The 111,577-nt window shown below is 39.3% G+C and overlaps 1 protein-coding gene across 4 annotated transcripts; it reads right to left on the bottom strand.

Annotated features, from left to right (window-relative positions):
- Positions 1-20,910: 20,910 nt before the first annotated feature.
- On the bottom strand, positions 20,911-78,259 carry robo1 (roundabout, axon guidance receptor, homolog 1 (Drosophila)). 4 transcript variants are annotated; one of them, XM_056244150.1, is made up of 26 exons: positions 78,085-78,259; positions 72,240-72,360; positions 69,859-69,997; positions 69,562-69,689; positions 64,240-64,364; positions 63,664-63,835; positions 57,353-57,558; positions 54,112-54,193; positions 52,856-53,024; positions 52,383-52,549; positions 52,107-52,228; positions 50,571-50,805; positions 48,388-48,509; positions 44,734-44,905; positions 42,098-42,301; positions 38,886-38,912; positions 37,894-37,936; positions 36,475-36,629; positions 34,084-34,458; positions 33,008-33,118; positions 31,463-31,598; positions 28,891-29,130; positions 28,337-28,809; positions 27,811-27,975; positions 23,500-24,087; positions 20,911-22,147 (listed from the first exon to the last, which is right to left on the bottom strand). In XM_056244150.1, the coding sequence occupies exons 1-25, from the start codon at positions 78,202-78,204 to the stop codon at positions 23,687-23,689; spliced, it is 4,410 nt and encodes a 1,469-aa protein (XP_056100125.1). In that variant the 5' UTR covers positions 78,205-78,259; the 3' UTR covers positions 20,911-22,147; positions 23,500-23,686. The 4 variants fall into 4 exon arrangements, with proteins under 4 accessions (XP_056100125.1, XP_056100127.1, XP_056100126.1 ...); XM_056244152.1 differs by having other exon boundaries at positions 23,500-24,057; XM_056244151.1 differs by having other exon boundaries at positions 27,811-27,972.
- Positions 78,260-111,577: the final 33,318 nt, after the last annotated feature.

Below are 111,577 nucleotides of genomic sequence, written 5' to 3'. Positions count from 1 at the left end.
ATCATTTGTTAATACTTCTCATGAATTAATTGTTGTCATTATAATAATTATTATAATTAATTATTTTCTTTTGCACTGCAATTTTGGTGATAAGCACAAAACCATGGCTCCTGCTGACATGAAGAATTGGAGGAAAAGAAATGTGAAGGGGAGTTTCTGTACTGTAACTAGAGATAAGAAAATATATAACCGTGTACAGAGATATATTAAGAGATGCCTGAGTCTATGCTGGTGGAAAGACTTACAGTAGTGACGAACTTTCCTGCGAGAGGAACCAGACCCTTTCCATGCTGGAAATAGACCGAGATGGGTTCGGAAACTGTTTGCAGGGAAATTTATTCTAAGTGGTTCTCTTTTCAACACATCCAGCTACCCCTACTAGTTAATACTACTCAATCTAGTCCAATTGGTATATATTTAGGCCAGATCTTTGAACTACACTGGACTACAGGTACCAACTTTGCCTCTTCCCTGGCTCACCGTTTGCCGCTTGCTTTTGTTTTGCATTTAGTATTGTGGCTATTTAATATGGTCCATCTGAGCATAGCGAAATTAATAGACACCAACATGGCTAATGTTTGCAGGTGAATTGTTTTTTAACTTGCGAGATAATTGGGCTTTTTTATTTGTATTTGTTTTTTCGATCTCCACTCAAAATTTGATTACAAGCACTTGAAACGCGAGTAATTTAAAAGCCATATGAACAATACAACGCCCCTGCCTTCCCGTAAGGCTCCTGCCTTACTCTAGAGAGGTTTTGTAGACGTTATGATCCCGTGCTTGTCTTGAGATTCTGCGTACGTCTCAGATCACGAGTGGAGAATGAAGTCAGGTAACTTAATTTCGATTGTTTTGTTTTTTTGTTGAGCACTTAATGTACCTTGTTTTTTATATTTCTGACGATGTCCCAAAGCCTTGTTTTCAGGTTCTACTTTACCTATGCAGGGCACTGAATCACTAGGATCCATAAACAACTCCACATTCATTGGTAGCCTATATTGATTCAGATATTTGTCCTGTAATCACATGCGGAAGTCTCAAAATGAGCTAAAAGCCAATAACATTTTGCCTTTGACTTTGCAAAAATACGGCAATATCTCTCACACGATCGCTAATGCGTGATGGTCGTGCGATTTTTTTTTTCCTCCACGTCCTCGGTGTGGTGTAAAATGTCAATCAGACCTCCAGAAAACGTTTCCACTGTCTCCGGCCACTTCATACAGTACGTTTACCGAACAGCCCAGTTGGTTCTATTCGCTTGATGAAATTTTACATATATAAATATATTATAAAAACAAAATGTACAAAAAGGCTGCTCAAAAAAGGATATTTTTTACTGTGGAATCTTCAGGAGTTACTGGTGAAATGACTGTTTTCTTTCGTTATTTCCGTCTTCGTTTTTGTACAACGTTACTGAGGAGAGCTCTCCCAGACCGGGCCGACGTCCCATCCACGTCTTTCTCTCAGAATTCACATCATTTCAATGCTAGTGTCCAGCAGTCTGGAATAATGAGGTGCGAACGAGTATCTCAGGTGATTTTACATCTATATCGGTGGTGTTGATGTGGGTGTGTATAAATGTATATATTCATATGCATCCTCACGTAAGAGAATTCATTCCATGTTCGCTATTGAAACGTTTCTCCACCCCTTGTACCTGATGGATTGCTATGCTCTCTCTTCCTTTTTGGCCCTGTCGACAGTGGTTTTCCATTCCTTTCTCTTCCATCTGAAAAACGTGCCGGTACACTAAATGTCCATAAGACAAAGATGTCACTTACAGAACATACCAAAATTAATATTGATATTTCTAATGTCTAATGCATTTTAGTGTCTTTTTTAATACTTGTTTCTTTAAACATCACAGTGTTGTTGTTTTTTTTGTATTTATTAAGATAATAAAGGTATATTGTGAAAAATGGATAAAGGTTTGTGGCGTGTTTTCTCCTCGATTTCCTGCATGTTTCACACCAAGGCTTTGTTTTCACGGGCTGAATCGGCTGAATTTGAGATGCTCAGATAATTTTTTATCATTTGTATGCGCAACCTCCCGCTGCTTTCTCAACAGAAAGGCAACAAAAGGATGATAAATACAGAAACGCCGACAAAAGTCATCAATCCTTTCCAGAAATGGCACACATACTGTTTTTTTAATGCCATGTGCTCTTTGTCTGTCCCCCTTTCCCTCTGTACTTTAATAGCCTGATACATGTTTTTCCAGAAATATAGAAACTGGAAACTTTTGAAGGAAATCTCTTGAATTTCCTTTTATATATATATTCTATATAGGACCAATAGATAGATCTATGTATGTATGTGTATGTATGTATGCGTGAATATGTATGCATGTAAGTATGTGTGTGTATGTATGTATGTATGTATGTGTGTATGCTGTCATTTGACCGTTCCAGATAGTTTTTTCTTTATTTCTTGAGTTGTTGTATTATGACTTATTTTTCTATTAAATGTTTATTTGTTAAATTGAGTTCCATGCGTGGCCTCCCCGTTATTATGTTGCTTCCCCTTGAGCCAGGTCAGGTGGACGTAACATATGGATGTCAAATGATCACAATATTACAGGAAGTTGGTAAAAAAAACTATTCTATTTATTGGTAATATTAACCGTTAAATGCATGATTGTTTTCGCCAATCATTATTACATTTTCGGGTCTTTAGCGACCCGGATCTATATCTAATAAAGATAGATATCTACCTATCTACCGATAATATAAAACTCTCCTGATATTAGATTAACAATTACAGAAGAATAAAATCAAGCATATTTTGTTACATTGTGGAGCTTGGCAGGGGTCAGTTTGAGCAGATGTTTTATACCATCATCACTGTCCTCATCAGATGTCATTTCCCAGTACATTCAGCATCTGGCTCATATTCGCCATCTCAGGCATGATCTCAAAACTATCATTTTCAACATCTTCGAAATCAATATTTTGATCACTGACAGCTTATTCGCCAGATCCATCATCAAGTGACAGTGACACTAATATTTGATCGCGTTCAGTACTTGCTCTGCAGTAAATCACTGAGCCATTTCAAGTTTTGCTGATGATTCTTCCTATTCTTTTGTTTTCTGCCTGCGGTAACTATGAGTGAAACGTAACTTCATCATTGTGTTTCAGACATTGCTAGCTTGTGGAATAAAGGTGAATCGCATTTATACAGTCATCAAAGATTCAATTACTGTTGTGCAGAAAAAAATATATACTTGCTTTGCTAAACACCTCTTTTTTGTTCTTGTAATATTGTATATAATGAATTGATTGATGAATACTAAGAAGGTTGATGTCTAACTTTTAAAAAAATGTATGAGGAGGGGGGTAGTGAATGACGTCCCGGGTCACTAAAGACCCGAGGTATGCGTTTAAGGGTTAAAGTAAATGTTAAAGATGATCTAAAACAAACAGGTCATCATTTACTTACCCGCATGCCTTTCCAAACCCGTATGACCTTTTTTCTTTTGTATAACATAAAATAGGTGTTTTTGTTAATTGCATTGTTGAGGTGCAAACCAATGCTGTTTGATGCCATATCATAGTAAATGATGACACTTTTTGGGGTAAACTACTTGAAGACAAAGATGAGCGTGATGTTTTGTCACTTTCAGCCATTTCAAACTGATTTTTTTTATTCTTTAAACGGTACTGTTTAGATTCAGACCATGAATGAAAAAGGGACTGAATAGAGAGAAAAAGAAACTAGCCTTTGTTTTCACTGAAAAATGTTTTTGCATTTATGCCATATCCCAGCTTGTGTTTTCATTTATTCTGACCCTTTGAGTAAACTACACTGTTGTAAAAGCCTGCAAGGCTGAAAAATAATGACTAGCCCTTTTGTTTTGCCAGCAAAGCAACTTTTCCCCTCTCTCCCAATTTCATGGCTTTTTCCTTCTCATTTTTCACCTGCTTCGCCTAAATGTATTTTCCCCTTTTTGCCCATTTGTTTGGGAAATGATTGCCTTCCACAGTTGCAATATTAACACCCCGTCTACTCCGGTTTATCGCTGGTCCTCCTGGCGATAAGATATGAACTCACGCTTAACTATTGGCTTTTAATTGTGTGTACGGAGCATGACGTTTGGTGTTTGATTTCATTGTGTTGCTGCTGCATTTGAACCCATGACTGCTGCAGATAAATGCATGAGTGTTGCCATTTGTGGTTGTTGGAGAAGTGCTGGTATGTGGGTTAATTAAAGGAAACATCCCTGGCTGCTGTTGCTGTTTTTTTCCTCTCTCTCTTTTTGTATTCTCTCTCACACACAGTAATGAGGAATGGAAGCAGAGAGGCCGGTGGTACCAGTACAGCACAATTCATCATTCATGTCATCCATACCAAAGCCAGCTGCTCGGAACAGACACAGAAAATTAGCATTTCACCCCCATCTCTTCTCTTTCTCTCTCGCTTTGAGTCGCTCTTCTTCATCAACCCCCATTTTGTCACTTCCTCACTGTTAATGGTCCTCTCTTCTTATCATTTAACTGGGAAACTAATTCCTGTCTTTGATTACTGTCAACCGCAGCACAATGACCCATATCCGTCTCCTCTGGTTCTGCTGAAACTGCCGTTTCCCTGGATTGGATGTCAAGGCAAAGTAATTATTCTCTTTTTAAACTTCTGGTTTGGTTTCTGTCTTGGCTTGTCTTGCAATACATTTACATGTACAGTTATATAAAGTGCAAAGTAATCAAAATAAATAGCTATTAGGCCTGTTTCTGCAAACTGCAATTGTTGATTTCACACTAGACTTCGTGCTGCATGCACTTCCGTTTATTTATTGTCATTATTAAAAGATGCGAACAGAAATGCGAACTGTGCAAATGCTGTCTTTCGTGACGCACAAAGTCGGACCTGCAAATTCACATTGCAGATATTTGACCATTTGAGGAGGTAAATGTGACAGATTCAATGAACACAATGATGGTTTTCAGTGTTGCGGAGTCCGAAGTATTGCATTTCTGATGCATATCAGAGCTGCAGTTCTACACAGATAACATATAATATATACACAGATGATCCAAAACATTATGACCACCTGCCTAATGCTGTTGGTCCTCCACGTGCTGCCAAAACAGGAGTACAAGATACAAAACAAGAGCCCTGAAGATGTCCTGTATTATCTGGCACCAAGATGTTAGCAGCAGATCCTTCAAGTCCTATAGACTGTTAGGTGGAACCAAACTCTCCAGCACATCCCACAGATGCTCAATTCAATTGAGATTTGGGGAATTAGGAGGCCAGGCCAACACCTTGAACTCTTCATCATGTTCCTCAAACCATTCCTGAACAGTGTGTGCAGTGTGTCAGGGTGCATGATCCTGCTGAAAGAGCCACTTCCACCAGGGACCACTATGGTCATGAAGGGATGTACCTGGTCTGCAACAATGTTTAGGTACAGTAAGTGGCACGTGTCAAATTTACATCCACATGAATAGCCGGAATTAGGGTTTCCCAGCAGAACGTTTCCCTAAACACTCCCTCCACCGGCTTGTCGTCGTCCCACAGTGCGTCCTGGTTCATTACTTCCCCAGGTAAACGGCGCACACATACATGACCGTCCACGTGCTGTAAAAGAAAAGATAACTCATCGGACTAGGCCACCTACTTGTACCAGTTTCGACACTTGTGTACCCATTGTAGGCGCTTTCAACGGTGGACAGGGGTCATCATAGGCACTCTGACTGGTCTGCGCTTCACAGCCCCACACACAGCAGGGCGATGAACATTCCTCCCGTAACCATCATTCAAATTTTGTGTGACTTGTGCCACAGTAGCCTGAACCTGATTTCACCAAGTACATCATTCCTGGATCAACATCTTTGTTGTTCCTGGAACAACATTCCAGTCTAAAAAAATGTAGTCCTAACCATATCCCATCGTTAAACCTAACCCAACCCATAAGTTATCCCTAAAATCAGAGGGAAATGATATGGGAATGACACTGATGTTTAAGACCCTAATCCTGGTTGTAAGCCTAAACTTGACACAAACTGTAAACTTGTCCCTCAAATCTGATTGGTTAATTTGAATGTTGCTCCAAGATCAACACAGATGTTGATCCAGGAACATGTTGTACTTGGTGAAATCAGGTTCTGCCCTTCTATACAGGATAGCCTTCATTGCCCGTGTGTATTGATGAGCCTTGGGCGCCCAACAGCCTATCGCCGGCTCATCCCTCCTCGGACACTGTTGGTAAATTCTCACCACTGTTGACCGGGAGCAATCCACAAGCCTTGCCGTTTCAGAGATACTCTGACCCAGTCGCCTTGCCATAACAATCTGGCCCTTGTCAAAGTCACTCAGATCTTTATTCCTGCCCATTTCTCTGGCATCGAACTAATCTAATATACCCAGATCTTACTATGTGGCCTTGTTTGGAGATAATAAACTATATTTGCTTCACCTGTGACTGGTCATAATATTTTGGCTCATCAGTGTATTTTTTTATTTATATTAAATAGTTTATTATCTTCAATGCATGCATGTTGCTTTGGATAACATCATCTGCCAAATACATGCGTCCGTGCAAATGTAGTGTAAATACAATCAACTGCATTCCAGATTTACTGAATAGAAAGTGTTTGTTTGCGACAACGATGTTGATCCAGGAACATGTGGTACTTGGTGAAATCACGTTCACCCAATATTTATTTAGGCCGTTTTTACGGAATAAATAAGTTGGTTACACTTTATTTTAAAGTGGCATTGTTACAGTATAATTATATATTTAAGTACTGAGTAATATTTATTAACTACATGTACTTAGGGTTAGGGTGGATTAGGATTTGGTGTAGGGTTAGTTGCGTGTAATTATGCATCATTGACTCTTATTTTTAATTACTATGGTAAGAACATGTAACAAGGACACTGTAAAATAAATGTTTATAGTGCATTTTTGTATTTGCCGATTTTCTTAGCAGCATTACATTGCTTATGTGTGTGGTTAGAAACATCATGTACTGCAGTAAGATCCAATCACAGTAAATTAATTTAACATTTATGCTTCCCAAACTTGTCAGTTCTTCCTTTTGTTGGAAAGCAGATAAATTCAAATGAGGTCGTTTCTTTTCATTTCACTTTTAACTCCAAGGTCTTGTTTTTTCCTCTTATCTCGCAGCTCTACCATCTTTTCATAGAGTCGGCTCCTCTAGGCTCTCATTGCCGTCTTTATAAGCTATCCTTCCTACGGTTAGCTGAGGGACTGCTGTAATTACCCAAGAAACCTTGCTGCAGCTTTTCCTTTTGTCAGCCTTAAGAAACCAGAAGGCCAATCTCGGAGCGGCTGTGACATTATCTTCAGATTGAATAAAAGTTGAAGGAACTCTTTGAAAGAGAACATCTATTCAACCACGAATCAAAAAGAAAATATATTTTTTTCCAAACCTCACACTCCGTGTCCACCTGCAAGTTCACCTGTTGGAGGTTTCGGAGATTTGGTCCGAGCCGTGGCTTGTCTTCAGGTGGGATTTCCTTGATGAACATCTCTTAATCAAGCTGTAATTGTTTGAGCATGACCTTTCTTGACCCGGTTAATGGGAATTGCCCTGATTAACGATGTGTGCTCAGTCACACAGTGGGAGGCGCCGCCCACACCCACGAGTCATTGGTTCATTCAATTAATTAATTAATTAATTAAAGGGTAACAATGAGGCAGAAAACAAAGGACCAGCCAAAGGACAACGAGGAAGCGATAGTCTTCCTGTAGTTTTCTGTTAAAAATGATTTATGTTTATACGCATGCTGATTGATAATTATAAAGCATCAAGCTATAATCGCTCTGTTTGAAATTAAGCAAAGGATGATTTAGAACTGCTACATGTAATTTAATCATATTCCCTGAAGACTCTAATATGAGAGGAAAGGTGCAAATTAAACACCTATTATATATTCGATGGACAACGTTATAATAAGTTTAAAACCTAACTAATATCTCTAATCCTTGAAAACCATTATTTTGCCAAGTATTCCTATAAACATTTTGATGATCCTAGAACAAACAGTCTTAACAAATATATAATACATGTAGTAGATAACTATCTGTTAGCGTTTTCATCTCATCTCAATGATAGTAAATGTTTGGACTTGGATATAGTGCACAAATTTGTATTAATTTTATGGTTCTGTAATGTTTTTTTTATTTGTTCCATGGATCAAGGTTTGGAAATGAGATTGAGTAAATGATGATAGGTTATTTCCTAAATATATATTTCAATGAAATGTATTGGTTTTATTTATTTATTTTAAAATAAAAAATAGCTAGCCTACCTAACCTGTGCTATACAGAACATTTGACACCCCAGCCAAATACTAAACATGCATACACACGTTGATGTAAACAAGGCAGGGGCAATATAACACATAAACATATACACGCATATTAATTGTGACTGTTTGCTAAGCCTTAATGACATACGCATATGCAAACAAACATGTTTGGTGAAGCAAATGTCATATTGAGTCACCGTTGTGTTCCAAATACCTTCTGTATTTGTGCACACTAATAATCGACAGATGTTTATTGACATTAAAATGTCAACATTGAATGAAAAAGTAGAAGATCCACTTCGCAAACTTTGGTGATATGACAGATCATATTCACCTCGCTTCCAGCAATCTGCGAACGTGAGGAAAATGTCACTCTTTTTATATTTGCCTTTACTTCGGAACTGGCGTCAAAAGGAAAGGTTGGGGTCTTAAAATGTTAGTTAACCCCAAAATTAAAATTATACCATAATTTACTGACCCTCAAGCCATCCTATGTGTATATGACTTTCTTCTTTCAGCCAAACACAATCAGAGTTATATAAAAAAATATATAATGGGAGTGAGTGGTACCATTTTTTTTTAGCACAAAAAAGCGCATCCATCCATCATAAAAGTAATCCATACGGCTCCAATAAAGGCCTTCTGAAGCAAAGCGATGAGTTTTTGTAAGTAAAATATCCATGTTTGTGACTTTATAAACTATAATCACTGGCACCATTGCATTGAGAAAAGACATGTACTCTAGAAAAATGAACACCAGCACATAATGAATTACTGAGTAATGGAGAAATTAGCATGTTAAAATGTTTATAGGGGCATTGTTGCACATGTGTCACCTTGCTTAGTCCGGTTCTCCTTTGCCCAGGGAAACTGAAGAGAATAAAGGTGAGCTTGTAATGTATTTGCACTGAGAACGTGAGAAGGCCTTGGCTGCAGCCTGCAGAAGGGGGCGGGGCTACACGTGCAATAAAATACTACTCCAGTAAAAGAGAGGTTTCTATTATGACAAGAGCTCAGTCTGACATTATGAATTATTAGGAGCACACTTGATCTGAGAATGTCATACTCCTGCTGGATCTTACAGAAAGTTTCATTAAAAACTAAATTAAGGCGGCACACATTAGCCTATTCTTGCAATGTAATTTAGTTATCACACAACTGCACCTGACACGGCTTGGCCTATAAAAACCAATAACACCTGTTACTATAAGTGTGTCTTGCCATGTTATTTAAATCAAAACAATACTGATATATATTTTTCATTTCCTTTTTCATACTAAGTTGATAAACTTATCACATTTCATGAATCATTCATAAGTCAGACCTGACCCTCCTGCTGTGGATAATCAGGCAATACATTTTTGTTTAAATGTGGGGTTGTTCCTGTATTAGCCTAAATACCAGCTTAAAGGGACAGTTCACCCAAATATGAAAATTAGCCCAGGACATTTAAAAAAAAAAATATATAGCTATATAACTCCGATTGTATTCGTCTGAAAAAAAAAAAAGTTAGGCTATAGCCTACACCTAGGAGGATGGCTTCAGGGTGAGTAAATCATGGGCTAAATTTCATGTTTGGGTGAGCTTATCCCTTTAATTTAGCAAAACAATAATTTCAGCCAGGGACATCACAAGATAGGCCTACGGGCTAATGTTTTTTTCTTCTTCCGTGCATTATAATGAAGGCTTTTTGAAACTGCACAGAATATCCAGATCATATAGATCTGAACGACATAGGCAAGTTCGGTCCTAGAGAGCCGCTGTCCTGCAGAGTTTAGCTCCAAAAACCTCATTGATTAGCTTTTTCAGGTGCGTTTGATTAGGGTTGGAACTAAATTTTGCAGGACAGCGGCTCTCTAGGACGGTAGGACCAAACTTGGCTACCCCCATCCTAGACCGACTACGACGAACACATTTCATGTAGTATGCCCAGTAGCCTATTAAAGACGATCGAGCCATTTAGAGTAGGCGTGGGGAGGAGCGACGCGTGCAGCCCCGCCCCGTTCTGTCTGCAGCCAGGTCAGACTCAGGTGTACCTGATTGATCTTGCAAAAGGTTGCAAGGTGAAGAGGTATGTGAAGTCATTCTTTCTTTTTTAAAACTAATTTCACTCGTGTCTTGGAGACAGGAAAATGTCAATGTGAGTTACACAACCTGGAAGTCGAAACGCAGGAGAGCACGACATCTCTCTCATCAGTTTTACCCGCAAAGACAGGTAGCGAAAGCTTCACAGTCCCGTCTAGCGTGTCTGGTAAATCCTCTGATTTAGGGACGCATGATAGTGGAGGTTATTTTTAATAATTTGAGTGGCACCTGAGCGTGTGACTCTGATGTGTTTTTTTGCGTGAAGGCGGCTGAAGTTATTAGACATGGCGCTTTCGATGTAGCGTCTCACTGAAGCAGCAAATTAACACAAAGACACGGCGACACATTAAGAAAGAGGGAAAGGGGGATAGAGAAAAGAAGAAATATTCGTTTCCTGCTGTATCCCTCCACTCTCACCTCTCAATTTCCTTCACCGTTTAATCTCACAATCTGTTCAAGTGTTGACACATCCACCTGTGTAATGCGGAACCCATTAGATGTTTAGCATGTAACAGAACGGCGTACCTCAGGGGCACACACACACACACACACACACACACACGTCTGTATACAAAACACTTCTGAGAGGAGATGGAATGCAATCAGCTTGAAATTGCGTTCATAAATCCATAACCGCGCGATATTTTGTTGGCGCACTTTTAGTCTCTACGCAATTATTCCATCTGTAGATGTATATTTAAAACAATGAGTCATAACTCTGTCTTCATTTAGTATTTCAATTAAACAAACATCATCTGAGGCACATGTTCTCCTGAGGGCCAAACAGTGACACTGCCGTTGAATCAAGAGGGTTTGCAGCTGGTTGGTTGAACAATGTGAGTGTCATTAAAATGAAAATTAATAATGAAACAACATGTTGTTTTTTAACAGAGTTTTGTTATTTTTGTGGAACAAAATACTATGTTTTTAATCCTCTGGTGCTCCTCATCCATCATTTTTCTGAACACCTTAAATGCAACTTTTTCCCACCAGGAAAATCAGTGTAATATAATTATTTTATAAATTATTTTTTTAATTAATCCATGCATAGTTGGGATTTGTATCCTTCCCATTAATTTTTGTGGCAGTTATTATTATTATTTATTTATTTATTTATTTTTTACAATATTTTCTTATGTGTGTGGCAACATAGCAAGTGTCACAAGTCACCAAGTGTCAAGTAAAAAAACAAATTAAACTTACATTTTTCAGTCAAAGTGACTGAAGAGCACCAGAGGGTTAAGAAATAAATTAAACCAACGTGGACACACGCATTTCTAAGAACTTTGATCAACTTGTACTTTCATCTCAGATGTCATTGACCCTCATAATGTTAGTGTATTTTTTAGTGAAGTGTACAAGTACATTTCAGTTCCACTGTATATACAATTCAACATTTCTGTCTTTAGATGTTAATATAATCTTTCAAAGTAATAAAGGTAAAATAAAGGTTGTGTCTTGGTGTCCTCAATGCAGGGGCTAGAGACTGGACAAGACTCTACGATTCTCAGACCGAAGATATTATAGAAATTAAGATGGAGTTGGAGGATGAATGCCACAATTGCCAAAGGACTCAAGGAGTGAGGTACGCAGTTGATTATAAATCTTTTGTGGATATGGTTTGAATTCGTTCACCCCCCCCCCCCCCCCCCCCCCCTTCTTTAATAATTTTGAGTTTTATGCAAGTAAATTGCCATTTTATCAGTGTGCATCTTTAGCAAACATAATGCAGTCCCTCATAAAATGCTTTGAAAAAGCTTGTAAATGAGGGCAACATATTTTACATTTTGATATTTGTCTGTATTTCCCAACGCATTATTTTGGCGCTTTTTTACGCCCTGAAGCCACTTAATCTTGATTTCATTCAGACTGGTGACAGAACATACATTTGTCATACTGCACTGTAAAACAATCATAAATACCTCCCCTTACACAAAGCCATTGTGTTTAATATTATCGTGGGTTTATAACCCCTTCACGTGGGATTTTATCACTAAGCCTGCTAAGCATTTTGATCATAAATGTACGTGTGTGAGTAATAAAACGTTTGGAAATGTGCAGAGAACAGCATTGTTCTAATGGATGTGCAAATTCTGCCTCAGAGGGATAGAAACCACATCATGTTACCATCCAATTTGTGTTCCACTCACCAATTACTTTCATGCTCGGCTTCCCCCCATCTCAGACCAAAAAGAGATTATCTGTATTGCGTCTGAACGCTGCGGTTCCTAATTAAAAAACACAAACGAGAGGCATGTATGCTGATAACACAACTGCGAAAATATGGCGAACCTATAGACAATATTTACACGTCATGCAATTGATTTTCAAAAATGTGACCCTCTGTGGTTATGATGTTTGCTGATAATGCTAACGGTGGGATATTTCTGTCAACTGTTCTGTTTTGCTAGGTAAGGAATGTAACATGAAATATGACAAAGTAATTGGTTGATGTTTATAGCATGTGGAAATGTGTTCAATTTATATTCATAAATATCCAATTGATGCTTGTGAAGATTGAAGGAAAGAGTAGCTGTTAAAACCTAGCTTTGTTTAAATACAGTTTTTAGCTGCTGTTAGCATTGTAGCATTTGCTTGGTGGTGAATTTTGTGTTTTTGAGTTATCACAGATTTTACCTAAAGACCAGGAGAATTACTCATTTCAGTGTGATGTAAGTTTCCAAAAGTGTGCATATACTTTTTAGGGACGATGTATACAGTTTTACAATTTGTAATGGCCATAGAATCTTTTATGTTGGTAAAGGTAAACTGTTTTGTATGTTTTTCCTCAATGCAGGATCACAGGAGTGAGACTTGACTCGACTCTACACTGCCCAGACCTAATTAATTAAAGAAGTAAAGGTGGAGTTGGAGGATGGATGCCAGAGGAATTGTCTAAGGAGTAAGGTATGCAGCCAGTCTATGGATTTATGAATTCATTTATAGGTTTTGCATGCACGGTTTGTTCGGATGCTCTTTTTGCGCGTATTTTTCCAGTTCACAAACCAGCTCAGCGCAAATTCCACCCCGCAGCCATTTCTAAAGCTTTCATTGGTCATGTTAATCACAGTGCTGATTGCCCACACAATGCTAAAACAAATACTAACCCTATAACCTACACCCTAAAACAAATGCTAACCCTAACCTACACCCTAACTTTAACAAAAATGGTTTTAATTTAACATTATTAAACACATTTTATTTGTCTTTTTTCAAAAGTATCTTTAAAGGCCCACTGAAGTGCCTTGGAACGTGCAGCTTTGAATGACTTCCACTGAAACAGGAAGCTAAGGTGGGACATATTGATTGGCTCCTCCCCCTTTTCAAATAGCCAATAGCATTTAGTTTTCCTCATAGTCGTACTTGACGGCACCATGGAAGCGAATCCGAGCGCTGATGATACGATGGATTCAATAGTAGAGGTGTGAATAAATTCTAGCCATTTCATTCTTAACCAACGTACAGTTGGAAAACGGAATAAAACTCGAGCGTTTGAGCAACCGAACTCACATCTCTAACCCATAATGCTCTGTGACGTGTCAACGGTCGCTTTGGCCAGGTGGTACTTGCTATTGAATGCTGTTTGAAATCAACGTGACAATATGTTGTGATCATCACAAGATTATCTACTGACAACCTGCTGTTGTCTTTTTTTTGAGAGCGTAGGAAATAGTTGTTGCGGTGGAGCTACTGATGTAACATGTTTATCTGATCTTGATCTTGGATTAGCATCCCTACTGCAAATACAAACTAAGATCCATACATCTGTGAAATGCTATAAAAATACATACTCTGCCCATCTGGCATTATTTCTCAGTTTTTCTCCGCACTGAATGTGAATTTTCCCAGTGTAGAAATAGCAATTTGTGCGTTTTAATATTATGCATACCCTATTGGATTTCTATTTTAAAGGATTAGTTATGCAGCACGTTTATAAGAGCTTGTTGCACGAACGCATGAATGCACACACCAGGTATAGCATCCCTCTACTTCTTCCCATCGGCCTAATGAAGATGGATTTATCCAATCTATTTCCTGACACCAGAACCAGAACAAGCCAACCCGTCCCCTGTGTGGTGTCATCCTCTTCTTCTTCTTCTCCTCCTCCTTTGCTCTTCCGTTCCTCCGCCATGCGTTTCGCTCCTTACAACGGATCAGGCCGATCCCAATACGCCACCAGACCAAAAAGCGAAAAGGGCAGGAAATTTGTCACTTTCCCCAACAAGACCCTCACCAGACATAAGAACAACGCCATTAATCATCTGACATTTCAATATTGTATTACCCTTTCTGGGGGAAATCAAGGGGGTCATTAAACGGGTAAAAGGAGACGGGGTTGCTGATCAATAGAACAAGCCTCGAACAGAACCTTGAGCTTTACTGCCGTCTGCAGATTCACAGCTGCTGTCAGTAGGTATGATAGGAGACGGCCTTAACTAATTGCCTCTACGTGAAGGGCATGAAGTGGCGTTCAATGCATTGATGGCGGCAGTGAAGAGAACACTTAATCAGCAGGCAATGAATATAAACAGGCAGAGACCACCAGAGGGGAGCTCCTTGTTTGTAGTGGGGTTCGTGATGAGTGTCACTGGAAGTGTGAGGTTTTGTCTCTTTAATGCAGTATAAACAGCATTTAGTGGAGAATTGTGAATGTTGAGTTGGAGATGTCATCACATGAACGTGTCGGTTGAGGGGTTCGTGCCCTCCGAATGTTTTTAAGTTCTGTTTTAGAGCAGAGACGGGGAAAGTTTTTCTTCAAGGATGAATTAAACGAAGCGACAGACTAATAGCGAGAGAGATACCCGAGTCGTTTCTCTCGGCTTTCGCAAGTCTCTTCCTGGCCGCTCACCCGTGTCTTCACCTCTCATCATTCATCATGCCGCGATCGCGCTGTGTCTGTTCAGCACGTCGCTTAACTATGAAAACATGCCAATTTTAGCCGTTTGTGTGTCCACGGTCCTCTTCAAACGCTGTTTGGACGTGGTCAATCATCGTCGTGTTTTAGCTTGGTCAGAGTTCAGGTCTGTGACTGACAAAACAGTGATTAAAGGCTGAAAAGTGTCTAATCTTTTCTTGTTAAAATGCTCTCCCCTATCTTTATGCACATTCATTCATTCGTTGGTCACATTCATTCTTTCATTGGTTACATTTGATCACAAAAAATAAGTCTTTTGTTGGTTGATTTTCCCTGAGAAACGTAAACACTTTGGCCATACGTTTGTTTGAACCCGTTTGTGCATATGTTTAGTGCTGGTTAGCAATAATGCAGTAGGGCTGGGTGATATGGCCAAAAAAATAACAACATTTGTCATATCAGTCAAAATCGATGATTATCACGATAAATGTCAAATCTTTATTTCCTTCAAGTTTAAATACAATGTTTTGCTTCCAAGTGAAAGTTGTAGAAACCAGACCTATAATTGTACATAGCTTTAATCTACTCTTTATTCATGACAAACACTTTTCACGTTTTTTTAATTTTCTTAATTTTTCCTTAACAAAATAAATATCTTTAATTTCTTAGTTTCTGCATGTGCTGAAATTGTTTCAAGTCATAACACAAACAGGTTTGTGTTGCCTGACTTTGACGCGTATCTTTGGGACAGTTTTCAATGCAGGCTGCAATATTAATAATATCACATGTTATGTCTCTTAGAAATGCACATTTGACAGTAACTTGAGTTTACAGTAGTAGTAGCTTGAGTTAGGAAGGATGCATATGTAAATTTGTTAATTAATGAAAACGGTTACATCTGTAAAAATTGCAACAACCTAATTTTCATGAGTTTTATTAATATTAACCATTGGCCTTCCATAGCAGCATACATTTAGATCATGATAACCACAGTTAAAACCACACATAGCACCACATGGCAAAATGTAACTGTTGGTTTCTATAGTATTTGTATGAAAAACAGTAGCCTAAATGCATTTAGTATAGTTGCACAAACGCTATAGGCTAGCTTAATCACAAAAAAAAACTTTAAATATATTCCATTACTCCTTTAATACCTACCAAAATTTGATGCCACATTTCTGCCACTATACCATGGTTGCAGTTTGTGTTACTACAGTAAATCCATGTTTAAATGAAGTCTCCTGACTGTATCGTTGCGCACAGTGTTTCTCCTGTTTGTGAATTCAAGCGTTTCGGTCTTGTTACTGAGATCTGCCATTTGAACTTTGAGCCGAGAGGATAAATGGTCAATGTGGCGCGGTTCAACTGAGTAGCGGTGTTTCGTTCCCCTTTTGGCGCATAAACATTGTATTAAACTCTTAAATTCGTTTTTTCGAGGAAAATTATATCGCAACAATTATCGTTATATCACCCAGCACAATGCTGGAGAGATGTATGAATCTAAGAACGAACAATTCCTTTTCAGATATGAAATGATTCTATGAATTGCTTTTTCTTTTCTTTTTTCAACATGTACCTGTCTTTGTAGATTAATGTACAATTTGAAAGGTTCACTGAAAGTCTTTTGGCTTTAACAGGTTCTTCTAACATTTACCATGTGGCATTGCAGGTCTGTAAGGAATTGTGCCATTTATCAGCTTGGCATGTCATTCCTTTTAATCATTGGTTTATAGAGACATCTTGGTGCATAATTCATCCATTCATTTCCTTTAAGATGGAATGTCTTTGTCAGCAACTGTTGATTGCTTTACACATTTACGTTCTTCCTGTCATCCGCCGTCGATTTGGCTCGTTCAAGCGTTCTGCTTTTGGCAGGGAGATAGTTGCATAAATTTTTTCCTGACTGAGTCTTATAATGTAATTGATGAAAACTAATAATAAAGTAGATGAAAAACTGCCCGTGACTCATTGGCTGGTGGGACGCACGGGGTTACGTCAGCCTGCGAGATGTGCGGGACCGACTTCGGTGAGGAGAGGTGAAGTTCTTCCAGGTTAATTGTGAGGTCTGAACACGGATGGAGTGAGTTCTGCAGAGCTGAGCACTGGGGATGACTTATTAAAAAGGAGTTATTAAAAAAAGAAACCTGCAGTTTGGTAGCTGAGATACTCAGGGGAAGACCAGCTCCACACAGCTGAGAGGCAGATGATTGGAGAAAAATCCAAGGTTTAATTGAATTCGACAAATTTGTTCACAAAGTTCAGAGGAATTTTCCAGGGTGATGAGCTGCTGTTATTTTAAGTTCTACCAGAAAGACTCGGGAGAGAAGATACTGTACAATTATGCATTTTATTAACAGCCCAGCAAGCAATATATGCAATAAAGTTCTTTGGCGTAGGCCCCGTCCATAACTCGCGATCCGAGGGTCCGGATTCTGCATTTCCTGCCTGAAGATGAAGGCAGGGGCGCAGCCGACCCCCCTTAGGGTATTGGAAGGGACCATCCTGGTGGTGGTGGGAAGGATGGAGGGAAGACCGTCTTGGTGGAGGTGGGGAGGATGGTGGTAAGTGGAAGCGTCAGCATCTGCGAACTCAGTGTAAGTGTAAGTAACAGAGTGTAAGTATGGATCTTTTATACTTCACGTATTAGAACGCGATTGGATAGATGAGAAGGTAATAAATGACGTAACAATTAAGTCTTCCTGGCAGAACTTCCGCTACGCTTTCATTTCTCATCTTATCAGGAGATGCTGTAGTTGGAAGGAAAAGGAGGTGGAGGAAGGGATGGAAAAGAAAGGAAGGGAGATATGTATAAAGAGAGTGGGATGAAGTAAGGATGGAAGGGAAAACAAAGAAAGAAAGAAAGAAAATGAATCGATTCCAATCCAAATCCCGTCATCTCTTCTCCACAGAGAAGACATTGTAAATGAAACTGAGAGATGCGGCTTCTCCCGCCGCGGCGATCCGGGGGAGCGAGGCCGGGTGGTGGGCGAGCGAGCAGGTGGGATCGAGTCGACACTGGTCTCTGTGGGCACCGGGAGACAGGAGGACGTCTTTCCTGACAGCATGCAGCTGTTACTCTTAATTACCTCCCATTTTGCGTGTGGGGTTAATTAAACCAGTTTGGGTGAAAAATAAGACATGAATTTCCTAACAAAGGATATTAGGTTAAACCCTACACATCGACAGAAAACCCCTGAATGTTTGCCTGTATTAGCTCCGGATTTAGCGACTCATTTAGCTAGCGAACGCTCATTAGCGCCACAACATCGCTAGCAGAAAGCAGATTGGATGTTCGGTTCATTTCCTTTTTCATTGCATCCGTGCATGTTTTAAAAACCAAAAGCTTGCATTTTCTAGTCAGGCACATGCTGTTTTCAAATAAATTAGTCCAGTTTCTTCCCCGAGTTCGGTGAAGCTAACGGCTGTGTGTTTGATAGCAACGAGGGACTCGGAATTGACCCAGAGTCGCCAGTTACTGTATGTCGCCTTATAATAATGACGGAGATGTACTCATCTCTAGGCTACATGTATTCATAATATTTGCAGCAGAGTCGGTGCCTGCGTGTGTACTACCTTTAATCACCTGTGCCTCATTGTGCGCGGCATACACACCGTAGCTCATTAAAATGATGGATCGAGCCAGAGGGGAAGCTCTCGGTCGCTCCAGATTTGTTCTCGTTTAAAAGGTGTTTAATAGGGGAACACCTGTAGGGAACTGCTCTCGTTTTCTGACAGCAATCAAGACGCCTGGCAGATGCACAGGAGAAGGCATGCGTTTGACATTTTAGTTTCTGTATGTCCCAATATTTGTCTGTGGATTTGGAAGTGAAGCGTGCGTATAGTTGTCATAGTGCAGTGGCTCTCAATGGGGATGTGCTTAACACTCTACCATTTCAAGTAGATCTACTTGTTAGTGGGTTGCCTACATGACTAATAGGCCTTAAAGAATCCAGATATAATGAGGCTGGTGTTGGGTTCTACTCAAAGACATTTATTAGGGGCCTTCGTATATTGTCTTTAAGAATAAAAAACTAGAATGAATGTAACAAAATCGAACAGAACACAGGGACTTGCTGTGCAGTGAAAAATGTGTAGCATCGCATGGTTAGAATGGCTAAATAAATAGGCGTATCAAGGTTTTAAAGGGCTTAGAAATGCTTCCCATATCGTTTGTTGTGAATTTCAAAAGGCAATATATTTTGGCACAAAATTGTGTTATATGGCTAATACTTTGTTTTAGGTTTTAGTCTGGAAAATGCTTGTTTTTGACACTTTAAATTTTAATTTATGCATTGTCAGTTTCCCTATTCAACCAATGGTATGCAAATACTTTTACGTATTGTTGATCCCATGCAATTTATTGCAATATTAGACATTTTGATTTAGTACATATGTATTAGCTACTTTTCTGTTGATGTCCAATGTAAAAAAATTAGTTTTTTTTGCAATCGCTAGGACAGTTTCTTAATACTTTGGTAACTTTTTCAAAACTCTTCACACAGTTCTCATAACCAACTTTCACCTCGTCACAGCAGTTAATTTCACATTCAAAATGCACTTAAATTACCCAAGCATTTAATTCATGTCTCAAACCAACTCATTCTTCAGGAACACTAGCAACGATTTCACCCAACAAACACTGTCACTCATTAAACAATGACCTAAAATCACTAACAGCAGGTAGCATTATACAAGATTTTCTTTAGTAAAGTTTCTTTACAAAACAAGAATGACACTGCAGTTTATAATTTACTGCAGTGTTACATAATTCATGTTTACATTACAGTACAAAACGATTCCCTAAATTATATACATTTTCCCCTTTTTTGTAGTTGATGACATGTAACTGAACACCTACACAGGTGTTAATCTTTCAATTGAATTGTTTTGATATTGATAGTTTAATTTTTTTTAGATTCAGAATTTATTTCAATATGGCATTATTGTAAAAATGTAGCAAATTTCTGACTTACAATTCAATTTTGTATTGTTAAGTTTTGAACTGAAGTTTAACAGTTTTGAGGAGAATGTAAACGTGCAAATTGGTGTTTGTCTAAGTGAAAGATGTAGTCATTGAATGAATTTTGCAATGATAAATGATCCACAGTTTAGCTCACATAGACTGATGTTGTGATCACTGTGTGAAGAATTTTAATACAGTGACCTAAATATTGAGAAATGTTTCCTTGTGATTGTAAAATAATATATATATACTGTAAATTGAAAGGTTAATACTTGTGTGGAAATTGGGCTAAATCTAATTCTGTTGATAGCATTTAATTTTTTAGATTCAGAATATATTTCAATATATACTGTTACTGTAGAAATTTTGTTAGGTTTGGAACTGAAGTTGAACAGTTTTGAAAAGTGTATGTAAAGGTGTATAGATTTTTGGTGGTGGTTGTAGAGCTGTGCAATTTTGGAAAAATTGAGAATCAAAAATTTTGTTTTAAATAGAGATCATGATTCTCCCACAATTCTGAACAGACAACTAAAAAAAAAAAAACGTAATTTACTAGAGGTTCTGACAAAATGTTGTAGAATGAATTATATATATATAAAAAAATGGTTTCAGTGACCGATTCACTAATAAAGAATTTTGCGTGTTTGAATCGAGATCATGGATCAATCGTGCAGCTCTAGTAGTAATGTAGTAATGCATAAATAAGCCAAAAAAAACAAGCAGGTCAGTTTCAGTATTTTGATTTATTTTTTTCTTCATTTTTTTTAATGCTTTTTTTGTTTTAAGAAACAAATGCTTGCAGATGTCAAATGAATTAACACTCACATCCTCACCCCTTTTAGAGCGTGACTGACACAACCAACCCACGAGAGCCGGGTCCTCGGCCAGCCAATCACGACCACCCCAGATTCTCAAACCGACACCCACTTCCTGTTAAGTGCATATGTAAATCGAAAAAAATGATTTCTCTTTTGAATAACGAAAGTGCACAGGTGGAGCAATACTTTCGTAAACATAACATCCCTGCATTATTCCTGTATATTTCTTTCATTTTTGCAGGATATCTTGAGCTGGAATGAGAATCTGGAAAAGACACCGAAGGTCAGGATGCAGGGATTCGTTTCCATTCATTCACTCGTTTGTAAACAGCTTATCCTTTTTTTTTTTTTTTTTTTCATAACCCTACATCGACAGGTTTAACAAGGCCTTTTGTCGTACCGTCCGCGCACCCCTCGCGTAAGACAAAAAGGTTAATCAATAACATGGTTCAAAATAAAGTTTAGTGATTGTGCTTTTAAAACCAAAGTCAAACATAGAACAACAAACATCAACAATGACAAAAGAATAACAGTGCATTACAAAAAACAAAAACGAACAAACAATAACCCTCAAAATGTGGCACTTTTCCTGGGGCAGTTTAAACACTATGACAATTTACAACCAGGATGGCGGCTATAAAAAAAAAATTATATTAACTGGCGTAATTTTTAAAATTATTCAAATAAGTCAAGGAAGACAAATTTAATGTACCACAATGGATTATAAAAGACAGTTAGATATGTATACACGTGTATGTACATGTCAGCCAGTCCCTTTGTGCCTGGAGTTTCATTACAGTAACAGCTGACTGACAACCTTCTCGCCAAGGTGAACAAAGCCATAATCAGTTTCAGGAGCTTACGGACGCACCATATTGCATTGGAATCAAAACAAAACTGCTTTAGCCCCCTCTCAAATGTACCCTTCGTTTTTGTTTTGTTTGTTTTTTTTCTTCCGTCTTTTTTTTCTTCTTTAAATGCACATTGAAATTAAGGTAAATAAATGAAGAATGGTTGGTCAGTTTTCCAAACGTGACTCTGGGTCGGTAGTTTTCCGATACCACCGAGATGGTCAAACTGCACTGAAGATGGTTGCTGAGGACGTTTAAACAGCCATTTTTTTTATCTTCAGCTCTCCACCATCTGAAAAAAAAAAAAAAAAAAAATTGAAGCATTCTAGTAAACAATATACAAGGAAAAAAAATGCACATGTACCATCCAAAGAGAGATCATGCACATTAACAGTGTTATTTATTATTTTGATTGAACTTTAATTAGTTTTTTTTTTTAATATTTCTATTTAGCTTTCAGTTAGTTGCCAAGGCAACATTTTTATTTCAGCATTATTTAAATAATTTAATTTATGTGCGAGACTTCTCATGCATTAGCCGGAATAGGTAAATAACTACAAGAACAACAACAAAGTGCGCTAATTATTAGGGGTGTGACGAGATCTTGTGCCATGACAGTGTATATTCTATGCTAACTTCACCCTCACACACTGTCGTTTTGCTTTTTATAGAAATAAAAACCACTTAATTCAGTTGGATAACGGTCGCTTCAATTCCATCCAGCTCATCCAACACAAGCTCGGTCATGTGACGAGATGACTGACAAGACCATGGCGGACAATTCGTTGCACAACAGAGCCTAAAAAGCGTCTGACAAATGTCTTTATCTTGTAGAATTTCAACACCCCACGTTTTAAAAGCGGCTCCCTAAAGCATGCGAATATCTCCCAATATGAAAGCTATCTTAGGCTGGGCTGTGCAGTTGTAACCATCTCTTAGCTCTGCATCATGCTTGAAGAAAAACAATTGAAATTGAAGCGACCGTTATCCAACTGAATTAAGTGGTTTTTTGTCTTTGCCATCAGTTCTCTATTTGCACTTTGAATATTGAGAGAGTACTTTGATTATGGTTGCACTTATTGTTTGCACAAAAATCGTGTCTCGTCTTGTGAGCTAACTGTCTCGTCGCACCCCTACTAATTATAGAACTATTTGCGCTACAAACCAGTGTGTTTATTAATGAAGATAATCTGATAAGATATACCAGTTTGCATTATAAAGCAGCAAAAAGGCTGTTTGTGTACAGGTGAAATAACTGGAAGCGGATGACACAGGAAGCCTCGCACATTCAAGTTACAAATGGCCATGCCTGATTCTTAAGAATCTTAGAAATGCAGAAACAATTGGGATGAAAAATTCTGCTCCTGGAGGGCCAATGTTCTGCAGAGTTTAACTCCAACACATTTGCCTAGAAGTGTCTAGTAATCCTGAACACCTTGGCCCTGTTTACACCTGGTATTAATATGCGCTTTGGTCGATCGGATCACGGCAAAATACAGGTGTAAACGGGGTCTAAACATTTTTTGAGCTTGTCCACTTCTGACCACTTCCAGAGGTAGTCAAAAACCCATTGGACTGGATTAATGTGGTCAAATGCGTTCGAACTGCCTTTAATTTCCAGGTATGGTAGAAGTGAGGACATACCTCAAGCTCCTCCCCATCTATCTGGAAGGCTCCTGTGGTGTTTAGCCCAACATCTACAGGGTTTCTGCGGGCCCCTGGAGCCCCCTCGCCTCTCCGCCGTCCACCGGACCCCCGAGAGGACAGTGAACTGGAGGAGCTGGGGTCCCTCTCTCCACGAGGACTGTGGATGGCTGGGAAAGATGGGCGACTATAAGGTAGGATGTCCTCTGAGCCAGAAAGAGACAAGATAATGAAAAAGGTAGGTAACTTGACCATTATTTATTGTAGGATTTAATGTGAGACAACAGGAATGTAGTGCAGTACCTGGGTGGTGGCGGCTCTTCTGGGCTGCACTGGCATCTTGTTTGCTGCTTTTCCCCGTTCTTTGACCCCTCTGCATATCTTGGCCCTCCCGCCGTTCTGAAGAGCTGGTCCGGGTGTCCGAGCCATCCCGGGGCCTGGGTCCGCCCGGACCCGTTCGCTTGTCTTTGCCATCAGCAGAATTGGATCTGGGTGACATAGCCCCCCGTGGTCCGTCCGGGATAGTTTTGGCCGGGTGTGTTGGAGATTTCAGCATGGCTGGGGGAGGAATCGGAGGAGGTGGAAGATCTGTGAGGAAACAACAAAAATGCCTAGTTCTGTCTTGAACCTCTAGATGGTGCAGGCTGATAGGTCCTTAACGAAAGCTGAGGATAATTACAGCGTTAACTACTTGGCACAAGCTGATTGGTTTATGTCGCATCAGCAGCCAATGAGCTTGATGCTCAACATTTAAATGGCTGGTTACCATTTACTATAGCAGTTTGCAGCACACTTTCAGATTTCCTCAGAAACCCTCCACCTTCCCCAGCTCCACCTGTATAAATCTGCTATGATATATGCTATTTGTGAAGCAGCGGATGTATCGGCAGTAGCAAGTTCCTGTACTTTCTCTGCAGCAGCTGCATTAATCTACAACAACGGCAGCGCAGCAGATCTATTCCGTCAAGACTAATTACATCAACATTGTCAATTACATTACCATGCTAAAAATCTTCTGAGAGTTCTCATTATAGAACAGGCCTTCACGTTTTGTGAATGTTTGACAATATCTTGTGTCAGTGTACCAATGCTAGCATTTGCCATACAAGTTTACATTTTAGCTCACGCTATATTCACACATGCTTGTGTCCTTCAGAACCAGACGTTTAGCTAATTGACACCAGAACTCATTTGTCTGGCACCCGGAAGGTGCCATGGAAACACAGCTGTGCCGTTGCATTGCAACCCTCCAAACAGCTGCACGCTGGAGCTCTTTCCCACCGAGGTGCCGCTAGTCAGTCGAGAAACTGTGAATGACGGTTCATCACTGTCACTGGATGTCTCGACGCTTCCCGTGCCAGTTATTCAGGGTTGTTTACGATCGCTGTTCTTGTTAAATATCATCGGCTAAAAAAAAAGTCTGTCGGTGATGGATCCTGTAAACTTGTGCCAGGGACGATGAAACCTGATTACATTTTAAATCAACATGCCCAGAGGCACCAGAGACACAAATATACCCGTTGCGTAAACATTGCGTCACTAAGACGCTTGTTGACTAGTTAAAAAATTGTGCTTGGGCGCTGCGTCAACATTTTTACACATTCATGGTCAAAGCACACCGAGCGCGTGTCTCGATTTGTCGGGCAGAGCTTAGCCCGCCTTCATCACTGCTCTGACACTCAGCAAAATACGAGAAGGATCAGACGATCGTAGACGTGGATGGTTTTTCTAAGTCCTGTGGTGTCTTGCAGTAAGTCAGGCGGCGGATCGATGCCAGGGTGAGAGAGACGGGGCACATTTCACAGGAGCAGAAGAGAGCTGTTAGATTCACGAGGGGTCTGTGCTTTATACAACAGCTAGCGCTACTCTCCTTATTTGCTTGTGTAGTTTATGCGTCGCCGTGAAATTACTAGTAAAACACGTCCTTCTTGCTTAGGTGAAGTTTGAATGAAAGCTTTGTCATCACAGGAATAAATTACTTTAGGAAACAATTGTAATATTATTTCACAGTGTTGCTTGCTGTAAATGCAGCCTTAGTGAGCCGAGACTTCAAAAAAATTCTAACCAACCCCAAACTATTGAAAGGTAGTGCATGTCTTTGCCAATGCATCAACTGTTTATAAAATTGCCTGTAACCTGAGCTGCCTAACATACACACTGCATTCAAGCAGGCACATAAAACATATTTCTACAGATTATTTCTAATGTCTTCCTGTATTTTATTTTAACTTGGCTGCAGTGCAAAGAAATCAAATGGTAGCCAACCAACCGAAACCTCTAGAAAATGGCATCAGCTAGAACTAATGGGCAAATGCCATGTCAGCTTGGCTTATGATTAAAATTATTCTTACAGCTCTGTTTTTAAAGGATGTTCTTAATTTTAAAGTTTGAAAATAACTGTCGACGTGCATTCTACGTATATTCAATCAATCACATTCGAAGACCTAATTCTAATATTTACATGGTGTTGAATTGATTTGCATCTAGAATTTCTTTTTTTAAATTCTATATTTTTTCTAGTTATGCTCACTACAAAAATATCTAATCCGCTAAAAATTGCTCTGTGAAATTATTGAAGAACAGCTGGAAAAGTCGTGAAATTTATCCAACGTACGTATTTATATGTTCCTTTCAGCCGCTTTACATATTTTCTAACTCCTATTTGACAACCAGACGTCTGACATTCCTGTAGAAAACTTTTTTCCCTTGAAATCTGAATAAAAACTTTTAATAGAAGCATGCAAAAGAAGGAAAATAAGACAAAGAGAGGGAGGAACGTCTGGAAAAGACTGGCTCTTTTCTCTCCAGACAGAAGTGGAGGCAGATGAAAGGTTAACAGGGCCTTCTGGAGAGGAGTTGGAGGAGGACGAGATAATAAGCCTGGTGTCACCCAAAGCACTGAGCAAACAAGAGCAAAATTAACAGAGGCGGGAGGGATTGCATGTTTGACGCGTGGTATTTGGGGGGTTGGTAGGCAATCTGTGTTTCATATCATTTAGTTTTGAGTGTGTTTGTGTGAAACGCATTCAAACGACAACCTCCTCTGTGTGAAACACTGTATTTAAACCTCCCACACAGCGTAGCTCGACTAAGGCCTATCAAATCAAAACACACATTCAACAGAAACTTCAGCTGACACAGACTGATCAATCTGGGTCTCTTCAGCGGCCAACAGCGAACAAAGACGAGAGAGAGAGAGAGGGAACGGAGAAGATTAGAAGAGGGGGAGGAAGAGATTACAGTGAAGGGAGGGAGCGAAGGACAGATGTGAGGGGCTAGTTGATCTGATAGAGCCGACCAAGGCCTGTGTATGTCTGATATTAAATCTCAGTGTCAACACACAAGGACAACTGACTCAACGACGAGACGCAGCAGATGAGAACGTGCGCACAAATACACACTTGCACAATTGTGAGCAGAAATGTTTGTGAGCACTTCCTTTATACATCAGTTCCACACGCATTACACACATAGCATGACCTTTCTGGAGGCTTCGGAGCTTTTCAGAAACTTGGGAACCTGCTGCAATTTCATTAGAGACTCAACAGGACTTGTCGCTTATGACACACTGTAGCTGGAAGCCACTGTTCCACCCCTTCTTGCTCTTCATTATGTATAGTGTAGGTACTTTGCGCATAATATATCTATGGAGTTTTTAATCAACATCAAGATTTTAGATTACAATTTACTGTATATGAATGAATTATGTTAAACTCCAAATAATCGTGTTGTTAATTTAATATTTTCATTTTATTTTAAGTAAATTAAATGTTAAAAAATAAAACATAACTCAAAATTAACACAAAAATATTACCAAAATATTATATATATATATAAAAAAATGATGAAAAAACATTAAAATGTTACCAAAAATGTATAATTCATAATATCTTTAGCTATATTTTTATTTCTTAAAAATATTATAAATTCATAATGTAAATGATAATACTTTGCTAACATGTTAATGTTTAGTCCCTTTTCTTAAAAAATATTTTAAAACGTATAAAGAAAAGAATAACAACAAATTATAATGTAAATCATATTTATAATGTAAATTATATGTTTGGTAACATTTAAATGTTCAGTGTTTATTTCTTTTCTTTTTTTTAATTTATAATTACAAAATACAGTTACATTTCAATGTTCCATTTTTATTATATAATATTCTGTTTTTTAATTTACTTGAGAAATTATTTTTAACCCCCCCCCCCCTAAAAAATAAATAAATAGTAAACGTATTTCGTTTTCATGAATCCCATCCCTAATGACGGTGTACAGAAAGCAGAATTGTGTGTGTGTGTGTGGACGTACCCTCTGTGTAGGCCTCTCGCCGCTGGTAGCCTGTCTGAGCAGCTGGATGTTGTTTTTGCCTCTTTAGGGGCCTCCTCTGACCCGGGGCTGCGCTAACGTTACTGTCTGTGGACACTGGGCTGCCTGGACGGTGTCCCGCAGGGAGGTTTTGGTATTTCCGTGCTGCTGGCAAATTAGAGGACAGAGAGTTTGCTTAGTTCAGCTCTATTAAAGGCTGCACATTTGAATACAAATTAATTCAGAAGCTGTGGAACGTATAGTAGTAAAGTTAGTGTCTTCATTTGAAATCATTAGCATTTAAATTCATGAGCAAATATTAACAACTTTCGGTGGAACACTTCCATATCCTCCATAATGTGGCATATCTCCAAGTGAAAATATAATATTTTGTGGCTTTATCCCTCAAAAATTGATTCAGGAGGAGGTTTAAAGTCTTAGGAGTTAGCCGAAAGGAGAGTTGTTTTAATTGTGCACAACAACATCAGGAATGTTTACTTTACTAGAAATCGTATACACGTTCCAGTACCTCCAGACACTGGAAGCTGATGGTGGCCTTTCCCAGGATGCTTTGCCACTCGTAGACCAGCATATTCGGCCGCAGCTGCCACGGCCTGAGCGAAATCGGCATCGGTAAAGAAAGATCCGTCCGACGAGCTGACGGCGCTGGAGCGACCCGACGAGGCGTTGTCCTCCTCTGAAGCCGAGCCCCAGCCGTTGATCATAGACCCGGTGACCGAGCTCTCCAGGTCGCAGGTGCTGGAGGCCGGGGTCTGTTCCAGGCCCCGCAGGAGAGCCCTCTGCTGGGGCAAGTGCTGCTGGTGAGGGTGGCTGTGGTGCTGGTGGACTCGAGCCACCTCTGCATCCGTCTCGTCACCCTCTTCCTCGTCCTCATCTTCCTCCAGGCCATCCGTGTCCAGGCCCAGGGGGCTGGAGATGTAGCCGTACGTGTGCGGCGGGGAGAGAGGGCGCGGTGGAGGGGGTGGGCTCACCAAGAGTCGCCTAACAGACGTCAAATATATCACAACTGTAAACGCTGCAGAAGTGGTTTGAAAAGAAAAGCATTAGCGAGCTGTTGCGTACCTGCGCTCATGTAGGTCAGGGTTGTCGTGCAGCATGGGATGCATCTCCTCCTGAGGGGACGGGGTGAGGGTCGCGGTGGACTGGTGACTGTAGGACACGGCTGCAGGGGAGGAAGCCGCTCCCCGTACAGGAGGCGTAGGTCCGCGCTCCAGCTCCACCTCCTCCTCCTCCTCTTCAAGTTCGTCAGGCTGCAGATACATCCGAGATGGTGGCAAAGGGCACTGCAGGTCTGTGTCATAACTGAAGACGGAACAAAAGAACATGTGATCAGAACATAAAATAGGGACTTTTTTAGAACCGTCTATCTTGAGTTTCCCTCTTGAGTTTGTGCATAATCATGTTAGGTTTTAATATTTACTAAACACTTTTTTTATAATAAAAGTTATTTAAGTTTAATACAATATATATATATATATATATATATATATATATATATATATTGTATTATATTAAACATTTGTCATCATTTTATTTATTTTCAAATAATTTTATATTTATTTTAAATATTTATTATTATTTAAATTCATTCATTTTACAAGAATAATAATTCATAATATTATATAAAAATAAAAATATCACATTAATAATAATATTAAAAGAGCAACTGTGGCTAGTGGTTTTCCAACGTTACTACCCACTCATTTTGACATCTATACCATGGGGAAAAACTTCCATTTAGATATTTTTAATATTATCTCATAATTTGGCGGCAGATAAATTAGGCAGCTTTCACTTTAAGACCTGACGCATGGATCCATTATAGTGTTACACATGCGTTTTCGTTCTCAACTGTTTACGTTCATCTAAAACATAACTGACTGTGTTTACATGAATACTCGCCAAGACCGGCATTTTGACTGTGTGTATTTGACTGTTTAAGTGCAAAAAGCAGCGAAGAAAACCTCAATTTAATAGTGAGAAGCAGCTTTATGCGCACTTTGGATGTGAGCGTAAAATCTGCGGGAATGAGTCAAATAATGCGCAATCGCAAGCCGCAATTCAAGCCGTGTAATACCAACAATATTCATACAGAGAAAATGAAACGAGTGAGTGAGGGGAGGCGGGTTTGTGTATCAACTCGCTCAAGCGAGAAAGCGCAGCTGGTGTCGTTTATCTATTCTGTGGAAAATAAGTATTGAAAGTGTTTGATATGTATCAACACTACATTGCACATAGTAGGGGTGGAACGGTACATGTATTCGTATTGAACCGAAACGGTACGGGCGTCACGGTTCGGTGCACGAATTTGCACGCAGAATACACGGTACAAATAAAAAAAACCTCTTAAATAGCGATGAATTTCGCTCTATTCGCTTTTGGTGTGACTGTGAACGCAGCAATGAACAGGCTGCGATCAAGATTGCAATGCAGGAGTGTGTGTGTGTGTGTGTCTGTGTGCGCGAGAGAGAGAGAGAGAGAGAGAGGCGCGATGAACAGTGTGTGTGTGTGCGAGAGAGAGAGAGGCGCGATCGAACAGTGTGTGTGTGCGCGCGCGTGCGAGAGAGAGAGGCGCGGTGTGTGTGTGTGTGTTCGCGCGCGCGAGAGAGAGAGGCGCGGGCGCGAATCGCGCGATGAACAGTGTGTGTGTGTGTGTGTGTGTGGGCGCGCGTGCGAGAGAGAGAGAGAGGCGCGGGCGCGAATCGCGCGATGAACAGTGTGTGTGTGTGTGTGTGCGTGTGTGTGTGTGCGCGTGTGTGTGTGTGTGTGTGTGTGTGTGTGTGTGTGTGTGTGTGTGTGTGTGTGTGTGTGTGTGTGTGTGTGTGTGTGTGTGTGTGTGTGAGTGTGTGTGTGTGAGAGAGGCACGGGCGATCGAACAGTGGAAACGTAAAAACATACTCCGTCATTTTTTTCATACAGGACATCATTAAAACTGCAAATTGTTTACTTATATTTGTGTACACTCGCAATAAAACACAACATTGTGCTTTTGTCACACTCTAAACTCTTGTCAAACTGTAACCTACACCTGTTAACAAAAGTTTTTATGGTAGTATTATTTTATACGGAAATCAATTATTTATAATTCAGATGAGAATAAAGTTAGTTAATTAAAATGAAGGAAAACAAATATCTTGATCTGAAATAGCAAATTAATTTTAAATTCATTCAGGTACAATTACCAAACATATCTCAAGGTCTTTTCGTCTTTTTAATAATTTAATTAATAAACTAATTATATAAAACTACTGTCAGTGCACTACAAATAAACTGGTTCTATGCCTTTATTAATAAAACTTATTTAAAAAAATACAAGGCTTAAGACATTTATAAAAATGCCTTCTGCATTTTTGCTTTGCTTTTCACTCCCTTGTACCGAAATCGTACCGAACCGTGATGTCTGAACCGAGGTATGAACCGAACCGTGACTTCTGTGTACCGTTCCACCCCTAGCACATAGTTTATTATTTCAGATGCCTTTTTAAAAGACTAAAATTGAAAAATGTATATTTTATATATAAAATTCAACCCACCAAAGTGGCTAGAAGGAGTGACATCGTTACACGCGACTGCTGAAATTTGCACTATAAGCATACACACCAAAAGTGAAAACCTGTTTGTGTGTTGACCTCACCTGTCGTCCATCGAGAGTGTGTATTCCTGACATGGTGGAGGATTAACCGGAGGCGGCGGCAACAGTTCGGTCCAATTCATTGTGTTCTGTTTGGCCTGTTTAGTTGTTCGCCCACCTTTTTTCTGCCCTTGACTTCCTGTAAAGCAAACAAACAAAAACACAAACAGCTATAGTAGTTCTTAGCCCACAATGCCATCTGAACTCATAAATTAATTTGATTGCAAACCAAAATGGGTTTATAAACTCTGGTTCATTTCATTTTCTGTTAGTTTGTTTGCTGAGCTTGATGCATGTGTGAAACAAATGGCACTTTTACACTCAGGAGAAGCAACATTAATGACACCCACACCATAATTTATGCGGTGTAAAACGCTTATGTGCATTATCTCTCTATTTGTAATTAACGCTGCGCTCTCCATCAAAAATGAGTCATTTTTCAAAACTAACACTCTCCATTGCCCAGAGGAGAGGTAGAGTGAGAGAACATTAAAAAGAGAAACATCGGAGGCCAATTAACAGAAAGGAATTAAAATTCAGAACCAATGAGCTGTGAGGACCTCCACGCACTCAGACCCTCTCTTTAATTACCTGAACTTCAAATACAATATAAAAATAGATACGATGCATTACGCCAGCAGCCTTGCATACGCCACAGAATGGGGCTCATTTATCTTTGTCCCGCAACAAACACCGGCTTTCTGACAACATTATCCCCCCTTTCTTTGAGTCGGATGGATGAAAGCCGGAGTAATTAATGACGGTGGGGCGAAACGCAAAAGGGAGGGAGGATATCCTCCAAATCAGAAACATCCCCGGAAAATGCGGCAGACCTTAGAAATCTGCAGGGAACATGGTTTTAACTAAAGAAATAAGGAATGAGGGAGTGATTGTTGCTGCCGTGTTTAAGATATGCGTCCGTGCACCTCAGAAATCATGAGGAAGAATCACCCCCTTTTGTTCTGACATAAATGTTTCTCTTTGTTCCCCGCAGTTTTTTAACAATGAGCAAACGATTTGAAAATGTCCTGTTTTGCATATGATTTACTGCCTCTTGAAGTGATGAAAAGGCTCAGAAATAATGGAAATGAAAAGAAAATGGAATAATGGGTAAATTGCGAATGTTTAGTAGGTTATGTATGCAGGTTTCGTAAGAAATGAACCATCGGTTGGTTGGTTGGATGGATGGATGAACAGGGTCACCGTGATTTTGCCAAGTAAGACATGGCCCTGGATCAACATATTTTGTTGATCCTGGATCAACATTCCTGTCCCAATCCCTACCCCTAAACCTAACCCTACCCATAACTTTTCCCTAAAATCAGAGGGTAATGATTGGTGAATAACACTGATGTTTAAATACTTCACTCTGGTTCTAAGCCTAAACTTGACAAACTGTAAAGTTGTCCCTCAAATCTGATTGGTTGATTGGAAAGTTGATCCAGGATCAACAAAGATGTTGATCCAGGAACATGTGGTACTTGGTGAAATCACGTTCACCGGATGAACAGATAGATAGATCAACAGAACAATAGACGGATGTCTTACCAGAGGTGCTGCTTCCCCTATCCGAGCTGCTGTAGGTTCCTCCTGTGAGGGCGTCCTGGGCCTGGTTATAGGGGATGGTGACTGAGATGGGACCCTCACCTCGGTAGTGGTCTAAGGGTTTACAGTCAAGAGATTGAGTTTGTATTATACATCCAGGTGAGGCATTATATACCAGAGTAACTGAATAAAAGTTATTTTGTGAACTAGACGAATGAAAGCTCTTATAAAAGCAGACAAAACGCATCAGAGTGGAACATCAGACAGTCGAGTGGTAAAGGGTTACAAAAGGGTTTCAGTCATAAGCTGTTATGACTTGTTGGTGACTGGTTTCAATTGTCTACCAAGTGTGAAATATCACACCCACACACACACACACACACACAGTTAGATTCATGCAAGTTGAGTTAGAAAGCAAACACAATTACCTTTTCAGTGGCACAATATAAAGCAGCAGATAATGGATAGCTTTGAGCTTGAGTTACATTCCCCCTTATTTGTACAGTAATCTAAGATCTCTGGCTTCACACTGTTCTGAGATATCCGACACTTCACAGCCTCCTCTTTACCTTCATCCCCATCCAAACAGTAAAACAACAGCTATAAATATGGATTAAGTTGACTAGCAGAGCGTCGAGTTAAATTACACATATACGCAACACGAGCAGCCGTGACAGATATTAAAGGGGTTAGATAGTCAAAGAGCCCCATGTAAAGGTGCCAGAGATGCCATTAAGTATCAAAATCGTGTAACACTTTTATTACGGTCTGAATATGAGGAGACAATTGTTCAACAAGACAAGAAGAGCAACAGTTTGACGATGCACCTTTGTGGTAAACCGAGAAAACATGGCATGGGTTTCTTTGAAGAGTTTGAACTAGTCTTCTAATCTGCTTTAACTTTTTGGGTATGGTTTGAATATGAGGAGACAACTGAATAACAAGACCAGAAGTGCAGCACCTTGATTACACACCTTTGTGGTAAACCCAGAAAACATGGCATGGGTTTCTTTGAAGACAAATTTGAATAAATCTGCTTTAACTCTTTTTGGGAGCGCAATTAAATCCACAGAACTCACCCTTGTTGAGTTTGTTTTGTTCCATGACGTTATACTGCAGTGGTGTGTTGATGTCGGCCTGTTTCTGAGGCGTTCCCTGGCTGCTCTTCCAGCTCTGCTTCTCGTTAAAGTCGGCACTTCCTCCTCCACTTCCGCAGCTACTGCTGTTCATGTTGTTGTTGGCCAGGCTGGACTGGATGAGCTGGGTGGTGGCATAGGGCGTGGGCTGACCACCGGGTCCCACGAAACGGCCGTCCTTCAGGTTGGGGCTGTTGAAGGTCTTCATCTCGTTGATCTTGTTGGAGAGGTCCACGTCGCTGTAAAGGCCTGTGTCTGGAGCCAGCAGATTGCTGGCCTTGTTGTCCATTTGGTTGCTGTAGTTGGCAATGCAGTCAGCTGGACGACAGAAGGAGGGGTAAGACATTTTGATAGCCAATGGACTAGTAGACTGTTTAGGACCTATGGATACAACTGGATTGAAAACTAATGGATGGAACTCATGGAGCGAAGACACTAGGTTGGTTTTAAAATACAGATTAGCTTTAAAACCGAGAAGGATGTTTTCAGACAGAAAGGACACTTGAAACCAGAAATTTCTCAAATTCAAATACTAAGATTAAACTCCCTGATACCGTACAATCTATTTTTTCCCTTGTCCACGACACAAGCCAAGCGTGTCGCTTTGAGTTTCTCGAACAGCCGTGCGAAAGGCATCCCGGCTCATCAAGCAGGATGTTCCAACACGTCCGAATCAAAAGCCTCCAAAACGAGGAACGCTGTAAAAGCCCCATCCTCTGACAGATCCAATTTTCCCCGGCTCATAAAATATTCAAATCCTCCCTGGGATCTGAGCAAGAAGCTTGGCGCGTAAATACCGCGGCCTGCCATTGGACAGATTTCGAGCGTAGCTCATGTTTCCATAAGAAGGAACGGCTCTGCACTTCAAAGGTTGACGTATCAATGATAAAAGATCCCATGGAATGAGACAAACTAAGTCGTAAGTCTTTCCAGAGAAGCCCTATGGGTACTGATCCGGTTAATATCCTGGAGATTTTTTTTAGTATTTGGCACACCAGGCAAGCGGGTGTCAAGCTTTTAACATGTCATGCTGTGAGAGTCACTCAACATTTACCCTTCATTCCTGCTTTGACGAAGGCGACATGGATAAAAATCTGTTAGTGAAAACACTCCAAATAAACGGATATCAAAGGTAAAGCAAAGCTTTTGGGTTAGAATAGCCCCATCTATGGTTTCTATGAATGGTATGAACAAACACAAAGCTTAATCCTCAGGTCTATCCATGAATATGGGAACAGATTTCTTATATTCAATAGAAAGACATTTTCTAAAAGGATTGGATCCATTTAAGGGTTCTGTAATGAATGAAATGCTCTTAGCCAATGGCTTAGTCACACAAGCTGATATCTGGGAACAAAAAGCTCTTGTAGTAACGTTTAAATATCATTAAATGAACCAACAGTGACACCGCTGTCCAAACTAAGACTTGCTTTGTGAAAACTGGGTGACTGTAAATTAACACTACTTTGTCACTTTCAGTGTTGTGTGTCTCTTTGGCCTCACGAGTCAACCTGGCGTTCTTTTGTTTGTAAAGTAACTTGCTGACTCCTGAAAAAAAGCCACCTGGAGGTGCTCCATCACTCCTCCTCTTTCCTCGCCCTTTCTTTTCTTTTTTTTCTTTCTCTCAGGTCTATTTTGACCTCTGTAACTACTCCTGGTTCCCTGAATAAGCGAGCACTTAGAGAAACTGCATTAAAAGGTTCTAACGGCGGTATGGAAATCAGGCAGCTGATTGGATTAGCTGGACTACAGCCTGCAGGGCCTTTTCAATATCGGGAGCTTTTATTTTCCCTAAAAGTTCCCAACAAATCACACACAGTCGTGTGTCAAAGGAAGGACACAATATTTATATTGCATTCCATTAAACTTGGAAAGTTGGAATTTCCTGCTTGGAACGGTGCAATAGAACGCCACTTCTTCCAAGTTGGAAACTTGGGTGGAAATTAATAAGCCAAAACTTCAATGAGATTTAGGAAAATGGCATTGCACGAACATGGCGATAAAAGAGTGAAATGAACACCGTTAATGGTAATTGGTTGCTTTAAATCAAATAAAACACATCATTTAGTCACAGAGACCATAATAAACCCTGATAAGCAAGTATTTTCCTCAGTTGTAAGTAACTCTTTCAGAGATCGTCTTTCCTCAGTTGATGCTTTGGGTTAAAGCGCTTACGAAATGAATAAATGTGAAAAATAATTTCTATTGGTAATCATCATTTTGCTTCTTTAAACATCAGCTTCCATGCATTTTAAACTAACATGCTACATGTTTGGAAGTGCGAGATAAAGTGGAATATTTGTACACCACAACAACGAGACTACACAGGCTCACCTGGGCGGCTGTAGGTGGCCAGGTTGCTGTCGCTGTTTCCGTTGCTCCCGGTGCAGCAGTTGATGGTGCAATCGTTTTGATTGGAGCAGCTGTTGGGCCAGGTGTCCGCAAGCCAGGGCTGGGTTGCCGGTTCACCTATATTCAATAAACCCGGCCTAAAAAACAGACACAATGTGATTTATTACAAACTTTAATTTGGAAACGGTAAATGCACAAGGTGTGATCGTGATCAGTCTTGTTTTAATTCGGTTTTTAGACTTTTTGTGACTTTTTTTTACTCAATACAGACAGGAATCATATGAGGCCAACATAGTAACATTGAAGTTTTAGGGCTGGGCTAACTGTTTGTCTGACCAATGGCAGGCCGAGGGAACACCATTCGGTGGTGGTGGTGGTGAAATGACACACTTCAGCTTTAAATAAGAAGCTCATCCCATCTTCTTCTATCCCAGTGCATCTCTCAGGGCTGTATCTGTGCTAAATGGATTGTGTTTGCTTGAGTTGCTCGTGGCTGATGACACCGTTTCCCTGAGGCCTCGTGACCGTTAGATCTCTGTGTGGATTAGCCAAGCGCTGGAGAACATTGCTGCTCCAGCCTGGGAAAGAAAAACACGAATGAACCGAGCCATCGCTAAAGGAAGAGCTTGGAGCTCCAAGCGCATGCCAGGGTGTCACAGTCAATCACCATGATCTCGAGCTGAAGAAGGCTCTGGATAAACTCATATATGAATACACCCAGAGCCGTACTAACCGTTTCTATCAAATCTTGCACTTAAAGTCAGTGGTGTAAGATTTTGTATTTCAAAACACTGTCTTTTGTAAGACAATGTGATAAAACAAGGTCACATTAAAATGATTCGGAGGAAACGGGGATTCGGAGAGATTTTTTTTAGGGACTTTTATCAAAGGCACAAAAAGAACATCATAGAAAGAGTTTTGTGCAACGTGATGCTTCAAAGCAAGCTCTCATGGTCTGTCTCTTTCTTGTATTTTTCTAACAGACTCTTTAAGCTTCAAAACCGGCGTAAACCTTTCCTCCAGGCAAGGGCAAAGACCTCCTCAATGAAAAGCTAGACTCTAAAAGACGACATAAAGGGAAATACACACTAAGTATCGTCTGCAACTATTCAAACAAAGCATACTGCATATGAGCATTGGTGCACCTGCATGCAAAATGATTGCATTGACATGGTAGAAACGAAGGGCTTTTGTCTCATCTGGGCTCTGCAGGACTCCGTCTCAATGTACAACCTCCAAAGGCGTCTTTGCCAAGACAAAAATGCCCCCTAGTGTCAACAAAATGCAACTACACTACAGTACACACCCTCCACATGGACATTGTTGGCTTCTGATGAACATTAGCGTGGCTATTTTAAGGTGTTAAGTAACAAAATGTGTGTTTTTTTAAGAACATCTCACCTTCCCGCACTGCTGACGGCCTCTCCTCCTCTCTGATAGGCCACTGTAGATAAAAGAAAGTGCATTAATGAAGAAAAAACAACATGGAAAACATCTAAAATGTCTTTTAAATGTGTCCTTTTGTGTTCGACAGAAGAAAGTAAGTCATACAGGTTTGGAAAAAAACATGGATGAATAAATGATGGCATATTTTGAACACTTTCAAGCTAAGAAAGCTCATCCAAGCTTGCATATGTTCTTTCATATCTTGCAAGCCCCCTGCGTTTCATTTAAAACCAGTAAACGTATGGAAATAAAGCTTGTTTGGTTGAATTTGCTACTAAAAACAAGCGTTCTCTTTCTCAATCATCCGCGCCTCTCTCGCCCCTTTAATAAGAAACTCCCTAAACTAGGTGAGTCAACAGCGGTTTCAGAAAGATTGCACGAGATGAAAAATAATGAAAGGGTCCAAGTGTCTTTCTCTGGCATGTAAAAGTCATCCGAGTTCAATCCTCACGCTAGGCCAGTTCCACTCTCCGTCTAATTGGCCACAAAACTTCTGATGTCACAGCTTCCTATCCAGCGTTAGCGCTTTGATCAGCTCCTTTGCCAGTTCTAACAGCCCTCTTTAGTCAAGCACTCGTTTCTTTAAGCGCTTTCCTCCCTCTCTGTCTTTTTTTTTTGGACTTCTTTTTATGCTGACAAGTCCATGCGAGTGAAGTTCTCTTTGATTATCCATGTAAACCTCAGACTGGGGTTCCTTTCTTGTGGTGAGATGTATTTTTAAAGAGAGGCCGTGCCTCCCACACTTTCGGCCTGGTGGTGTCATGTTTGTTTTGAGTTCTGCTGGGCAGAACGAACGTGACTGAAGCCAGTGTTGAGGGACACTTCATTACAATGGCTGGCAAACATTATACCGCAGTGCACTTTCCAACTCCACTGGGCAGGAAGTCGTCACACTCTAGGGATTGTGGGAATTATGTGCACATGTGCTGTGAGGAAGGTGTGATTACCTGTGGGGGTGAAGGTGAAGGAGGGCACTGCAGACACACAGAACAAAGAGAAAGACAAAGAATTCATCAGATTCACATTTAGAATTTATTATTCCTAAATTAATGATTCATCATAGCAGTACTGTGCAGTTATTGGGAAAAGTTTTCAATAAGGCATTTGCCATTATATTTTAGAGTCTCTGATGTACTGTAACAGGTCTGTTACCAATTACACAGAACATTAAAACCTCATCATAAATACAGAGGTCATTTCATTCTCCTTGTCATCTGATCTCTGTGGTTTTACAGTTGTGGGTTTGTGTGTTTGATTCACTCTATATATCTGTATAGAGGAGAAAATATTGATGTCTAGATATTAGGGTATTCAGAGTTGCTTATACTTGCCCAGGTCCAACGAGTTCTCTTTACTATATTTTGTCACTATATTGTTAATCTATAGAATTTCCCCTCAATTTATATGCATTTTTATCATCCGCCAGGTGAAAATAGCAAGTTTGATTACAGCACCAATAGTAATACTGATACTTGCCACAAAAGCTCCATTAAATGTAATTTAAACATTTTTAAATAAAAAAAATATATTTTATGTTACATAGTATTATTACAATAAATAATTCATATAATTATTTTAATATAATGCATTTATTTTAATGTAATTTAATAATAATACATTTTTTTTTTATATAAAATATTTTATTTATTAAAAATTTTAATTGTATTTTTATTAGGGCTGTCAAACGATTAATCGCGATTAATCGCATCCAAAATAAAAGTTTGTGTTTGCATAATATATGTGTGTGTACTGTGTATAATTATTTTTAATACATAAATACCCACACATGCATGTGTATTTAAGAAATATTTGCATGTATGTACTGTATATAGACTGAATGTAGCCTATATATAATGTATATTTTATATAAATATAAACATTATATATATATAAAAATAACATATTTTTTTAAAATATATACATGTGTGCATTTATATACAAAATAATTATACACAGTACACACACATATATTATGTAAACACAAACTTTTATTTTGGATGCGATTAATCGTTTGACAGCCCTAATTTTTATCTATTATTTTATTAAACATTTTATTTATTTATATTAATTTAAAAAAAAATATTTAAAATAAAAAAATATTAATTATATTATATTAATCCAGACACGTAACATCAGATAGAAAGCATTCGTGCAAGGCTGCACTTAATTAACTATAACTTAAATCTATTATAACACACATGCCCCTCGATCTGATCTAAAATCTAGTTTCTTTCATGTTGATCAAAGGCTCCAATAAGCAGATGAACACGGCTGAATTAATCTGAGCGATATGGGGTCAGAATTCATAATAAACAGCCCATCAGAAACATCAAAGTATCATCGGCGCAGGAAGCTGTTGCGCGTGATTCCATCAGGATTGTTTTTTTGGCAGCGTTACATCGATACATCAGAATTCAACACCTGCTGTCTTCACCTTCTCATCTTCGCATATTTACGGGAAAACAACCTTTAAAATTGTCAGCCGCCGCCGTCCATTTCAAATGTCACGTTTATCGGCTGCGCTCGTCTGGTTCTTGGCAGTGCTCTGAGAAAAGATGAGTCTAATAGATTGGCCCGTTTTTTTTATTTTTTTTATGATTTTATCCTGTATGCATGATGGTTTTGAAGCAGAAGTAGATTGACGCTTGGCAGGCCAAATGCAGCATGGGAAAAAAATATCATTTGATGGACGATAAGTAAATCAAATCTCGGAGGTCTGGGGATGATCTGTGTATTTAAACAATTTATCACACACTCACAGGTAAACACGCATGCACATACTCTCTCACACACTGCAAGATTATACATCTCTCCCAGCCGCATCACGCCGTTCCACCCGGAAAACAGATTACCACTTCATGTGTTTACTATTATACACCTTTGCTCAAACACGTTCACGCTTAAGAGACTGGCAGCGACCGGTTCAAACATGGCAACCTGTGGATTCTTGTGGCTTGCAGAGCAATACAAAAACTGGGAACGTCTTTAGCAGCTCAAAACACACTAAAACCAGAGGTCAGAGGCACTTCATGGTGTTAAAAGTCCCTTTTTCAGGCACAAAAATACACTACTTTTTGACATACTTTCTGCAAGGCATACATACTATCATGCGCAATGTTATTGCTTCTAAGACTAGATAACACGGTTATAACTAACTAGACTAAGAGATGACTAGACTAAATAACATTTCTTTAAGTTTGCAAGCCATACAAGCACATATCCACATGTAATCCTTATAATGTTGAGCCTTGTAATTAGTCTTTGTGTTGTGTAAGATATGTTGTATATAATTCCACTAGCATTTAGAAAGAATGTCTCTTTGAAAGCTGCCTGTCAATCTCGTGCGGTCGTCGAAACAAGAAGTCGTCGAGTCATCCCGGTAAATGAATTCAGGTGCTCTCGACCTTGAAAAATGGACATATTCATTTTGGCTTTTTTTTTGTGCTCTTGTGGTCGACACGTTCAATTAACTTGAATGCGGCCCAGCCTTGGGAGTCTATGAATGCTAACGCTAATGAATGGCTTGGATCTTTTCCTTTAGATTCCTGCCAATAAACATTCCATTAGCTTCATGTCCTTGAGACACGTTAGCTATACCAGCATTGTTCCGTTCACCGTCTCTGTCTTCTCTTCAATAAAGGAGAAAACCGAAAGAGAGCTCTGAATTTTCGACTGTAAGGAATTCATTGTGATTCATCAGGGTCAAAGGAGGAAACGGCTTTTTAAAACACTGGACCACAGGGAAAACAAAAAAACAAAAAAACGATTTCTATGGCAGTGAAGGGATCAGACTCATATACAGACTAAGTCAAGTATTTTCATACTAGCTTTAATAAAAGAGCCTTACGTTTGGGATTAAACCCGAGACAACACAAGCCAAACACGACACTACCAGAGGAAGAAAAGAAGATAGTCGATAGTAAAACGATCAAACATCTGCCTCTGACTAAGACATGAACACACAGACTCCATATTAAAAGATCAGATGAGAGACACGCCACGCCTTCTTAATAATAGCTCATAAACTCAAAATTATTAGGTTGGGGTGACTAACCTCTTACTTATGATATATTTGATGTATTTTTAAATCGTTATATGCGAATACACTGTCAAATCAGTAGTTTAGCATCAGCAGCGCTAAAGGAAGCTCTGGACTGACCTTTACGGATGCCGGCGTAGCTGCTGCTCAGGCCGTTCCTCTTCTTCCGGTGCCGGTAGAGCCAGATGCTGAACACCATGAGGATGATCCAGCAGGCCGCGCCGATGCCCGCGATGAAGGCCGGCTGGCGGACCACGTCCGAGATCTGCTGAGAAATCGTGTTCTCATCGTCCAGCGGCGGAGGAAGAACACGACCCGACGAGTCTGAGATCGAGACGACGAGAAATGAAACATTTGACATAAACCATATCACTGATGCAAAAATTAAAGGACTATTCCAGGTTAAATAGTCAGCAGCAAAAAGTGTTTTGTACTTTTTTTAATCTAATGTAGATACATGTAATATTAAAGTCAATAAACAATATTGTTTCGCATGTTAGAACTCGTCTAACTCACAATATTCCTTTGAATGTATCAAATATTTCACGGATGATCGTTTTAACAACAATTATTTTGATATCAAAAATAATACTTGACATTATAAACAAAACAAGCCATTATTTTACTTGAAACAGAAAACAGCAACAGAAAACTATAGCTTTATTTAGCGCGGTTCATTTCGCTAAAGTTGACTTTGAACTGGAATAAGAATTAGAATGGAAAGTTCAGTGCTTTTATCTATTATGTAAAAGATAAATTATGAATGACAAGACATTGTCTGTCTGCAACCAAAAAAAAAACAAAAAAACTTCCCTCTCTTATTCTTTTTTACATTAAAGAGAAACTAGGGCTGTCGACCCACAATAAATTTCATTCTGCTTGACTTGTTTTCCTCTTCCTCCCTGTTTCATGTGGGCATCACTTTCATCATTTGACTATGTTCAGTTCTTTTCCAGCCGGGAGGCAAACAGCTTCCTCCGAAACCTGAGCATCTCTTCCTCATCCCCCCTGTATTCCCCGCTCCGTGTTTTTTATTTTTTTAAAAAAATTTTAGTCTGTTCTTTGTGCTTCCTGTCTCGGAGGTTTTGTTTGTTGTTTGGTCGTGACTGAGACTCCGCTGAGAAGCTTAGGCCAGGACAGGTGCGTAGGCTGCAGAGATGCAAGAAAGCCCACGGTGTGACAAATGCTTTTGAGACCAGCATCCTCTGCTTCCAGTGGCCCTTGTTTACCTCGCCGTGAGGCTACAACTGCCTCTACTGTGGATCTGTATGTGAGGTTACAGCTCAACGTCTTTCAATGTGGGACAAGTATTAGTATTACTCACAGCATGCTCATTAATCTTTAGTTATATTTATCCTCATGTATTTTTGAGGTAGTATTGTATATTATTACATATATTAGTGTTTTAATGAAGATGCTACAGAAAGGTGTTTATTTCGTTACGTAGTTGAAACATTTGTTGAAAAACATTTATGCGTGTTACATATACTTTATCTAGTCTTGGTTGGTTGTGGTAAATAAAGTTAAAGTGTTTCCACAGTTATATATCACATCGTTCATCATTTTCAGTAAAGTGAGCACATATCAAACGATCTGTAACAGACAAAGCGATGGTGACACATGGTGAAAACATTGTTCCTCACAGGTGTGTGCTGTGGCATTACTGTAGGATCCAATATAGTCGTCACTGCATCATCTTTCATTTTCAGTCTCTCTGAAAATCCGGCATCGAACTGTCTTGTTTAAAAACGAACCCGCAGTAAAATTGTCTTGCTTTGTTAAAAAATAAAGTTCATCCATGTTTGGGATCACAAGGAAGGCAATGCAAAGACTGTTCTTCACAACCTGGAACTGCAAAACGTCAGACGTTGCTGGAGTAATCCTGTGTTTGCGTCTCTCTCGTATTTACTTGTATGACATGCGCCGATGTGGGCGGGGCTAAAGAGGCAATATGTCGCACTATTACATCATACTTGGTTTCAATGAGAGCGGTTTCTTTTGCACTAACAAGGAAGTTTAGAGTTTTGAAACTTACAGGATATTGTATAGTACATGATTGACATCTTAAATGTCAAAAGATCAAAGAAAATGTGATTTCTCAATTCGTGACTCCTTTAAAAACCAGCTCATTCTACAATTGAGAACATTTACTGTAAGCTCGAAAAGTGATCAACCGTTTTCCTTGGACGTGTCTCTCTTTGTGCATCCATCACGGTTTCAGAATACTATTTAATCTCTTTCTGTCAGACGTCTGACTGTTAAATAGTCTCTGACGGCACTGTGATTGACGTCTTATTAAAATCAGATTTGCATAACCGGATGGCCTATTATCCACCTGTATGCACTGGCACAAAAAAAAAAACAGGCTGTGCCACAATCATTTCCATTCAGAGCGGTTTAACCATTGCCACCGATGTCTTGAGGCTGAACAAGTTAAAGCTGGTGAGTTTATGAAGAAATAAACTTTTAAAGCAATTAAAGGCTTTAAACTGCACCTTGTGTCTCCTTTATTCTTCGATGAGAACTCTGATAAGGTTGTTTTTGTAAATTACATACATTTTGGAGGCTAACCACAAGGCTGTGCCTCAACCGTGCCGTTCCCTACGTTTTTTTTAAAGAGAAGGCTCAAATAATGTCCATTATCATCAACCGAGTGTTAAAAAGGGCCGGTAGCTGTATCGGAGTGTTTGTTGTGTTTCAGTAACCCATTATCAAGAGAATCAGTATTCAATCAGAACAACATAAGTCCGACTCACCCAGCTGGAAGGACGTGGCCTCGCTCTTGACCCCGGGACCGGCCCCGGTGCTGGCTGCCACCTCCACCCTGTACGTGACCCCTGCGACCAGGCCGGGAATCAGAAGCGAGTGTGTAGAACCGTCCACAGTGCGGTTGATGTGGTATCGGCTTTCGTTACCAAGACACCAGATCTGAGGGAGGAAACGTGAAGAAAACAGGACGGGAGACGAGCGTTTAGCACTGATTCATGTCCAATAACAAGTCTGATCTGAACGAGTGAACCTTTTTAAGTGATGCAAACACAGACTAACCGGTCAAAAGTCGTACTATTTTGCACATCTTCAAGAAAAGTCTTGAAAAAAAAGTGAAATAACACAAATGGAAGTATAGGAATTATGTAGTGCCCACAATATTGTTTTAGTTAGAAACAACACTTTCATTAAACTAAAGAAATTAAAATGTAGGATTTATTATTATTGTTTACTTATTTTATCAAAGAACTCATTGAAAGCAGTTCAAACAAAATAATTGTATGATCATGAGAAGAATACATTTAGTAAAGCGTGTCCAAACCTTTGTGTAAAATTATATATATATATTTTTAATTAATTTAATTTTATATCTTGTGTAAAAAACTAATTTCAAGCATTTAAAGTCTTTAGAATAAAATATTTGTAATTTCAAGAGAAGCATAATTTCACTCAAATGAGACCAAACCTTTGTGTAAAAATATGTGTATTATGAATTAATTTATTGATTTATATATTTTGTCTAAAAAAATCATGTCAAGCATCAAAGGTCTTTAAAACAAAATATGCTTAATATAAAGTGAAGCATAAATTAAGTGTCCTACAGGTATGTGTCAAATTATTATTATTATATTTGTTTCTAAAAACTAATCTCAAGCATTTAAACATGTTTTGATCAAAATATCTGAAAAGCATCAATTCATTTTTGTCCAATTCAAACTTTTGTTTGTACAAACAGACAGATAACATACAAATAACTGTATCTAATGTTACATATAAATATCTCTCGTCTGAGAATGTTGACTGCCCTTTTAAATTTGACTGAAATGCTTGTATTGAAAAACGTTATATTGGACTAATGATCACTATGATATAGTGGTGTTCACTTTGCATACCAGTGATTGTAAAATAATGTTTGTTAGGTATAGAAATGGCATATTTTGAATTTGGATATCTGGGATATGGTCGTTGGGCTACTTTTGTAACGCAGATCTGGCAACCACCTTGCCGTCAGTCGTCCAGGATAAATTCACACACTATCATGCAGCGCTAAAGTTGAGACGTGTCATGAAAACAAGATTCACCACCTACAATAACACTCCCTATCTGTGGTACCGACATCTGACATGAAAATGCAGTTTTCTTTGTTTTCATTGCGCGCAGTGAACCCTGGTCTGTTTCCTCCTCTCGGGAAGCTCAGCCAGCCATGCCGTCCAAATGAGCGTCAAAAGTGTGTGTGCGACCCTGTGCGTGAGCAGAGCTTGGATCAGCCACCCTCACCCTAACACAATCACAGGCCCGGCAGGGGTCCCATTCACCGGAGTGAAATGTGATATAGCCCCCTCTCTGACCGCCTAACTTCCATTATAGGGTCAGCGCACAGGTCTACACTGAGCTCAACGGAATCACACATAGCAACAAAATGCTTTTTTACATGTTTTTCCATGCTGACGTCCATCTTTTCAGAAACGCAAACCAGATTTAGACATCCCCGAAGGCTTCAAAGAAAGAAAAAAAAGTGGATTAAGTGTAAAAAGAGCGAAAGTGAGGTAACGAGAAAGGACGTTCTGAGGGATCTGAAGTTCTCCCGAGGCACAACGGGGCAGAAAAAAAAATAAGTGTAGGCCTACGAGAAAAGTGATTAGTGAAAAATCCTTCTCCGCCCAATTTAACAAGCATGAAATTACTCACTACCTTCTCTTACACTGCCTGAAAACATTTACCTGGAAAATTAAGTGGGACCGAGCGACTCAAACCGAGCCTCTTCCCGTCAGCCGCGGCATACGAACTAAACGCTGAAACGACGCAAACCCATTAAAATCGGAGAGCCTGCGAGGAATATCGTATGAGACGGGCTCCGTTATCCTGTTTGGACAAGAAAAGCACATCAAGACATGCAGAAAGAGAATAAAGGACGAAGAGTATACACTAGGAAATCGTTCCCGCAATCATAATTGTATGTCTAGTCATATTGCAAAAGTACATACTAGCAAAGGGGGCACTAAAAGACACAAAGCGTCTACAAAAAAAACAAAACTTTTTTTAGGAAAAATAACGTACCATGTTTAAAAGGGAACATTTTGCCACATTAAGCAGTCAAATGGATATTTTGATGGTCAAAAAGAGCATAAAAAAAATAAATAAAAAAAAAGATATTTTATAGACTTCATAGCAATATATATATATGCAACACTTTACTTGAAGGGGTGTGCATAAGACTGACATGACACCTTCATAATCATGACATGACATATGTCATGAATATGAAGGAGGTTTTATGCATGTTTGTGACAACTGTCATTAAGTGTCATTCGCTCAATTATGACATTTTTAATGCAAATATGACATTGTTTGAGATGTCTTTGTTATGACACCTTGACATAAACCAATACATCATAACCTGTCAGTGTCTTTGTCATGACAACTTGACATTACTAAGACAACACAACCTGTCATAAACATGACATAGCAGATTAATTATCAAACTTAAGAAACCACTTAGCTTTATTGGTTGAATTTACATTAAACTGTCAGGTGGTTGGTTTTGACATTGGCTGTCATTAGGCATTATAACTGTTTAATGACAAATTCAATTTGTACCACTGTAGTTGAGGTCACGAAAAATATTCATGACACAGTTATAATGGCCTTATGACAGCCAATGTCAAAACCAACCACATGACAGTTTAACTTAATTTAATGTCAAGGTGTCATGACAAAGACACTGACAGGTTATGATGTTATGGTTTATGTCAAGGTGTCATAACAAAGACATCTTAAACAATGTCATATTTGCATTCAAAATGTCATTATTGAAAGAAAGACACTTAATGACAGTTGTCATAAACATGCATAAACTCTACTTCATATTCATGACATGTGTCATGTCATGGTTATGAAGGTGTTATGCCAGTCTTATGTACACCCCTTCAAGTAAAGTGTTACCATATATATATATATATATATATATATATATATATATATATAAAGCTGTTATTATTATATAGGCCTACACTTACTACATAGAAATATATATATATATATAAACCTACAAATATATCAAAACATGCTTATAAGGGAATGTTTTGGCACATCCAGGATATGGAAATACCCAATATGAGCCTATACTCCCCCTCTATGAGCGCATCTGTCTGGCGAAGGTTGTGGTAACACCTTATGTTAACCACTAGATGGCAGCATGTCACAACAGCTAAAAACCCCTCAAAGAAAATCAAACCAGTATCCACTCTCTCCATCCCTTCACCACCAGCACATCATAAAACAAACCGACTGTGACCCAGTAAATATAATTTCCTCTTCCACTTCCTATTTCCTTCCTCTACTTCCATCCATCACTCTATTGTTTTTCCCCCCCACACTCTCTTTGTCTGCCTCTCTCATTGTCTGTTTCCTCTGGTTCGTACCTTATACTCCTGCACCAGGCCGTTCTGCTCCTCCTCTGGGGGCGGTTGCCAGGATACCAGGATCGCTGTGCCGTTGTCTCCGCTTCCTGTTACAGTGACCCCCCGGGGACCGGCACTGGGCGCTGCGATAAGAGACACGAGCGGCATGTTACACACACACCTTACAATATTCTATACAACATCTTCAATTATGAACATATGCATGTACATGTGTGCACTTATAAACAAACATTATGTACACATGCATATGGACTATATGTCTCAGTGCAATAGCTTGGGTATATGTGTGTGTTCTCCGAAACACATGTAAGCACTCATTTTAATAGTACACACCCAGCGGTATAAGTGAACTTAAATAATGAGCGGCGACTGCCAAGCAACATGATTCGGGCGTCGCAGTGCCAGATGCCTACTTGAGCTCAGGGTGAACAGAATGTTGTCACTGTACTTCACATAACTATTATCCACTTAATACAGACATCAATGTTAACACAAAGCCCTGGAGTGAAACATTTGTTTTGCGTTTGCCGTCATTTCAATATTTGTGTTTCAAACTAAAAAAAGCAGGCGCACAGACAGGAAAAGTTGGAGCAAACCGAACTCGCTGGCGTTCTCCAGAGCCACAGACGGACACACCCTCAGAACAATTAGCACAGCAGTCGTTTGAGCTGGCGCTTTTTGGCTTCTCGTTGTCGGCTGCTTGGCTTGCCTGAAGCTTTTTTTTTTTAAATGGCCTGCTTTGCCCTCACTCATGGGCCACAGACCACACGTTAACATAAATGAGAACTACTGAATGCAGGCGAACGCCTTTCTTACTCTGGAGAGGCCCGAATGTAGCCTGTAAATGTGATCGAAACAAACCCACAGAAAGCCTTGGACGGACAAAGACTCACAAACTATGCCAAAGTGCCAGTTTTGTGGAGTATCCTCATAAGAGCAGTCTTAAACGAGTTAAATGAAGTCTTAAAAGAACGTAACGAGTTGTGAGAAAATAGGATGTGCGTCAGATCCGCGTGTCATGTGCTTTCGGATCTTAAAGTGACAGCAGCCTAATAAACTTGCTGCTGTCTGTCATTAAGGGTAATTAAAGAAAAAAAGAAAAGAAAAAGTAAATCACTCACTGCTCTTGACTGAATAACTGATTGACGGCACTAATATATGTATAGCATTAAAAAAGTAATAAAATTTTGTCTGAAACAAAAATATTTAAACATGCAAGGCAGCAAATCCCATTCATTTGTCATATCACATTTGACATCCCATGAGAAAGGAATGGTGGGACATTAAAGGTGCTCTATGTAACTTTTAGCGGCTTCTAGGGGTGATGTTTCAGATTGCAACCAAATTTTACAAGAGCGCTCGTGCTCGAACTCATAGACAATACCGTCTATTACGCAAATATCTCGGCGAATACTAGACGGATTCGGCGAGCACCGAGCTCGTTGGGACCATCTAGTCGAGCTGAAAAGAACCATATAAGTTCCATAGTTTTTGGTGGTGTTTTCGCGGAGATATTAGCAGAAAACCATCGGGCGCGCTGCAAAATTGCGGACGCCGGTGACGTCACGATCTTTGAAGAAAATCGCTCGTATCTCTGGAACGCAAAGACCCAGAGAGCTCAAATTCGGGGGAGGAGGTCCCAGGGGAACCCTTGCCCGAACGCTAGAGTGGCGGGCCTCGGGGATGCCCCCTACCGGATCGCCGTTCGCTGGGACCCCCGATTTCGAACGGCTATAACTCGGGGAGCCGGGCGAGTTGGACCTCGGGGGTGGGCTCGTTCGAAAGGCCCCGTCCAGCACTACGAACGATTAGAGTCTTGGGAAAATTGATCAAAGATTGACTGAGATATAAGCCGAAAAACGTGCGCCCCTCAACCGGACGTAACTCCCTGACCGTCTACAATAGACTGTATATAAGGAGAGAGGCTCGGGAGCACGCATGCACGTCACATCCGTTGGATTTCGCGGTAAATCCGACCCGGAGACTTCACATAGAAATAGGAATACTGGCCTTCAGAGGTAATAGCAAAACTCGACAAGTGGATCATTTTAATGTGTGATTACAACCCCTTCACACACAGGCAATAAAAAAAGGATTCAGTTTAGTAGAAAAGTTACATAGAGCACCTTTAAGCTTTAAAGCACACAGAGCACACGGTCGGATGGGCGGAAAGCTCTCCTCACCTTCCTCGAGGGTCTTGCCCACTTTGATGTCGCTGTCGGTGCCTTGGAACTCGTTGAAGAAAGGTCGAACTTTGAACTCATAGGTCACGCCCTTCTTGAGCTGGGTGACGACTGCGCTGTGCTCCCCCAGGGTTCGAACCTCAAACATGGCCCATTCCACACGCTGCTGAGCGCCCTCCGGGGACGGCCGGTACATCACCTTATAGCCCTGGATGTACTGAGACTGCTGCTCCACCTACAGGAAAGCACATGGCCAAAATTCAGGATCACCCAGGACTAGGACACTAGGAAGCTGTAAAGAAAGCTAAACTATGCTTTATTATCAGACATATTTATCATTTTTATTTATGTACTATAACTTTGGTTACAATTACTTATGAAGATATAAATATACTGTATTTTCCAGAATATATAAATCACTTTTTTTATCATCTGAAATGTGCTGCGACTTGCTGGTAGTTCAGTTTCACTTAAATAATAAATTCACTTAAATAAATTTGTTTAGGCGTTTATTATAAATATTGTTTGTAATGCATACCACTTAATATTTATGTTCTGTCTGAATACCGTTAAATTGAAATAATTTGTTGTTGAGTACTTAAAAAAACAAACATTTCTAGGTTTAATTTGCAAAAATGATATTTGAAGATTCAGATTTGAGCTTCTTACTTTTTATGTGAAGGGATTTTCGGTAACACTTTACAATAAGGTTCATTAGTTAACAACCTTAGTTAACATGAACTAAGAATGAACAACACACGTCTTCAGCATTTATTAATCTTAGTTAATATTAATTTCAACATTTACTAATCAATGATTACGATAAAAGGTTGTATTTGTGTACTAACATGAACAAACAATGAATTTTTATTAACTAGTATTAACAAAGATGAATAAATAAATACTGTAACAAATGTATTGCTCATTATTAGTTCATGTTAGTTAATACATGACCTAATATTAACTAATGAACCTTTTTGTAAAGTGTTATTTTATATGTGATTTTTCTATCAGAGGTGTTCAGCGTTGGGATCAGTCCATATGGCGGTGGAGGGGGGAGAATTGAACACGCTTGTAAAGACTTTAATCAATTCTTGATCCGCCCCAATAAAAGCAGATGTCGTTTCAGCTGTTTTTGATTAAATACGTATAAAGTGCAAACAACACAACATGTTAAGAGAGAAGCATGCTGGGAATATTTCTGTTTGTGTGTGCGCGTGTTAGTGAGGTGAAAGTCTGGACGGATTTAACCTCGACTTCAGCTGTTTGAACAAAGATTCATTTGTTCACTACCACAAAATGTGTGAAATTTACGATTAAAATCAGATAAAAAGCTATTTGCCAGTGGGTTAAGAAAAAAGAACTTTCCAGTTACTTAGTTACTAATTAGTAACTTTCACGCAAGTTACTTTTTCAGGGAGTAATGCAATCATGTAACATGTTAAAAGTACCTTTCCCCCAACACTGGTTTTGACCAAACAAAATGTTAATTTTTATGCGAACTCTCCGTTTAAAAGAAAATGTGGAGGCACTTACAGTCCACTGGACTCTGACGGAGGACGATGAGAGAATTGTGGGATTGTGGAGGTGAATGACAACATCTCCTAGTTCCCTCTGGATCTGGCCATGCTCCACTCCCTGACTGGTTGGTGGGACGTCTACTCACATAAACACAAAGATACGTTTCTAAACACAAGCATATATGCATATAACAAAACAAAAAAAACAGAATACACAAAACAGCGATGAATAAATGTAAATATTTCAAACACATGACAGGATACTTGTCTGTGAGGTCAAAGGTGAACTGACCTTGTGTTTTGACCGCGTCGCTGATGGGGCTGGGGTCGCTCAGGCCGTACGCATTGGCCGCTCTCACCAGGAACAGGTAGACGGCGCTGGGCTTCAGGTTCTTCAGGACGAAGCTCTCGGTCTTCACGTGATCCGCGAGCGTCTGCCAGCTGCTGCCCGCCGCATGGCTGCCGTCCATACACACATCAAACGTGAGTATTTATACTGCAAATTACTGCAGCCCACACTTTATATATTGAAATATCGTTACTACAAACATTATACTAAACAATGAGGTTAGCGCAAAATGCCGGGCTTATAGGAAAACGCGGACATGGGTATGATTATTTATGACATGCCGCAGCAAATGGACTTGGTATTTACAGAACCCCCATTAGCTTGTGAACTGTATTTACAAAGGTTGTAAAACACACGCTTGTACAGCCAAACCAACCAATGACAAATAAGTATACAGTCAAAACTGATGATGCCACCTGAAGGCCTCTATCACATAAGAGGTGGGCGTGGCTCCAGTGTTCAGGTTGGGCTTCCAGGACAGAGACACTGAGGTGCGGCTGACGTCTGTGACCTCTGGTTTGGAAGGGGCGCTGGGGATGAGGTTTGGATCTGTGGGTCGGCCGGGCTGAACCGGAGAGCCGAACTCTGAAACAAAGACACATACACACACACATAAGCACGTCATCCTGTGCAACTGCTCTGGATTACACCCAAAAACAGGTTCATATATATACACTGATGAGCCAAAACATTATGACCAGTCAGAGGTGAAGCGAATATCGTTGATCATCTCCTAACAAGGCCACGTAATAAGGTCTGTGTAGATTAGAGAACTGGAACAACATTTATTGAGGTTTATACTTAAAAAAGAAAGAAAAATATTTGCACATAGGGTAAATAAATTAGTTTTAAATAAGTAAATAAATGATTTACATTTCTTTTCCTCGCCCATTAGCATACAACTGTATCCTGCTTTAAATATGTTGAGTTATTTATATAGGACAAGACAACAATTTTGCAGTGCAGCGGCTCAAATTTGCATCAAGAATGAATACAGCAATTTCACACAGCAATCCCGGTAAATTACCGTAAAATTTTACCTTTACCGGTAAATTCAAAAATGTGCTGTTCACACAAGCAACAGCGTTCTGACTTTTTACCGGCAACAGACCATTCACACATCAATTCCAAAATACTGGTAAACTCTTTGATGATGTCATTAACCGAAAGTGACCTTTAAAGTTGTTGGCAAATCTCTTCATCCGCCCGGACGGGGAGAAACGCTTTAGTTTCGGTATCACTCCAATTTGAAGACATTTGTAAACAGTTCTGAGAAAACACGTCATCATTTTATGAATGGCCCAGAGCCGATGCTCTTTCAACGGCTTCTGATTGGCCCAAATTACTTCTTAAGTCAGCGCGTTCTGACTTTGTACGTGCACAATACGGGTAATCTTCATTCTGCGTTCACACGGCGCATATACCGGTAATTTTACAACTTCCCTTACTGGTAAATTGCTGGAACCAATTTACCGGTATATTTGAAAAGGTCCTGTTTACACATGATCTGTTACCGGTAATTTACCAGTAAAGACTGTATGTGTGAAAGGGGCTAATGAAAACCCTTTACAGCTGGACAAAGGTTTAATTTTAAACTTAATTTCCTGTCTTTGGTTTCTCAGTGCTTCCCGCTCTATTGTCTGTTATCTTGCAGTCTGTCTGTCAGCCGTACCTTGCACCTCCAGGTAAGCCTTCCACGATGCCTCTCCGCTGGGGGTGGACGCGGTGCAGGTGTACGTGCCAGTGTCTCCCAGCTGAAAGAAGAAAACAACTCCATAAACGCACATATATACATATGCATTTATACTGCTTTTCCTACATTCAGCTAAAAAAACAACGCTTAGTTTGAAGCTATAGTTTCATCTCAAACAAAATACACGTTTTTATAATGAAGATTTGTTGCTTGCTTATTTGCAAATGCGTTGCTAACACGTTAAATTAAATGAAAATGGAGTCAAATAAAATAGCAATAAATGTTGTGCATGTGGCTAAGCTACAAATGGTTTGGTAATATGAATGTAAATGATCTATCATGCTACTAAAATGCATTAAATTAAAAACCGAGAGACAGGATGAGACAGAGCGAGACAGACATAATAAATGAATAATTTAAATAAATGTGTGGTTAATTGGAGGACATATCAGGTAATTTAAAAAAAAAATATATATATATATTAACAAAAACTGTTGAGAGAAAATAAAGACAGACATGATATAAGAACATCAACATGTATGTTCCTTCATTACACCGCTTTCTTATAAAATAATGACAATAACGGTGTTTGAATGATGTAGTGTTGGTGTATGCTAATGTCTTAAGGAAAAAAGGACACATTTAAAAACACGTCAGCCGATCTGTCAGTCAGTTTACACACAGTCTGCAGAAATAGATAGTCTGTCTTGAGCTACTGGTGTGCGTGTGTTCGCTTAATGACATGTTCATTAATGCGAACCGCCCGAAGCGCAACAGATAGAGATGCATCTCCTCGTTTCGCTTTATCTCTCCTCTATTCTTTAAAAGAAGCGAGTCGTCTTCAAGTGAGACATCTACGTTAATTAAAGTCGCATTCTGACAGCCTACACTGCGGGGACCTTTGACCCCTGTGCAGGGGGAACCCGGGCGCTCATGTGTGTGTGTGTGCTGTGACAGGAAACGCTCCCCTCCCCCTCGCTCACGTTCCGAGGGTGTGTGTAACTCCACGCGGCTGACGGGGGGTGACAGCGGGAGTGTGTGTTCGCACATCAAAACCTGCAGGCTGACTGACGGCTCTCTGAACACTGGCCGTCTGTGCCTGAGATGATGTTTATGCTGTAGCGAGGGATGAAAGGAAGTCTTATGGAGTACTGCACACATGCATGTCTATGCTCACTCAAACATCATGTACAGAAGTGCAAACCTTCAAACATGCAAAGATATTATGCCTGCTTTGCAATCATTATACAATTTTGATAATTAAAGGTACACTATGTAACTTTTGGCCGTCTAACGGTAAAAAATAATGCATGCATTTTGTAGAAGAACATTGTTTTGGTTGTGCTTCTGCTTTTGTGACTCTTCTACTCATAAAACATTCACTACTAGGTTTAAGAGATATAACCAGTTTAGATGGAAAGGATCTTATGCTGACTAGCTGAAGACGTTACTGTAGCTTTACCCATTAGTAAACACGGTACTTCCTTGAAAATAAATTCCAGCACAGCTCTACAACAACCATAATGAAATGACCCTTCACAATAGATCATGCCTTACAATCAACTCTGTTAGATAGCTACATATGGCAGTTTATCTGTCAATAAAATACCTTCCTCACCGGTTGAGTAATAAAAACCCCTTCTTTGAGTCGCTTTTACGACATATCAAATATCCAAAAAGCCAAGTCAATGTTGATTCTTGTTTTATTACGAGCTCTGTTCTCTTTTTGCCAGGTGACTCTCCTCTGCTCGGCGTTTGTTTGAAACGGGTGATTCCTCGGAGGTTTGAGATTTATCTTCTCCATACCAACCTTTCTCGCTCGTGACCTCTGCCACTCACACACTAAACACACGTCAAAGTATCCGGAGCAACTTTTCTCTATTTAGGGATATGATGAGAGACACACGGACGAGTGACATACGCAATAACCCACGAAAACCATTACATAGTGTACCTTTAGGGATGTGTAATCATATATTAAATGTTTAATCATATATTATAGGACCCTCTTGAAAATGAGATGTTGTATCTCAAGAGGCTATCCTTGAATAAATGACCAAATATCAATATAGCTATACATTGCATCAATCATTTTAGACCCTTCTATCTGTATGTTATATTTATTTACAGTGAGGTGCAAAAGTATGAGACCACACTGAAAATTCAAAATGTATTTTAAACCTTGAAATAAACAAAGATTTAAGAAAAAAATGCTACAAATCAAAAAAACAATATTTTGTCTGTTTTTTTTTATACAAAAATATCTAAACGTCCTTAAAACAAGATCAATGTACCTGAGAAGCAATATGCCAAATGAAATATGATGTACTATATGAAATAATAATGAGATTTTAAGTCTTGTTTTCAGAGAAAGTAGTACGTTTTATGCTTAAAAAGAAAAAACAAATGCCAATAGGGTAAAAAAATACACTAGTTGTTGTTGTTGTTTTTTTTTATTAAAATGATTTGTACTACTTATTCTCTGTTATGAACTTCAATAAACAAATTAGCTAATAAAAAGTCACATTTTTATCATGACAATCATTCTGTGGGAATGTGGGCCCTTGCAAACAGTTTATTTGCAACAAACTTGCAGCGAATATGCGGTAAACCTGCGGCAATGTTACCCAAACATGTGCAAAAACAATATTTCATAAGGGAAGCTGTGATTTTTGATTCTGTCAGTGAAACCTGCAGTGCTGTCTGAGGTATTCGGAATAAAACAGCTAACAGCTCAATAACAAAAAAAAATCTGCTAACTTCAGCTCAGAGAGAAGCAGCAGTTAACCGCATCCAATAAACCATCCCGCCGCATCCAGAAACCTCCATGAATAAAATATTAATAAAAGTAAAAAAGAGAGGCGCTGAGTCTGAGACGAGCGGCACAACACAACCGCTCACAATTCCCAGTAAATAGTTGTTCTGTGTGGTGTGTTTGGAATGGAAAATTCCATAAAAATCTGTTACTAAGGAAAACCGAACAAGGGAAACAGTACTTTACGAGAACAAGTTTGGTGCACCAAACGAACACATGCTCAAACCTCCATACGTGAGCGTTTTCAAAGCATCAAAAGGGGTCAGAGAGGAGCTACAAAGCTATAAATCCATGAAAGGAAAGAGTTCTCATGAACCGGAGTCACGTCCCCTGTTACTGTACATTAATCTTCATGATAAATACGTCAGGCTTTGATGTAGTCCTGACCCCTCAGAGCCACCGTACCTTAGCGTAACGGATCTGCAGGGCTCCCGTGTCGAGTTGTTTGAGTCGAGAATCATGGGTGGACACCAGGACCCCGTCTTTCCTCCACAGGATGGTGGGAGACGGCGTGCCGGTGGCTTGGCACCCCAGGACCACCGTCCCGTCCACAGCCACGGTCTGGTTGGTGGGACCCTGGCGGACGATGGGTGGAGGTCTGTCTGAGATCACTGGGAAAGAGAGAGAGAGAGAGAGAGAGAGAGAGAGAGAGAGAGAGAGAGAGAGAGAGAGAGAGAGAGAGAGAGAGAGAGAGAGAGAGAGAGAGAGAGAGAGAGAGAGAGAAAAACACACCCTCAGAAACCAATCAATGCCTTGTTTTAGAGTGTTATAGTATGAAAGTAGAAAAACAGTAACAAAATAATAGTATTCCTATAATGTTCATTAATTTTCTTATTTTAAATTGCCTTTTTTTTTTCTAAAATAAAATGAAATAATTATAATAAAATCATAATAAAATCAATCACTTTTTAGAATGAATTGCTTTGTTGTATTTTTAAGTCTTTTGGATAAAAGCATCTGCTAAATGAAAATAAAAATAAAATAATAAAATAAAATAAAATTTAATTAATATTCAAATAAAATAAACCAGCTTTGTAGTATTCATCATAATCATTAAAAATTATGAACATTCTTTTTTTCTCTTCCTTCTTTTTTTCTTTTCATTGCCTTTATTTCTAAAATAAAATGATTTTTAGACCAATCACTGTAAGATTAATCGCTTAGATAAAAATGTCTGCTAAATGAAAATATTAAAATAAAATCAGCTTTGTAGTATTCCTCATATTCAATACAAATTCTGAACATCATTTTTTTTCTCATCCTTATTTTTTTTCTAATCAATACTTTTATGATGAATCGCTTTGTTTAAAACTCTTTTTAAATGAAATACATGTTTATGCATGTAGCTAAGCTACAAATGGTTTGGCAATATAAATGTAAATGATCTATCATGCCACTAAAATGCATTAAACTAAAAGACGAGAGAAAGAAAGACAGGGTGAGACAACGAGAAAAAGAGTGAGACACAGACATATCAGTCTCATTTGAAGACAGAGTCTTAAAGCTGTCCCAGACCTACTAATATCATTATAATAACTATAATGAAACACAACTGTAATCCAAAATACATCCTTCCACATTTTATAAGAGCAACAGAAGCGAGTGCGTGTACGGTCAGAGGTAAAGAGAACGAAGAACGCAAACAAAAATAAATGTAACCAAGGAAAAAGAGCATGCGAGTGTGGAATGTCTGGCAGCGAACGAGCTGAGTACATGTTTTAAGAACGAGAGAGAGAGAGAGAGAGAGAGAAATAGAGATGGAATCCAATTTTCTCAACTGGAAGCAATTTTCTAATCAGTCAACAGCAGTAGCAGAACGAAGCCAAACTAGAGACGAGCAATTAATACCGGCAGCATTTCAACAGCACTAAATCTCCCTCACACACACACCAGCCATCATCACCACACTAAAACACACAGAAATACACCACGTCTATTAAAACGGCGGCCCCCCGCATGTCCTCTCCTCTCTCACTGAGGACCCAGGCCGCCTGATAAATGCTGGGATGTTTACGTCCATATGATTGTGTAAGACAATGCCAGAAGCATTACCGCCATTTACACGGCTGCCATTTGCATAAACGCCACTACAGCGCGTTTTCGAAGCCGTGCAACACTTTTGTAAGGACCATCAAAGGCATGAATTATGTATCAGATGACACGCTCGCACATGCACGGTTGTGTCCTCGCTGTTGTAATTACTGAATCATCATGGCGGTGACCTGTAATTACGATCCGTGCCCGCAGTAAGAGCGAGGCCAGAGAGCAGATTGGTGCTAAAATAACTGTTATTATTCTTTCTTTACCTCACTCTCCTTCTTTTTGTCTTGCTTTGGTGTTTTCTTTATAGACAGGCACTCACAGGAGATTACATTGGATGAGAGGGAACTGCCGAACTGTAACTATTCTGTTGAAGTGTCTTATTGACTATTTGAGGATATAAAGTAATCAATGTTGGGGTAACGCATTTCTTGTAAAATGTTGTTATTTGCGATGCATATATGATTTTGATTAAATAGCAAGTTCTCTCAACTCTTTAGACAACTGATATTTACATTTTTTAGCTTTAACATGGCACAAGCTGATTGGTTCCTGTCGCATCTGCAGCCAATGAGATTCCAGCTCAAGATTTAAGGCCATTGCACACTGAAGCCGCCTTTCCACTGCACACGACAAACGACAGCCGTTGGACCGGAAGTCATTCATTTCCAATGGAGAGTCGTACGGGAGCTGCGGGGAGTTCCGATCATATGCGTATGCGGAAAATTCGTATCCGATTTGAGCTTTGGATCCGTTGAAATATCTGAACTTCTGCGGCTAGACCGTATGCGACTGGCCGACCGGATGTGATGTATTCTAATCAAAACTATGAGCGTGAGGCTAGAATTACCAATATTTCAACTCTTTAATGTTATTCTGTAAATTCTATTTCTGTAAAATGTCGGTTATTAATAATTATGGCAGAAAAAAATATTTTATAATTATTAAATCAATATTTATTTTGATTAGCTCTGTAAAATCTATTGTTTTTATTTTAGATGTATTGGGGGTCATTTGTTTTGTGTGGATAAATTCATGCATGAATTACATTCATCATTCATTTTACCATTGTGAATAGCCGAGGGTAATGGTTGCTTCACGACCAATTTCAAAGTTCCGTGCGACTGACACTAGGGGGCGAAATGCGACAATCGTATGCGAATGTCGTGTGCAGTGGAAAGGCGGCTTGAGTCCGAAATTCGCATCCGATATTTTCGCACGTAAAAAAAAAAAAAATCGACCTCAAGTTATGTCAATCACGCTTGCACACCGCCTCCGAAACTTTCATCCGTCATAAAAAAATTCGGATCGGGTTCGATTTTTTGCGTTTTTCGCATCCACAGCCAGCATTTTGAGAGTTTTTTTTACATTTCAGGGCCGGGGGGAGCTCGTTCCGCTCGGTTTTCAATTCGATCAAGTGTTTATATGTTCTCTCGATCGGATTAGAAAAGGAATAAACCTCCCCTTTCAATCAGATCGAAATTTCGGATCGATTAAGGTGTGATTGAGCAGCCAATTCGATAACTAATGTATTATTTGGGTACAATATAGGCATATAACCTGTAGCCTATACAGCTGTTCTGTCTGCTTCCACCGGGCCGCGCGTGTGCCTGTGTGTGTGTGTGTGTGTGTGTGTGTGCGCGCGCGTGTGTGTGTGTGTGTCCATACCTGCTTAAACATACTGCCAGTCTCTGTTCAGGATCGATTGGTTCACAGAAATTGGTGGTCTTCTTTTTAATATGTGGCTCCAGAATCGCTAGCAAAGCATCAAACTGTTCCACTGACATTCTGAAGTACATTTTGAATCGCTCGGGATAAATTCGCAACTCCTTGATAAGGAAGTGGAACTCTCCTTCCTCTCGGCGCAATTTCAGGATTGGATGGACCCAAAATTTTCTCTTTATTCTCATTTCAATAAGAGAGAGGGCAACAAAATCATCCTTACTGCTTGACGAATCCATTTTGTATTTTTGTGCATTTTTTCCCGCAAAGGTTTAATAAATACACATCGGACTCAGTGTGCAAGGTTTCTGTGCGTGATGAATTTTTAGGCTGACGAACACGAAAAAACGCATACGAAAATTTCGGCCTCAGTGTGCAATGGCCTTTAGATAGCTGGATAGCGCTCACTATAGCAGTTTGCTTTCAGATTGACTCAGAAACTAGGGATGTCCCGATCCGATCACGCGATCGGAAATCGGGCCCGATCACGTGGTTTCAGACTCGATCGGAATCGGACGTTACCTCCCGATCAGGACTCGGATATATGTAAATTAGGGGTGTAACGGTACATGTATTCGTAATTATTGAACCGTTTCGGTACGAGGCTTCCGGTTCGGTACGCATAGAAACCGAACGATTCCTAGGACCATTTTTCCTGCAGACAAAATCCGCGCTGGCGCGATCAACACAACGCTGCGCAACATCAAATGGCAAACGTAATGAAAGCGGAACGAATCTGCACTTCTCATTATATTGTGCTTAACGGACCATTTAACAGTTCGGACCAGCAACATCTGTGCAGCGCGAGATCAAGCGACACTGTGCTAAGAGATCCAGTGAAGAAAACATTTGAATTCTCCACTGAAGTAATAATATATAATAATATTAGGCTATATAAATATATATTTAAATGTTATTTTTAATGTGATTACCAAAACATTATTTGTTCATCCTTCAAAGATTACCCCCATTTATAAACCTGAAAGTTTCAAGATGTAGGAAAACTCAAACTTATTTAAAAATAGTTTTTCTTTAAATAAATAGGAAATTTCTCTGGCATTTCTTTCTTTTTGCTGTATCGTACCGAACCGCAAATTTTGTGAACTGTTACACCCCTAATGTATATATATATTCTCATAATTTTTTTATACACTTTTAAAACATTTTTATTTTTGTTTACATGCCTGCCGGGTATTTTAAGTTGAGGTGCTATTTGTTTTTATAATAGACTTTTTCTATATTTACTGTTGCACTAAAGTCCAAAAGTAACAAGATTTTATGTTATTTATTACTTGATTGTTCAAGCTACCTCACAGAAGTTTTTTCTCTCTTCTTTATTTTTTTTTCATGTATTATATAAGTATCGGATCGGGACTCGGTATCGGTAGATACTCAAAATCAAATGACTCGGACTCGGGGGCAAAAAAACCTGATCGGGACATCCCTATCAGAAACCCTACCCCTTCCCCAGCTCCACCTGTATAAATCTGCTATGGGTCATTTTATCGGTCAAAAAGAATGATCATGAATATTTTGGTCAGGGATTCATTCAGAGGCATTACTGAATTTAAAACTGACATGCTTTATCACACATATCATGTATGGTATTTACAAAAAAGAATGTTACAATATTAAAATTGAATTGAAAAAATGAGTCAAATTAGTTCCGAAAAAAAAGAGTTCCTGGCGAATTTAAAGACCCACTCCGATGAAAATAAGGTTTTTCTAGGTGTTAACATGTTCTTGTGGCATTTTTCTTATGTTAGAGGACATATCTTGAGAAGAATAAGCTCAAAGTTGTATTTCTGAGTATTTCTACATTCAAATGGCTGTGAATCAGTAGCAGACGCTAAAATGCCGGCTAAAATAGACTGGAGTTGTGACGTAGTAACTCCACTGGGCGGGGCCACAAGCTTGTTAAAATTAATCGAAAGTGCCCCTCTCAAACAAATATCAATGATAATATTGTTTTCAATAAAACAAAATGCATTTGATTATAATTAACATGACAATGTGACAAAATTCACGTTTACTTGTATGTTTCTATTGGTTTGAGCTGTCGTTGCCATGACTCGTTGCTATGGGTTGCGTCACTTGCGTGTCTTGCATCGGACTCGACTGAAGGGGTCAGTCTCCGTTTTCGAGGCCAAGGGTCAGTAATGTGGACGGCAGGAGCGCATAATCGTTGCAAAAGTTATGCGTTTTAAAACGAAAACGCACTGTACGGCTGGATAGCTCCAATATTGCTCTCAATTTTTGTTGCACCGGTAATGACAGGTTGGGGGTGTAAGCTAGCTGGAGAGACAGAGCTCTCAGCAACGGGGAGGGGGAGGGTCATCTCCGTGCCAACGGCTCCGCCCACAACGCAGAGGCGAATTGCTAATGAGCTACTGCCGCTCTGCTGAAGCAAAGTCCCAGAAAACGGCACAGGTTTTGTGAGTTTGGCTAAAAATGGCATAATCATAATTTAAAGACCACTGGGAATGTTTACAAATAGCTCAAAATATGATCGGAGTGGGACTTTAACACCTCTTATACTGGATTGTGCTGAAATAATCAATCTGTTAAAGCATTTGTCATGGCTACACAAAACTAACAGCCAGAAATCTGAGAAGTGAAGGATTAATCTGTGTTTTTCCTCATAACGACCTTATGGAAACAGCTCAAATGAGTTTTACAAATATATCCGTAAGCAATATAATGAGTAATGCATTTACAGTGCAAAACTGAGCAATTAATATATTGCAATCAGAATAAAATAAATAAATAAATAAATAATTAAAAAAAAAAAAAAAAAAAAAAAAATTTAAATTAAATTAAATTAAATTAAATTAAATTAAATTAAATTAAATTAAATTAAATTAAAAATAAAATAAATGAAATAAAATAATACTTTTTGGGAGCAACTTTCCCAAAACTAAGAAGCAAAAAGAAAGAAATCTATCTTTGTTTACCATCTGTAACCTCCAGCAGGGCTTTGGTGATCACACTGCCAGCGATGTTCAGAGCCTGACAGCTGTAGTAGCCTCCGTCCGAACGCTCCACCGCCGTGATGGTCAGATCGCCCGTCTGAGAGACAGAGAAACGACTGGACGGAGGAGGAGGTTGAGAGGAGAACAGGAGGTTCTGGAGAAGGGAAAGAGGAAAAGATGCATGAACAGAGGTAGAATCCCATAACAAAAAGAGAACAGAATTAGTTCTAATTTCTCCAAGAATATTCAGTATGTGGGAAACAAACATCTTGTCAGGATTTGCACGTTTACACCGTGTGCCTGAATTCCTGAGTGTGTGATGAGTGAAATTGATCAAACCACGATGAGTTGAGGTGTGTGTTAGAGGTGTGGAGTGTTACAGAGCCCATTAGATTTGTGTAAATGTGCAGATGGCCTTATAAATCTAGCAGCCTCATAAATCTGACTGACTTTAACGGGGGAGAGTGCCATGCATTTTATATGTTACTGTAAAAGTGTGCTCAGGAAATGCATCTCTGTATCACAAGCGGACGTACAAACATACACAGATACACTCACCTGACTGCCTTCTTTCTGCCAAAATATAGCAGGCTGAGGACTTCCCGTGGCTTCGCACTGAAAGGTCACGGTGCGGCCCATCCCGGCTACTTGATTCCTGGGTCGCACCACAAACACAGGAGGAACTGCAGAAACAGGAGTTAAATAAGTCAATTACCAAAGACAATATTTTGACTCTTAGATTGTAAAAAACGAACAAAAACACATTTACTTGAATGCATTTAAAATGGAAGTCTGTGGACCAACACATTACGACTGTTTAAAAGCCAGTGAGCAGCCTTTATTTTATAAAGTAATTTGTATTTTATAAAATAAATATGTAAAACAGTTGCGCTGCTAAATATTTTTGTATTCTTTGATGAATAGAAAGTTCAAAAGAACAACACTTATTTGAAATAAAAATGTTTTTGTAACATTATAAATGTCTTTACTGACATTTTGATCAATTTAATTTTTCTGAAAAAAAAAAAAATAATATATATATAGTTATTATACAGGTATATATATATATATTTTTTTTTTAAATTCCATTGCAAGTGTAACTGTAAAGCATTTTCTAAGGGTAATTTTTTTAAACAACATTATGAAATGGATTTTTTAAGCACAGTTTTCGGTAAAACTACGTAGAGCCTTTATGAATAACACATTCATAATATAGGTTATAATGCCATATATCTTTTCATAAACAATTGTAAGCAACGCTAAAATGCATTATAATATGTGCAGATTCATTTTCATTACTCATTACTTTCATTATTCAGATTCATTACATCTGAAATTGCTTGTTTGCCATGTGTTATACATTCTAAAGGTGTAACAATGAATAGACAAGTTTTATAACTGTGGTCACAATTAATCATGAGAACATACAATGCATAATTAATGCATTAAATATATTTTTATAATGCATTATATATATATATGGCTTTAAGTAAAGTGTTACCTAGTTTTCATTTCTGTGTTGATATTTTCATATTTTCTATTGAAACAGGAGGTCAATAATCTTTTGTTTGTGTTACTGGCACACACTTAGACATGCCATGAATCAGAGATGAGTTGTTAATATTTTTGGACCTCTGTATATTCTATGTGTACATTTCTGCTAAAAAAAATTATGTTGTCAACTTTTACTAGCAAATCTCTAATTTTGATTTCAGGGGGTCTTTGATAACAGCCAAATTTCTTGGATATAAATACACTAGAGCACAAGCCTTCAGCGTCACGTTTAACGGCAGGAAATAAAAGAGAAAGTCGTACTGGTGTTTAATGGAAGGATATGCAGGTATTCTGGAACATAAAAACATATGTAGATGCAATATAAAAAACGGCACGACCGCCACGTCTGCTTCATTTGCATGGACAAGGGCACAAAGCAATAAAATTTACATGGAGATGGGGGGGATAAATTTGGACCATCTGTCCCGTACTGACACTCTTTAATGGAGCCGACGTCGTTGGGATGCCGGTTTTTCATGCATCTTAATGACTCGGAGTGGAGAGATGCTGATTCCTGACGCAATCTCCACTTCACAGTCCATAACAGCACGGAGCCATTTCATCTTGTAATAAGGATACTGTTCATAAAATGTGACACAAAGTCTGACCCCCTACGACGAAAGGCGATTCCGTCTACCGGTGAACCAATCTTAAACCTGTCCAATCATACACTGCCGTAAAGCGTCCGGAGGAATAAAGCTAGAATATTCAACTAAGTGGGAAGAAAATGAGGCAATTTTGACGTTACCTTGTACGCTCAGAGCGAGCATTAGTTTTTACCCAGGCCTGCTGTGCTGTCACTGTTGCCGGTGACAACCCAGACAAGCGTGCTGATTGGTGGAAGGATGGAAGGTGGATGGATGGTGGTTCTGACAACTTCCTGTTGCTGTCAATGCAGCAAAAATGGTGACGGGTGACATTTGCAACTTACCAGACATAACTGAAAGAGGAAAAAAAAATAGAAGCATGATAAAACACAGATGTGAGAGATGCGCAAATTAACCACGCTCACACACACGACATGAAGCAAAAATGACAGGAAATGCTTACTGAACAAAATCAGTGCAGTGATGTATTTATGAGCATAACACAAAAACATACAAGAGACATAAGGTGTGGCAAGCACACACACACACACACACACATTGTAAATATATCATGAGGCTGAAATATATGGCATAAACCACACAAAGAAACAATTCTATCAGTCTTGAGTTGTGAGCGTGAGGCATGAATGGAGGTTTTATTCTTCTGGTCTGGCCAAAGGTTTTATTAGGTGGACAATGCGACCTGGAGTCTGACCCTTTTAAAGCTACAGTGTGTCATTTTTACACCATAACAACACTGGCTCAGCCAATGGCATTCATTTGGAGGCGGGACTACTAGCTTGTCTGAACATTGGCATTATTTCTCAAATATTTTTATTTTTGCAAATCTGTTTATATCCGCTAGTGTGTGGAAATGAAACACTTAAACTTCAGCTTTAAAAGAAACGCAAATTCTTAAAAGCTTGAGCAGCGATTTAGCATTTTAACCCTCTTGTTGTGTAAAAACCCTCAATCTCCACGACTCACAGCTTAAAAAAGTGTGAAAACAACATGAAATGGCATTCAAAAAGCATTCCGTACACATCTGTAAAGTGACATTTTTCCTAATTAAACCTGCTATTTTTGTAGCCCGGTGGGAATTACATTAAGGAAAGAAGAAAAGAAGAATTTTCTGTAACACTTCATAATAAGGTAAAGCAACTACAGTAAATAAGCCCATTTTAAACTTTAAATGCAATAACTCAGGCCATTTGGAGTCAATCCTGCGAGATGGACAGAGTAACACAAGCGAAGGGTGAGAAACGAGGGAAAGCAGTAGATTTGAGAACAGCTGCTTAAAGAGAACTCGACTTGGACGGGGCCGTTTGCTCTTTTGGCAATAGTTGCGGCTCTCGCTCTACTTTGTTTCCATGGCCCATTAGCGGAGCTACTCATGGGACTCGCATGGCATTCTAGCACTTTCCTCAAATACATCAGTACTAATGACTAAATCGCCAGCTGAGAGAGGCCTCGTTTGTACCCAACATTATCTTTTTTCATGGCCTTTTAACAGAGAACTGACTCTTATTCCAAATTACTTATCTCGGAGAATTTGTGTGTACATGTGCGCTTGACATTTACGCATTCTGGATTGACAAATCGTTTAAAGAATCAATTGACTGTTCAATGCACCTATGATGCCAAAACATGCTGTCTAGGAAGGCAGCTCACTAACGTAATTCGTTCAAAACGCCAACCAGACAAAAGACATTCTCGAATACAAGTCATCATTTTGATGAATCTCATTCCTTGGCATCTGGAAAGCAATGTTGTGCCAAAGGCAAGTTTAGTAATAAGCCTCTTCGCTGGATAGATTGGTTATTGAAACAGACGTGTTTATAAGTCTGGTTCCAATGCTACTGGCCCGCTAAACACACATGTGAAATAATAATTCAGCAATTTCTATAAGCAGTAAAAACCAGTAAAAGCAATAAGGAGCGCAACGAGGAGACGGAGAAAACTGCTCAGGGGTGTCAAGAGACAATGTGGACATTGTTCTCTAAAGAGTTGAACACACTCAATGGGACTTAAAGTGAAAAGGACAAAACAAAATGGACCTAGAGTAAAATAGATGTGTTCTTATGTATTGGTGTTTCTACAAATAAACCACCCCTATGTCGTAGGGATTGATGGTATTTTTATTAACTTTATTTTTTTTACAAATAATAATAATTTTTCTTTGTTAAATAGACCGTTGTCCTAGACCTTGCAATTTTAATTTTGATAATCCACTACCAAAATTATCCAATTCTAAACCAAAAGAGTGACGTAAATCTAATCCAACTCAATATTTAAATATTTATTGTGAAAAATATCAATTATTACACACATTACGACTACAATTTTCACCATGACAAACAATTCTGACCCAAATAAAGTTTTATAATAAAGAATCGGTTAATTGGTAAGTGAGGAGCAAGATTACCTATGATAACATATGAATTGCGATTAGTGATAAAAGTAAATATATGAAGAGTTTGGTTCCAAAACGCGATAAACGCTATTTAAAAAAAAAATTAGTTACTGCAAAAATCAGTATTGTATCTGGTTGGTATTGAAAAGTCGATGTTTAATTTTAAGTAAAATGCGATATCCGCCGTGTTATTCTGTCATGTTTTCTCCCTTTCTTTCCAAACCGCGACAAAGGCCAGTCTCCCTTCTCTGCAGAATGCGATATATATCCGCTCTCAACCAATCACAACGCACCATTCCACGCAATGTAAACAGTAACGGCAGCGCCTTAAATACACCCGGCTTCCTAGTTTTTCTTATCTATTTTGTACTTTTCGATCAACAAACAAACAAAAAAATGAATAATTTTGACGGCATTGATGAACCTGTGGTTGTTTCTGCGGTGGGTAAGAAACGTAAGGCATCGAAATCGAATCATTTACGTGAGGAGATTAAGAAGATGAGGCACTCGGGAGGAGGAAAAATGTTTTCAATCTTCTTTACAGTTCTTAATAAAAATATTATACTAATACACTTACGTTGTTGTGTATTTTCAACAGTTTCAATATGAAAAAAAAAAACTTTTATATTGATTCAATGGATTAATTGCATTTTTAATTAAAAAAAATATATTTATTGCATTTTGGGGAAAAAAAGAATCCGTTTTTATAATAAATCTTTGAAAATCAAAACCTGGATTTAATTTTTTTTTTGTTATTATGACCTACAAATGCTATGTGAAAGTTTGAAACAGAAAAATAGTGGTTTTCATCTTTCCACTTTCTTGGTAAAGAAAACACATTTTTACTCAAATTAATCTAAATGGATTTATTGCGTTTTGGAACCAAACTCTTCAAATATCAAGTTACATTTCCAATTAAGTTGGGAATTTTGACCAAAAAGTTGAAAATGTAAAAAAAAAAAAAAAAAAGCTTCGAATTTAACCCAAGCTAGACGAAGGCTTCAGTAATTTTAAACATTAAAAAAATGTAATTCCCACAGATGTGTAAATGACACGGTGGTGGGAATGATGCTTCAGAAAAATGACAGAAATCATCCTGTCTCACTCACAGGATACAGAAAAAATATAGTTTTCCAACAGCTAGGGGGGTGGGATGGGGAGGAATATTCACAACGATCCAGCATCCATTCGGACAAATCAATCTGACAACCTGTCAAAGCTGAAAACGTCTGTCAAAAAACTAACAGCTGTGAATAAACAGGTCAAAAACACACAGATTCAGGATCAGAGCAGTTTGTCAAACAGCGTGAGATGAGATGTTCTTACCGTGGACGGTGAGGGTGGCGCTGGCCTCCGTCTTCCCCATCATGTTCTCCGCCTGACAGGTGTAAGTACCGGCGTCTCCTGAAGTCAGTCTCTTCAGCTTGAGAGTGTGGTCCTCCCAGATCTCATGCCTGAGAAGACGACGATACACAAACATAGATGCAATTAAACGAGGCCATCCTGATACACTTCATGGACTCTATCTAATCAAGAGGTTCTTTAAGACTTTAAAGGACAGGCATTTCTCATTCGCATTTAATTGGCTTAATATAGGCCAACTAGACGTTTTATCACTCGTACCGTCCCTTGGGTAGATCTCCGTCCTCTTTCCTCCAGCGGATGGTGGGCACGGGGTCTCCTTGAGCTTCACATCTGAACTCAACACTCTGGTCCACCAGGACAGACTGGCTGCTCGGCTTTCGCAAGAAGCTGGGCCTCTCTGCACACAACACGCAGCGTATTATGTAATACAAGAAGTTTCCCAGTCTTCCCTATTAGATATTCCCTTCACTGATCCGATTATGAACTTCCAGCGATCTACATCTATTGAACTCTGACTTGTTGTTTTAGCCTAAGCTTTCATGCAGCTAATCCTGCAGTAAGCTTCCTATCTGATTTCTTTATTAAGATCATATCTCTTTGATGTTAGGATACTAATAATCTGTTAGAGGGAAAGTTCACCCACAAATGAACATTCTGTCATAATTTACTCACCCTCGAGTTGTTCTAAACCTTTATGGGTTTATTTGGTCTGTTGAACACAAAATACGATATTTTGAATAGTGTTAGTTGCCAAACTGTTTCTAGTACCCATTGACTTCCATGGGAAAAAAATGTTTCATACTATGGAAGTCAATGGGGACCATCAACTGTCTGGTTACCAACGTTCTTCAAAATATCTTCTTTTGTGTTCAACAGAACAAAGAAACTCATAGAGGTTTGGAACAACTTGTATATGAGTATATAATCCAATTTTTGGGTGAACTATCCCTTTAAGATTAGGACTATCTAACCCACTGATATGAAGAAACATCAGAGCAGGCATATTTATCATGGCAGTTAATTCATGTGTTTCTTGCAATGTACCTATTGACTTTTTTTTTAGTCCATGTTGTGTTTATTACATTTTCCATTTATATCACTTTGCATGTTATGTGGGCTGGCTAACATTGTCATCATTCTTGTTATCGTCAATGGAAAATATTAAAAATTGTTTGTAATAAATTTAAATAAAATATAAACAATTGTAGAAATGTTGCCTCGGTAGCAAACTGAAATAAATACCTTTAAGTTGAAGGACTAAAATTAGGAAAATTAAAATTGAAATACATATAAAGCTAAAGATAAATATTTAATAAAAAACTGATGATAAAAATGACAAGAGCACAAAACACAATTAGTTAACCTAAAATTAAGATGAAAACAGAAAATCTAAATTACTGTACAATAAAAGCACATAAATACTATAAAATAAAACTGATTGTCATTCATGAAAATGAGCAGAATGAATCGTTGCATGTAATTAAAGGTGGGGTGTGATGTTTTGTTGTTTATATAGTTCTCAGAACAGTTCTCAGCAGGAATTGGGGGTGGGGCTATTTGTTTGAACAACCAATGGCAGGAGTTGGGGGTGCGGTTATCTGTTTGAACAACCAATGGCAGGAGTTGGGGGGTGGGGTTATCTGTTTGAACAACCAATGGCAGGAGTTGGGGGTGGGGTTATCTGTTTGAACAACCAATGGCATGAGTTGGGGGTGCGGTTATCTGTTTGAACAACCAATGGCAGGGGTTGGGGGTGCGGTTATCTGTTTGAACAACCAATGGCAGGGGTTGGGGTGGGGCTATCTGTTTGAACAACCAATGGAATAGGTTAGGGGAGGTGCTATCTGTTTGAACAACCAATGGGAGGGGAAAGTGTATTCAAAAATCTGTTATAAAACAGGCATTATTTTTGACATTCTGTTTTGTGACTCTACTGCCACTAAAGATGAGACTCTTCACCTCTAAATTTAATCTAAAGGAAATATTTTTGGAGGAATTGTTTTGATCCATTTCTTACACTTGATCTAAATTGAGAATGACAATAAACTTGACTTGACATGGCTGGTGACTTTCTCCCTGTAATGTGTAAATATGCAAGCAGACATTGAATAATGATGGCGATGAGGAAGGCTGTGTTGCAGGGATTAAGGAGGGAAGGTCAAAGGCCACAGCTCTGATGTGGAATAGTGTAAACTGATATGTTAAGGTGTTGGACGACACAATGTATATTTCTGTGTGTATGTGTGAATGAACGGGTGTGTGAAGGGTGAGCTGGTATTTGTTTCATGGCAAACTCTGATGATAAGGTTTAAGGGTCCATGTCTCCTAAACGGGGTCAATGACACGCTGGAGTCTTCCTACAGATAGCCCCTACAGCTAAGCACACAAACTCTAAACATCTGGATTCTCTCCTGCTCTGCCCATAAACAAACACTTCATACAACGTGTGTGTGTGTGTTTAAGTGAATCCATCTGCATGCTTTTCACAATCAAATGCACCAGAGGTTTGTGTGGGAACCTGATTATATATACACATGTACGTCTTAAGGAAGGCAGATCACATGCGGTAGTATTTGAGAATCAGACTTCTGATTTACTGAAATACATAAATTAAAGCAAAAAATATATCGAAAACTTACCAAGAACAGTCAACTCTGCAATCTCGCTCTCTCGTTCCCCCATCATGTTGGTTCCCACGCACACGTACTTCCCTGCATCCGTTTTGCGGGTGTTGGTAATCATCAGTTTTCCTCCTCGTATCTGATGGAAAGATCATATGAGAAGTCATAAATATAAGGATTAAAGGACATAGGTCAAAACCTTTATGGTGGGGCCCTGTGACACAATGCAAAGCCCTCCATAATCACACAAAAACTACTGCAAAAATAAAATAATAATTATATATACATGTATATACTGTAGTATCAATATATCAGTGTAATGTGTGTAGTGGCTATTCGGGTGGCTTATAGCTTCCCAGGATCTGATTACAGATTTTTCCTCAGGTAATTGTACAGGCAGCTGGGGGTCCTCTTTCACCTGAGCAGATCAAAATCACAAACAACAAATCTGACCCCCGCATCAGGGGACCACACGGCGAGAGTCAATGAGGGGGATCAGAATGTGGCGGCTCTCCTACGGCCCCCTACCTGCCTGCACTTACACAGGTCAACATGTGGGTTCACTTTATGGCAGATCATGTCATGTCTCATTGATTATCATTCGCTGCGGTCAGTGTTGAGTCCAGCGGCTGGATCTGACTGTATTTAACATGTGGAATATGTAAACGGAGTCTCAGTGATAAAGACCAGAGGCATTCGCTGTATATTGCATCATTTACAAATTAGATACAGATATTACACTTATGAGACACAAATGCCACATTCAATCTTCAAGTCTGCACTAAAATGTGACTATGTAGATAAAAAAATATGGATGGATGAATGGAGGGATGAAACAACGATGAAACAAAAGATATGGATGGATGAATGGAGGGATGAAACAACGATGAAACGATGAAACAAAAGATGATGGTTGATGGATGAAACAAGATGTATGGATGAATGAATGGAACGATGAAACAAAAGATGATGGATATTTGATGGATGGAACAATGAAACAAAAAAATCGTTGATATTTGATGGATAATAGATGGATAGGTGAGCTAGATGGATGGAACAATGAAACAAAAGATGATGGATGGTTGATGGATAGAACATTGAAACAAAAGATTATGGAGTTTGGATGGATGGATGGGTGGATGGAATGATGAAACAAAAGATGATGGATATTTGATGGATGGAACAATGAAACAAAAAAATCATTGATATTTGATGGATAATAGATGGATAGGTGAGCTAGATGGATGGAACAATGAAACAAAAGATGATGGATGGTTGATGGATAGAACATTGAAACAAAAGATTATGGAGTTTGGATGGATGGATGGGTGGATGGAATGATGAAACAAAAGATGATGGATATTTGATGGATGGAACAATGAAACAAAAAAATCATTGATATTTGATGGATAATAGATGGATAGATGAACTAGATGGATGGAACAATGAAACAAAAGATGATGGATGGTTGATGGCTGATGTTCCATGCATTGTTCCATCCAAAAATGAAACAAAAGAGGGCTGAATGGAACATTGAAACAAAAGATTATGGAGTTTGGATGGATGGATGGAACAAAAGATGGATGGATGGATGGATAGTTGATGGAATGATGAAACAAAACTTGGATGGATAGATGGAACAATAAACAGGCAGACAGCCAGACAGACAGACAGATGAAAGTATGGAAAGTATAAATATAGTATCAATGAGCATTGAAATGTAAAATAAGAGTTTTATCTGATTGGTTTTTACAGTCATTTACATTTAAAGGACTGCAAACATCTAAAAAAAACATTCACTAGGTCTCATGGGACGTCTCTGAGCACTTCCAAACCGGACACGTTCTAAAACGTTCTGAAGCATTCTTGAGCCCTGTCGCCTCTCCTAAATATTAATGGTGGAAAAGAGTCTTTAAACAAAGGAGAGGTCGGAGGGGAAAGGAAGGAGGGTGAGTTTATTTAAGGCACCCTATGGTGTTGGAGAGGTTTTGAAGTGTCATTATGTTACTGTTTGTTTGAGCGAGAGCTTAACGGCTGAAACGGCACAAGACTCGCAAAGCAGACAAGGTCAGACGTAGGAGTGAGAGAATGTGTGTTTGAGTATTAAGGAAATAATACAGTGAAGAAGAGATTGAACCCAAAGGAAAAGGGAGAATGTGCCTCGGGAAAAACTCAAGATCCATTTCAAAAGATAGCGAGCTGCTTGTTGCAATGTATTGTGGTATTGCCTTATCTGTTAATGAAAACATGTAGCATAATCTTAAAGCGCACCTACGAAATTTAAAAACTGTCTAGATAGGAAGCTTGCTAGGTTTCATAACAAAACTACTATCTGATTGCTATGACACGTAACATGCCGCAGAGCTCTGCTAGACAGCCCAAAAACTCCTATTCACGTCCCAAGCACACGCAGACACATATTTGGAGTTCCATCACAGCAGGACAGCTTTGCTCTCGGTCCAGAGTCAATGAACACACCTTCGCTCCCTCCGTCCTCGGATGCGATCAATCTGAGCATTGGGAGATTGCTTTATTCGCATGCCTTTTGTCTTGTGTGGTTTGGCAGAAGTGCTCATACAGGGCTCACGGTGTGGAGTCACTCAGCAGACCATGATAATCACACACCAGCTCAGAACAAAAAGCTGCAAAACAATACAGAGCGCGCTGCTCCAGTTAATTTGAGCAGACTGCAGCAATTACTGCTGAAAAGCAATTAATGGCCACATTGGAGCTCCTTAATTTAGAGATAACAGTGGAACGCAAAACAAATGAATAATGTTGATGCTCATTACAGTATGCTGAGCTGTGGTTGAGCCAATGTTTCGACAAAGATCAGTTAATCGCTGTGAAGTGCATTTTGCCCCCAAACAACAAAAAAACAAAGACAAAGATGCTTCTTAAAGGAACACAACATGTTTACACTCTTTGCACAATTAAACCATTCTCAAAATGGCTATCCTATCAATATGGGCCAACATTTCTAAAGAATGCTTTCAGCACCTTGTTGAATCAATGCCACGTAGAATTAAGGCAGTTGTGAAGGCGGAAGGGGGTCAAACACAGTATTAGTATGGTGTTCCTAATAAGCCTTTAGGTGAGTGTATATTACAATCTTGTGCTTCCTTTAATTTTTCGAAGCATCTTTTTATTTACATAATTTAAGACGTAGAACAACAAATCTACACTGAAAAAAATAATCGTGATTTTAACGGTGAAAGACAATGCAATGCTACAGTGCAAAACTGTTAATTGGTTAACAGAAACTTTCCGTACTATATACGGTAAATAACTGTGATAGATCTCATGGTACATCTAATGAAATTTTACTGTAAAATACCGTTAAATTTACAGTTTTTGAAAGTTAAAAAAGAACAACTCATTGTATAATTTACAGTGAAAAACCGTAAAATGTTACATTTAATGTTGTTAAATGAATGTTTATTGCATTTTTTTCATTTCACCTTCTTGTGGAAGAGATGCTTGTGATGAGCTTTGATTTATCATGTGACTCTCATCACTGCTGTGATGATTGTTGGTTGTCAGTGTATTACAATGGTACAAAACAGATATCAATACTTCAATAGGTTGGTAAATTAACATTATATTAGATAATGAAATACGGTTTATTACTGTACATTTTAAGTTAAGTCTGTAAAACCAATAACGTTGCTACCGTATTTTTGACGGTAAATTTCTGGCAACCACAGCTGCCGTTTTTTTACCGTAAAAATTACGGTTTTATTTTTTACAGTCATACATAAGGCCAATATTAAATTGTGTGTGTTTCAGGCCATGCCCCCTACATTATGAGTACATGCCGATGCGCTCATATTCCAAATAGCTAAATAAACATACTAAACGGTTTTTCATTAAAAATGTAGAAATGCAGAATGTTTTCTGTTTAGGTTTAGGGGCTAGAAAATGTCATTAGCTCAGTATAAAAAACAGTACGCCTATGAAACGTCCTAATGATAGGAGTACCAACATGTGTGTGTGTGTGTGTGTGTGTGTGTGTTTGAGATGACCATACAGTTTAATGTCTACATAATTGTAGACTGCAGACTAGAGATAAGCTACACACACATACACCACCACCAACATCAACAACAAACTTGATCTGGTTTGATTCAGCTTCATTCTAATCAGCTCAATCGTAACAACATCATAGTTACACGTTGTCGTAACTTTGGAATGCGTAACACATTCCTTCATTGCCTTTTCAGTCAGTGCTAAGCAGTAAAATAGTATTCTCAAAAAACCCTGTCTACGGTTTGATTAAAAATAACAAATCCCCCCAAACCACCTTTAGCCTTATTCTACACGAATAAGCCACGTGGAAAACGAGCAGCGGCGTGCACATCAAAGTCACTCTTTTAACGACAAAAGAGGCCTGATTGATCCCGTTACTTAATTTCCCACACATTTAATTAGAAAAACCTAATTGGTGGCCCTGGTTTAAAGACTGCATTAAATCAGCAGAGAGAGAGTTTTCGGCTCGTGAACGCTGGCGAAGGCAAACTTTCATTCCCACATGCCCTTCCAATCAGATGAACAGGCTCCATTAATTTTCCCTGACAGAGTTGGCCGCGACGCAGTTTAAACACTCATCAGCAGAAGCCCTAATCGGCCTTCATTTGCTGGAAAAATGCAGCAGAAGCAATTGTTATCCACATGCATTAAATAAGGGAACTTCATTTCGCTGTGTCTTTTTTATTAACAAATCAGCAGGTCTTCGTTAGTACCTTTAAAATGAAAATTAGGAAGGGACCTGGTTTGATTTGCAAACACAAGGCAGGATGTGAAGCTCATATTTTTTATTGAATACAGCAACAGTAAGTCATCCATAAAAAATGTGTGTTATTTGAGCAGTAAATTTGTTTAAGTCATCAATTTAAGTGGGACTACTGTTTTAGGCGGTTATTCGTATTATCCCACAAATCCTGTCAGCCGAGCTGAAAATTTAACTTTGCCGATATTCAACCTTTATATGTTTACTATTTGTCCATGTTACCCGGACAGAGAAATTCACGTTTATTTCTCAGCAAAAGTCCACCGTATGATGTGTTTTGACCTTTCTCTGACAGCTCCAGAGCGTTCATGAAAACTACAGATTATACTTCCGCATTTTTGTATTTCGTCGGATCAACAGAGGGTTATTAACAGAACAGTTATTGTAAGGGTTTCACTGAAAACTGTATCATATATTGTCTACTCTTTAAACAGCATTATGGTGAAAGTGGAACACTTCGGCAACAGCTTTTTTACCTGTACGATACAGCGTTTTTCTTTCAGGAGGAATTGACAGAACGGCATTTGACCTAAAACACTCTGTTCGTAGTAATCCAGTTTGAAGTGTTGACTACAAACACTGAGTTTTTTCAGATATTTACGATTCTTTGCAGCTTTTAGCCATTGCCTAAAACGCACCGGATCCTCCACTGGAAACCGAAAGTAAATCACTCCTCCTAAACGTTTACTCTTTGAATCCTTGCACACAGGAAAAACACAAGTCGACACCATTATGACTAAACGTTTGCTAAGAAGTATTTCCTACTAAAGCGAGGCAATATTTGACTCTGGTCAAGCGTTTCCAATAGGAGCAGACTGGTGGGAGTGGCCTTGAAAGGCAACATTCCCAGTGCATTATGGGTCTTGTTTTCTTTTTTTTTTATAGTCAGGTAGCAAGATCAAAAAAGAAAAAAGCCTTTCTACTGCGCAGGCAGACACGTTTTATTGAAAGCCCATTTTGCCAGCTGTGAAGTATCTCTTTAACCAGCCAGTGTAAAACACTCTTCCACCAGCTAGATGAACCAGCACTAACCAGCTGGTGTTTTCAACAGGAAACAGTGTCAGATATGCTTACCGTTATCCTCTCATCTCTGTCGTCGATGGTGACTCCATCTTTCTTCCAGGAAATGGTGGGTTCTGGGTGTCCACGGGGCGGCTGGCACTCCATGACCGCTGGCTCGCCCGCCGCCACCATCACGTCCACAGGGTTCTGTCGGAAATCATCTCGAAGAACTGATAAAAAGAGAGAAAAACAGAGATATTAGAAACACGAACAGCATGTCTAGCAGGAAACTACACACGCTAACATTTAAAGAAGAGAAATAACAAATTAGAAACCATGAGAGGATCATTTTTCTACTCTTTCCAAGTGCAAACCACCTCTAATCTACTTCAAACATACAAAGATTAAACCTAAAACTTCTGTTTACATTAGCTAAAAAGGCACAAAAGAGGGTTTGGAATATAAAGTGCTCTTCCTGCATGGAAATGTAAGTGATATTAATGTGGGACACAAGATTGAACATTCATCTAGACCACTGCTGAAGTGTGCAATAACGTCTGAACCCAAAAAAACACAGAGTCTAAGCATGTTAGTCGACCCTGTTACCCTTCTGACGGATTTGCTTAAAGCATTCCCATTAATCCGAGACAGCATGCCTTTCACAGTGCCATGTAGATACTGTACAGCAGCACATTAGATTAGTCCAATGTTTTAAATTATATACACATGACATGGGAAAAGCACATGTGGTGAAACACAGCAACTTGACTCGAGACATTTTCCAAAACCCAGTGAGCTGCCAACCTAGAAAGTATTTTATATTCAATGTGAAACCATATTTGCTTTTGCAACGGACGTTTCTGATCTTATTACAAATCGTATTGGGCATTATTACAAAAAAAATTTTTTGGGAAACATTACAATTTTGTTATTTTTTTTCAAAGAAGTATATGTTGCTCACCAAGGCTCCATTTATTTAATCAAATATAGTGAGTAAACATAGTAATATTGTGAAATATTATTACAATTTAAACAGTTTTTAGTTTAATATATATATATATATATATATGACGGTAAAGCTGAATTTTCAGCATCATTACTCCAGTCTTCAGTGTCACATGATCCTTCAGAAATCATTCTAATATACTGATTTTGAGATCAAGAAACATGTATTATTTATTATTACATTATCGTAACATACTATTATTATTAATATTATTACTATTGTTTATTAGTACTATATGTTAAAAGATTACCAAGGTGAACGTGTGTATAATATTTCATATTTTTAAATCATATATATATATATATATATATATATATATATATATATATATATATATATATATATATATATAGTCAAAAAACATTTAAAATATATATTATTTGATACATTTTTTATACACATTTATATATATATATATATATATATATATATATATATATATATATATATATATATTATTTTTTTTGTTAAAATAATAAATATTACATACATAATTAAGCACGTATCAGTAATTCTCCCCTTTTTCATAAAAGTACACGCAAGTCGACAGAAATGGAAACTTCTTGGGGTTCTCACGCCCCTGAACGTGTTCCTGTCGGCACGATTACCCTCAGCTCTAGATCAAAGTGAGATGCTCAAGGTAACCTGAACTCCTGACTGCCTCCAAATTCCTTTAAGACTTTAAGCACTTAATTGGCCATATGATTCCAGTTTCTACTGCTCGTAATGCCACAGCAGGTAAAAGTCGTCCTTTACCTCACTGAAAAATGTCCAAGTGGAGGTGATTCGCTGAAAGAAATGGAAATAATGTATTCTACTCCTCTCTTGCTCTCTTTTTCCATCATTTCTCTGTAACAATCTCTCAAGCACATCATTCCTTCCAGCCAAGGATTTCAACAGGCATCTCGTTTTCCTCGACCGGCTTAATTAGGCAGTCTATGGAGGAAAGACACACATGCACACCAGAAGATCACTGGCCGGTGGAGAGAGATGAGGGTCAGTGTCTAATGTGAACTGTGTTTGCTCTCCGTGGATCAGCTAAGGGATTCGGATTTTCGCAACGGACCAACAAACTTGGATTGAGTTTGCAGAGTTGTGTGAAACCAACTCACGCTTGATTTGCACCCTGAGCTGAGAAACCTGATAGCATGCTTGCTTTCTAACAGGGCCTTGTGGGGAAAGTTATGTGTGTGTGTGTGTGTGTGTACATATGTCAAGTTCTGAACATGTCTACAAAATGGGAATAGAGTCCTGGAAATGATATAAACCACTGAAGCGAGACAGAAAGAGTGACAGTAAGAGAGAGAAACCAAGCCCGTCTCTTTAAAGTGACAGTTCAACCAAAAAAGTAATATAACCTGCTTTCTTCTATGAAACACATTTTTGAAGAACATCGAATATACTACACAAGTATTATTAATGACTTTTACGATACTTTTATTCTGCTTTTGCATTCTGTTTGAATGCATCAGTTCATATTCAGTGTAATTGTATGGAAAATTATCTGCCACTATATTGTTCGAAATGTTTCTTTTTTGTGCTCTCAGAAGAAAGAGTCATATTGGTTTAAACTGACATGAAGGTGAATATACAGTATGACAACATAATTTGCATTGAGGATTATGCCTTTAAACCTTGTGATCAAAATTGGCATTATGTGAAAACGGCAAATAAATAAATAACCACAATATGTATATCCCCTAGTAATTTTACTTGACTTTGATAATTACAAAATATAGGCCATTTTGTTTTTGGACCAAATGATCCATCTATGTGTAAAAAGTTTCAAATCTGTACACAAACTACTCTCTCCGCTACTAAACCTGGCAACGCAAGCGCGCTTGTTCAGTTTCCAGAACTTTTGCAGAACTTTATGCTTCACAGAAATTTGAAACAGATGCGGTAACGTCAAATTAAAATGAGATTTGCATTGATATGCCTACCGACATTAATGAAATGAATATTTAATACCACACACGGGCTACAGAGGGATGATAGTAAGAGACTCTGCTGGGCGGAAATGAAATGGATTTTGCTGAGCCACCACTGAGGGTTTCTGGAGTGTTCTACTGGAGCCATTGGGGAACTGGAGATTTGCTAAAAAAAGCACTTCAAAAACTCAGAGCTGGCAAAGACGCAGGGAGATTTGTCAGGAGCAGGATTGTGGGTCTTGAAGAGAAACCATGGGGAACGACCAAAATACAGCAGTTGCAGTAGAATAAATATGTATTATAATCACAACGTCTATCTGCTGAGAAGTTTCCTAAACATTATCATGCTGAAAAGCCCAGCATATGGTGTTTTTTGGATGTTGGTGTGCTAGTTTGTCCCCACCAGACTGCCTAACCTCATCTAGTTTAGGATTACTTGCACTTTTAAGCCAAAAAGATCACAATAATTGACCGGTCCAAACAGCAAGAACCTGGTTCCCCACTAGCTTAACCAGCAATGTGTTCACCAAACTAGCTCTAACTAGTTAGGAATTCATATTTGTAGGTTTCAAAACATGGGGAATTCTGCTATAGACATGGAAAGGAACCGTGATCATCATCATGTCGCATCACTTATTTTAAGCAATCCGTAACTTCCAGCATCTGTCCAATCGAGTATCACGTACAAAACGAAATGCCATTGGGGCGAAAATTGTGAGAATATTTAGAGAAACAGAAACGAGAACATGTACTGTATGTCAGGTTTGCGAGAACAATTCCACATGAACAATGTGCGTATGCGAACGCAATCGTTCCCAGATGTGAACCCACGGAAAACCGCCGCACATTCCCTCTCCTCCAGATCATCTGTCCACATGGTGCCTGCTAAACATAATACAAAAATGGAGGGATGACAAATTAGAGCGAGACCTCATTTAGAACGCTCTTCGCCTCCTGGGTCAGCGCGCCATTGCAGGTCAGACTGAAGCTGGAGTCATGCCAGTCGCTGGTTATCCAACACTTGAGACCACCCGCTGAAAGAGTGCGTTGTGAAGAATGAAGAACGGGTAGGAAAAGCCAAAAGAAAAAAAATGCCTTTACAAAAACTACTGTGGTGAACAAAGTGACAGTAAAGCAATTCCATGATACTTATGATTTTAAATGGTAAATTCTAGCTGATAATTATTGTTAGACTGATGCAGTAACCAGCCTTCACTAATGGAACCTTAAATCATTTTTAAGTGTTACCAAATAAATTAAAAACAAACTAATAATTACTAAGATTATTAGTTAATTAAATAGGCCAATATATATAATTGTTTTATTATTATTATTAATAGATGTATTATTTTTTTATTTAAGCTTTTTAATCTTATAAATTAATGTATTATTAATGTATATTAAACTAATTAATTAATTAATTTAATCTTATTTAATCTATTTTGTCTGAAAAAAATTGGACTGGTGAACACAATATTATAATACATCTCAATATTATAAAGTCGAAAATATACTGCATATTTTTTTTTAAGATTTGCAATATTACATTCAACAGTGTCATTACATTTTATTGTGGTTTAGAAGATTACATTTAAGTGTGTTATAGAAGATGGCAAAGTTAATCTGAAAATAAAAATAATGGAAATAAGCAAGCACAACTAAATATCCAATATCACCTGACTCTGTTTACTTTATTATTGGATGCTCAACATTCCAAAAAAAAAAAAAAAAAAGGTTTTAATAATCCTTTACCAAAAATGCAATATCTTGCTCTTCCTGTGAAATGATGCCATTTAGGCATGTTGTTTTTTTTTTTTTTTTGAACTAGCATTCAGTCTGACTCCATTATGGCTTATAATGCACACTTTTTTTCTTACTGAATTCAATGTTTAACTCAAACTGCTGTGGTAAAATTGACTACAAATAGCAATACACTCTGACTAAACAAATATAAATGCACAATTGCATTCAAACTACTAGCTAGCCAAACATCTAGTGGACAATAATCACGAGTTTCCTTCCACCTCACCAAATGCCTTGTCCACTCTTCCTCCCTCCATTATTTTCCACCAAACCATCATGAGTGCCCGCCTCATTCATCACTGCCTGATGCTTGAACCCTCTCTGTCTGTAGGGTCTCCAGGGCTGGTGAGGGCCAGAACTTGCCGCTGGAAATGCACACTTTAGAGAGGACATACTATACCTGCCTAGAGTCTCAAAGAGCGGATCGATACGCTGCTCTCATTAGCAGGAGAGAGCTGGGAGGAGATGGGGGGAAGGGGGATACAAACCCGCTAGTGCGTTCACAGCAAGCTAACCCTGCCTGGAGCTGCGGCGTCCGCTGGGGTTTACAACTCTCGCTCTTTCTCTTTCGCTCTGCGCAGCTGATACCGCTCTCCTGGTGAGTCTCGACTTCAAAGCAAGGCCCCCAGCTACGGTGCGTTAACCCCCTGCTCCTGCGCCCATGTGGCGGCACGGTCAAGGTCTGGTGTGTGCGCGGATAGGGTGTCTCTGAGGAGACGGGACGAAGCAAAGCAATCTCCTGCACTTTCTCCAGAGGATAACTAGCTCCCTGACTGAGCCTGGTTTCTCCCAAGGTTTTTTTTTTTTTTTGCCTCCATTTCTGTCACCTGATGGTGTTAGGTTCTTTCCCGCTGTCACCTTTGACTTGCTTAGTTGGGGTTTGAAAGACACTTAATATTCTGTAATATAGACCTTGGTCAGGTTAGGCTTTATTGAATTTAAAACGGACGAAAACGTGGCTGTGAGGGATAGGCTTACAATCTTTACTATGGCAAGCATTGTATAAAGGTCATAGATCATGTAATTGTCACAACTCCTTGACACTACTGAATGAGAACAAAAGGGGCTTTCGCACCGGAGGAATGTTTTCATAGTTCCTAGAACTAATTGCGGAAGTTCGCACTTCAGGAACTAGGAACGAATTTAGTTCTAGGAATGCCTTTTGGGGGAACTAAATTAGCTCCTACTTTAGAGTAGGGTCTAAATCAGCACTATAGGAACTACCACTGAAGTTAGTGTACATTGATTGGTCGAACACACGCGAAACACCAACACCCCCCATTTTTTAAAAGCGGTGTAAACGCACACACTTTACTCCACAATAAACATACAGAAAGCTACGGCATTTACCTGTCGCCTTTGTCTGCGGCATTGTGGTCTTTTCTCAGCCTCGATATGTAGCACTGCAAGTTGTGGGGGATTTCATCCCTTCTTGCTCTTTCCATCGCATAACTTATACATCTACATTCCATCCACGTAATCATGAATCCCACAACACACTACAAAAACACAGCTCCGATCAAGGCGTCCTCCATTCTCTGGTTCTTGACGTTGTTGAATGCTGCGTTTTCGCTTCAGAGTTCCTGCTCACGGTGCGAATGCAAGCAGGAAAATGGCCCTAGCCACCCTGTTGGCTAGTTCCTATAACTACCAGGAGAGAAAATCCCTAAAAACCACAGCTTTATAGCTGAATCGAATCTGTTGCATAATTATGTAACATCTACACTGTTATTGAACTGAACCGAATCAACAATGAACTGACTTGAGCTGAACACACTATGAATGTCTTCTGCAGATAAAATTTGAATTTGTCTTATATCTGATGAAGTTTGAATCATTAATTCTGTTATTTTTCCTGCTTATTATTGTGAAGATGCTTTGAAACAACATGTATTGTTTAAAGCACCGTATAAATAAAAACGACTTGGCTTTAAACCAAATGTCGGCACTTTAAACCAATAAGGCTCCTTTTGAGCATTTGCAAGAGTGTGTACGGCATCTGGCGATGGGGTAAACAGTGGCGTACGCTTCAGCTATGCAGAAATAAACAGACAGTATGTGAACGGCAACCAACAAACAAATGCTCGAAAAGAAGCACCCGTCACGCTTACACTTAACCAGCACACCTGACAGAGGCGTTTCAGATCAAATCTCCCCTATCGCTCTCGCAATGACCTCAAAACGAGGCTCGTGCTCTGATGTGCCTCAATGTGTGTGTGGAAATAAAGGCTTCTTTTCAACCCCTCCACGGTCTGTTAGTCTTCAGGGGGCCTGTGGAAATGAAACAGCAGGCACATGATTTTACTGCCATATGCTTTGCTTGGCACTGATGAAGGACAAGTCCTCCCTTAACTATTCAATTACCTAGTGACCTGTTTTTTTTAGGGGTGGCAGACACGGTACAGGACATGTAGTGTACTTCAGTGGGGTGATTTAGAGGGTCTTATAACTCATTTGGGAGTGCTAAAGTGTGTTAACATAGAGAAAAAAAAGTTACATTAGGACGGGAGTTGGGAGACTTTTCCCAACTCGACCGACCAGCCGGTTTCAGCAAGAAGGGATTATGAGAGGGGGGAAAAAAAGAGGAAGCTCCAATCAAGAGATTTAAACAATGACGCTACTATCAATAAACAAATATGAGCGAAACATCATTTCGGTGGCCGTCAGGGATTGACTGGCTACGATTATGAAAACATTTAACAAGTCGCTGGAGATGGTTGGAATCGAATAGAAACGGTTTCGGTTGATTAATAGTACTTGTCAGGTTTTAGTGACCTGTTATTTTAGGGTGGCGGACTAAGAAAAGGGCTAATTCATCAAGTCTAGTGGAAGAGGACCTGAAAGGAAACAGCTATTGATAGGAACCCCTGCCTCATTCAGAAAGGCGACCCTAAAAAGCGCAGGAGACAGAGAGTCTATTCACTATACCTGTTTATTAACATGGTCAGAGGTGTTTGTAGTTATTAGAAGAACGGCAGGAGTTTTACCAAACCAGGTTTAGGTTTAGGTCACGTTCAGCATGCAGCAAGGCAGACTGGGAAATTTTAGCTATTTAAATGAGTAATTCACCCAAAAACGAAAATTGAGTCAACCACTGAACGCATTCTTTCTTCTGCGGTTGTTTGGACCCCATTGACTTCTTCAATATCTTCTTGTGTGTTCATACAGGCTTGGAAAGGTATGAGTGTGAGCAGATATGAGAATTTCACTTTTGTGTGAGCTATTATCCCTCGGTTTCAACAGTACTATATAATTTATCACATACAACGGTCCCTGTTTTTTTGGAAACACCGTTATCATGATCACCGATTGCTTTTTTTCTTTTAACCTCAGAGGCAAACGAAACAAAGTAGCTATTAGTTTGATCAAGCCTTTGTCACATTTCTCACAGCGCTCAGCTTCCGCTGTCATTAACAGAAGCGCAGTGGGGCGTCTGTTCATGATACAACAATGATGGTGAGGGGGTGTGAACCAACATTGCTGTAATAATAAATAAAAGCTTTCAAATAAACTGTCCAAGCAAGTCATATCGGCCCACTTGAGTGGTGATGTTGTTTTGTGTGGAGGGTTTTTTTGTCAAGAGCAGTGCAGCAGAGCGTTTGACAGGTCCTCATGTAGATACGTGGGTAAATTGCCACAGCAGAGAGCAGCTGAACGACAGTTTAAATTAGCGGACAACACGAATAAAAAGAGTCTGCCCGAAAACCGGGAACAAATAGGACTAGATTTCAACATTTTCTTAGCATAATGTAAGAGGTGTTTATGCAAAAGCCACCACAGTGCTAGTGTGCTGTGGGTGGTTGCTATATATATATATATATATATATATATATATATATATATATATATATATATATATATATATATATACATATATACATACACACACACTCACCTAAAGGATTATTAGGAACACCTGTTCAATTTATCATTAATGCAATTATCTAATCAACCAATCACATGGCAGTTGCTTCAATGCATTTAGGGGTGTGGTCCTGGTCAAGACAATCTCCTGAACTCCAAACTGAATGTCAGAATGGGAAAGAAAGGCGATTTAAGCAATTTTGAGCGTGGCATGGTTGTTGGTGCCAGATGGGCCGGTCTGAGTATTTCACAATCTGCTCAGTTACTGGGATTTTCACGCACAACCATTTCTAGGATTTACAAAGAATGGTGTGAAAAGGGAAAAACATCCAGTATGCGGCAGTCCTGTGGCCGAAAATGCCTTTTTGATGCTAGAGGTCGGAGGAGAATGGGCCGTCTGATTCAAGCTGATAGAAGAGCAACTTTGACTGAAATAACCACTCGTTACAACCGAGGTATGCAGCAAAGCATTTGTGAAGCCACAACACGCACAACCTTGAGGCGGATGGGCTACAACAGCAGAAGACCCCACCGGGTACCACTCATCTCCACTACAAATAGGAAAAAGAGGCTACAATTTGCAAGAGCTCACCAAAATTGGACAGTTGAAGACTGGAAAAATGTTGCCTGGTCTGACGAGTCTCGATTTCTGTTGAGACATTCAGATGGTAGAGTCAGAATTTGGCGTAAACAGAATGAGAACATGGATCCATCATGCCTTGTTACCACTGTGCAGGCTGGTGGTGGTGGTGTAATGGTGTGGGGGATGTTTTCTTGGCACACTTTAGGCCCCTTAGTGCCAATTGGGCATTGTTTAAATGCCACGGCCTACCTGAGCATTGTTTCTGACCATGTCCATCCCTTTATGGTCACCATGTACCCATCCTCTGATGGCTACTTCCAGCAGGATAATGCACCATGTCACAAAGCTCGAATCATTTCAAATTGGTTTCTTGAACATGACAATGAGTTCACTGTACTAAAATGGCCCCCACAGTCACCAGATCTCAACCCAATAGAGCATCTTTGGGATGTGGTGGAACAGGAGCTTCGTGCCCTGGATGTGAATCCCACAAATCTCCATCAACTGCAAGATGCTATCCTATCAATATGGGCCAACATTTCTAAAGAATGCTTTCAGCACCTTGTTGAATCAATGCCACGTAGAATTAAGGCAGTTCTGAAGACGAAAGGGGGTCAAACACAGTATTAGTATGGTGTTCCTAATAATCCTTTAGGTGAGTGTATATATACACACACACACGCATACATATGACTTAAGGTATCGTGTCAGGTTTTCCATTTCCATGTACATACTGGGTATCAAGATGTGAATAAAAATGTGCATAAGAAAGCTCAAAAATGTATTCAGAAATGTATTAGAAACATAGCAAAAATAAAGTATAATACTTAAAGTTGGGGGTAAATAAAATAAAATAACCATTAGCAAGTAACCGTAAAAGACAATAAATATTTTGTAGAGGTATTAACTCTTTACAATAAGGTTTCGTTTATACGTGATTTGAGGTATCGTGTCGGGTTTCCATTCACATATTTATGTACATATTGGGTATCAAGATGTGAATAAAAAAGTGCATAAGAAAGCTCAACATTTTTTTCTGAAATTGATTAGAAACATAGGAAAACTAAAGTGTAATACTTAAGGATGAATAAAATAAAACAATAAAATAAATGAGCAAGTAACAGGTAGGTATTAATGGTAACACTCGTTACTGTATTTGTTCACTATTGATTGTGCTTTGCTAATAAAAACACAGCTGTTCATTGTTTGTTCATGTTAGTTCGCAGTGCATTAACTAATGCTAACAAATACAACTTTTGATTTCAATAATGTATTAGTAAATGTTGAAATTTAACATTAACAAGGATTAACAAATGCTGTAGAAGTGCAGCTCATTATTTTTTCATCTTAACTGATGTAGTTAATTAAAGTTAAAAAATGAAACCTTATTGTAAAGTGTTACCATACTAATATCCCTACTAACATTCATGGATGCAGCGGGAAAATTAATCAATGATAAACCAAACAAATTTTGCAGCTACATTCGTGCTTTTGATAGAGCTCCTCAGGTCAAACATTCATCTTCAGTTTCTACTTGCGCAATTGGTGGTCGGACAAATGTATGATTTGTTTAGGAAACTACAGTTGAGCAAATGAAAGCTCTTGTCAGTGCGAACACACAGGCATGCTATTGTCCATTCTAGCTACTTCTCTTCAAAATGAAGCAGAAATTCAGCATGTAGACATTGCTTAGGGCCACGGCGAGCAGGACGACCTCCAGAGCACACGCAGAGGGGCATCGAGCCCCGGGGGCCGTAACATAAGCCTGAGGTCTTCAGAAACACGCACTCACACACACACACACACACCACATACTACAAGTTTTCCTCTGTGGTCATATAATAGTGTAAACACGGGTCAGAACTACCACTGTTGGGTTTTCTTTTGTTTGGAATAAAATTGTATTGTTTATTGGCTTGATTTGGAGCTTTATTCGTATGCTTTGCACCAAAAATCGCAATTTGCCGCGTACATAAACGATCTGATTTTCATGCGTAAACAAATAGATTAAATCAGAAAAAAAGGATTAGATGCTAGAAGCTCTGGGCAACCATCTCCACATATTTGCGACCGAGAGTAACAAGCAGAAATGAATGTGTGCGTGTGTGAAAGATTGGAGCGGGAAGCGTGCCAAGAAAACCCAACAGCTGGAGTAGTTATCTAGCATGTGTGCTGTTTCCATCGTCTTACACACAGATACACATTTTCGTATTCTGCATGGGAGCCAAAGCCATAAACACCAAACACATCTTCATAAATCCACATAAAACGAACATAAATAAGTATACAAAAGTAGATCGTGCGGCCCACAGCAGCGGGAGAGCGGGTTAATCCAGCTCTACTCCGACCGTGTTCTGGTTTCCAGTCGAAAGACTCTGGAGACGTGGGTCTGGAGATCAGGGACTGCGGTGAGCTGCGAGTGCAAATGTATTATTTATTCTTAAGGCCAATACTGAGTCTTGGCAGTGTGACGGGTAAAGTGATATATCAGGACATTAAGTTACAGCGCGAACGCTAAGAAAGGATCAGTGGTTTCGACTAAGTGCCGGTTACCACTTTGGTTTGTTTTTCTTTGACGTTTTTTTTCTTTCTTTCTTTGGTTTGTTCAGCAGAAATATCCCAAGTACCTCAAGAATATCAGACAGTGAGGTCTTAAAGGTGCACTCCGTCATTTAAAACGTTTAAAATGATGCATTTCAGTCGAATTAGTTCAGCTTAATAAAAGCTGTTATATTCAACAAAGGGTTCACCGGTCACATGACCAACACATAGCTCAGTTTGAACCTCCCTACTATACATCTAATCATGGCTGATGGCAAATAGGACATTTCTACAATGCCATTGGGAACCAAAAACTATTGGTTTTATGTCATAAATGTTCATACACTCAAATCGTTCGTCGGCAATAATTCAGATTAGATTTCTCTGTTCTGTGCAACTCAAGTTTAGTGCCTCATTTTCTAAATAATAATAAATAAAAAAACATGCATTCACTTATGAGCAATCTATTGTTTCCGTCAGAATAAAAAAGAAAAAAGGTAATTGTGACTTTTTATCTCGCAATTCTGATTGCGCGATATAAAGTCGCAATTGCGAGTTATAAAGTCAGAGTTGCGCAATATAAAGTCGCAGTCGCGAGTTATAAAGTCAGAGTTGCGCAATATAAAGTCGCAATTGCGAGTTATAAAGTCAGAATTGGATGATACAAAATTCCGAATTGTGAGTTTATATCTCGCAATTCTGACTTTATAACTCACATTTCTAAGAAATGTAAACTCGCAATTGTGACATAAGTTGCAATTATCTTTTAAAATGTTTTATTCAGTGGCAGAATCAAGCTTCCATAGCAATCAGAAAGCAACGCCAAGCAAAAAATAATAATAATTAAAAAAAAAACAGTAAAAGGCAAAAGATAAAAGACAGTAAATGACATTTTCAGAGGTTCATTCCATATGATTCTCAACTCAAGGTAAACGCCTCGTTTTCTCATATTAGTGTGCAAAATATTCAAAAACAATGGTCATTATTCCGGCAGTGAATTCTGGGAAGATGGGTTGCAGCATAAAACAGTGTAAAGCCAGTTGGTGGAAAAACTGAAGCTGATTTTGAGATTTTAGTTTGTTGAGATCATTTGTGTCCATTTGGCAATCTATATCTGTAACTAATTATTTTGCAAGCTGTTTTTTGAAATGTCCAACAGTCTGTGGACGAGAGAGGGAGAGAACTGGAAAGAGTGGGTGACAGACCGTAATGCGCTGAAGAGAATGAGAAACTGGGATTACGTCAGTCACATGAGGAGGAAACATAATACAAGCTGTTTTACTGTCATAAAACACTGTAAGACAAAGAGAGAAAAGAGAGAGAGTGATAAAGAGCGAGAAGGTTACTGTAAGACAGACACTGATATTCACTCAAGCTATCTTGGGAATGGAACACTAGCCCACTACTTACTGAAAACTGCAGTTTACAATCTATTCTGCATATTAGTTTTTAAATAGTATGTGAAACAGTAGCCATCATTCTATGGCTTAATGTTTCAAAAATAGTTTGCTACATTGCTGTCAAATGACTTCACCTTGAGAGCCAAATCAGTAATTTTGTACTTTAAGCCAAAACGTCTCACATTTGGCAGTCTGATCAAATAATGAGTCAAGTAATCATGTGTTTTATTGCATCACACTGAAAATGGAAGTTGAGTGCATTGCCTTGTGGGATACCTAGGGTCAAATTTAACAAACAGGGCAAATTAGCGTGAGACCACAAACCCATAAAAGTGCTGATGGAAGTGGAAAGTTCTGCGGGTGATTTACTGACAATTCACACATTAAAGACCACAGACGCAACCAGATCATTCCCATAATGACCAAAGCAGTCTATCAAGGGCAGTGCAAATTTCCATCCCGATGATAATCATGTGCACGTGATCGACTAACAACACGGGCGCAAATTGGCTTAAAGGGATAGTTCACCCAAAAATGAAAACTTATTTACTCACCCTCATGTCATTCCAAACCTGTAAGACTTTAGCTCATCTTCAAAACAAAAAGGTAGATATTTTTTATGAAATCTGAGTGTTAAGAAAGATTCATCCAATCAGAGTGCTGTTTACAAAGTGACGTCGGAGACGAACTATGAATGCTCATAAAAGCCCAAATTCAATATGTTCATATTCATTATATAAAGCGATCGAGTCTGTTCAGACAATTTTGACTAAAGTGGTTGTTGCGTAGCTGTCAATGGAGGGACAGAAATCTCGCAGATTTCATTAAAAAGATCTTCGGGCTCTCGAAGATGAATGAAAGTCTTATGGGTCTGGAACGACGTGAGGGTGATTTTTAGTTGAACTCTTTTTAAGACATTCCTTTTTTGGGGTGTTAAGGCCATTGCACACCATCGCATCCGAAATTTTCGCACGTTAAAAAATAAATACGACCTAACGTTATGTCAATCACGCTTGCACACCACCTCCGAAACGTTCGTCCGTCATAAAAAAAATCGAATCGGGTTCGATTTTCTGCGTTTTTCGCATCCGTAGCAATCAGTTTGAATGGTGTTTGAATGATGTTTTGACAATTTAGAGCCACCGAATCTCGAATACGAAAAAACGCATACGAAAATTTCGGACTCAGTGTGCAATGGCCTTTAACCCTTTCACACGTAAGTTTAAAATATTCTAACTGACCCCGCCAGCGTGAGTTTTTCAAGGCGACCGTTATTTAGAACTTGTCACTTTAATGTTTCCATGGTGACGCGTCATTGCTTGTCACGTGACACAGCGCAACCACAACACAGCGCTGAATGAATGATGATCTGCTTTTATGTCATTTTTCCTTTTTTATTAAAAATATTCACAAATGTATTAGCAATAGCATGAAACACTGATATTCCGATTGTCAAATATGTGCAAGTGGATGGGTTTTGTTGTTTAAACATCTTTATAACGATCGCGTTAGTTGAGCTGTATGCACAATGGGTGGCGCCATTTTAGTTTGTTTTACAGTTCAGAGAATCGGATCTGTTGGATTTACAACGCGTCAATTCCTCCACTTCTCACGAAATACATGAAAGTAAGTGGCCGGTGAACTGGGAGAAGAATAGGGTCAAATGTAAAGCTACTTACACAATGTGTATCTGATATGAATAAAACGTGTCGTCTTATTATAATGGAAAGGATTATTATTGCCGCTTCCATAGACATCAGTGTGTATTTTACAAACTCAAAATCATTGTTTTGCTAGTACTTATGTGTATTTAAATGTCTGAAACCTAAAATAAACATTATGTGATTTAAAATACTCAATAGTTGTGATATATGACACATGACAGCACTGAGTGTGTCCGTCTCTGGCTCAGCGCCAGCCAACGCGCGAAAGCACGTTTGAATTTAGCAGTTGATCACGTGATGCACCAACCGTTCTAATCACACCGGTGTGATCGTACGCTCCAGGGACCAGCCAAGACTGATCACACCGGTGTGATCGTACGTGTGATAATAGTGCAAATACCAGTAAATTGACTAGCGCAAACTTTAGCCGCAAAAATAACCACGTCCATGCCTTTTCATCACTAATTTTTCACTGCGTGTCTTTAGTAAATTCTGGCAGCATTTTTTTTTACCGGCTGACGCAAGCTTTTAGTAGATATGGCCCAGTGTGCACATTTTAGCAAATGCAACATACCATATACTGCAACAATAATAAAACTAGTATGCTATACTAAGCTTACTTTTTCACCCACAATTCAGCAGATAAAGACGCCGCAAACAGTGCAACACACTGTCAGAAACAATCTTGTTGGATAATCACAGCTACCTCCAATAGCGGATTTACTAAAGCATCCTCACCAAACCTCTCTAACAAAGAGCGAGAGACAGAGAGAATACAGAGAAGAGAGAGAGAGATGGGGGTAATTGGAAAGGGAATGAGAGAACGAGAGGGGTAGGAATGTTAAAGAAAGCGAGACCGAGCAAATAAGGGTCCCGGGATTCAAACATGTGCAGCAGTAGATCCAGAGGGGCACATCTTTCTCTGATCAGCCCGGGTCCTCAGTCCAATGGCTTCCACATGCCTGCTAACCTCTACCAGATGAGCCTGGGGAAGATGAAACAGCGCTCATATCCCCTATCTTTAAAAAGGATCTGAAACTCAGAGAGGATGGCTGTGGAATAAGCAGGAGAGAGAGATAGAGAGAGACAAAGCAATGTGGAAAGAGAGGAAAGATAGAACATTGCAGTGCTGGTGGCGCTGAACACAGTCTTGAGAAAAGGACAAAGGATTGCTCTTGAAGAATTTGGGAATGACAGATAATTAACGAATTATGTGAGATAGAAAAAAAAAAGAAGTAAATAATAGAATTAAACAAAAAAAAAAGGAACTAAACTCCACTATACATAATAATTTTGAAATCAGTATTTCTGTATTGTTTTACCATTTAAACCGTGAGAAGAAGATATTCAGGTTTTCACAATATATCTTCAATTTCATTTAGATTAAATCAATTTTTCATTTAGATGGATGTATGCATAAAAAAAATGAAAAACTATTTACCAATGGGGTAAGGAATATAAACTCTCAAGTAAACAAGGATGTTGCTTTAACATTACAAAATGCGTTACAATATTCCCAGAGCACCAAGACAAAGCCAAACACTGGGAAGACTGTGGAAAACTGGGTCGGAGGTCATCTCGGAATCTACCACTGAGGAAAGCCATAGATTTCTCCAGCTCTCGTTTTACGGCCGACTTTGCTACTGTTCATCTTAAAGACATTCTGCTGTATGATCTATGATTCTTTTCCCCCCCCTCAGGCACGACAGAACCCTGCCAAAAATATAGGACTACTAAAATTCAGAATATTCCTAAAAATGTATGGTGCTGAGCCAGGCTTTTCCCCTGATATGGCTCCTAGTTTTCTCCTTCGAAAACAAAGGAAGCACATGGGAGATTACTGAAGCACAGGCATATTTAAATACATCTCCCTATCGATCGCTCTTTTGCATTATTGAGGCATAAGTCAGACTAGAAACTGAATGTTGCTGAAGGCAACAGATTTACTGTCTGTAACAAGCTTTTCCGCTCACACTTAGACTGTTCTCATTGATTTGTTCGCGCTTAAACAAAACATTAAACCTGCCAATTGACAAAAAAAGCTCAAAATATTTAAAAAATTGTCATATTGTCACCCAAATACTGTTAAACGACCGAATATTTATCACTAAATCGATTTTGTCTTGTTCTTTTACAGGCAGTTCCCATTCAGCATGGGCGATTGCGGATGACTTGGACTGTCGGATCTTCTTTTTGCAAGTGTTTTGGGGTCATAAAGCGGAAGTGAAGACCTCTGCATCACCCGTTCTTTTTCAGGAGGAGAAAAAACACAGAAGAGATACAACACAAATACCACTGTAAGACTGCCAATATGCAGTGTACAACAACTGGTTAAAGGATGACATCTGGAAAACAAAAGAAAAAAAAGAGGAGGGAATTCAACGAGTGTAAGATGAATGGAGAGAGAGAGCGACAGATGTTAGAGAATCGTTTGCCAAAGTAAAGTAGCTGAGTATTTGTTCCAGCGGCCTGGTTAAGCCTGGTGTCAGCGGACAGTCTCGAGCTCTGGTGCCTTTTATCAAGCAAACGGAACAAAGTAAGACAGGAAGAGAGAAACAGAGACGGAATTAGCATAAAACATGTGCTTTCATCCAAACATCAGTCTGATATTTAGTCTGATATTCTGGGGGAAATATGTAGGTCATTCTACAAAACGAAACCATCCGTGCGAATTTAACGATGAAGTCCTGATGACAACATGAACTATATTCTAATACAAATATACATTTATATATTACTCAACAAACTGACAAGAACTAGTAACTAGTTTCTTCTTCTTCTTTTTTTCCCTTTCATCCCAAATGTTCTTTTTTGGCCTGTTCCCAACCCAATGTCATCACGCTGTATTAGCAAATATGCACATTTTAAAGACAAAAAGCTAGCATTCTCCATCTATTTAATTTGATATTTTAGTCGACATTATGTTTATCAAAAATGTGTCCCCGGGTTATGCGGCAACCCAGTTCCCATTACATTTTCCCTTTTAAAGTAATAAAAAAGTCATAATGACATTATCAATCTTTTAAGAAGTCAACTTAGTTAAAGTTTACCCATTTGTATCACTTAATGTTATATTTTGCTATGTTTTTCAGTAGGGGATGATCTTAAAATGTCAACTCAAGCATTGAAAAGTGGATTTTTGTAGAAATATCAGAATTTAAAACCATATATATAGCTCAAGCAAAAATAATACTTCTAGTTATTAAAATGGTTATGGTAATGTAATTTAAGTTGAAATTACTTAACCATCCAAGTTGATTGTACTTAAAAATTTAAGGCAGCAATTTTCACTACGGACGTGTATATATAACAATATTTGCTTGAGATGGCACAATGCAATTACAGTTGGTCAGTTAGACAGGAAGTACAAGTATGATTTTTTTAGCCATATATTATCATTTTTATGCATAATTTAACAGTCCAATAAAGAGCCACCCAAAGACAGTTTCACCTAAAGGCTGTTCAGAACAAACAATGTGTGATGGGAGGAAAAGATAAGGCGCTGCTGCGTTCCACACGCTGCAAAGATAAGACCGTGATTTCATCCAAGACCAAAACAGTCAGTTCAAGCGCCCCACCGTTTCATGTATAAACTCAAAAGATGCACCAAAATATGACAACAAATAACTGATAGCACATCAGCGAGCTAAAACGCTACATTGTATTCCGCTGTGAACCTCGCCTTTCAGTTGGAGGATGTGATGGGACACGCTCGAGCAGGGCAGATTCAACGTCCGCTATCTCTAAAAGCAGAAAAAAACACTGCAGACAGGCAAATGCGGGCTAAAAACGCTCCATGGGGGCAACCGTTCCCGACTCAACAAACCTCCCAGATCCCAGCTGCTCTACATTCCCAAAGCAAGATAAAGCCAAATCTCCAGCCACAGGCAAAAGCTGTTGTTAAATATTTAACACTAAGCCCGAAACGTCAGTCCGCACGTTTTATTTCGGGCCCCCGAAACACCTGAACCTCTCCTGTTGCCTATGAATGCCCCAAGGGGGAAGACGTTCCTCTTGTCAAGCCAGGAATTGGGAGCTCTACATCTGCCGGAGAAGAGCAGCACACCTGCACAGCACAAAAGGGGAACGACAATACGAAGCAGCCCATTGACGTCCACCTTTGATGTGTGAATAGCTGAGCGAATAGGCCCTCAGAACCTCTCCACCGTCCTTCAGCCACAATCGTGCGGTTTCATCTCCGCCTTTGAATGCTTTTGAGACCCGGGGAGGGGACGGATTTGAGGTCACGGGAGAGGCCGAGCCGACCGCAGACCACGTGAGATGGCCAACATTTGATCGCACCCTCTTTAAAGCATTGTTTAAGTTTAGAGACCTGCTCTTCAAACGGGACCTATCGATGTCACCACTTTACCACAGTAGGAACTTTTGTTACGGTCGCAGTACGTCTTCTAGTTCGAGACCTTTTGGGACACTTTTGAGTACGCTCTGGCACTGTAAATCCTAACCAATTCTTGTTTTACCTCATACGCTACAGAATATCTTACTCACCAAGGCCACGTAAAACGCTTTTAACTGATTTTGAGGCTGATTAACGCGGGCTATAAAAGTGGAACTGGCACAAACTCACAGGCGCCGGAGGTCACCGGCAGTTTTGTTTGTGTTGGCTGACTGGTGTGCTGCTCTTAGCGGGACGCAAAGTGAAGATGACTTCACTTCTGTTTGCATTGGCGTGAGCAAGGCAGTCGGGATCTCGAACGCTCTACACGAGCAGGATTTACTCTTGTAGGGTCACCCCCCCGCCCGCTCCTAAACGTCGCCCAGCCATGAAAAATCGTACAATAAAGAGCTACGGTTTTTGATTATACATAACCCGTGCATTATTCAGCCCCAAATAGTGGACTCTTCCTAACATCGTTCCCATGTTGTTCTGACCACCCAGGATTCTCTGCATCAAGGATGTTGAAGGAAAAATGGTGTCTCTGATTTCTACTTCTGAAGGGGTTGTGGAGATGAGGGCAGGAGATGACAACCTAAAGACCTTGTAAATAAGGCCAGTGATAGATATCTATTCATATAAAGATTAAGAAAAGCCGGAATAAGTGCACACAAATCTTTCATCTGGGCTCTAGTGATGCCGTGACATGCTCTTTGACTTCAGCATTTGTTCTTCAAAAAGTTGACAAAATAGACAAAAAGCCTCAGTTTTTGTCAAAGCTTTTGACACTTTTTATGCCATGCTGCAACAAAAGTGTTAACTTGTCATCAGAATTACATACAAAAATGTGTGATAAGCATGTTTTTTTTTCTTCGATAATATAGATGTGCATCATCATTTAAATGGAATAAATTTGGAATTCAAACTAGACTTCTGACAAACTAAATCTAAAAAAGAATCTAATTGTCAATGATGTATTTAAATAATATATACGTTTTATGTTTAACTTAAAATATAAAAAAAAAAGTTAGAATATTTGGTTATTTTGCACTTTGAGAAAAAACGAACAAATAAATTCAAACCTTTTATATAATTATTTATACATGACGAAAATTCTGACGAAATTTAAAGTATATTTGAAAATTGTATACATTAATTGAATATATACAATTATTTATTTAATAATTGTAAAAATGTATATTTTAAAATAATATTGGTACCATATATATATATTTTTTTTACATTTTTTATTTTTTATAGATAATACAATTATTACATTTTAGTCAGAGCAAAACTGAATAAAACTAATGAATACGACATGACGAAATTCTGACTAAATTTAAAGGAAATTTTTTGGTCAAAAGGCACAAACTATGAAAAAAAAAAAAAACAATCCTCCGTTTGGTGTCCAATCCCAGGACACTGCGGAGAGGTTAAGGAGTTCTGCATGTGCGTAACTCGATTTCTAAAGTAAGTCTGTTGACAGTTATTAGCACACGTCATCTCTCTTCTGGTTACCGACTGGCAGCTTCACTTGGTTCAGAACGGCTGTCAGTCGGACCACCATGTCTCTGTCTCCGCAAAATCACAGCCTTTCAATTCTGACCAGCTCTTAAGCAAACACAAACACTATTCGTCTGCCTGCCCTGTGGAAGTCCACACATAACCCGTCAGCGCCGCTCATTCACACTTCCATCATATCTCGCGCTCCGAGGCGGTCTGGGATTCATCATCGTCTCCAGATCTGTTTCCTTTTGGGGTGATGAGGTCAAAAATTCAAGCTATTCCATCATTGAACTTTGTTGATTGGTCTTAAGGAGAGAAAGAGACGGAAGCAAAAAAAAAAAAAAAAAGGAGGGAGAGAAAGACTGGTAGGATAAAACCATGAGAAGCTAATTTCCTGACCTGCGGTGTTTTTCTTTTTCAATGCAATAACTACAGTAATGGAGAGAAAATGAAATAACTCAGCAAGATGGATGGAGCATGACATTCATTCAAAAAACATGTGCATGTAGGTAGAGAAACACACACACACACACACACACACACTCGCCGGCAGTACTGCTAAATGTGCGATATCACCTCCTGAACATCCTTCTCATGTGCGTTCCTGTGCCAAGAGAGCCGTGATAATGCCCCATTTACAGTCGATCACCAGAGACACGCAGTGATATTTCACCTAAAGGTAAAGAGTGTCGTTTTTCCCATGTTATAATACTGTCTCCCATCCCAGCTTAATATGCAGAGACACAATTTGACTCCAGGGGCACAGACATGATGCACTTCTGCCAAGCTAACCAAGAGAATTCAGGAAAATGAGTTACGAGAACACATATTCAGTGCATGAGAGAAGCTTTAAATGAAATGTGACTTGAGCATTAACAGATCTATAAAAGAATTGAACGTTGCATCACTTTTGATGATTGGCGATACTGAAAATGTATATGCATATTATTAGCAGCATTTGCAAAGTTTTTTTAATACATAGGATTTTTTGTCTAAACCTGTCTTACAAATGTGCTATTACTTTTCTGAGCCATTCACAATTCTGAAACTGCCGTGAAACAGATGAAATAAAAAACACTTAATATATTACTTATATTCACTTAAACATATCACATAAAAGTGACTTCTTAATGAGTTTTAAATTGAGTCTTTTTGGATTTATTTTCCAGTATAAACATAAAAAATAAAAATAAAACTTTTAAAAATAATGTTCAAAACAAGCAAAGTTAGATTATCTGAAAACAGGTTTTAAAATATTATGCAATGTTGCTTTTCAAGTAAATGTGTTTTATTTAAAGGGTTTTTAACTGAAATGCTGCACTGTAAAAAACATTTTTATAATAATAATATATATATATATATTTTTTTTTTCATAATTTGTCATCACAACTTTTTGTCTTTTGTCAAATCAACTTAATTAATGTGGTTCAGATAGCATCATATTTTGAGTTTCTGTTGATTAAACCAATCTCCACTGTAACTCAATTTTTTTATTTCAATGAACTCAAAATTAAGGCAACCAGGTTACTTGCTTTTTTTAAGTTAAACCAACAATATTTTTTTTTACAGTGTCAAAATCAAAAACATCAAAATCTATAGTTAAGATTGCTGTGTGACTAAGAAGCTCGAGTCAGTTGTGGCTGCCATAAATAAGTAAATACAAATAAAATCTTACCTACTTAACAAACCATCCCCAATGACTTTAGTAAAAGTTCTTTACTGGCGCCATAAAGAACCTCTAACATTCACCGAACCTTCTTTCCAATGCACAAAAGAGTGAAGCACTCAGTCCAAGTGCAGCTCCAGCATGGGCTTATTAGCTTCCTCATGCTCTTGTTCTCAAGTTCAATGAAAGCCAGATGGACCAGTGTAGTTCCGGTGATTGACCCCTGAGCCTTTGGCCCTCAGCCCGACGGCTGAGACAGAACAGTGACCCGCACCAGGGATGTGACCGTGGCCTTATCCGTGTTTCTAAGACAACCGCAAAGACTCAGAGCCGAAGGTGACTCGAGATCCAACTTCTCTGACGACAAGCCAATTTCCAAAGAGACTGTGTTTCTCATTAACAATCAGAAAACCTTAAAACATCCCATACTCACATTCTGTTTCAGTGACAGAGATCATCCAATGATCGAAACTAAGGGCCTTGGTTAACTAGAACTCCTTATTTGATTTCAGAACAGAGTTCCCTTTGTTTCCTTCATTTGACATTTATTCAGGAAACTATCAGTGCTTGTTTATCCATTCCTTTCATTGTCCATTTTACATGTTTACGTTGGTCTGTTCCCTCAAATTGAGGACTTCCACACTCAATAGTCTTTCTGTTGTCTTGAGGAGCGTTCCCAAGTGCTTCTCCACAGATAACATCTGCAGAGATACAGCTCAGGGAGGGGAAGGCATCGAATTGGCCTTAAATTAAACCAATTGCCCTCTAATTTACTCACTTCCTGCATCAGTGTAAACGGAGGGATTGAAGGAGAATATTCTCAGGGAAGCTCCAACAATGCCAGCTGAGCAGACCGGACGGTGGTCGAGCGGTTTGTCAGCGGACAGCTAATGTGTCACACGTCAAAGTCTGAAGTTCCTCAATGTCAGATGTTATTCAATGTTATTCAAATATTCAAAAACTTCCCGGTTATGAAAAGTATCCGAAGTGTACGTTTTCACCCGGAAGATGTCATTGGAGCACTTTTTCATTTTGTAAATGCTCACTGATGCTTTTGCAACATTTTAAAAAAGATATGATTAAATGTTTATCAAATGTTCGCACACAACTTTGACGCTTTTACATAAAATGGCATTCATGACCATTTTTACTTCCGTAATGTGACATATTTCCAAATGAAACATTAAATTCCAAGTCAAAAGTGGGAAAACTACAAAAATGTGGACGGGACTTAATTTTATAAAATGGGAATTGCTTGGATTGGGAAAGTCTGTGTTTCGGTCTGCGGTTTAACGTTTTTTTATATATTTTTTTATTATTTAACTGCATTGGTGCGAATGGTACAACATGTAAAAGGTTTTGGCGTTTGGTATGTGAATGTGATCACAAAAAAAAATTTATAAAATAAAAATGATGGACATGATTTGAAAAGCTTAAACGGCCCAAAAAAAACAACAACACACTTTTGTATTTAACCACATTGGAAATGAATGGGAAGCGAATTTCATCTAGTGGACACGTTAGGTACTGCACCTCAAAGCTAAATTTTTGAGATATCAACCTCAAATTTGGAACAAAACTTGTTTGATTGTTGATTTTATCGCAGTTACTGTGAATAGTAAAGCATGTGTTGTTTAAAGTTCAAACTATTTTTAAATGTACTTTTTTTTCTCTAACTTTTTTCACTTGAGAAATAATCTGCTAAGTGTCTTTAAAAAGAGTCTGTACTCCAAAGCATTCAAGATCTATGATCTATGGATTATAACTACTGCATAAATATAATTTAGTACCATAAAATTAATACAGAACAACTGTTTCAAAGGAATAAATACATCTATCCAATGGACGTGGCCAAATCAGCAACATGCCTTGTGGTTTTCACCTCAGCCAAACCATTCCCAGCATCCTCTCAATGCCTAAGAACCCTCCTCTTAAACTGAAGCAGCGTGAGGGCTTGTTTTGTGTAAACTCTCCAATAAAAGAGGCTCTGAGGTATCACATGAGCAGCGGAGGGTGAGAGGTGGATATAGCAGATTACATTAAAGACATTCCGATGCAGCCATGGTCATCCTCAGCACCGGCTCGGGAACACAATCCATCAGTGTTGTGAATCCCCCCGCGCCAGACAGATGCCAGAGTCATTGTTTCCCAGGCCTGGAACCCGACACCCCATGACTGCGGGTGTCACCTCGAGACCCGCTCCTCTCCCTGAGCCATCCGATCCCTCCTCTCCTCCGCTCAGGAATGCTTTCTTTTTGGCCTTTTTCAGCTCTCCAGCATCACCGCTGGTCTCCAGTCTGTGTAAAGAAACTCTATCGGTCTCTGTGAAGAGATCTGGATGGTGTCAATCGCGAGGTGTTCTGGTCACTGTCAGGGTGAAGTGAAGAGGAAGGGAGGAGCGCTGAGGACTAATTAGTCATGTCAAACAAGTCTGCAGCGCAGCAAGAGTTAGATCAGGAGCCAGGGTTATGCCCACAGTATATTGAGGTCATTTATTTAGACTGCTCACATATGCTTGGAACAGCTAAACGTTGAACTAGCCTTTGAAGATTTACAAGCTTCTGCCAAAATACAGAAGTTTACTACGGCAAAATCATTTTAAATTAATAAAGTAAATCAACAATGTAAGAAACTTTTAGGGAATTTCGTTAGTTTCAATAAGTCAGTCTGTCTGTCTGTCTGTCTATCTGTCTGTCTATCCATCTATCTGTCTGTCTGTCTATCCATCTGTCTATCTGTCTGTTCGTCTGTCTATGTATCCATCTATCCATCTGTCTGTCTGTCTGTCTATCCATCTATCCATCTGTCTGTCTGTCTGTCTGTCCATCTGTCTGTCTGTCTATCTATCTATCCATCCATCCGTCTGTCTGTCTATGTATCCATCTATCCATCCGTCTGTCTTTCTGTCTGTCTGTCTATCCATCTGTCTATCTGTCTATGTATCCATCTATCCATCCGTCTGTCTATCAGTCTGTCTGTCTATCTATCTATCTATCCATCTATCCATCTGTCTATCCGTCTGTCTGTCTATCTATCTGTCTGTCTGTCTATCTATCCATCCGTCTGTCTGTCTGTCTATCCATCTATCCATCTGTCTGTCTGTCTATCTATCTATCCATCTGTCTATCTGTCTATCTATCTGTCTATCTATCTGTCTGTCTATCTATCCATCTATCCATCTGTCTATCTGTCTGTCTGTCTATCTATCTATCCATCTGTCTATCTATCTGTCTGTCTGTCTATCTATCTATCCATCCGTCTGTCTGTCTGTCTATGTATCCATCTATCCATCTGTCTATCTGTCTGTCTATGTATCCATCTATCCATCCGTCTGTCTTTCTGTCTATCAGTCTGTCTGTCTGTCTGTCTGTCTATCTATCCATCTGTCTATCTGTCTGTCTGTCTATGTATCCATCTATCCATCCGTCTGTCTTTCTGTCTATCAGTCTGTCTGTCTGTCTATCCATCTATCCATCTGTCTGTCTGTTTATCCATCTGTCTATCTATCCATCCGTCTGTCTGTCTATCCATCTGTCTGTCTGTCTATCCATCTGTCTGTCTGTCTATCTGTACGTCTGTCTGTCTGTCTATCTTTAAAATGGCTCATTATATAATTAATGTACTATATTGTGTGTTCATATTTTAATTTTTATATACAGTATCTGGTTGTGTATTATGCTGTATTAATTATAAGGTGCTCCAATGTGCTTGGAATGTATTCTATCACTATGGTCTAATATCAAGGGCGTAGATTTGGTTTGAACATTGGGGGGGTTGAAGTTTGGGTATGCCTCCTGATATTGTGATCATGGTATAAATAATGGGGGGGTTGTAATGCATAGATTTAAATATTGGGGGGGTTATATCCCCCCCATCCCCCCCACAAATTACGCCCCTGTCTAATATACATATATACATACACACACACACACACACACACACATACCTACTTAACCACAATGTGAGGACGTATGACTGGGAACCCTACCTTTAGGGACACCCCTTTCTGAAGGGTCTAGAGACAAAAGAAAGACATGACTGCACTTCTGGAGAAGCTGTCATCACACTTATCACTTGATTTTATTAATAAAAGTCTTCCTTAAAGACCTGACATTTTGCCTTCACTTTAGGGACAGTATTTTTTATGTCCATTTTGGGGACATTAAACACAAACTCTGATCAAGTCATACTTTGAGGACCATGGTGATACACAGACTCTGGTTAAGTCATACTTTGAGGACCATGGTGATACACAGATTCTGGTAAAGGTATAATATCAGGACTTTGTTGAGATGGTATATATTTAGTGAGTAAACAGTTTTTTATTTTTATTTTTATTTCGTCAAGATCACAGAAAATGGGTAGCCAACATTTTTGTCTGATTTGTAGCTTGAGATGAAGTGTCCTTCACTGCTCAGTTGGGGAATGACAATTAACATTCAGAAATATTATTCATTTGACTGTATTTGATTGATTGACTATCAGAGAGAACCAAAGATGGAACTGAAGACAATAGTGTCATTATTCAGCTCAATTCTATTTCAACTGTAAAACAGCTCTACAGAAGTCATTTAATAATTGCTGAAATTTTACAAGTTATGTGCCTGAAGTAGAGGTCAGCACAGGCTTTAAACTTAAGCCCAAACCCGGCCCGTACCCGAAATCATTTAACCTGACCCGAACATTACGGTTATATTTTAAGCCTGAGCCCGACCCAAACCCGAGGTCCGTTTCTCAGTAAATTGCTTTTTTTTTGTGCAATATGCTGTATTTTATGATTGCTTGCCACGATAATTAAAAAAATAAGCTACATGTACAAACACCGTTTCACCAAGGCACATCGGCCCCTCATCAGTCAGCACACAAGAAAAAAAAGAGAAAAAGCACAGAACTTACTAATTACGAAACTTTGATGAGGTTGAAAAGGTGAAACAGTCATAAATTCCCCTGGAACCCAAACATTAAACTTCATAAAGTTTGCGCAGTTGCACAACTATTTACACAAATATAGCCTATCCTTCTCAGTCCGAGTTATGAATGAAGGGAACAGCATCGCGAGCTGATGTTTCAGCGCATCCTCTGACTGCGTGTTGTGACTGAAATTGTGTGTGCGGGAGCACATGCACAAAAAAGTTTTGTAAAATGATATATGATAAAATAAAAATGATTCATATATCATTTTACAAAATTGTTTTGTTTGTTATTTCGATCACATCACAATCAGAGGAGGACGGCTGAAACTGCACACATCTACTTTCTCTCTCGCGTGATCGTATAATTACGATCACAACACAGCAAGCAGCCGAGCACACGGCACGCAAACTAATATATATATATATAGCCTAAATAGTTTTTCTAAGACCACGGCCTGCATCCCTCTAGTTAATTTAGCATCGACTGCAAAATAATCATTATCACAAAAACATCTTGAGTCTTTGGCTACTCACTGGTAGCCTGGTTCTACCAGACTCTCGTACATTTCATTTGTACAGAGAGTCTGGCCTCGCTCCATTGAGAAACGTTTACTTCCTTGTAGGCGGGTTCTCTGTTAAAGTTCAAAACTATTGGATCTGCCCAGCGTCACTCAGGATCTGCCATAGCCAATCGCTAACGTGTGGTCGTGACGTATGTCATGCGCCGTAACCGGCTGGAAACAACAAGTCCGAATTCCATATTCATAAATCTAAATATCTAAATGCTAAACCTCTCTTTCTTATATTTGTGAAAGAATTTTAAAAATACCTCTTTTCAATTAAGTTGTCTGAGAACAAAAAAAGCCTTAAAAACATTAACTGTTTGTAATTATTTTCCTTTTTCAGTGTCATGTAATTCTCTTAACTTGTTCATGTTTATTTTATATTATCCTCCTACTGTTTTATTTTTGTTTTGTTTTTATTATTATTTTTTGTTTGTTTTTGTATTATGTTTTCTGTTATTACTTGTGTATTGTTTTAAGCAATAAAAAAACAAGTCCGAATGATCAGAGGATTATGTTTAGAATAAGATGTCTGTCAACGAGAGCTGCATGTTTTGTTCATCGAATTTAAGAGTTCAAGGAACAATTCTAAATTCTAAATGTTTATTTGACACTAAGGACAGTGATGTATTCAGTCAACTGTCGAAGCTGGGTGTAATCATTAACAATACGCCGCTGCGGTCGTTTCGGATCTGCCGCAAATGCTGTACAGTGATCATCGTGCACGCCGAGCTGCCCAGCACCAACTCCTAACCTTTCTGCCTCCCTCACTTGGTCCTCCATTAGTGCAACAAGAGGAGACGACAACAACTATCGGCTTTGCATCCTATCGTTCGCCTTAGCTAACTCATTCACCACTAGCGGAGTGAGCTGGAAAATTAAACTTTTCCCGAACCCCTTGGGGAGGAGGGCCACAACATCATGGCCACCAACAACACTTAGCAAACATTGATCTTGCTCCGGCTTTAACTTCTGGATATTCGGCAGTTTTGCAACAACGGACCGAATAGATTTTCTCACGTCTTTCTCCGCTGCCATTACTGAACTCCAACTCAAACTGACGCGCTACATCAACGTCATCGTTCTCAGCCACTCCCTCTGTTCGCTGATTGGACCGGTAAAAAAATTATTTCTGGAAACCAAAGTCTACAGCACAATCCCAGACGTAGTACTGAAGGAAAATAAAATTGAGCGGAAGTGCGTAGGAGGGCGGAGCCAGGCTAACTCACTGGGGCTTTAACACATTAGTCATGTTCTTCTGTAAAGTGTAGTAATTGTCCAAAAAACAAACAAAAAAAACACACACTTCAATTAAATGACTCTTTGGGGACTTGATAGACACACACACACTCCGATTAAATGACTCTTTGGGGACTTGAGAGACACACACACTCCGATTAAATGACTCTTTGGGGACTTGAGAGACACACACACTCCGATTAAATGACTCTTTGGGGACTTGAGAGACACACACACTCCGATTAAATGATTCTTTGGGGACTTGAGAGACACACACACACTCCGATTAAATGACTCTTTGGGGACTTGAGAGACACACACACTCCGATTAAATGACTCTTTGGGGACTTGAGAGACACACACACACTCCGATTAAATGACTCTTTGGGGACTTGAGAGACACACACACTCCGATTAAATGACTCTTTGGGGACTTGAGAGACACACACACACACTCCGATTAAATGACTCTTTGGGGACTTGAGAGACACACACACACACTCTGATTAAATGATTCTTTGGGGACTTGAGAGACACACACACTCCGATTAAATGACTCTTTGGGGACTTGAGAGACACACACACACACACACACACTCCGATTAAATGACTCTTTGGGGACTTGAGAGACACACACACTCCGATTAAATGACTCTTTGGGGACTTGAGAGACACACACACTCCGATTAAATGACTCTTTCGGGACTTGAGAGACACACACTCCAAGTAAATGACTCTTTGGGGACTTGAGAGACACACACACTCCGATTAAATGACTCTTTGGGGACTCGAGTGACACACACTCCAATTAAATGACTCTTTAATATTAACAGTCTTGAACACATTGTGTTGAAAGTACACATTGCAGTTAATGACAGAAATTCAAAAACATAAAAAAAAAAAAAAAGAACAATGAAAAATCAATTAACTTGGAGGTGGGAATGATTCTCAGTGCACAACCATCCTCGATATTTCCTCCATCCACCCATCAAAATCTCTACCTCCTCCTTTACCTTCACTCCTCCCTCTTTACCTTCACTCCTCCCTCTTTTCAACCTCTTTACCTTCACTCCTCCCTCTTTTCCATCCTCTTTACCTTCACTCCTCCCCATTTTCTCCCTCTTTACCTTCACTCCTCCCTCTTTTCCATCCTCTTTACCTTCACTCCTCCCCCATTTTCTCCCTCTTTACCTTCACTCCTCCCTCTTTTCCATCCTCTTTACCTTCACTCCTCCCTCTTTTCTCCCTCTTTACCTTCACTCCTCCCTCTTTTCCATCCTCTTTACCTTCACTCCTCCCCCATTTTCTCCCTCTTTACCTTCACTCCTCCCTCTTTTCCATCCTCTTTACCTTCACTCCTCCCTCTTTTCTCCCTCTTTACCTTCACTCCTCCCTCTTTTCCATCCTCTTTACCTTCACTCCTCCCCCATTTTCTCCCTCTTTACCTTCAATCCTCCCTCTTTTCCATCCTCTTTACCTTTACTCCTCCCTCTTTTCAACCTGTTTACCTTCACTCCTCCCTCTTTTCAACCTGTTTACCTTCACTCCTCCCTCTTTTCCATCCTCTTTACCTTCACTCCTCCCCATTTTCTCCCTCTTTACCTTCACTCCTCCCTCTTTCATCCTTTACATTAGCTGTGTTGGACATGGGCTGTGGCTGGATGTAACCGATCGGTGAGAGTTGCCGTGTGGAGGCGGGAGGAGCTGAAAACTGAGACGTGAGTTTGACTCTTTCTGCTTCCCGTAGTGACGCTTGCGCTGTGTTTGCATACTTTACCACAGCTGAAGTGGAATAAATGCATTATTTGCCAAATACACCGATATTTCAGAGACATTTTGATTCAATACATGTACTGCTTAATACAGCGTCTGTTTGTACAAGAATATAGTTCAACATAAGCCTAAATCCCAATGAAGTGGGGTCTACATTGTATCAGTTTTATTTTGATAACCATGACAATATAACATCGCGACTACATGAAAAGAGCTTTCACTGTTATAAAAAACAGATTTGTGCGGTGGATTCGGCAAATCGTGGATCAGTTGTGTCGTCATCAGAGCTCGTGAGTCGCTCTGGAGAAACTGCTCTGGCTGAGTCCTGCTCTCGAATCGCTCTCGCCGTACTCTGAGACCATACGTCACAGTCACGGGGCGTCGCTGTCTGAAGCCGTACACAAGCTCTAACCGTCATGCACTGCTCAAGTCAGCCGTCTGTGCAGCGCTGTCCAACAAGTTCAACAAGCATAAAGCTCTCCTCCCTCTTTACATCATCTTTATATTCTCCTCCCTCTTTACATCCCCTTTACATTCTCCTCCCTCTTTACATCTTTTACATTCTCTCCTCCCTCTTTACATCCCCTTTACATTCTCTCCTCCCTCTTCACATCCCCTTTACATTCTCTCCTCCCTCTTTACATCCCCTTTACATTCTCTCCTCCCTCTTCACATCCCCTTTACATTCTCTCCTCCCTCTTTACATTCTTTCCCCCCTCTTTACATTCTCTCCTCCCTCTTTACATCCTCTTTACATTCTCTCCTCCCTCTTTAAATTCTCTCCTCCCTCTTTACATCCTCTTTATATTATCTCCTCCCTCTTTACATTCTCTCCTCCCTCTTTACATTCTCTTCTCCCTCTTTACATTCTCTCCTCCCTCTTTACATTCTCTCCTCCCTCTTTACATTCTCTCCTCCCTCTTTACATTCTCTCCTCCCTCTTTACATTCTCTCCTCCCTCTTTACATTCATTCTCTCCTCCCTCTTTACATCCTCTTTACATTCTCTCCTCCCTCTTTACATTCTCTCCTCCCTCTTTACATCCTCTTTATATTCTCTCCTCCCTCTTTACATTCTCTTCTCCCTCTTTACATTCTCTCCTCCCTCTTTACATTCTCTCCTCCCTCTTTACATTCTCTCCTCCCTCTTTACATTCTCTCCTCCCTCTTTACATCCCCTTTACATTCTCATCCCTCTTTACATCCTCTTCTCCCTCTTTACATTCTCTCCTCCCTCTTTACATCCCCTTTACATTCTCTCCTCCCTCTTTACATCCTCTCCTCCCTCTTTACATTCTCTTTATATTCTCTCCTCCCTCTTTACATTCTCTCCTCCCTCTTTACATTCTCTTTATATTATCTCCTCCCTCTTTACATTCTCTCCTCCCTCTTTACATTCTCTTCTCCCTCTTTACATTCTCTCCTCCCTCTTTACATTCTCTCCTCCCTCTTTACATTCTCTCCTCCCTCTTTACATTCTCTCCTCCCTCTTTACATTCTCTCCTCCCTCTTTACATCCCCTTTACATTCTCATCCCCCTTTACATTCTCTCCTCCCTCTTTACATTCTCTCCTCCCTCTTTACATTAATTCTCTCCTCCCTCTTTACATCCTCTTTACATTATCTCCTCCCTCTTTACATTCTCTCCTCCCTCTTTACATTCTCTTCTCCCTCTTTACATTCTCTCCCCCCTCTTTACATTCTCTCCTCCCTCTTTACATTCTCTCCTCCCTCTTTACATTCTCTCCTCCCTCTTTACATTCTCTCCTCCCTCTTTACATCCCCTTTACATTCTCTCCTCCCTCTTTACATTCTCTTCTCCCTCTTTACATTCTCTCCTCCCTCTTTACATTCTCTCCTCCCTCTTTACATCCTCTTTACATTCTCTCCTCCCTCTTTACATCCTCTTTACATTCTCTCCTCCCTCTTTACGTTCCCTCCTCCCTCTTTACATTCTCTCCTCCCTCTTTACATCCTCTTTATATTATCTCCTCCCTCTTTACATTCTCTCCTCCCGCTTTACATTCTCTTCTCCCTCTTTACATTCTCTCCTCCCTCTTTACATTCTCTCCTCCCTCTTTACATTCTCTCCTCCCTCTTTACATCCCCTTTACATTCTCATCCCTCTTTACATCCTCTTCTCCCTCTTTACATTCTCTCCTCCCTCTTTACATCCCCTTTACATTCTCTCCTCCCTCTTTACATTCTCTTCTCCCTCTTTACATTCTCTCCTCCCTCTTCACATCCTCTCCTCCCTCTTTACATCCTCTTTACATTCTCTCCTCCCTCTTTACATCCTCTTTACATTCTCTCCTCCCTCTTTACATTCTCTCCTCCCTCTTTACATCCTTTACATTCTCTCCTCCCTCTTTACAATCTCTCCTCCCTCTTTACATTCTCTCCTCCCTCTTTACATCCCCTTTACATTCTCTCCTCCCTCTTTACATCCCCTTTACATTATCTCCTCCCTCTTTACATTCTCTCCTCCCTCTTTACATTCTCTTCTCCCTCTTTACATTCTCTCCTCCCTCTTTACATCCCCTTTACATTCTCTCCTCCCTCTTTACATCCTTTACATTCTCTCCTCCCTCTTTACATCCTTTACATTCTCTCCTCCCTCTTTACATCCTTTACATTCTCTCCTCCCTCTTTACATTCTCTCCTCCCTCTTTACATCCCCTTTACATTCTCTCCTCCCTCTTTACATTCTCTCCTCCC

The sequence above is a fragment of the Rhinichthys klamathensis genome, unplaced genomic scaffold (genome assembly GCF_029890125.1).
Source record: "Rhinichthys klamathensis goyatoka isolate OS25496 unplaced genomic scaffold, OSU_Roscu_1.1 h1tg000933l_1, whole genome shotgun sequence".
NCBI lineage: Eukaryota > Metazoa > Chordata > Actinopteri > Cypriniformes > Leuciscidae > Rhinichthys > Rhinichthys klamathensis.
This window is presented reverse-complemented; position numbering and strand designations above follow the sequence as displayed.

Bases quoted from the DNA above. Each gene is read 5' to 3' on its own strand.
- robo1 (XM_056244150.1), bottom strand. From the start codon at position 78,204: ATGGTGGCGGCGGGCGAGCCAGCGGTCATGGAGTGCCAGCCGCCCCGT. The intron at 37,937-38,885 runs GTAATCACACCT...TTTTATCTACAG, and splicing joins CTTCACCTTCACCCCCACAG to TGGCCTATCAGAGAGGAGGA. The intron at 34,459-36,474 runs GTGAGCCTGTGT...TCTGTCGTCCAG, and splicing joins GGCCACCTACAGCCGCCCAG to CTGACTGCATTGCCAACTAC.